The sequence below is a fragment of the Metopolophium dirhodum genome, chromosome 2, assembly GCF_019925205.1.
Source record: "Metopolophium dirhodum isolate CAU chromosome 2, ASM1992520v1, whole genome shotgun sequence".
Classification (NCBI taxonomy): domain Eukaryota; kingdom Metazoa; phylum Arthropoda; class Insecta; order Hemiptera; family Aphididae; genus Metopolophium; species Metopolophium dirhodum.
The window spans coordinates 19,922,340-20,051,778 of NC_083561.1; the positions used below are offsets into that span (position 1 = coordinate 19,922,340).

The 129,439-nt window shown below is 27.5% G+C and overlaps 4 protein-coding genes and 1 pseudogene across 5 annotated transcripts; 4 read left to right on the top strand and 1 right to left on the bottom strand.

The window, feature by feature from the left end:
• The first annotated feature begins 14,667 nt into the window (after positions 1–14,667).
• LOC132937880 (cytochrome P450 4C1-like) lies at positions 14,668–21,063 on the top strand. Its single transcript, XM_061004465.1, has 12 exons — positions 14,668–15,134; positions 15,209–15,318; positions 15,712–15,802; positions 15,934–16,122; positions 16,205–16,277; positions 16,491–16,617; positions 17,702–17,780; positions 19,282–19,388; positions 19,473–19,541; positions 19,775–19,943; positions 20,017–20,202; positions 20,288–21,063. Exons 1-12 carry the CDS (start codon positions 14,966–14,968, stop codon positions 20,485–20,487), a joined length of 1,569 nt encoding a protein of 522 aa, XP_060860448.1. The 5' UTR covers positions 14,668–14,965; the 3' UTR covers positions 20,488–21,063.
• Positions 21,064–22,461: 1,398 nt separating this feature from the next.
• LOC132938797 (cytochrome P450 4V2-like) lies at positions 22,462–24,334 on the top strand (annotated as a pseudogene).
• A 14,326-nt stretch (positions 24,335–38,660) lies between these two features.
• On the top strand, positions 38,661–43,600 carry LOC132937882 (cytochrome P450 4g15-like). 2 transcript variants are annotated; one of them, XM_061004467.1, is made up of 12 exons: positions 38,661–38,889; positions 38,966–39,075; positions 39,483–39,573; positions 39,702–39,890; positions 39,973–40,045; positions 40,274–40,400; positions 41,740–41,818; positions 41,985–42,091; positions 42,173–42,241; positions 42,455–42,623; positions 42,710–42,895; positions 42,987–43,600. In XM_061004467.1, the coding sequence occupies exons 1-12, from the start codon at positions 38,727–38,729 to the stop codon at positions 43,184–43,186; spliced, it is 1,563 nt and encodes a 520-aa protein (XP_060860450.1). In that variant the 5' UTR covers positions 38,661–38,726; the 3' UTR covers positions 43,187–43,600. The 2 variants fall into 2 exon arrangements, with proteins under 2 accessions (XP_060860450.1, XP_060860451.1); XM_061004468.1 differs by lacking the exon at positions 41,740–41,818 and having other exon boundaries at positions 39,973–40,040.
• Positions 43,601–48,195: 4,595 nt separating this feature from the next.
• Positions 48,196–55,055, bottom strand: LOC132937881 (cytochrome P450 4C1-like). The gene is made up of 13 exons (XM_061004466.1): positions 54,843–55,055; positions 52,728–52,944; positions 52,547–52,656; positions 52,024–52,114; positions 51,709–51,897; positions 51,558–51,630; positions 51,200–51,326; positions 49,956–50,034; positions 49,731–49,837; positions 49,572–49,640; positions 49,181–49,349; positions 48,906–49,091; positions 48,196–48,780 (listed from the first exon to the last, which is right to left on the bottom strand). Exons 2-13 carry the CDS (start codon positions 52,891–52,893, stop codon positions 48,581–48,583), a joined length of 1,566 nt encoding a protein of 521 aa, XP_060860449.1. The 5' UTR covers positions 52,894–52,944; positions 54,843–55,055; the 3' UTR covers positions 48,196–48,580.
• Positions 55,056–73,160: 18,105 nt separating this feature from the next.
• On the top strand, positions 73,161–87,397 carry LOC132937879 (cytochrome P450 4C1-like). Its single transcript, XM_061004464.1, has 13 exons — positions 73,161–73,287; positions 81,576–81,805; positions 81,872–81,981; positions 82,216–82,306; positions 83,359–83,547; positions 83,655–83,724; positions 83,793–83,919; positions 84,424–84,505; positions 84,614–84,720; positions 84,788–84,856; positions 85,656–85,824; positions 85,882–86,067; positions 86,661–87,397. Exons 2-13 carry the CDS (start codon positions 81,577–81,579, stop codon positions 86,867–86,869), a joined length of 1,638 nt encoding a protein of 545 aa, XP_060860447.1. The 5' UTR covers positions 73,161–73,287; position 81,576; the 3' UTR covers positions 86,870–87,397.
• Positions 87,398–129,439: the final 42,042 nt, after the last annotated feature.

Sequence of the window (129,439 nt, forward strand, 5' to 3'; positions counted from 1 at the left end):
CTTTTATATTTGATGTTGTAATGCTCCTTTTTTCTTTATTATTATTATTATTTTTTTTTTATATATCAGGATTCCAAAAACCCTCTGACAATAAATCGGTTTTACTGAGCGCAAGCCGCCCGTTTGTGTTAGAAGTTATTTTACTCGAAAACGTCATCTGACCCAGAGACCGCGTCCGTCGTACCTACATAATATTATATTATTATACTCACCTCAGCTTATTTTCTTGGCTTGGGGTGCCATATCGTTATTCCGTATTCGTTACAACGCATATATAACTATACTGTATACGATAATACTTGTAACGTTTTATTATAAGCAACAATGCAGCACATAATTTTGTCGAAGATTTTTGAGTTATATCCATTCTTTGTAAACAAAATCCAATGATGATAAATATGGACCGGATTTAAATGCTCTAAAAAGTAAAAACCGTCAAAAAATGATCTAAAAATGGCTAAAAATTTCCATAGTAAATATTATATTTTATCACGATAATACCCTTAACAATTGACACATAAAATATTTTTTTTAATGCAATATTTTATTAGGTACACCTATTTAATTTAAAATGAATAATAAATTTAAATACATTTATTAAACATTTATTTTTAAAAAAAAAACTTGAAATTAGATAAAAAATTGATAGAAATTCAGAATGCTTATACATTTTAATCACGGCTTACAAAATTTACTATTGGATACATGTTTTGCCATCTGTATTATAGGCCCTCTAAGTGAGTAAATAGTTAAAAGTAGAATTTTTGAACCAAAAGGATAATGCCCCCCCCCCCCCACCATAGAAAATGAATCAAATCTCCTACTGAAGTCGTATGATATTATACAATTAATATGAATTATAAAACTAACAAAATTACCGAAAAATGCTAAAAAATGTTCAAAAAATTAAAAAACATCGAAATATGCAATAAAATGCAAAATAAAAGTTTCACCGTTGAAGTATCTATTTCACGAAACAAATTATGAACTTGGAAAGCATTGTCTAAGATCACCGAAAAAAAGATGCAATTTGCATTGAAATCCGGGCCCATAGATAAAATATAGACGATCAAAAGTATATTAATTTTACATAATATTATGCACGAGACTGCAATTTGGAACAAGCTATGATATAATATTATTACGTTTTAAAATTTCCACAACGTAACTCGACCAGTAAAAATAGTCACAATCGTACCACATGAGAAAAACAATATAATATGATATTAAATTGCCCATCTAATAAATTATGGTTTTGTATAAATATTATCGTAGAACAATAATATAAAATATTATAATGCTATTAATATCTTAATGCGACGATGGTAATATATATAATAATAATATAACAGCGATTTCCCTTATTAGTCCGTAAACAGTTGAATATTGCTATTAAATTGCTGCGACAAAATGCGATGAACTCTCATCTCGTGTTGTAGATATACGTCGTCCAATTAAAATTAATAACTCGGATGAGTGAACTTAGATGGGAGTAGCTGCTATTCTATTCTATTATGTTAATAATATATATATATATACATATATATATAATATTATAACGTCAAAACTCAAAACGTGTTTACAACGAACAGCTATTATTATTATGATAATAAAAGCGTATGGAGTTTTTTAATTTTCATATTTTAGGGTTTGAGTAATCAATAAACAAAGACCAGTAGTCGCATTTAACAGATTCATTTTCGTATTGTTATTATTAATATATTTTATAATTGGTACGACGGCGACGGACGAACAACATAACGTATAATAATAATTATATTATATTATAATATAAATACAACACCATCGTCGTTGTATTAGATGATGTTTGTTTAGCTTCCAATCGGGACAAGAATGCTCTATTGGTTGTACATAATAATTATTGTCTATAATTACAATATATTGCACGGCTTTATGCATTTTGACGAAATAATACGGAATTGAACGGAGTTGTACTATGTTTTTATCATTTCATATTCATTTTACATCGAATATTCGTCATTAGTTCAACTATTCTAATATTGATTAAATATACACAGTTAAATGACAAGTGTCATGGTTTCAATAGGCCTTATATTGTACGAAAATAATAGTAATATTAAACCGTAATAATCTGTGCAGACTGAAAATCGGTACAAAAAATAAAAACCGTGCTACGTCGTTTTTTTTAGAAATATAATATTTTTAACTTAAATAATCTGCATTTTTTTAACATAGACAACAATAATATGGTTTTGTGCTGGAAACAACTTTTTTTTTCTAACCAATTATTTTGCGTAACGTTTTATTTATCCGCATAGAAACGTATATCAATAAAATAAAAAATAATATATTATTAAAAATCAATCGATAATTCTTAAATCAATAAATTCCTAACAAAATGTAACATGCTACTAGATATTTGGACACCGCACTGTACCCCAAAACATATCTACGATTTATCAATTTTTCTTGCAGACGAAAAATATGCTACACTTTATTCTATAGAGTAAATTACCTATAATAGATTTACCTAAAATATTACGTAGGTACCTATTATTATATATAATAATTCAGCCGGCTGCCGTATAACCAGTAGCTATTATGCCTTATATAGTTATATAGTTTAGGTTTAAATGCTTCCATTGTGGTAACTGGTACCTAAGTAAATTCTAGTTTTATTTAACCTGCCAGCTGTGTGTTCAAAATATGTTGGATGCCCCTAATAGGTGTATAACTATAATATAGTAAACGTTAAGGCGCACATTAGAATACAAAATAATTTTACTTGATAATATTCTGCTTTGAAAAAAAATGATATATATTATGTTTTATGACATTATTGTGTAATTGGAATACAAATGGTTCGGTGTTGTATACAATATAATGTATGGATAACACCCACAACACGAAATATGGAAATGTCTTTCCCAAATCTAAATATTCATGGGAGAATACTGGAATAAATAAGAAGAATAACTATATTACTTAATAAAATATTATGCTAACGTAATATTATTGCAGGTGACCATAGAACCTGTCTTTAATGGGGCTCATTGTTGGTTGAAAAATAAAACTGAACTCTTTCTCGTGCCTATGGCTTCGTGAGTAATATTTGGACTTTAAAATGTAAACTTTATAGTATTCATAATACGTTAAATGTATAAACATTTTTACTTGGTTATTTCTCAACACTCAGGGTAAGTTTTTATAACTAAAAAAAAGATACTTAAGTATACAAAATATCTCACCGCTTTCACTGATTTCTTTTAAAGCATCTTTCACTAAATAAGTAAACTAAGTGCTAATCATAAAGTTAAAAATTTAAAAATTTAAAAACTAAATTTATCTAGGTTAATAATTATTCTTGTTTTAACTAGTCTAGGACCTAGGTACATCATTTATAACATTATTACAGTTAGCAATTATTCAGCCTCACTTTTGTGACATCAAATCAATTTGGTAAAAAAAAGTATATACAATGTATATTACAACAACAATGACCTAAGATAAAATATATATTATATAATTATTACGTAGATATTATTGTTTATTGTGAATAATTGAGAGAGAGAATGTTTATTGTCTTCACTATTATATTAAATGCGGTTTCATAAATCAATCGTTAAATAGAACTGCAGCGTATTTATGACTTAATGCATCATGTCGACTCCATAATATATAATATAATATAGGTAAACTAATAGGTACATATTATACTTATATTAGTTATATTGTTGTTGAAAAATAATACTGTACAATTTCGTTACTTCGTGAGTAATGCTGTTGGAATTCAACTGTTTTATTTCTCTACAATCGGGGTAAGTTTAAATGAATAAAAAAAACTAGTGTAGGTATACCTAATACAGTAATACCTATACAAAATATTTAAATATCTCGTCTCTTTCATTGGTTTTAGATTTTTAGGGAATTTTTACGCAAAATCGGTTTTCCACAAAATCGATTTTGGTTTTTGGTGTAACTCTAAAACAACTGAACGTATACACATGACATTTTCACTGGTCATTTATATTAGTATTTTCTATACACAATAAAATTTTCAAAATATTTTGATTTGTTTCGAATTAATTAGGAACATTTTAGGTTTCCAATTTTATTGAATTCAAATTTAACACCATCCATTACAGTGACCCACTTGTAACCTACTGTACAGCAGAGTAAAATCCACTTACCCACCTTTTTTTTATTGACACATTTTTCACCAAGCAAGTGAGTTAACGCTAATCGGAATATATAAAACTTGAAAATGTTTATACTCAATTTATCCATATTAAAAGTAATTTAAAACATTAAAGTTACCAGTGGAGTCTCGCTTTTGTGACATAAAATCGATTTGGTGAAAAATGTAGAGTTCAACAATAACTAAGATAAATATAATATATACTTATTATATATATATATATATATATTATATTGTGCGTGTATTGTGAATAATTGAAAGACAGAATATTTATTGTCTATATTTATTTTAAATGCGGTTTCATAAATCAATCGTTAAATAGAACTGCGTATTTATGACTTAATGCATCATGTCCACTCTACATAGTATAATAATATAATATTATAATACTCTACGCGATAATAGGTATACATATAATATATCATTCATATAAAGCTCGACGTAGGTATAAAGTATGTAATATAAATTATATGATATACGTACTCTATAGTTTTCATTATTTTAAGTTATTATTGTAAAAGTATATTATTATGTATACACAATACACGTCAATACGTCATAATTATATTATTATATGACTCGCACGAGTCTAGAACAAGAATGCCAAAACTAAGAATTTGTAGTTTTGAGAAAAAGCAATTTGAAGTTTGAACCTAAGAAGTTTTAAAGAGTTTTTTACCTATGTATTTGAAACTAAAAACTCAAACACCTATACTTGCAAACATAATTTACAACATACTCTTTAAAAATTAATATTATGAAATACTTTCATAAACCCGAAGAGTTTGACTTGTGGCCATTTACAATTTTTTAAGTAATTGGAATGCTGCAATATTTTGAGATGAGGTTGTACTGCATACAGAAATTGATTTTAAGACGCTATATATACTAAATTATGGCAGTATTTAATAATTTCACATTGTGGTTGCATATTAAAAATTATAAAATACAATGCCACCACAACTCTAAATATTGCTCTAAATAAGGTTCTCTGCTTTGAAAACTAGATAAAAAACAAAAATTTAATAATTTAATACTGACACATCTTTTTAGTTACTAAATGAAAAATGATATTGAATGTGGAGTTCTTGCATTGTATACAACTGCTCATTCAATGTTCGAAATTAGTCAAAACTCGACATTTTGATTTGTGTAAGTCTTGTACTAGAGGGGCACAACGCGTCGTCGTCGTCGTCGTCCTTAAATAATGATAATAAGTATATTGTACACATAGTACATATTTTAACGACTTGGTGTATTTATAAACGTACTTACTAAGAGTATTTATATTATGATAATATACGTTATATGTACAAAAGTGGGCATGTTAATGAAAATAATTTACTCAAGTTAAGTTAAGTTAAGATAATACAAGATCGATAAGTTAGAAGTTAACAACCAACGAATCATAATTTATTACCTGAATAAGTTAAAAGTTATTATGGAATAAAATAACTTAACTAAGTTTAAAAAAAATTAATCTACTTTTTTTTAATAGTAGGTACATACCTATATGTGAATCACATAATGAGTGAGTGCGTTTTTCTAATATCCTAAATAATTACAATAAACAATGTTATTGAACTTTTATCGTAATATGTACAGTGTATACATCTATTTTACCTACATGATTATTAAATATTTAAACGATGCACGTCTCAATTAATAATTTAACAAATATCAATTGTCTTATATCAAATAGCAATTTAAGGTCATATAATATTGTACCTATGTAGTCTACTAAAATATATCTATATACAAAATTATTTTATTTAGAAAAATGACAGAAATATTTGTATTATTATAGTATTGGATTGTTTGTATTTTAATATTAATATATTAATATGTTAACAATTTTTGACTCGATGGACTATTTTTAAATCGACCTTCAATTAAACTAGTTGGTTTCATGAGTTTATCAGAAAACTACACAAAAACGAAAACACATATACAAAAATAAATAAAAAGGAGACTGGGACGACGTGGCTAACAAGATAAGTTACGGGGACGAGACGATGGATTTTTATGCAGTTCTCGAGCGCGTCAGACGATTAGCCCTAAGGCTCGCGCGCAAGACGCATACAGTTAGGGCTGACGGTATTGAAAATATTTTTCGGTATTACGGTGTTTATTTAAATACCGGTTGGAAACGGTATACCATAAAACCGAACTGTCTCGGTATACCGTAAAACCGAAATGTTTCGGTACACCGAAATGATTCGGTATACCTAAATACCGATATGGTACGGTATTACCGTTTCAAACCGGTATACCGAAACAGTTCAGTTTTACGGTATACCAAGACAGTTCGTAAAATACCGTCAGCCCTATATACAGTATATAATAATAATTGATAGATAGAACGAGCACAAACTTTTCGTTATTTCATAATATTATAATAATATTATTTACCTGACGTGGGCGTGTACACGACGTACGAAATGGTTTACGCGTGTGCGCCGTGTATAATATAATATGATATTGCGTATAATAAAGTAGGTACCTACTTAAAACAACAGTCGATAAAAAAAACGTATAGTTGTTGTTGTTATTATAATAATAGCTTGGCTGCAGTTGTTGTCACTTGATCAATGCACTCCCCCCCCCCCCCCCCCCCCCATTATATTTATCAAATGTAATCCGCGCGGTCGAGGGACGTCAACCGGTGTAACGACTTAATGCGATCACGTGTTAAAGCCCATAATAATAATAATAATAAGAATGATAAAGATAATACTGTGTGTGTAGAAATTATGGTGTACCACCTATATAATATTGTATACCTATATAGATACAATGTGACTGGCGCTTGACTCACAACGACTGTCGACGGGAAACCGTGGAGTAACCATACACACATATTTATAAAATATAGTTTCAGCTCAACACACATAAAATAGTTTTTTTTACGCTCATGCGATTTTGCGGAACAGTGTATTATATTATGATTATTATTATTATGTTACGCGAGGTTAATAAATATTTTTTTCTTATATTATCTAAAGTTATAATATGGTAATAATAATCGATATGCATATTATTTTGTACTAACTACTAAATACTAATTTAGACATTTTACATAATCGTGTGAAATTAAGTCATAAAGATGTAATATCACATGAATATAATATAATATTATAATGTTTTGAAAATCTAATTTATTTTATGCGTTTCGATAGTAAAATAATTATAGTTACACGGCGTCCCGGGTAGGCAATTTAGCTTTAAGCCCTGTCATATTGAATTCAGTATCACGTAAAAAGGATTTTTTTTTTTAATGACTTTAAATAAAATGTAAAATACAATCATTGAATTATGATCATATTATGGCGCACTGGATAGACTATTTTTGCTCCAAAATTAAGTTACTTATGAATGTATATAGACTAGTTAATACAAGAGTTATTATTATTTATAATATCTGCAGTTAGCCATATTTTAAGGAGAAAAATGTAGGCAAATTAATATGACGTTATTTTTATGACTTCAGTTTGTGATTAACTGTCATGTTGAATATCATAAGTAGACCACGGATTATATTCTAGGAAAAAACTCTACTATATATGTATGCAAATATGCAGCATTACAGACTGAAATATGCATGGACTATGTTAAAATAATATGCACTAAAAATTGAAATACTTTAAGAAAAATGTGTATATATAAGATTTAATCAGGCGTAAAGCTATTTTGCATACAATATCATCGCACACACAGACTATTAAAATTGCCTACATCCAACTCCTTAAAAACGGTCGGTATCCAATTCCCCTAAGGGGCCCGCTCGTGTGTGTTTAATAAGGAGCAATATTTAGGCAATATGCAATTCGTTGCTGCCGCCCATGGCATTTGTGTTATTCGTCATTCTCGTCAATGATGATTACTAATCATTGATTGGTGTGTGTGTGATTGAATAAGAGTACCGAGCTATCTACGCACGGGATGCATGCTCGTACGTCATGTCGGCACCGCCGACCAAAAATGAAAAGCGTGATTTTTAGCTTAGAACGCGGTTTATAGGAAAAATCGAGCAAAAGTCATCGTAAACGGGTCTGGTTCGATTATTTTTTTTTTTCGTTAGAAAAAGCTGAATTTTTTACAGGTTACGATGGACTTTGATTTTAGATTCTGAGTGGAACGATGAATGTATTGATTTTACAATGATGAGTGTTTTTTTTTTCAAATTTTCAAATTTTCAATGTTTGTTTCTGTGCACACGATAAGTAAACAATAATAAACCACCAATAATTTCTAAATAAAATATTTATTTATATACAATTATAGGTAATAACAATTATTATTTATATCATTAAATGTACAAGTACAACTACAAATATTCTCAATTTGGATAAGTTGGCGTTGCTTATAAAAATATTTTTTTGTTTTTAATCAAATAATTGAAAAATATTGTATGAAATTTAAAAATGTAAACACGAACACAAACTCGACTGTAAAAATATAACCATTGATTTGCAATGAACATTTTACTTATTACCTACACTATATATTTTTAAATTATTGTGTTTTGAGCAATTTGTATGCTAGATATTATAATGTATTTTCAACCGTCCGTAAAATATTATAACTGAACAACCGTAAAAATTAGATTTTTCATTTAAACGAACTATAGTAAAAAATCTTTGGAAAAATGTAGACACAACGTAGATACACAAGACATTCTTTTTTTTAAATATCATTAAGTTCTACAATATTTTGGTCTTAAAAAATTTTTATGTAAATACTATTGTTTTTTAGTTATATTAAAAAACATCGATGTTTTATGATTTACATACATTTGAATATACACTCGGCTGATAAACACGAATAAAATAATTATTTTTTTGTCGGTTTGATATTATAATATCTGGTTTATTGTGAAATAATAAAAAAAGTTATCAGCATAATTAAAGTTTTCATTGGTAATTAATTATAATTTATAACTTGGCCTTGGAAGTTATAAGAGCTAAACAAAGAATTTTAACTATGATAAAAATAACCATCTAAGGTTGTTGTAAATACGCACATAAGCAAATGTAATGAAAAATAAATGTATAATAATTATTAAAATATTACGGAAAAATGCTTGGCATTTTGAAATTGTATTCAACTGACAAAATAGTTTAAAAAAATATTTTTTTAGATTTTATGAAGTTTTAATAATATGAAATAAATAAATGCCATCCACAAAACTCTCAAGGTTAATTTTAGTTTTTGCCACATCAGTAGGTACGATAGTGCTTTTACATGTTTCACATTATTATTTTAAGCTAGGTTATACATTTTAAATTGAATATTATAAATTATTCAACAGAGTTTTGCTGAAGTATTTAATAATTGACAATAATTTCATAGTGTAATTGGGTTGGCCATTTAAACTCTTAAGTTATTATATTGGACCTGTACCTTAACTCTTACTGGTCATTTCTACGGGCGTCATCCAATTGCTCCCCATTTCAACCTTTTATACATTAAATTTTCAATGTTTCAATATTGCCAATAATAATATTTTTCAATATATTCCCCAAGTCGGATGGGTAGTTGTTTTCACTTTTTTCTCCGATTTGCTCGGGAGTTTACCAATTGTACAGACCTTTTCATATACTAATATTCTGTGCTCGATCATTTGTCTGGGTCAATATACAAAACATGCTAAATAACAGCCTAATAATATTTATTTTATTTAATAGCACGTAACATTATTTAAATTTATTTTTATTGGAACACAATGAACATGAACGTCAATTATAATACATTTATAATCTATAGTTACAACATATTGGCAACGAATCAATAATATTTATTTGTTATTTTTCTTTCGAAAAATCGATATATTAACGGTAAAAATAAATAACGCAATTGGTATACTAACCCTAAAATACAAATTTTGCTTTAGGTGCCCATGCTTATTTGCGCTTACCGGTGATAGGGGCTAGGACGCTAAGGTTAGTGTTTTCTTGTATAAATTATACATTTATCATAAGAAAATGAGGTACAAGTCGTACAACATAGTATTATAATATAAATCACATCCTTCGATGGCTATATTTAATTATCATAACTACAGCTATACCTAACGCCAACTAACTTATATAAGTCTCTATCTGATTATATACAATAGTTTCGTCAAATCACTACCCATATTATGGTAAGCGCAAATTACTATTTGGGGTGGGTATATAATAGTTCTCTCAACCTTAAATCCCTCAATTCTGAATAATTGGTAACCCTTATTACTTGTTACATAAAAGACAATCTCACAATGCTCTTATTAAGTATGTATTTTTTTACATAATTATTTAATTATCAAATAAAATACATACGTTACCTTAAAAAAAGGGGGTAAGTGGATGTCACTCTGCTGCGCAGTAGGTTACAAGTGGGCCATTGTATAATGGATTGCATTAAACTTGAATTCAATGATATACTTAAGTAATATCATTGTATAAGAAAAACGATTTTGAGCGGAGACGATTTGTCAGTCTGGATATTTTATATTGTTATTATTTATTATATCATGTAAGTTGAATTAATATTATAATATTATTATTTTTTATTTGTTTCTATGGTTGTTCTATGGTAAAAAACAAAGCGTTAGAAATTAAAACCCCATTTAAACGGATTTTTTGTAATTTTTGGTGGTTTTTTCCCGTGGAATTAAATAACTATTGATAAAATCGACCTCTTTAAAGTACCATCTTGATCCAAATTACTAAAAGATAAGGTACTATAATATGTTGAAATCGAAGCATTCCTTCTGGTAAAAATGTTGTATACAGGATATAAAAAATAAATAAATAAATAAACACCATTGTAAAACCACTAGCTGCCTCGCTTCCCTAAAAATCTAAAATATATGCTAAACAATATATATATACAGTGGCGGCTCGTGGGGTTCATTGAAGGTGGGGCACAAATATTTCCTTCTTTTTCCACTATGACAACTTTGAACTTACCATCAATTCCTGTTGATTTTTTAAATAAAATAAAACATTTTTTGATACCTTTGATACCAAAACCTTATACGCTTATAAAGTATCTTGCACAACAAATAATTAAAAAAAAAATTATGGTTTAAAAATAAATATTAAATATAATTATTATGCCGTAATAATATGTAATACAATATATTTATAAGTTATAACACAATATTAATAAACAAAGAACACTGAACAGAATGATTAGAATGAACAAATAATAATTAATTATTACCATGTTTTCAAAATATAAATTTTGTACGCACGTGTCCCCAACCCCCCATCCAAAGAAAATCTCGAAAATTTCTATCCAAATATTTTGTACGTCATTTGTATGAATTTGTATGACCATTTTTGGAATTTGTACGACACCAGAATTCGAGCAATATCGGAAATATGGAAGGGGGGCTGGAGACACATGTCTCCAGCCCCCCCTAATATAAATAATTAAGTATTCATACATTTTATACTGCAAGATTCAAGAACGCTATTTGTATGAATTTGTATGACCATTTTCGGAATTTGTATGCGACCCCCTCCCGAGTTATAATCGAAAAACCAATTTTCCCGTGTCCCCCGCCCCCCATCATCGGAATTTTCTACTTTTTCCTACGCGAAACAATTAAACGCTATTTGTATAAATTTGTATGACAATTTCGGAATTTGTATGCGACCCCCCTCCCGAGTTAAACCAATTTTATAAATGTAATATAACTATTTTCTTTTAAAAATTCATAAAAATTCAAGTAAAAGTTTTAAACAATACTAAGTAAGGAAAATTATTTATTATTAAAAAGTACTCAACAAATGTTTAAATTATTTCTCTATTAAACTAAGTTCCTTATTTTATTTCCATCTTCTAAGTGGACTTTCTTCCTTTGGGTTCAGAAAAGAAAGGAAGCACCTCTACTAACTACTTAAGATACACAGGTAAGTGATTATAACAACATATTAATTCAAGTATAACAAGATTTATCTTGAATATAGGAAAAGACAAATCTTATTTCCATATAGTAGAAATGCATAGGTCTTAAAATAGAGATGTATATCAATCATAATTAAATAATGACAATCCAAGATATTAGATTCATTACATATTACGCGGAATGGGTCATAAACCTCACAGACGCATTTTACTAATATATATATTGTTGTATTTCAAGTAAATAGGTTATGCACAATATATTGTGAATGCTAAAAACTGCTAAAAACAACTTATAAACAAATAAAATAATATTACTTACCTAAATCCACAGCTGGGCAAGTTAATGATAGTTTTAAACTTATATAATTTAAGTAAAGTATTATTTTTTCAATTAAATTAAAAGTTATGTTATTACACATCTTTAATACATTAATTAAGTTAAATTTAAAAATGCATTGAAAAGGTATTAATATTTAAAATAAGTGATAATCACTTGGATAATAATATACCTATGGATATATAGGATACATATATTATTATGGATGTAATTTAAAACCTGTATGGTTGTACCGTACTATCATTTTAGAATTATATTAATATTAACGATGGGTTCATTTAAATTTAAATTTAAGTATAAAGGGTGATTAATGCTTATATTGTATTGTTTAACATTTATAATGGAAAAAATATATTAATCGAACATTCAAAAATTATAAAAAAACTACTATACTTCTACATGTACCTAGTGAATATAATATCATATACATTATACATGTATATAAGATTTATATTTTAAAACATTATTATTACATAAATCAATTAAAATATCAATAAACAACAATCAAAGAATTAGATACAAACGGGTAAACGGAAATCAAAACAAATTTTGCGATTACGATTTTGGTTGTTAACAACAGGTTTTCCATATTAACGGTTCTTCTAACCACTTTTATTATAAGTCTTAGGTTTTGGTTAACCACTCAACACTGTATAACAATACCTTTTAACATGGGTTCATAGATATTCTTCCACTATTACTAGAGGGAAGGTCGAATACAAATTCCAGAAATGATCATACAAATTCATACAAATGGCGTTTAATTGTTACGCGTAGGTAAAACTAGAATATTCCAAATAGGAGGGGCAGGGGAAATGGGAAAATTGGTTTTTCTATTATAACTCGGGAGGGGGGTCGCATACAAATTCCGAAAATGGTCATACAAATTCATACAAATAGCGTATAATTGTTTCGCGTAGGAAAAGTAGAAAATTCCGATGATGGGGGGCGGGGGACACGGGAAAATTGGTTTTTTCGATTATAACTCGGGAGGGGGGTCGCATACAAATTCCGAAAATGGTCATACAAATAGCGTTTAATTGTTTCGCGTAGGAAAAAGTAGAAAATTCCGATGATGGGGGGCGGGGGACACGGGAAAATTGGTTTTTTCGATTATAACTCGGGAGGGGGTCGCATACAAATTCCGAAATTGTCATACAAATTTATACAAATAGCGTTTAATTGTTTCGCGTAGGAAAAAGTAGAAAATTCCGATGATGGGGGGCGGGGGACACGGGAAAATTGGTTTTTCGATTATAACTCGGGAGGGGGTCGCATACAAATTCCGAAAATGGTCATACAAATTCATACAAATAGCGTTCTTGAATCTTGCAGTATAAAATGTATGAATACTTAATTATTTATATTAGGGGGGGCTGGAGACATGTGTCTCCAGCCCCCCTTCCATATTTCCGATATTGCTCGAATTCTGGTGTCGTACAAATTCCAAAAATGGTCATACAAATTCATACAAATGACGTACAAAATATTTGGATAGAAATTTTCGAGATTTTCTTTGGATGGGGGGTTGGGGACACGTACATAAATTTTGTTCCACGGACGACGGTCGAAAATAACAATACGAAGGCGATAAGACCGACAAAATTTTGTAAATCGTAATAAAAATAGAATTCGGGCACAATCCGATTGTGCCCGGCATTGCCGTATTAATTCGTGTCGATAAGTGGGGGAAATCTAGTACTGTTGATCGGGTCATCGGGGCACAACTTCGTTAGGCCCGCCGCCCAATGCGTATAATATATAGTAGACACGAATCGTATCCAGGAGCACCCGTATTTGATAAAACATTTTTTTCGATAATATTCGATAGTATACCAACTACCAAGTACCAACTCATATCATGATGGAAGAAATACCTATTCAATTTTAATTTTAATAATTTAATATAAATTTTTCTTCTTTCTTCTCAATTTTTTAGGTGGGGCACGTGCCCGTGTGCCCTATAGCACAAGCCGCCACTGTATATTATATAATATATAATATATTATACCAAGGTAAGTAAGATTTTATTATAGATTGAATCTTAATGTTATTTTAAAAAAAATTAAGGAAGTATATATGTAATTAAATCAGAAACTGGTATTTAAAATGTATGCACATATCATACGTTGTATGTAAATCCATCCCTTCTACAACATTTTAATGTGTTGTATTTGTAATATTGTAATATAATAGAATTAAATGTCTATTGACAAAATATATAAGAAGGATTCGTCAGCGAATAAACGTCATTAGTTATTTTTGTTGAGTTCAGTTATTGAGTGCAATTTAGATAGAGTAATGAAATAAATAGTAGTGAAATACTATAGTGAATATGAGTATTAATATACAATATAGCATAATAATAATTTAATTTTATAATATTAATATAATTACTGTAGAGAGATAGTTTTCGTTTTTAATTTAGATTAAAAGTTTAAAATTAAGACTAAATATATGCTGACGCAGACAGGGTATACTATTATTGTGTTAAATGATTTTATAAAATAACCATCGTTTAATTCCAGTCAGTGGATTTCAATTTTAAAATGATAATGAATGAAATAATCATTTACCTAAGTGTTGTTATTATTGTGGTGTTTTGGTGTTACTTCAAATGGAACAACAGGCATTTTGAAAAATTGGCAGCTAGAATGCCGGGACCTCCATCGTACCCGATCATTGGAACAGGATATAAATTTATTGGATCACAAGAACGTAATGAACATAATTTATTCCTAAAAATAAATTAAATTTACTACATACTATGTATACTTTTTGATATTCTTCAGGGATCATAAGTCAAATAATTAGTTTGGTCAACGAATATAAACTAGATCCAATTAAAATATGGTTAGGACCATATTTTGGAGTTGTCATTGACAAACCGGAAGACCTAAAAGTAATTAATTTTGTAAAACAATAAATATAATATATTGGTCTAATCATTAGACTCTAATGTCATCTAAATTAAACAGTTAGATAAACAATAAGTTAAGCAGTTGATGGTCACCGAGTTTAATATATTCATATTGTCATTTTATATAAGTTAAAAAAAATTGAAGATTTATTTTTTAACTGATATAATTATATAATTTTAATAGTATATTAGAAAGAAAAGATTTTGAATTAATAAGAATTAAAAATACTTCTCTTTAGAATAATGATTAGTACGAATAGGTACTAAAGAATATAAAATTAGTTTGTTTACTTTTTGAAGAACATCTCCATTGCTAAATATTATTAAATTTTAAAAAAAATGGCTATCTTTATTATAATTGCTTGTATTTTTTAGATTGTCTTAAATAGTTCAAAGGCTCTTCAAAAAGGTCGAATGTATGAATTTTTTAAGAATTATGCGGGTGAAGGTTTGTTTACTGCACCAGGTAATTTGTGTACAAAAGTTTTAACGAAATTTATCCGTACAAAATATAAATAAAATCATTTTTAGTAAATACAAATATATTATATGTATTATAATTATATTACAATTCAAAATAATTCAAAATGATTACAGTGGACAAATGGCGGATACATCGTCGAATGATCAATCCCGCTTTTAATGCCAAACTTTTGGAACAGTTTTTCCCTGTGTTTAACGAAAAAAACCAAATTCTTATCAAGAATGTTATGAAAGAATCAAATAAAACACAAGCGTTCGATCTCTGGCAATATATTGCACCGACTGCTCTTGATACTATTTGTCGTAAGTATAATTCATTAATACCTACTGTCCACAACGATTTTAGATATTTATGTATAGTTACTAATGGATATTTTATCTATAGAAACTACTATGGGTTACAATCTTGACAGTCAATCAAACAATAAAGAATGTGAATTCGGCGAAGCAATTGTAATGTAATACTTAATAAAAAGTCCTCAGGACATTTTAATATATTGTATGATAACCATTAATAACCATTCAATACGATTTCTTATGTAATTTGATAAAAACAAATGATTTTACTCCATTATACTCTTTATAGGTCATTCTGAATATTTAAATTGCCCCTTTCATTTGGTAGGTACCTCAAACGCATAACTATTAACCACGTTAATTTGTTTATACAGAGGAACAGATTTAGACGCGATGAGAATTTACAAACCATGGTTATACCCGGAAATCTTGTTTTCAATGTATTTAAAACTGACTGGACAGCAAAGAATCTTCGAAACAGTGAAACAATTTCCATTACAAGTGTGTAGTGTGTACCTATTTTAGACTTAAGGATTTCAATGACTTTGGTCGTTGATCGTTATGCATTGTTATGCCTGTTGTGTATAACGTTAAAACCCATTACGATGAAATGATAATTATACGTTTATTTTTTAGACTTTTATGCATGTGCTTATAGGTTACGGGAAAAGTAGAAAATTTGTTATTGAAAAAAGTGCAATAAGGTAATTAAGTATATTGTATAATATTGTGAACAAACCCATGAAAAAAAACCAAAATAGAAAAAAACAACTAGAAAGTTAAGTTAATTTTGAACTTAATAACTCTCTAGGTAATTCCCAGTCTTGTCAACATGTGTACTTTATTTATTCTCCATTCAACATATTACCTAATCTATGTTGAATTTCGTTATAATAGTGAGATATGATTGATTACGTTTTACACTTTTACTCTACCACAATTTATTGATTTCGCATGCTTTGTATTTACAATAATTTCATCACATTTAATTGTTGAAACAAATTGTACAGTACATTTTTTTTTTCAGTAATTATATAAATTATTATAATGTTTATAAAATACCCTCTTTTGGTCGGTCATTATTAATCAACACATTTCATTATTATTCACTCAAAAAATATAACACAAATACAAACGATAGCACGGGTACTAGCAAAGATAAGTCATAACTATAAAAGTAGTATGATATATATGTAAGTTTCATAGTTAATTATAAATCTCCTGAAATCAGACTGATAAACGCAATAAAACTAGTGGACGGTTTAATTGACAATACACTATACTAGGTTAGGTAAGGTTACTAAGGTACTAGGTGCTTGGTTGGTTTAAGCAATCATTTATCGTATATATATTGTTGTAGCAATTCATTTTGTATTCTTTGTCCGGAGATAAAACTATGTATAAGATTGAGAACAATACCTGGATAATTTTGATTTTTACTAATTGTAAAGGTCATAGAGAATTGTGCACATTTCCCGGAGTTTCTTACACTGGCTTATTTTCATAATATTATATATTATAGGTACAATGTGCTTGCATATAACTTATTGTTACCTCTACATATACGAGTATTTTACATTTATAGCTAATCAAGGAAAAGAAATATGAATTTGACCAGAAAAAAAAATCAATTAATAAAAAAGACATAACCGACAATGACGATGGTGAGTTATTTTAGACTATATGCCTATACAATTTTAAACCACCATTGTTTAATATATATATACACCAAAGACACTTCGTTATAACTTCGTGTAAAAAAAGCTAAGTTAAAAAATAAATAAATTTAGTAATAATTAAATCTTTAAAAGACATGATATAATATGGAAACTAAGTAAAATGCCATTTTATAATATTACAAATACCTATGATGACAAATAAGATGAATTCTAATGTTAAATTGTTAAATACTTATTCAACATATTGTTTATACATTATTAATTACGAAAAATACTATAGTGGTTACTTAATTGTATTTATTTAAGTATACTTTTACGTCCTGCCAAATAGTTATAAACAATATGTTGACTAAGTATTTAGCATTACAATTGATCCTATTTGTCATCATAGGTATTTGTAATATTATAAAATGGCATTTTACTTAGTTTAAATATTATATCATATTATATCATTTCTTCTAAAGATTTAATCATTACTAAATTTTTTTTTAACTTAGCTTTTTTTTAAAAGCGGAGTTATAACGAAGTGTTTTTGGTGTGATATCAGCTATTTTTTATGAAATAAGTCGCGATGTTATTTGACTGTATATAATAATAATAATAATAATACATAATAATAATCCATATAGCATGCATTGTTGGCCTCCTGTTATATCTTTTTTCTAAAACTATAATGTAAACATTTTTTCCACCACGAGGCCAGCGTTCCATAATTATAGACATATCGTTACATCTAGCCCATATTTTATTATTATGTTTAATAATTGATGTGTAATGACTGTAATGGGCTTGAGACTTGAGTCATAGATGGACCATGATGGCAAATCATAGAATTAAGAACATATGATTTTCCATCGACCTTAATTGTTGCCACGGGCAAAGAATTAATCACCTGATTGTTTTATTTTCTTATTAAAACTGTTACAAGCTTTCAGCTTAATAATATAATACCGTCGCGAATTCAGTAAACAATCACAGAGACCGCGTTGTCGCAATCTATAATCGTCGTACGTCGTCGTCGTAGTAGTACGTCGTCGCCGCCATCGTGATGAGAGTAGTGGGAGTGATAAGTGGTTGGTCCGGGGGGGACGGGACATTTACGATATTTTCGTTCCGTACGCAAAATCTCTCCGGTCTTAAAAGTACTTGAACATTTTTGCTTATAACTTATAAACTATCTAACCAATCTGCTAGCGAGTTCCTCTTTCCCCATCTGCAAAATATTTCTGATCGATTGATACCTTATACGACTTTATATGTTCAGCCGTTTGCCCTGTAGAGCTTGGCAAAGAATTGACATAAATTAGGACGGTTTTTCAATGGTAAAACTCTAGCTCCTGTTATTATACGTTAGTGGCTACTCCGCAATTTTTTTTACTTAGCTTCGTGCCACTACCGTCGCGCTGGATTTACCAGCACAACACTATAACCAATAATACAAATAATAATATCAAGTTCTAAACAAAATGCGTTACCTATTATTTAGAAAACCAATCAAAACGGTTTTTGGACATATTGTTCGAACTGAAACATGATGGTGGTAAACTTTCAGATTCCGATATTAGGGATGAGGTTGTAACGATGATGGCTGGGGTAAATATCTGTTAATTACCATATCTTGTATATTCTTGATATGAAAAATGTTTTGAATTAAATATATAATTATTAAAATTACAGGGTTTTGAAACCAGCGCTATCACAGTATGTTTTTGTCTTTTGATGATAGCCATACATCAAGATATCCAAGTAAATAATATATTATATTATAATACCTAGCATATGAGAAAAATACTAAATATTTTTGAAGTTACTTGTGATACTTTTAAACATTAAATGTTTAAAATGTATACCTATGTTAAATACGTAAAACCTATGTATTTGAAAGATGGATTCAAATATTGAATTTTTATTTAAATACAAATTAAATCAATGTAGGTACCTACCTAATGATTTTGTTGATGCATTTGATTTATATTCAGGATAAAGTATACAATGAAATTTACGATATATTTGGCGAAAGTGACCAAACGATAACTATTGATGACACTACCAAACTCGTGTACTTAGAACAAGTGATAAAAGAAACCCTTCGATTATATCCAACAGGACCATTGTTACTCAGAGAAATTCAAGAAGATCTTAAAATATGTGAGTGAATCGTAAAATTTACTACCAATTACCACTACTGGTGTATATTGATGTTAAATTGTTTGTGCTTTAGTTTCAAGTGATTACGTACTGCCAAAAGGAACGACGTGTGTTATAGCTTTATTAGCCACACATTTAAGTCCTGATTTATACTCAAATCCTTGGTCTTTTAATCCTGAAAACTTCAGCCCTGAAAATGTCGCTAAACGTCATAAATATAGCTTCATTCCTTTTAGTGGTGGTCCTAGAGGTTGCATAGGTAAAGTTATATTTTGTGAAATCTAATATAAGACTGCAATATATATATATATTGTAATACTATTGTATTTCAATTCAAACGATAGGATCTAAATATGCCATGTTGTCGATGAAAGCCGTTGTGTCAACATTCTTGCGACATTTTAGCGTACACACAGATGTCAAATTAACAGATATTAAGTTAACATTAGGTTTATTGATGAGAAGTGTTCACGGTTATCCTGTTACGATTCGACCAAGAGACAGAAGACCAACATACAAGTGGAACCAGAATCAGCAAGGATAATGTGCAATTGATTGATATGATTAGTTTATTTGAAATACTTTTGAGTTAGATATCAGTTATAATATTAGTGTACATGTTTTTTATTAAATACAACAATACAAACAACAGTGAATAAAGGAGAATAAGTAATTTTAATTTTTAAGCTTAAATTGTGTATTAAATATTTAAAATAACTTAACTTAATGCTCAATTAAAAACATTGTTTAACTTAATTTATAACATTTAAAAAAAACTTGAATGCATTTTATTTTTTTTTTTATTTTTTATTTTTTATTTTTCAATGTTTTATATATGCAGGTAATAGTTTACTGTTGGTTGATATTTATACATAATAAGTTGACATTTTTAAACTGTGTAGTACATTAATTGTTTAATCTTGGATAGTTAAAATATTTTTTCAATTTCTTGTGATTTATGATCCAATAATGTTTTGAGATTAAGTCAGTAATATTTGTTTGTGTTTTGATTTCATACCACCATAATAAAGTTTTATCGATATTTTATGTTTATTTATCATATTTTTCAATGCAATTGTTCGTGTCTTGTGATAGTAAATAAATGATAATTAAGTATGGACTATGTATTCAGTATTAATTATTTTAATGTTTATTTAGCTATAATACTAGGTTACTTTTTTTTTGTAGAATCTGTAATGTCTAATGGGTTACAATACAATGTTAACTCTCATAATTCGAGAATGCTATAGTTTATAGGTAATTAATTATAAAACAAAATTCTTAAATTTGTGGTGTATAATAAAAGAGCCGATTATTATTTTCAAAGTTCATGAACAGGGATTTAATTTTACACACCATTTCCATTATATAAACTTTTGTAAATTTAACATAAATCTATTCAACAGCTGGATTTAAGTTATGTCAACCTTAATGTTTTTGTATCTGGGGACGACGTCAAACATTTGGGAACAATTTCCCGTGGATTCCGGGCATAAGTGTCAAATACTGCGTAGTACGTGGGGGCACTCATCTTTAAATATAAGATACCAAGTTAAGTACGATTTTAATATAGATAGAATCGTAATGTAATTTCAAAAAAATTTAATGTATCCAGTATAAATGTGATTAAATCAAGAACTGGTATTTTACATGTAAGCACGCATCATATATTGTGTCTATCCCTACTACAAAGTTATAATATAATATTGTAATATAATAGGAATAAATGTATATAGACAAAATATATAAAAAGGGTAAGTCAGCGAATAAAAACCATTAGTTATTTTTGTTGCATTAAGTCATTGAGTACAATTTAGGTAAAGTAATGAAATCAATAATTATAGTAGCGAAAAACTATACTGAATATAAGTACCTATTATATTATTTTAATAAACAATATAATTTACTAAAAAGTTCAATGTAATTGTATAATATTAATTTAATCACTGTAAAGAGATATTTTTCGTTTTTAATTTAGATTAAAGGTTTGTAATATTAAGAGGACACTACACAGCTATCGAACCATCTGTTGTCTTCGTTTTACAAGTGCGTAACATAACAAATTTACGCTCAGGAGAACGCGTTTAGCTTCGTTAGTTTAAAAATTAGTGTGAATCGATCTATTATGACACTTGATAGTAAGTACATTATCCGTGTTTGTGTGTGATTTTTTTAGTAAGTTATGCGTGTATAATATAGCGTAAATTAAAAATGCTCATAACTCACTTAAAAATTGAATTTTCGTAAAAAACCCATACAAAACATATAAACACAAGTAATGTTCTTACCATCAAGTTTCGATTAACTTTAATTTTTAAACTGAGTTAAACGTGATCTGCTGAGCGTACATTTTCTATGTTATGCACTTGTGTGACGGAAACACCAAATATCTATTTTTTAGCGTCCTCTTAAGACTATATATATTGACGCTGACGATTTAATATTATTGTGTTAAATGATTTTATAATAGAAATACCGTTTAATACTGCCAATCAGTGGATTTAAATATAAAACTATAATGATTGAAATTATTGCATACATATTTGGTGTTGTTCTTGTGTGGTGTTACTACAAATGGCGAAACAGGCACTTTGAAAAATTATTGGCTGTTAGTGTGCCGGGGCCTCCAGCGTACCCGATCATAGGAACAGTATATAAATTTATTGGATCATCAGAACGTAATGAAGATAATATATTCCTAAAAACAAATTAAATTTACTACACATGTATATTTTTTGATATTCTTCAGAGATCATGAGTAAAATAATTGGTTTTGCCAAAGAATATGATCTATTACCATTTAGAATATGGTTAGGACCATATTTTGCGGTTATCATCTCTAAACCAGAAGACTTACAAGTTATTACTTTTTCAAAACAATAAATATAATTTATTGGTCTAATGTAATTTACATCAAACAGTTAACTAACACGGAGCTTAATATATTCATATAATATTTTTATATTACATATAAAATACAATTTTTTGAAAATTTATTTTTTCACTGTTATAATTATACAAATTCAATAATATATTCGAAATAAAAATTCATCTTATAAATACTCCTTCTATAGTATAACGATGTGTAAGTATCTAAAGAAAAATATAAAATCAATTTGTTAACTTTTTGATAACATCTCCACTTCTAAATATTAATAATTTAATATCACATAGCTTATTTATATTATATCAATTATATATGATATTTATTATCAATGTTTACATATTATCATATATTTTAGATCGTCTTTAATAGTTCAGAGGCGCATCATAAGGGCATATTTAAGAAATGTATAGAAAAAACTCAAAAAAGTCAGAATATTTTTAAAATGTTATTCTGAATCTATAAAAAATGATAAAACAAATATTTACTAAAAATTTCAATTAGCTACGTTTATGAATTTTTAAATTATAACAAAATAAGAAAATCGTTCAACGAGTATTTATGAATTCACTGAATTTTTAATTTCCAACTATTCAAACGTTCATAAAACTGTATTGTGGATTTACGCTCAATTTTTTTTTTGTTTTAACTATCAAAACGTATGAGGAACCTTATCTTAAATTTTCCAGTTTCTTGACGATGTGTAAGTATCTATTAAGTATCTATGTGTAATTAGTTTGTTTACATTTCTAAAAATGATCAACTTAAAAAAATAGGCAATTCTTATTATTATCATATAATTTTTTTAGATTGTCTTAAATAGTTCAAAGGCGCTTCACAAAGGCCATATGTACGAATTTTTCAGGAATGCGATGGGTAAAGGTTTACTTACTGCACCAGGTAAGTTATATAGAATAAAATAAATTTATTTGTACAACATATAAAATGAAATCATTCTAGTGGATACAATGAGATTCTTAAGAATTTAATATTACAGTACAAATTTTTTTAATACGATTACAGTTGAATAATGGCGGAAAAATCGTCGCTTGATCACTCTCGTTTTTAATGCTAAACTTTTGGAACAGTTTTTTCCCGTGTTGAACGAAAAAAACAAAATTCTCATCAGGATTGTTACGAAGGAATTAAACAAAACGCAAATGTTCGATCTCTGGCACTATATGCACCAGCTGCTCTTGATACAATTTGTCGTAAGTATAAAACTCATTGTCTATCTAAATCTTTAATGATTTGAGATAATTTTCTATATTAAGTTACTAACTGATAATTTTATATCTAGAAACGACTATGGGTTACAATCTTGACACTCAATCAAACAATAAAGAGTGTGAATTTGGAGAGGCAATTGTACAGTTAAACAAAACAATGATTTTTATAAGTTCAGATAGTTTCTTTTTCTTACTTAATATTTAACTTGAAATTAAACATGTCAATTTATTTTTATAGAGCATTAGATTTAGACGCGATGCGAAAGTATTATAAATAGACCTTTACTGATCCATCATGTAAATAGAACCATAACAGCAAAACAACCACCTGACCAATTTCTTCGTCAGGCACCAAAACGAACGACGTGGACCGTTCAAAACCGGCAACTCTTGGAGCATCGCCAGCTAAATTTGGACGCACGGGACAGAACCATACACTCAATTCTACAGAAATAATAGACAGAAGAACAGGAAAATACATTAAATAATCATCTACATAATAATCATATAGTATGATCGAACGCGGCTGTTGCGGAATTTTAATATTTATATTTTTTAACGCGGTCAAAATGCACTGTGTATCCCTATCCTAAGGCTAACCTATTTTTTGTAGAAGGTATATGTATACCATCTACAATTCATATATTAATATATATATGTATTAACTATTGTAATTTAATATTTGTACTAAAATAAATAACACAATATTAGATACACATAATTACAAGGAGTTTGGTATAGGCAATTTGTTAGACATTTTAAAAATACAAACGTAATTAATAAAAAGTATTTAAAAGTATTCTGAAAGTAATTAACCCATTGTCTCACAGTATTACCGCAACTCACATTTGATTATTGTGTAATGGTGAAATTTTGTTTTAATAGTGCCTTGGCTATTTAGTCCATTTCTATAATTTGATATATTTGAATTAACTTGAAAAACAATTATGAAACAAAAATAAATGTGATCAGTGCCCCTACGATGTGGTTTTAGGTTTCTAAACATAAGTTTAGAACACATTATATCTCCATTGTATCCGTTCGTCCAATATAGTTACGATTATTGTCATTAATGAAGGATTTATAATTAAATAAATAATTTTATAACGGTTCTGTTAAAAGTAAATTCATCTAGCCAGCATTAAAAAATACAGGTGTAACACGATTGCGCCCGGCTTACCTATTTCCATTCAAAAAACGCAATACGATTGCGCTCGACCAATTAGCACTATCGCGCCAGTCTATAACCTTTTTTACCTGCATAAAACGCAACACGATTGCGCTCTAATATATATATATTAGTGTTTGTCCCGTATATGTATATGTTATAAAAAACATTTTAACCAAAGGCCTATTTCTGACTTTGAATTATATTCTTTTAATAAGTCGCTATTGCTTTGGATTTTTCTGAACCAACTTTGACCTAAGTGGAATCTACAGGCCATAATTTTGCTATTCGGAAAACATTCTTTAATAGCATTGTGTGCGCTTTTTTCAAAATCGAAATGAAAATTACAATTAGCCAATGATATTAATACATTTATGCCTGTCAACTTTAAACATAATTTTATAATAGTGCGCCACATATCTACATAATATTCAGTTGATTTTGACGTCAAAAAACAGTATATTAAAGGAATATAAAAACCGTTTTGTAGCGTATGAATTGTGTACAGTTGATCATAGTATTTTGGCGAATGTAAAAATGTGCCATCAGCAAAAATATTATTTGAACGACTTAATATATCCAGATTAGTTGGGCAAGTCAATACAACTATATTTGAAATTTCTTCCATGTAGCAAAAATATTCATCTAAATTAGTTTTAAGAGTATCGCGCAAGTTAAACAATTGAAATTTTGATTCTTCCAGTGATTTTGGAATTGTTGGTAATTTTTTTTTACGGAAATCGTACATACTTTTTCTCCATAATTTGATATCAGAATGGCGGTTTGTAAATCATTTTCAGTGCTACGTAGTTCTTGTCGAATTATTTTGTTCGGCCTTGTGAATAAGTTGTTTTCACATTTTCTTTTAATTCGTGAATTTATTATTTGTCTACAAACGATATTTTCCGAAATATTTTCATGATTGTGTTCATTAAGCATGCTAAGAACTTTCGTAACATTATTGTCAACATATATACTCGATTGGCAATTTTTGTTAGTACACCGATACCGAATACTGCCTACGCTTTTAATTATTTTATATTCCCTATATTTATGACCATTTACTAATATGCATGGTTTACCTTTCTCAGTCTCGAACTTTTTTGATATACATAGATCCATTTTTTACACTATTATTATTTTCACGACGATACCTACACTTTACGGAACAGCTAGTGAGTTAAACACGGTTTAAAATAGTTAACAGTCAACAGCCAATAGTCAATTGCAGCTCAAATGTAAAATCCGATCACGACACTATCATTGACGCATACTGATATCTGCAGTCCATGGATAATAAGATAACTTAACAATAAAACATTATCTCGATTACTCGGTTGTACATATGGGGAAATCAAGTCCAAGGAAAACCAAGTCCGACTGTATTTTTAAATAGTGTAGTAGAAAATTGTTATATAACATATACATATACGGGACAAACACATATATATATATATATATATATAAGAGCGCAATCGTGTTGCGTTTTATGCAGGTAAGAAAGGTTATATACTGGCGCGATAGTGCTAATTGGTCGAGCGCAATCGTATTGCGTTTTTTGAATGGAAAAAGGTAAGCTGGGCGCAATCGTGGTTCACCGAAAAATACAAATATAGGTATCAAAATATAAGTACTTTATTTACAAATTATCGCATAGTGGGCTTTCCGAATTTCTAAATATTAAAACTATAGTATCGAAAATCAGCAACGTTATAATATAATGTTGTTAGTCATTGATTTTTTTTTTGTTTTATATGTAGGTATTTCTAAGAAGTTTAGTAATTAAGAAAAAGTCCTAATAATAGAAAATAATAAAATATAATCGTATGCTTAAAAAGTTTTAAGTACCCACATTTAATATTTTTAAATACAAACAAAATAACTAAAATTTTCCTTAACATTATTGTATAAATACATTGTGTGTCCTGAGCCCAAGGCTAACCTATATAGGATTACAAAATAATAACTATCAAAGTGAAGGTTTTTATACATCTGAACAACGCGACATATTTTATACAGTATGTTTAACGATAAAAGTATTTTAAATAAAAATATTTTGAACGTATGATTTTCATTCGGGTTTTTTTTACTGTATAAAGGACTTAATATTACACCTGTTTTAGAAAAATGTCAGTACATGCGCTATGAAACAATTTTTTTGATTTGTTACCACCCTTTTTAAGAATTTGAATTTGAATTACTTTTGAATTTTTTCAAGCAACATTGATTTAAGTTTTTTTTAATCTTAAAAATTGACTTACCGAAAGTGAGCTAGTGTTTTGATTTATGCATATTGTATTAATTATTAATGTTTTAACAGTCTATTAATATTTTTGTAAAAATAATGTAAAATGTGCTTAACTTACGACACCACACGAGTTTTAAAAAAAATATATGTGAAATCACACGGAACATTGTAGAATTGTATATAGTTTGTTAAAAATATGATGAATACAACATGCATAAATCAAAATGTTGGCTTATCAAAAATTGTATGTCAAAGTTACTAAAAATAATTAAGGTTATTTTAATTTGATCTCAAAAAGGGAGGTTACTATATAAAAAATTCGTTTTGTTGCACACGCTGAGAAATCTTTTTAAAAATTAAAACTTTTCAAAAATAGGTGTATGTTTAAATCCTTTTTTTTGCAGTAAAAAAACAACACATATGAAAACCAAAGTCTGCATGCATTCTGTTTTCACCTAATATTATGCTAAATTGATATTCGCGTATAATCACATAACATTATAATTTATGTTTGGGTTCATTAGCCAGTCAGACGAAATACGCCGATACTTTGAGTCGTCGCAAGCAGTGTGTCATTATTCTTGTAATAATTATTATCGTAGGCGCGAATCGCAAAAATTATTATATTGTTTGCGGACCCGTGTGTGCTGATCTCCGCGGACGTATTATTAGAATATTCTTTTACGGAGCGAATCGCCACTTATTAAATTGTAACCCTAATTATCATTTACTCTTGTTATTGTGTGTGTCAACCTTATTATTTAGGCAAGACTAGCAGCTGGCCAGCCGTGCACCGACAAATTGTGATTTTTTAACCATTTATTATATTATATTGTATTGTCGAGCCAGTAGGCCAAAATTATACTTTTACGAGTAGCAGCTCAAATAGCTGCTTATATTATTTTTATCTGCTAGGCCAAAAGGGCCAAATATTCTATACTGTGCATTATTTAAACAATTATTATATTATAGCAACTTAATATCAAAAATGCGTGTTAACATTTTATTCTAATGCAAAGGCCACCAGTGTTAGGAACAGATAACAAAAAAATCATCTAGATAAAGATAAAGATAACAACACTAAATTTTATCTAAGATACAGACAAATGATAAACAAATCAAATTCATCTAACAAAAAGATAAAAGATAAAAAATATTTTATCTAGATAATTATCTAAATATTTAAATAACAGATAATTTAAAAAATTTTAATTAGAACAACTAATTTAAAAAAATATATATACCGTCATGTAAGTACACAAAATAATACACACACAAGAAAACCCAAGGCTATCGGCTGTTCTTGCCGGGCTGCGTATTTACGGATACTACTCGAGACTGGCCAATAGATCCCGAATTCAGTTAGGGTTCGTAAAACAAATTTATTTTACGGATACTACTTGAGTCTGGCTACTATGTAATATACCGCTATACTCAAATAAAGGCACATGTAATTTACCGCTATACTATGAATTTATCTAAATTTATTCTAATTTTGTTGATAGGTTAAAAATAGGTATGTAAAAACAATATTATTAACAGTGTATTTGCGACTATATCTATAAAAAAAATTAACTCATAATCTAATATGTAGAATGTAGATATATTACAATAATTTTAATAACGTTCATATACTAGTATTATTTAAATGTCTGTATTTTTTGTCTACGATATCTACATCCTTTCCTAGATAAGCAAATAAATAAAAACTATTATAATATTCTTAATTAAAATCCTAAAATTCAATTCCTATGATTTTACCTACTGTATCTACGATATCTACATCCTTTCATATGTTTTTATGTTTATAATATATCCACGTATAATTTAATATTTAAATATTAATTACTACTATTATAATATTCTTAGTTAGACATTAACAGATTAAAAATATGGTATCAATTGCCACGTATAATTTAATATTTATATATTAATAGCTAAAGGTGGGAGAGTATCCTAAATATAAACCTTAATGTCGGGTTGTATATCGAGGATTGCATTAATTTTCCTATTACAAAAGTTATTAATAGTTATTGCTTTCGCAGTTACACTTATGAGTTATGACTTATCACACTTAAATATTATTAGTTGGTAACTTACTACGTAGGTACGCACATTATGATATTTTGGAAATATAATTTTATTTACATTTATATCATCTACAAATATGTCTCACTTTTTTAATTTCGATTCTAATGTCCAAGTAGTGAAGTCTTATATCGTTAATGATAGTGATTATAATGCTACAATTAGAACCAAAATTTGCCAAGTCGATGATTCATACAGTAAAGGTTGCGATGATTGGGTTCGGAAATATTAATTATATTCAAAAACAAATTCTGAGTGGAGATGGTTTGGCAGTCTAGGATATGTTATAAGTACTATATTAATTATATTATTATTATTAAAAAAAAAAAATGTAGATACCAGTGGCGTAGACATGATTTCTGAAAGGAGGGGGATCAAAAAAAAAAAAACGACAGCTAAATGGGAGGTGAGAAAATTGGAAAATCTTCACCCTCCCCAAACTTTGTCTAAGGTACCTAGTAATATATTTAACAATAAGGAACAATGAATATAATTTGAATTGATTCAAAATTCACATTAAACACAATACTTAAGATTATCCACTCCAATACTCCATATTCTATAAAGTCAAAACTTACAAAATGCTACATCATTAAATAAAATAAATAATAACTAAATTAACAAATCTATCTAAATTTTTTTTGCTACTTCAAAATCTAGTGGAATTGTGGAAGTATTTAGTCGAGCCCACATACGTCATACATATTATTATATATATACTATATGTATAGTGTCGTCTCTATAAATAATAAGATAAGCTATAAATTATAATAAAGTATATCCATCGTCAATCGTCATCGACCATTTCGACCAAATAATTAATATTACTATTTACTTTGCAATTAATAAACGATAATAAAATTATAATGGTATCAGTATGTTGACAAAACTGTCAAAATTCAATAGCTCGATAGATCATAATATGACAAAATATTACATCATATTTTTTTATAGTGCATACTACATAATGTAAGCAAAAACAAAAAATAAAGTTAATGGGTGGGGGGATGTGACCCCCACGTCACCCCCTTGTCTACGCCACTGGTACATATACCCAAATAACCCAACTCACTCAGTCATAGTAGGTATAAACATTATACAATTTAAAGTACCCTCGACTAATAATTTTTTATTACAGCAATATAGCTAATATTGTTATTTTTGGTTATTTAATTGGTAATTTCATCCGAATTTGAACTTAAAATAAATACAAAAAAAAAAAACTGTGTTTGAATCGTTTTTAGATTTTTTTTGCAGCAGAATTAACTATTTACGTGGAACCTTGTTTTAAATTTTCAATTCATAGCTATAAAATTTAAACGTTTTATACATTTTATTTTTATTAACTGAAGAATTTGTAATCTTTCAATTAAATACATTTTGTCAAAATTTGAACTTTAAATGGCCTATGTATTTTTAATATTTGCTTAATGTTTAATCAAACTGCTATTATATAAACTTATGGGGAATCTTGTATTAAATTTTCAAGTTTTTTAACCAACGGATAAAATTTTATTGACATTTATAAAAAAAAAAAACTAAAAAAAATTGGAAATTTCAAATGTTTATAAATAGCTTAAAAATATTAAAAATATTTTGAAGATTTTATCATGTATAGAAAATGCCAGTATATACATTCAGTGAAAATTTAATGTTTTTACGGTAATTTGTTTTAGAGGTACAACAATTAATGTTCGTGTGATTCACTAATTTAAATAAGTGCATTTTTTCATACAAATAATATTTTATAGTTATAAAAAAATAAGATATTTCATTTTTACTAACCTCCATGTTTCAAATAGTTGATATATTTGACGATCGGTAGGATTGATTTGTGCATTAGCTAATTGTTTAATGCACTCCATATTATCCGCATCGTCAATAGAACTAGTTAGTCTTACTGTACTTCGTGATATGTTTTAGCAGCAGCAGGTCATTCCACCATTAAAATAGGTAATGAAATTTTCGCGGACCTCCTTACTTACTCTAAGGTAGCTATATGCTTCAGCATTATAAACTCTATGAGTATGGACAAATACTACCTACCCGAAAATAAAATAAATTAAAAACCTAAAAATTAGTAAAATAAAATTATTTATTTGTTTGGAAAAATTGTCTTACCTTTATTTCTGTGTCTAAACCTTGACGCATATATTGATCTTTTCTTTGTGTGTTCACAGTATTTTTTTTTACTACAATTTTAATTGACGCACTGCAGTTTTTATCACGTAACCTTGTCAAATTAGAATTATGACTTTTATTCTTTGATGAATGTTGGCATATGTAGTCTCTACGATAAACATACATTTGTTTGTTAGGAAATGTACATCTAACTATCCAATTTGTTTTTGAATATAATTAATATTTCCGAACCCAATCATCGCAACCTTTACTGTATGAATCATCGACTTGGCAAATTTTGGTTCTAATTGTAGCATTATAATCACTATCATTAACGATATAAGACTTCACTACTTGGACATTAGAATCGAAATTAAAAAAGTGAGACATATTTGTAGATGATATAAATGTAAATAAAATTATATTTCCAAAATATCATAATGTGCGTACCTACGTAGTAAGTTACCAACTAATAATATTTAAGTGTGATAAGTCATAACTCATAAGTGTAACTGCGAAAGCAATAACTATTAATAACTTTTGTAATAGGAAAATTAATGCAATCCTCGATATACAACCCGACATTAAGGTTTATATTTAGGATACTCTCCCACCTTTAGCTATTAATATATAAATATTAAATTATACGTGGCAATTGATACCATATTTTTAATCTGTTAATGTCTAACTAAGAATATTATAATAGTAGTAATTAATATTTAAATATTAAATTATACGTGGATATATTATAAACATAAAAACATATGAAAGGATGTAGATATCGTAGATACAGTAGGTAAAATCATAGGAATTGAATTTTAGGATTTTAATTAAGAATATTATAATAGTTTTTATTTATTTGCTTATCTAGGAAAGGATGTAGATATCGTAGACAAAAAATACAGACATTTAAATAATACTAGTATATGAACGTTATTAAAATTATTGTAATATATCTACATTCTACATATTAGATTATGAGTTAATTTTTTTTATAGATATAGTCGCAAATACACTGTTAATAATATTGTTTTTACATACCTATTTTTAACCTATCAACAAAATTAGAATAAATTTAGATAAATTCATAGTATAGCGGTAAATTACATGTGCCTTTATTTGAGTATAGCGGTATATTACATAATGGCCAGACTCAAGTAGTATCCGTAAAATAAATTTGTTTTACGAACCCTAACTGAATTCGGGATCTATTGGCCAGTCTCGAGTAGTATCCGTAAATACGCTGCCGGGCTGGGGTGGGGTCACCGGCCACTTTTCGTGTCACGTACTATTATTATTATTATTATTATTATTATTAATTAACAACATTGAAAAGATATTTACGAGCATTGTGTATACGAAATAATGTTTATTATTATTATAAGTCAGGTTCAATTAAAATTGGTTAAGAGATTGTTAAATACTTTATAGTCCATAGATGTATAATATAAAACATAAAAACCCGAAATATATAAATAGCATCTCATGTATTGCTCGTCAGACTTATCAAATATCAATTGTCATTAATTTCAGACGCATTGCAAATACGGAATGAATAGACGGCTGGTTTATCTTTAGTTATCAATGAATAATATTATATTCTATGGAATTTTGTTTTGGATGGCGGTGGTTATAACTTGCCATTTGTTCTATTATTCGTATTTTAATTATAGTTTAAAAATATTTATAAAATTCTGGGAATTTGACATATTTGTTGCGACAGTAATATGCTAATATACGCTAATTACATAAATTAATTAGTATATTATTTTATATATTATTATTTATATTAACCGAATACAGAATATTAATTACTAATAAGTAATAAGTACTAAATAGGAATAATTTATAGTCTTTTCAGAATAACGTCATATATTTTTAGCCCTGGATGTTATTTTACGTACAAGTTGTGCCTCAAATAATGAGAATAAAAATAAAACATTTTCGAACAGATCTAGCTAATTTTCTCCAAAAAATGTATCTTGTAAATTTATCTAGATAAGTTAAATTGTTATCTAAAATAAATACTTAGATAACTTATATTAATTTATCTAGATAAGATAAAATTTAAAAAAATAATAATCTGGATAATTTATCTAGATAAGTCCTAACACTGAAGGCCACTATGAGCACACCCAAATATATACACACATACACACACCACCACATACTAGCACTCACTGGTCTTGCTCGGCGAACCCGTCCATTTCCTTTGAGTCTTGCTACACATATATATACACACTTATAAGTTTATAACACATATCGGTCGGTGTGCGTCAGATGTTATAGGCGCAGCGGAGTACATACAGCTATTTGGGCGCACGTTCTATTATTGTAACGTTCCCGGCGCGAACACATTCAAAATATTTCGTGTTACCTTTATCGTTGAACACATTATACTGTAAATTTTATATATTATATCTGTCGATATGAAATTGGCTAATATCTATTATCTATAATTAAAGTGTATTTATAAATAATCCTTGCCTATAATTATTATAAAATCAGCGAGAAAAAAATAAATTATAATTAATACAATGAAAGAAAAAAGTTTGGTCAATAATAAAAATATTATTGTAAAGGGTTCCGCCCATTTATTTATAAAGAATAAAGGAAGAAAAAATAATAACTTATATGATGTTTTGGCCTTGTAGATTAAAATTATTGTAGATTGTTGCCTTCAGTGATATACACGGGCTACATAGGCCACAGTTAGCAATCTAGTTCGTTATATAATATATCAGCTATGGGCGAGGTAGAGATTTTAGATTTTGCAGATTTTATATTTTATGCAGTTCATTTGGTTTCGGAGTGGTCTTTTAAATGAAATATTAGCTGACTATTCCTATGACTTTACCTTGGATTTTTTTTAATTATTTAATAAAGATTATATTTGGTAATAAGTTTACGAAAATCGTTATTTATGTATATATATGTTATCGCTATACCTATAGATTCAATGTATGATAATATTATACCGGAAATTGTCGGTAGTTGTTTAATAATCAATAACGTAATGCATCCCTAATACAAATATTTTGTGATTCACAGTAGAAAATTATATTTTTTTTAAATATATAAATGGATGCCTTATATACCAAAAGCTGTCATTTGGGCAGGTGAGGTAAAATCATGCATCAATCGTGGCGTTTACAAAAATTATAAGAAACTATATCTTAAAACCAAATGTATGTTTGTGACTCACAACGTCACCACTTGATTGTTTTTGACGAAAATGTTAGATATTGTTTTTAGAGATATCAGAAAACTTTAGATAGTAGATTAGCCCTTCACTGATATTAAATATGTACTATTACGTCCAAAATATTTACACCATTCACAAACCTTATATACGTATACTAACTATTACGTCCCCGTGTTAATTTACTAGTTACCATAGAGTTTTAGGAAACCATAACTTGCATTACTTTTAAACTAAAATAATTAGATCATAATATATTATAGATCTCAACATTTAAATTTTACGAAAAAAATAAAATAAAAATAATATTTTATTTTATTTTACGAAGTATACACAGGTTTTAGGCTATAGAACATACATAGTGTAACGGTGCAAAAATAAAGAATAAAAAATATACCAAAATAAATGCTAAATCTAATTCATGACTATTGTGGTTGACATGTTGGTCAAATTACTACACAAAGCTATACATAGGTACTTTGACGCCAATTTGCTCATGCACAGAGGTACACTAAAACTGAGATAGATACACCCAAACGGAGATACACCAAGTATTCACAAACAGGCGAAGCTTAAAATTCTAAAATAAAACGATTTCGGGAGAAATATTATTTTACGAAGCCACTTTTAATACTGCATTTAGATGTGTGTCGGTTAATCTGGACCTAACGGGTAATTTATTACTGTTCATTATTGAAAAAAGTTGCTCACATAATTACTACTAAACATAGAAATAATTTTACTAGCAAATCTACAAGTTTCTACATATCGTATTGGTACAATATTATAAAAATCAGGAACACCAACCTCATTAAATTTGAATCATTTTGAATCTCGATCAGTAAACATTATCTGTTGTTTTTATACCCTAATATAAACTCTTTCAGTTTTTCTTGCCTCAATAACCCTTCATACTGAATCTAAGATAGCCGTGACACGACATTAATATATATATTTTTTTTTTGTCAATTAATATTGGTAGCCGTGGGCCACAAAAATATGACCTGCGGGCCGCGTGTTTGACATGCCTGTTGTAGATCTTCGTCGGATGCGAAAATAGCCACTTCCAATATAATTATATATCTTTTTAAAATGTAAGTGTCCGTCAGTACACACGATCGAAGTGAATACGGGAATGGTAGTTAATGGTAAACAGTAGGTGTTGGTAATTACCGTACCTACCACCTGTTTACGATTGCCATAACTGCCAACTACCGGAGACCAAATACTCGCCAGAGGTGTGAAATAGAATATGATATAGTCCAGAGCAAAATACGTGGAGTACGGGAAGCACTGTGAGCCCTCTACTTTCGTTTCTTTAATAATATAATGATATATTATACATTTTATATAATCATTAAATATTAAATTCAAAATTGTATTTTGTAAATAATATTAAGTAGTTAATATTAATATCAATATTGAATGCATTTAATATTTGTATATCATATTATACCATAGTTAAGTCTACAGTCTGGAAATCATGTAAACAATATTGTTTTGTTTTTTTAAAATCATTATGTTCTATGTATTTTTATGATGTAGGTAATTTATGTGCCCACCCATTGGCCAAAACTATTTTAACTATTGTACAGTAATACAGTATAATATAATATTGTTATGTTACAATATTTACATTTTATAAAAACACTTACGGAGTTTCATCTACATTTGGTTTGTTCGCGGTTTGTGTAGGTTTCTAATTGAATTTATAAATCTGCCGTTTTTTTCTTTTAGATTATTGAGTTTTTAATCTTACTGCATACTAAACCCATTTTAAAATAATATTTAAATAAAATATAACTTTACTGGAAGGTTGTATGGAATCTTACGTGGTTCCTATACGTCGCAACGATTACCTACCTCGATTTGCATTCTGACAAAATATTCAAATTTTTCACAACAGGTTTCAACCGATTGAGGCAAATTTTAAATTTTAATAATTTTTTTAAAAATTTTAACAACATTTATTGCAATTTATAAATTAACAAAAATATAAAAATGTGGCTTAATCGATTCATAGAAATATTTCAAAATAAAAATCGTGATAATTTTCGACACGAATTGTTGGAGTTGGAAACAGTAGTTTTTGACAAAAACCTCAATTTTATAAATTAAAACAATATTATTACATTTAATGGCCTACTATCACCTACCTATGAAGTATTCATTTCTAAAATAATTTTACTATATAGTCATAACTTATAAGTTGCTAAAAGTATTGCAATTGATTCAACTTTTTCTATAATCATATTAATAAATATAACCTATTATAGGCTAACTGCACTAAATTAAAATTATTGTACCTTTTATTTAGATTTTACTGACACTATATTTAAGAATCTACTTAGTTGAACTGTTCAACTTAGTTAATGAGTTACTGACTATAACAAAAAGTTAGGGTACAAATATTAAATAGTCATAACATAGTTGCATTATTAAAATTAAAATGTTTAACTACAAATATTATAGTTGGTACTACAGCTATGTACTATAATTAGTTCAATTGAAGCTAATTTCCGTTCTAATGTTTCGATACATCGGTCCAATAAAATATATAAATAATTAGAATTTAAACATTTTGACTATTTTATACTTTTGTTGTTTGAGGGTTTTTGCTTCATTTCATTCGTCATTACTAAAAGTAAAAACGTGTTGGTCGCGTGTTAATATTAGTAAGTTGCACAATAGTTGTTGATATAAAAACTCAACTCTGTAAGCTAACGAGGTCGAAACAAAAACACTTTGTAAATTCTATGTAAAAAAAATGCTTAATAAAATAAAATATATAAGAATAATCGCTATATGGTGATAAAAAACTGAGTTTAAAGTATAACATTTACAACTATGTTACTCTATTCAGTATAATAATGCCAAATTCTGATTACTAATCCGGCGGCAGGTATCTTTATTCTTTGGTAATAGTAAGGACAAATACTAGGTAGGTAGTATAATATATTGAACTATAGTATTTACTAATTTTATCTAAGATAGCTACCGGTGGCTCAGTTATCAGTATTCATCCTCAAATTTGGGCATTCTTATCCTGAATAGACTATAATACCAACTGTAAGTGTTGTGGTGGATGGTGTGTAATGCATTTATTTGTAGATTAGTTATTTTGGTGTTAATGTTACTCCAAAGTTGTACTTGAAGCTCGATATAAACAGAATATGAACGAATGTGACATCGACATGGGAATGTTTGAACTCCTGTATATATTATATTTCCTATATACACGTCGTATTATTTAGGTACACTTAGATTCGCGACACTGCCGTGTTGTTGGATGATTTTTAGTTTATGTTTCAACAAGAAAACTCAAGAAATTATAAAAAAATATTATTAGGTATACTATTGTGAAATTTATGGTATGCAAATCATATAAGTGCCTAGCTATACCAAGATGTTTACATATAATTGTATCGATTAAAAAATTAAATTAGGTTTACGTTAAGGTAGGTGCCTATTATTATGGTTGTAGCAATCAATTATTTTTTCTAGTGGAGGAATGCACAAACAAATATATATATTATACCAAGGTAAGTATTAATAATATAGTGGAAATGTATTTTTATACATTTTAATGCAGTAGAATATGAAATAAAAAATAATAACTGTTATTCTAAATGTACGCACACATCATACGTAATACGAATATATATGATATATATCCCTTCTACAAAGCATTGAAGTATTATTATATTATAATAGTTTAATTATATTAAATGTATATAAATGCGTATAAAAAGGGAATATGTCAGTGAATAACAACCATAAAGTTTTTTTTCAAATTGTACCGTTTTAATACAGCCAGCAAGTGGATTTGAAATTTAAATTATAATGATTGAAATGATTTTTTACCTAATTGTTGTTATTCTTGTGGTGTTGTGGTGTTACTTCAAATGGAATAACAGACACGTTGAAAAATTGGCGGCTAAAATGCCCGGACCTCCGACGTACCCGATCATTGGAACAGGATTTCAATTTATTGGATCATCAGAACGTAATAAAAAAATAATATATTCCTAAAAACAAATTACATTTACTACATACTATGTATATTATTTCATATTCTTCAGAGATCATAAGTAAAATAATTGGTTTGGCTAGAGAATATAATCTAGAGCCATTTAAAATATGGTTAGGACCATATTTTGGAGTTGTCATTTCTAAACCGGAAGACTTACAAGTAATTAATTTTGTAAAACAATAAAGATAATAATTATTATATTGGTCTAATCATTAGACTCTAACTTAGATAACATTATTAAATAGTTAGATAAACAATAAATTAAGCAGTTGATGGTCGCAGAGTTTAATATATTCATATTTTATTTTTATATTTCGATTTAGAAAATAAAACTTTTTGAAAATGTATTATTTCACCGCTATGGTTAACTAAATTTGATAGTATTTTAGAAAAAATAAATTCGAATTTATAAGAAATAAAAATACTCCTCTTTAGTATAACAATTAGCGCGCACTAAAGAATATAAAATTAGTTTGTTTATTTTTTGAAAAACATTTCCATTGCTAAATATTAATATACAAAAAAAAATAATGGCCATCATTATTATTATTGCTTACATTTTTTAGATTGTCTTAAATAGTTCAAAGGCTCTTCAAAAAGGTCGAATGTATGAATTTTTTAAGAATTATGCGGGTGAAGGTTTGTTCACTGCACCAGGTAAGTTGTGCACAAAAGTTTTAAAGACATTTATTTGTACAAAATATAAATAGAATAATTTTTAGTAGATACAAATATATATGTATTATAATTATATAACAATTCAAAATAATTCAAAATGATTACAGTGGACAAATGGCGGAGACATCGTCGAATGATCACTCCCGCTTTTAATGCCAAACTTTTGGAACAGTTTTTCCCTGTGTTTAACGAAAAAAACCAAATTCTTATCAAGAATGTTATGAAAGAATCAAATAAAACACAAGCGTTCGATCTCTGGCAATATATTGCACCAACTGCTCTTGATACTATTTGTCGTAAGTATAATTCATTAATACCTACTGTCCACAACGATTTTAAATATTTATGTATAGTTACTAATGGATATTTTATCTATAGAAACTACTATGGGTTACAATCTTGACAGTCAATCAAACAATAAAGAATGTGAATTCGGCGAAGCAATTGTAATGTAATACTTAATATAAAGTCCTTTAATATATTTTAATATATTGTATTAAGTTACTATAAGACAATATGATAACCATTTAATAAGGTTTCTTATACAATTTGTTAAAAAAAAAACGATTTTACTCCATATACTCTCTATAATTCATACTGAATATTTAAATTGAATCTTTCATTTGGTGGGTAGGTACCTCAACGCATAACTATTAACCACGTTAATTTGTTTATACAGAGGAACAGATTTAGACGCGATGAGAATTTACAAACCATGGTTATACCCGGAAATCTTGTTTTCAATATATTTAAAACTGAGTGGACAGCAAAGTATCTTCGAAACAGTGAAACGATTTCCATTACAAGTGTGTACCTATTTTAGACTTAAGGATTTCAATTAATACTTTCAATGACTTTGGACGTTGATCATTATGAAATTAAATTAATGAAATTAAAAGTTTATTTTCTAGATTTTTATACTTGTGATTAGGTTAAGGGCCAAGTACAAAATTAGTTATTGAAAAAAGTGCATTAGGGTAGTTAAGTATATTGCATAATTTTGTGAAAAAACCCATGAAAAAAAAAACCAAAATAGAAAAAAACAACTAGTATATTAAGTTAAGTTATAACTCTCTCTATATAATATTACTTTATAACTCATTAATTCTCAGTCGTCAATATGTGCAAAATACTTTATTTATTCTTTATTCAACGTATTACCTAATCTATGTTGAATTTCTTTATAATAGTTAATGATGATTATTGATTGATGACGTTTTACACTTTTACTTTACCACAATTTATAGATTTTGCATGCTATATAATTAGAATAATTTCATCATATTCAATTGTTGAAACAAATTGTACTGTACATATTTTTATTCAGTAATTATAATATTATAATTTTTGTCAAAACACTTTTTGGTTGGTCATTTTTAACTAAAACATCTCTTTATTATTCACTCAAAAAATATGAGTATCTATAAAACAAAAATACCAACGATATAATGAGTACTTGCAAAGATAAGACATAACTACATATTAAGTAACTGATTATTAAATGTTTGATAGTAAGTAAGATGTCGCCTGAAATAGATTTATCAAACTGATAACCGCAGTAAAACTAGTGGACGGATTAATTGACAGTACACTAGGACTAGTTACTTGGTTGGTTCAAGCAATTATTTATTAACTTGTAGCATTTAATTTTGTTTTGAGATCAAACGGGCAAATTATAAGATTTAGAACAATATCCGGATGATTTTGATTTTTACTAATTTTTTTTTTATTATTATTAATTAACCTGTGGCAACTTATGCTATTGGGTGGTTTTTAACTGTGGGGGAGGGTACTGTAGGTTTTAAACACGTGTGTTTGTTAGTTTGGCAGAATTTTCTAGTGGGCACTCGTAGGTATCTGCCATGCCCGGGTGGGGGATTGCTATCTCTCTCTCCAGACACCGCGACTGCGCAAAGAGAAGTGCCGCCCGTGGCCAGGATTCGAACCGGCCACGGTGCGCGTCGCAACCGAAGTCATAGTCCGCTCAACCACTCCGTCCTCCTTTTTACTAATTTTATCGGCCATAAAGAATTGTGTACATTTCCCGAGAATTTCTTACTCTGTTCAATTTTCCTAATTACATAAAGGTACAATGTGCCTACATATGATTTATTATTACCTCTATATATACGTGTATTTTATTAGGTAATCAAGGAAAAGAAATATGAATTTGACCAGAAAAAAAAAACTATTGCTAAAAAAGACATAACCGACATTGGAGATGGTGAGTTATTTTGGACCGCTCCTAAAATAATAAATAATAAATAACCATTCCATTTTATTAAAACCGTTTTTGTTTAATATATATTTACCAACGCAACAATATAACCAATAATAAATATAATATTATCAAAATTAACAAGTTCTAAACAAAATGCGTTATTGTTTAGAAAACCAATCAAAACTGTTTTTGGACATATTGTTCGAACTGAACCATGATGGTGGTAATCTTTCAGATTCCGATATTAGGGATGAGGTTTTAACGATGATGGCTGGGGTAAATATCTGTTAACTAGCATATCTTGTATATTCTTGATATAAAAAATATTTTGAATTAAATATATAATTATAATTTCAGGGTTTTGAAACCAGCGCTATCACAGTATGTTTTTGTCTTTTGATGATAGCCATACATCAAGATATCCAAGTAAATAATATTAAAAAATACTAAATATTCCTGAAGTTTCTTGTGACACTTTTAAACATTAAATGTTTACAATGAACACTCAGAACACTGATTTTAAACACGCAAAACGGATGTATTTGAAAGACGGATTTAATTATTGAATTTTTTTTTAAATAGAAATTAAATCAATGTACCTACCTAATGATTTTGTTGATAAATTTTAATTATATTTAGGATAAAGTATACAATGAAATTTACGATATATTTGGTGAAAGTGACCAAACGATAACTATTGACGACACCTCTAGACTCGTGTACTTAGAACAAGTGATAAAAGAAACCCTTCGATTATACCCAATAGCACCAGTGCTACTTAGAGAAATTCAAGATGATATTAAAATAAGTGAGTGAATTTTAAAACGTACTACCAGTTACCTACTATTGTAAATTTTACCGTGGTATATTGATATTAAATTATCTGTGCTTTAGTTTCAAGTGATTACGTATTGCCAAAAGGAACAACGTGTGCTATATTCCCAATGGCTACACACCATAGTCCTGATTTGTACCCAAATCCTTGGTCTTTTAATCCTGAAAACTTCAGCCCAGAAAATAACGCTAAACGTCATAGATATAGCTTTATTGCTTTCAGTGGTGGTCCAAGAGGTTGCATAGGTAAAGTTATATTTTGTGAAATCATAATAATATAAGACTGCAATATTATGTAATATACTGTAATACTATTGTATTTCAATTCAAACGATAGGATCTAAATATGCCATGCTTTCGATGAAAGCCGTTGTGTCAACATTCTTGCGACATTTTAGCGTACACACAGATGTCAAATTAACAGATATTAAGTTAACATTAGGTTTATTGATGAGAAGTGTTCATGGTTATCAAGTTACGATTCGACCAAGAGACAGAAGACCAACTTACAAGCGGGATCAGAATCAGCAAGTATAATGTGCAATTATTGATTAATATAATGATTTGTTCATTTTTGTGTTAGATATTATCAGTTATAATAAATTAGTGTGTGATGTTTGTTATTGAATACAAAAATAAAAAATAGTTTTCCTTAATTAAAACAATTAAAATAAAACTTGAATGCATTTTATTTTGATTGTAATCGACATCATTAAACGGTGTATACTATAGTACAAATATATTTTGTATATTATCTCGAACGATTATATTTTTAATTCCTCGTCACTTAGTGATCGAATAATGTATTGAGATTATTTAATGTTTGTTTATGTTTTGATTTCATTCCATCATAATACGTATAGTATTATCGATATTTTATGTTTAACGACGTATTTTGCAATGACCTTTTTTATAATTTGTCAAAATAAATAAATAGATGCATTATGAAAATATTAATTTTAAATTTTTTTTGTCTGTCTTTTATTTTATATCCATTGTGTTATAATTTTTTTATTGATACTTTATTTTAATGTTAATAAGTTACTACTGTCTACTAGTATATCTTAGAGTAATATTTAGTGTAAGAGAATTAGGCAGTTATGTGTCATAACAAAAGTGTAAATTTGATTTTTTTTTAAATTAATTATCATAGCTATTAGGAAGACAGATTAACACTGGGAGCGCTGTCGACGCCTATCGTACTGATGGTTAGGCGGGTTCCCCCTAGGTGGATTTGGGACTTGAGTCGGGAGATGGTATGTATTTTACCGACATTTCGCATATTATATTTTCCTTTAAGTGAAGTGTAGTGAATGTATTTGATAATATTAATAGAAATTGTACTTACCAACGTATACAGTTAGCTATAAAAGCGTATAAAGTTTCGATACCAAAATTAATTTATTATAAAAAGTAAAATAACCAATATAAAACCATATCTATACACCCCGAATCGGATGGTACAAATTGTTTCCACCAGAGCTCGTTTTGTTAATCTGTTTCCCCAAAAAGGTCGTTAGGTGCTTGTAATTAGTGCTGGACATTGGCTGACCTAATCCGGACTACAGATTTAAATATAGAATCCTGATTGGCGGATTCGATCCGTCATAACCGGATTCGCGGAATCAGTCCGTAAATCCGGATTTGCGGATTCAATCCATTCTCTGGATTAACGGATTCAATCCGTAAATCCGAATAACGGGTTTAATTTATAAAGCTGAATTAATAGTTTAAAAATCATGTTTATAATAATAAATATTGTATTAATCTTAATCAATATTTATTTCTATGTAAATTTATTATTTATCACATGCATATCCATATTATCTACATCATTATATTTTCCAAAAAGGTATTTAATGTTGATTTATAATAAAATCTGGTATCATAATCTGGATTAACAATTTTTAATCCGGATAAACAGATTAATAACAGTTGTTTCAATGCGGATTGATCCGGATTGGTAATCCGGATACGGATTTATCTGGATTAGATGTCCAGCACTACTTGTAATCACGGTTTATTTGTTCGCTAGACCGTCCCTCTATAAAATATATTATATACGTACCTGCATACATTCAGCGTCCAAGAGTAACTGGAATTTTTACGCTAAACTAGTTTTTTACGAAATCAATTTTAGATTCTGAGTGGAACGATGAATGTATTGATTTTACAATGATGTGCATGTTTTTTTTTATTAATTTTTTTTTTTGTGACTATCATCACGGTTTGAGGCAGTAAAACTGCTTCGATTTTCTTCAACAGTATCTTGTTCGATGGGAAAGTGAATCTAGTTGGTGCAATCAGGAGGTCAAATTTTAAAATGCCCAATAGTTTTCAAACAGGCCGGGAAAAACAACATAAAAATTAAGGAAAAACGGGAATTTTACCTAGAAAAGTGAAAACATTTATAATTATTTATTAATGGTAATAAATTCATAATTATTATTTAATAGTTATCGCATGTTTGTTTATTTTTCGGTCTTTAATACTTTAATATTAATATTTAACAGTCTATGAAATCATAGAAAATGTATTAAGCTTTAAGTTATAGCCTATAACAAATTTAAAAATAATAATAATTATTAATTATGAATAACAAATAACAATAGACATAAATGTCAAATGAACCTTCACTATACATTGTTGTTAAAATTATTATTTTGAATATTATAAATATACAATATGTACATTAGTATTAACTATTTAATATTTAAAAACCTCGTAAGTAGTAACATAACTTATACAACTATCACTAGTAACTGCTAACTAGTAGTATGATACTGCGACTAGATAATAGATATAGTATTGTTATCTATTGTATTCCAATTTTGAATTTTTAAAATAATATTGCTGTTAAAAATTTTAAATATTATTGTAATGTGATAATAAGACAGTCCTGCCAATAATCTATAGTATTTGATTATTTATAATCTATGTGCATTTGTGAATTGTGATAATAATATGCTGATCGATAGGGTTTCTTTGGTATCGGTTTTGAAAAAAAACCGATACCGATAAAACCGATACCACTGATATCGGCCGATATCTAGTATCGGTTCTAGTATCGGCCTATCCCTAATATTTTATACTAATCGGCACTTAGCTAGTCGCTGAATAGCGTGAACCTAATAACCTATTATTGTTATTTTGAAGCGGCGCAAGCTGATCGCCGCCGAAATATTATTATTATTTAAAGGCGCCAATCGCCACTTATTATTATTTTCTTATTTGTTATTTGTTATTTGAATTATTGTATGGCTCGAATAGCCAGCAATTTACACTTATTATCTTGCACCAAGAGCGCTAATCGCCGCAAATTTATTATTGTATTTGTAAGCGCAATTCGTGCATTTTTATTATATGATTTATTTTGTGAGCGCAAATCGCTACATATTGTTATTTCGTTATATACTGACACGATTCGCCGTTCATACTCTTATTATTGTTAGTGTGCGCTAATCGCCACTGATTGTATTTTGTATTATTGTCAGTTCGCTCTGATCTCCGCAAGCTTTTATTGTTATTTATTATTATTATTATTATTATAGGATAAGAGCAGAGCCAAAAGGGCTAAAATTATATACAAGTATTTGTCGTGCCAGAGGGGTACTATATTATTATTATGTTTGTACAATTTTTGCTAATAATTAGCAAAATTATAATTAGATGATATAAAATAATAATTATTATATATCATCTAGTGCATTACACAATTTAGTACAATTATTTGAGTTACCTATATATTTTAATTACTTCTCCTGAGTCGCTATACCTGACACACACAGATACACAGGTCGGTCAGTGTGTGAGTATCATGCATAAGTGTACGCTGACCGGGAGCACGGTCTATTATCGTACCGTACCCGGCGCGAACACCTAGTGTGCAACCCCTAAAAGGAATAAAGCTATACATATTTTAGCAACATTTTCTGGTCTGAAGTTTTCAGGATCAAAAGTCCAAGGATATGAGTACAAATCAGGACTATGATGAGTAAACAACGGGGATAGAATACACGTTGTTCCTATCTAAATCTGAAAAGTTTCCACCATCATTGTTCAGTTTAATTAAATTGTCCAAAAATAGTTTTGATTGATTTTTTTAACAATAATACATGTTATTTATAGTTATTTGTTAGTTTAATTTTTTGTTTTTTTTTTTGTTAACTGTAACGCTGGTAATAAAAATATTAATTAAATACTGGTATAAAAAACGGGTGATATATTTATTATATTTACTATATAATGAATTAAATCCACGGCACCAAAATAACTCACCGTTGTTGTTGGTAACGTCTATTTTAGCATCAATTGCTTTTTTTCTCTGGCCAAATTCCTCTTTATTCTCTTTGATAACCTAAATATGACAAATGTATAGATAATATCAAGCCATTTGGTTGTATTGAAACAACTTGTTGCATATGATACGTCACCATCCCGATTAGTGTCTGTTAGAGCATTATTGATAATTGTATTTTATAATTATATAATCATATTTTTTGTGTGAATAATAGTGCAATGAATTAGTGCGTGTAAATTAAAGGGTGATCGTCAACCGTCCCGATATTATAGACCGATAGTTTCTTACCTTAAGATTTACTATAAACAATATACCTTCATCTAGATTCTAGAGTCTACGACATTGTGCACAACGCCTTGTTTCCTATTTGGTCCGTAACATAATATACATATTATTGTATATTATGTATTAGAGTCAAATTAACGTTAACATTCCATCGTTATTCACCATTACGTTATGCACGGCGCGGATAATAATGAACGACCATAGTGATTGTTGGTGATTGTGCAGTGTTTTTAGAAATCTTTAATAAATTGTAAACGACATACTTATTGCCGACAATACCTACCACGTTTTGAAGAAAAATTAATATTGGCAATACCACGTTTTGCAATGATAACAATAAGTATGCCCCAATACAAATAACATGGGCAATAATACGTTTTGACTTGAACATGATTGAACATGATAATACCACGTTTTGCTTTGACATTAAATGTGGCAATACCACGTTATGCATTAAGCATCAGTTTTAAAATCGATTTTATTCACAGAAGTAATCGATATAATTAAATTCTGACTGCAAAATCAAATTCCTCACATTTTTTTTTCCATAAAAATCGATGTTTAACTCGATTTTCGAAATTTTGGCAATACCGCGTTTTGGATTTGTGTCCTTCAATTACAACATTACAGTTATTATAAGATTCAATAGAATTGTTAAGATTTATTAAAGCGTTGCTACGAATTGTAGTGTTCTCTTAAATAATATTTTGGTACCTAGGCTTTTTATAATGTTTTCGAAATTATTCAAATATATCAACGTTTGTTGTGTTATTTTGATTATGGTATAATTTTAAGTTATCTTCAAAGGTTATTAAGTTATAAATAATGTTATAAATGATGTATGTATTATATAGTTACACACATTTTAAGCATACAAATAAACATAAACATTATTTGTCTAAATTAAAAGTATTATTTTTGTTTTAAGAAATTATTATTGATGTAAAAATGTAATGTATCTATCACCTAAAAAATCTAGCTTGCATTTTTTTGTAAATGGGACATTTTTATATCTTATCAATAGCTCTTAATAACCAATAATATGGTTCATAATTTTATTAATAAAATATTATATGATGTTGAATATTCTTTAAAATTTGTTCAGAATAGTTGATAAAATACGTTGTATTAAAGTTAAGTTAGTTGTATTAGAGGAGTGAAGAAAACTTCTAAACATAAAAAACTACTAACACTATCGTGATGAAAAAAATGAGTGCGTAACTTTAACTTAGCATGTGTTCTTATTGATACCATGTCTTGTATTCAAAAATTAACACTGTGCATTAATAACTTATATCTAACACGAGCATTGAAAAAATAAATTAATCTTATTAATAAATAGGGCATCATTGTATTGGCTTCTGATTTCGCTTGTATGTTGGTCTTTTGTCTCTTGGCCGAATCGTAACAGGATAACCGTCAACACTCCTCATCAACAAACCTAATTTTAACTTAATGTCTGTTAATTTGATATCTGTATGTATGCTAAAATGTCGCAAAAATGTTGACACGGTGACTTTCATCGACAAAATTGCATATTTGGATCCTGTCATTAAAACATTTAAATACAATATGAATTTATAGTATTATTAATTTATAGAATTTATAGTATTACAATATGAATTTTGGAGTTATATAATATTATTATGATTAAAAAATATATTACTTTACCTATACAACCCCTTGGACCACCACTGAAAGGAATAAAGCTATATCTATGACGTTTAGCTATATTTTCTGGACTGAAGTTTTCAGGATTGAAGTCTCGAGGATTTGAGTACAAATCAGGACTTAAATGTGTGCCTAATGGAGCTAAAACACACGTCGTTCCTTTTGGCAGTACATAATCACATGAAACTAAAGCACAGATAATTTAATATCAATATACCCCGGTAAAATATACACCAGTAGGTGGTAACTGGTAGTAAATTTTAAGATTCACTCACATATTTTAAGATCTTCTTGAATTTCTCTTAGTAGCAATGGTCCTACAGGAAATAATCGAAGGGTTTCTTTTAACACTTGTTCTAAGTACACAAGTCTAGTAGTGTCTTTAATAGATATCACATGGTGACTCTCATCAAATATATCGTAAATTTCATCGTATACTTTATCCTGTAATATAAATAATATTTATCAACAAACTAGTTACGTACACACATTGAATTAATTTTCATTTAAATAAAAACCGAATTAATATAACTGTTCTTAAAATGCATTTTTTTTGCGTATGCAAATAAAAATATACACGGTAAACATTAATGGTTTAAAATGTTTTACAATGACTTCGAGGGTATTTCGTATATTTGTTATAAGCTAGGAATCACATATACTTACTTGAATATCTTGATCTATAGCTAACATCAAAAGACAAAAGCAGACTGTGATAGCACTGGTTTCACTGCCCTGTAATTACATTTATATTTTATTGTATTCAACACATTGTTCATAATATGAAAATTATACAAGTTATATAAGATATAACTGATATTTTACCCCTGTCAGCATGGTTACAACCTCATCCCTAATATCGGAATCTGAAAAGTTGCCACCATCATTGTTCAGTTCAAACAATGTGTCCAAAAATAGTTTTGATTGGTTTTCTAAACAGTCATACATTTTATTTAGAATTTGTAAGCTTAAATTATTTTTGATTATACTGTTACGCTGGTAAATATAATACAAAATAATGATTTAAATCCCCGGTCACAAAAAACTCACCGTTATTGTTGGTAACGTCTATCTTAGCTTCAATTGATTTTTTTCTCTGGTCAAATTCAGCTTTCTTTTCCTTGATTACCTAAAAATATCAAATACAAGTATTTATAAGTAATATCCAGGTAACATGACCGAAAAATATGAAAATTTATCAGTGTAAGATATTCTTGGTCGCTGATCAAATAAATCAAAACTGTTTGAAAATTTACCATGTATGGAAAATGGTTATTTTAACATTTTGTGAACATTTCAAGTATTTGTTTTTGAATTACAACAAAATATCTAAGATCAATAGATGAAAATTCGTTAATTTACCGGTGAAAATCCAATATTGTAATAATTTTAAAATAAATGATTATAAAAACTAATGTTACTTTCCGGTACATTTTTAAGCTAGAAACATTTCTGGGAAATCTTCAATTAAAATTTATATTGTTAGCTTTGTCTTATGAATTTATAAGTGAAAGATAGTATGAAAATTTTTGAACCTTAAATGCATATACAAATAATCGTGCATATGTAATATGTATCCTTAATATTTTTGAAATTCCATTAATAAAACTTATAAGGAACCTTGCATTCCGTCTCCGGCTTTTTTAATAAGAAAAAATTTTTACAACATTTGAAACTTTTCTCAATGCTATAACTTGCATAAAAAGTGTCAAAAATATTACAATTCCTGGAAAATTTAATTATCAATATTTTAGTTATTAGTTTTAAAGTAAGGAGTTAAAAAAAAAAATCGGTTTTTCAAAAATTGGTTTTGCGTAATGGTTTTTTTGTTTTTTTTTTGTTTATTATTAACATTTTCTATGACTAAAGGAAATTTTTAATTTTGACCTTACATCTCAAAAGTACTAAGATGTTGTACCAAAAAAACACACATTATTGTACAATTAATCAGCTCAGTTCAGAATCTAAAACGATAGGACATTACTCAATATTTTTCCCTCTACAAGAAAAACCATGAACCGTAAATATGTTTTTGTTAATAAGTAACCATGACAACGAAAACCGTACGAAAAATCAGTCAGTAGCAAAAAACGTGTATCCAGCCCAAAATCATATTTATGTTAAAATAATAATAAAAATCGATTTCTTTAGTTGTGAGCAATGATTATAGTGGAGATTCTAATAAAAATAAAATCATTGGTTAAATTAAGTATACCTTTTAATTTAATTTTTATAAAAATATGAACGGAGGAATTTTATTTTCTTATCTTTTTCAATGATATATAACGACATACTTGTAATGGAAATTTTCTCACAGTTTCGAAGACTCTTTGCTGTCCAGTAAGTTTTAAATACATTGAAAACACGATTTCAGGATATAGCCATGGTTTGTAAATTCGCATCCCTTCTAATTCTGTTGTTCTGAAAATAAATTGACGTGGTTTATAGTTACGAATTAATTTAAGGTACCAAAAGAAAGATGTAAATAAAATATTCAGTACGGTCTAGTAAATAGTCTTGGGAATTATGAAAAATAAATTTTTTTTCATCATTGCAGAAGAAATCGTAATGCTAATGATTATCATGTTTTATAATAAACACAGTGCAATATAAAATATTATTCATGTCCTCAAGACTTTTTATTTGTATTACGTTACTATTGCTTCGGCAAATTCACATTCATTTTTGCTTGTTTGAGTGTCGAGATTGTAACCCAGGGTATTTTCTAGAAATAATACAATATCCGATAGTAACTAGATAGTAATTATCTCAAATATAGAATATTAAAATATTATATACTTACGACAAATAGTATCAAGCGCAAATGGTGCAATATAGTCCCAGAGATCGAATGCTTGTGTTTCATTTAATTGTTTCGCGACATTCCTTATGAGGATTTGATTTTTCTCGATAAATACTGGGAAAAACTGTTCCAAAAGTTTACCATTAAACAAGGGAGTGATCATACGACGATGTTTCCGCCATTTGTCAACTGTAACCATTTTAAATGATTTTGAATTGTAATAAAATTATAATACATATATTTGCATCCACTAAAAATTATTTTATTGTTATTTTATAAGAATGCAAATTGTTTAAAGTGTTATTTAAAATTTACCTGGTGCAGTAAACAAGCCTTCACCTAAAATACTTTGGAAAAATTTGTACAGACAGCCTTTTTGAAGGGCCTTTGAACTATTCAAGACAATCTAAAATAGGTATAGTATAAGTTTTCGTTGATCTATTTAAGAATATTCATCTTTTTGAAGCTATTAATAAGTATTTAGAAATAGAAACGCAATCAAAAAGTTTAATATTCTTTAGATACTCCCATTGTTGTTCAAAGAAAAAGACGTATTTTAAAATTGTGAATGTAGTTTTCGTACATATTAATGTTTATAATTATATAACTTCAAATCACAAATTGGTAAAAGACAAAAAGTTGTATTTGTACTTACGTTAACCTATACACAAACTAATAATATAAAATATAATTATGTCAAACTTCGTTATAATTATTACTCAAGTGATTACCATTATAATTGAAAAGTGTTATTAAATTTATACATGGCTTTTAAAATATTTTGGTTTTTTCAAAACCAAATTCCAGTATATCTTTATTGTTTTAATAATGTAATTACTTGTAGGTCTTCCGGTTTGATAATGATAACTACAAAATATGGTCCTAACCACGCTCTAAATGGCTCTAGATTATAATCTTTCTCGTAATCAAGTATTCTGCTCATGATCCCTGATGAACATCAAAAAATATAAATTGGTGGAATATTTAATTATTTTTTAGGGATATATGATTTTTTTTACGTTCTGGCGTTAATCCAATAAATTGATACGCTGTTCCAATGAACGGGTACGCTGGAAGTCCCGGCATTCTGGCTTCCAATTTTTCAAAGTGCCTGTTGCGCCATTTAAAGTAGCACCACATCACCACGAAAATAACAACAATTATGTAAACAATTATTTCAATCATTGTCAATTTGAAATTCAATTCCACTGCGACTGACCGTTTTAAATGACGCTTCTATAAAAAAAAAAACATACAACGCACGATTTTATACGTAATATACTATACACCGCATAATATAATATATTATTTGCTGTTACTTTCAGATTATTTTTTGTTATGTACTACTGTTTACTCATAGAATTTTGCATGTAACTATACGACAACCGAATAAAACAAAAACTATTAATGGATTTTATTCGGTGACACAATTACGCCCTTCTTGTATATTGATTTTAATGTTATCAGATTATGTTATAATGACATACAAATGTGAAATGATTATAATTTTATTCTTGATCTGAATCTGAATTAATTTTAAATAGGTAGTTATAAACCCAGAATAGGTAAATTGTGCCAAAGAAAAAAAGCCAAAAGTCATATATTGCTAAATGTGGCCTAGGTATTTTGAAATGTAAGTACGCAAATTGCGTCCCGGCACATTTACTAAAACATGCAAATTGATACACATATTATTATTATTTAAAGTCAGTAAATAAAAATTAGAAAAATTATGGACTATAATATCAGGGACTGAAACCTTACCGAAAACAACCCGTTTTGAAACCGGAATCATTTGAATATTAGAAAACGTAAACTCGCAAAACCCTTATTTAAATTAGTTTTAGTATCTACCAAAACTTGTACTTTTACTTTTATCAAAAGGTTTTTTAACATTAATTTAGGTTTCTTATTTGAAACGGGGTCTTATTAAGTGACAGATATGAGTACATTTTTGTTTATTGAGTCCTAAGCAAATTTTAAGATATCTGGTTAAAAATTGGTATTAACTATTGACCCGCCATAATTGACACCAATCGACAATACAAATATTTTATTAAAATTTGTAAAGAATCGAAAAGGAACCAGATTTTTACATAAGTATGAAACCAAAAGAGGAAACGAAATATTCATTTTTCAAGAAACCAAAACATAAATTTTTGTTTTTTTTTAAACTGAATGAAACCTAACCTAGCCGTGGTAAAAAAAATAGGTACAATTATTTATCGTGGTTTAAATATGAAGTTAGAAGTTCTAAAATCTCCATCGCAAATACCTTAAAAGATAGTCTGTTGATACATCTATAGGTGTCCATCATCTTAAAGAATAAATAAAAAAAAAATGTGCCTACTAAAAAAAATAATATTATGTTTGTTGCTTCTGGTTTACGCTGTATACAGGGTTATTTTTTAAACACGCTCACCCACATTTTTCCCTTAATCATACATTTATTCGAATTCTGATTTTTAGAATTTTTAAGTTTACCTAAAGACCATATTTTCAAATTCCTGATAATTTTTGTACTACCTAAGGAGTGTCTTGTGGCGATACAAACATAAGTATATTTTTCAAATAAGAACCTCGCTTTTTACTGCAAATTATTTAGCGGTTATGTTTCTTAAAAATGTTGATGTATCTAAATCGAAATTCTAATAATATGTAGTTTCTGAATTATTAAAATGTTTGTACTAAGGATAGTATAATCTTTTAATATGGTTTTAAAAAAATATAAGCTATATGTAATATTAGATGTAGTATTTATTATACTTGGATAATTTTTAGACGTTTTTATGTTGATAGATCAAAAGTAATTACTAACATTTTCAAATCATTTAAGCCCCCCAATTTACTTAACCCATGACCATAGACATATTATTATTCTTGATTCACAAAGTTATAAAACTCAAAGCTACTCGTTCGAATTTTGATTTAAAATTATCAAAAAAATAATATTTGCTGAATTATTAAAAGTGAAAAAGTTGTTTCCTATTTAAATAACATAAGTTTTTGTATTGTCACAGGATCATCACTGGAACAAAAAAACTACCTACTTTATTACTACCTAATATAATAATAAGTTTAATAGTAAAAAAAATTATATTAATAGCAATCATATTATCATAAAACACACGTACCTAGTAATATAGTCTTCGCTCAGAATCGTTGAAATGATTTTGAAATGATTTCATATCATTGAATTCAACTTTAACACTCCATTAAAGTGTCCCACTCTATAACTACTGTACAGCTGACCGGTACTCACTTGTCCACTTTTTTTTAAATTGGTTTTTTGCACTTGTTAAGCTATAATAATTACCACTCCATCAACCAAATTGAGAATGCGTGTGTACATTTTAAACTATAAATAATTGCTTATGTTTATCGTATAATCTGTATTTATAAATGTATCGTTTAAATTTGAACAGCGGTCGTCAACCTATTTAATGTCAAGGGCCAAAGAAATAAACATACATTTTTCACGGGCCACAATTTGAATAAATCTTAGCACCTATGTATAATAATATAGTCATATCCAATTTACTTTATTTAAAAGTTCTGTTAGGTAATTAACATGTCATCTACAAACAGACAACGTTTTGACCAGCTGTTTCGAGTACATACTATTATTACTATCTTGATAGTTTGTGGTATTTATATATAGGTAATGTCTATTTGTATGTAAATACTAGATCATAAATTTTTCTCGTGAGCCACACACAATAATTGCTCTGAAGGCCACCGGTTGTTGACCTCTGGTTTAAAATATGTATTTCTACGTCGTGCCCAAAGGCTAAAAAAAGTATTGTTTATATCAGTTGGCAAATCTAAGTAGTGTTGTTTGTAGTTTTGAATAAAGTAAAACCACAACAACGGAAAAGCTAAACGGAAAAGCTAAAATATCAGCAATAAGTGAAACACCTTTAAGATAATATTATGTCAGCCAATTGTTGTTGCCTATGTGCATGTTTTTGGGCGATGCTTATTAGAATAATTATGTATTATTATTGTTGTTGTTGTTGTTATTATTAGTATTTTATTGAAATCAGGCTGGATAACTTTGTGTAAAAATAAAACATAAAACAAATTTTTACACTAATAACATTTAAAATAAATGAATAGAAAAATAGAAAATATGTGTAGAAATTAAATAAAAAATAAATACAATTTTACAGTGTACCTTTATTAATAGAAAATAATTATTATAGGAAATATTATCAGAAAAAAATTAAGATAATATATTTACGATGAACTTCGTATTTATATTTAAAAATAAATACTATTTTATTGTATTAATTAGGTTCATATAAATATTAATAAATGGCCAAAGAGGTCACATTATTCCACCGTATGAAGACATAAACAGCCCAGGATGCCACAAATTATATTCATAAATCATAATACTTATTCATTACTCAATAGTTATAAATTATTTTTTATTAGTGCGATAATGATTATCATATATTGTTTAAATAGTAATATACCTATGAATTATGATTACTATTCAAGTGATTATCATTTTTTTATTAAATAAATAATTTTAGATTCTGAGCGGAGCGATGAATGTATTGATTTTACAATGATGTGTGTTTTTTTTTTATTTTTTTATGTCTGAGGACACCTTTTAGAGCAGTAAAAATGCTTCGATTTTCTTCAACAATACTTTTTCTGATAGGAAAGTGAATCTATTTGGTACTTTGGGGGGTCAAAAGTAAAAATTTCCCAATACTATTCACAAGCGACAAGATAAACAAAAGAAAAATTAAGGAAAAACGGGAATTTTTACACAAAATTGATTTTTCACAAAATTGAATTTGGTTTTTGGTGTAACTTTAATACAAATGACCGTAGATACTTGAAATTTTCACTGGTTGCTTATATTTGCATATTCTTTATATACATTATAACATTTTCAAAATATTTTGATTTATTTTAAACTGTTTAGGGACATTTTCATTTTCCAATTTGTTTTAGTTTTTTTTCTAAAGATATCAATAAAATGTTATTTGTTGGCTAAAAAAGCTTGAAAATTTAATAGAAGGCTTCTAGTATATTGTTTAAAAGGCAGATAAAAAATATTAAAAATCCTTAGTCACAGTTTTTTTTTCTAAGCATTCAAAGTTCATAAATTGACAAAATATGGAAAAATCATGAAAATTATCAAATTATTTTGAGTTAAAAATTCGTAAAAATTTTTCTTTTTCAATCTAAGGTTTTAAAATGTAATTCAAAATTCCTCATAAGTTTGTCTACCTTTATCAAAAAAAAAAAATGTCTATAAGAAAGTCAAATTAAATTTTTATGAGCGTTTGAAATTCAAATTTTTACAACATTGGATATTCACTCGATTTTTCATGTAGCGATTTCCTTATTTTGTTGTAATTCAAAAACGAACGAATTTAGATACTTGAAAATTTCACTGAATGTTTATATTAGCATTTTCTATACACCATAAAATGTTGAAAATATTTTGACTCTTTTTGAGCTGTTTACGCACATTTTCAGTTTTCAATTTTTTTAGTTTTTTTTTCAATAAATATCATATCAATAAAGTTTTATCTGTTGGGCCAAAAAGTGTAAATAATTAATACAAGGCTCCTGATATATTAATACAATATCAGTTGAAAAATATTAAAAATACATAGGCACAATTTTTTTTTATAAGCATTTAAAGGTCGAATTTTGATAACATTTATCAAATTTATAATTTAATAATTATTTTGTAGTTAAAAATTTATAAAATGTTTTACTTTTATAGCTAAAGATTGTAAATTGAACACAAGGCTCTTGGCTCCACGTAAATAGGTTATATATAAATTACTTTATTCACAATAATATCATCAAATATACTTGGTAATATCATAGGCTGACTGACGGTTTTCGCTCAGAATCGTTTTTCTCATACAATGATTTTTTATCATTGAATTCAAATTTAACACCATCCATTACAGTGATCAACTTGTAACCTACTGTACAGCAAAGCGACATCCACTCACCCACCTTTTTTTTATTATTATTAACTAAATTTATTTTTTAAAGTTAAGTAAAGTTAAGATAATGTTATTTGTTAACTTAATTTTAAAATGAATTGGTATATTAAGAATGTCTATCAACTCAATGTTTTATTTAATTGAAAAAATAATAAATAACTTAACTTAACTGAGTTAAAAAATGTCATTGACTTACCCAGCCTTGTTGAAATGTACCTAAATATTTTGAAAATTTCATTGCACATAGTAAGTCTTATATTATATATACAATTGTTAAGTCTCCGTGAATAATGGTTTTGAATTTTAAAAAAATTATTATAATATTGTTGTAATACTTTGTTTAAATAATATTATGTAATTTCTTTCAAATGTCTATAATTATTAAAAGCTCAAAATTGATCATGTATATTTTTATAATTTTTTGTTTCCGTATGAACTATTCTGTTATATCTTATATTAAATTGTCAAGTCTTAGCTGTAAAAATTGAAGTTATATAAATAGATTTTTAACATCTAATGATTTGCCAATTTTCACGAATTTAAGGAATTCTGTCAACATTTAAACTTCAAAAGGTTACAAATAAAAATCGAGCATATGTGTCTTTAATATTTATAAATGGGTAAAATAAAAACGTAAAAGAAACCTTGAATTATAATTTCAAGCATTTTGACGGAATAAAATTGTTTTTATTAACAGTGGCTAATAGAAAAAAACTAATTACAAAATCTAAAATGTTTTTAATAACTCAGTAAGCGTCAAAATATTTTAGAAAACTAAAATATAAACATTTGAAGTGTTACGGTTTTTCTTTTTCTAAAGGTAATCAATAAGTGGCGTAGGTATACATAATTTTGGTATGGGGGAATCAGAAAAATAGTTTTTAAATCAAGGTACCTCTACATATTAAAATAAAAAATAATAATACATAATATACCTAGAATATTTAATACATTTTATTTAAAATCCACAAGAAAATTTAATTTCCTTCTTTTTAGTTAATTCATCAATTACTTCTTCAGCACTAATAGGAATATATTTGATGGGTATGACACGTTCCCGGGAATTTTCCCATCACTACATCCGAGTGCATGGGGACTCGATCTCGACTTCGGTCGTCATATTATCACTGCAATATTCGTCATGAATCATGACAATATGTTATTATTTATTTTATCTAAATATAACTATATTTTAGGTTAGAATAAATAATTATTCGTTGTAAGAATAATACTGAAATTACCACTGAGAGAAATCTATATGATGGTGTATAAAATCCTGCAAATACCACTGACTGATAGACCGATCGCGCTACGGCTTCTCAAAAACGACAAAACTTATGAAATGTAAAATTGTGGTTCCCCATACTCTAAATGTACAATAAGAAGGGATTGAAGTATTATAATTTTGACCTAGTCCTTTACCTGAAAAACACAAAAGTGTGCGTCATGGTTAAGTATATTTGTTAATACTATCGCAGATAGTTACTACTATAAATTATATCGTCTACGTGCGCAGATATTCCGGACAACTTAATGTCTGGACATCTATTATAAGACATGAATGTCCACCAGTTGAAGCTTGAACGATTTATCTTTGGTATTAGAAATACATTAGTATATCATAAAGGCAGCTGTATATAATAATAATATATTCTATTCGCGAAACGATGTCAACTAATTTTTCTCTCGACATCAAAACTCCCCTGAACCATATTGTTTTATCACGTGAAGTCTACACAATTATAATGACAGTGTGAAATTAAATGTTATTTTCAAATCAAATAAATTCAGAAATGTGTTTATTCCAGGTTAAGCTATATTATGTGCAAATTGTTTTTCAGTTGAATAAAAAAAAATTATTATAATGGTTTTTATTTTAAGGTTACATTTTCATTTATACGAGGTAAAATATTTAAATCTAAGAAATTATAATTAAATAAGTGAGTTGCGATCCTTGAAACTGTTGTAACCGATTTCCACAATATTTTGTTTTACCCTTAAGGAGGTGCAATTTTAGTAAAAGTGAAACGTATACGTTGATCCATCTTAGATAACGTGGTGAAGTGCATCGTCGTCGTCTCGGTAACCAGTGATGTGCTACTATAGGAATATTCCCCAAGGAACGTTCCCGGGATCAAGGAATATTCCCCAACCTCTCAGGAAGTTTCTTTTAAAAAAAAGTTAATTTAGTTTAAACAGAGAGGCAGTATAATATTATACGTAATAACAAAGAAATCATTAAATCCAATATTTACAGTGACAACTGAAATTTAAGACGTGCATATAACTCAATTAAGTTTTACTTCTAATGCAAATTTAATAAGTTTTTGGAATTTCCAAAAATCTTCCTATTTTCTTGTAATATTTTTGGGTATAAAATATTTGGATTATTTACAACCACAAGTTGAATTAAACATTGCGTCATAATTTGAACAATATTAAAAAACTTATTAGGTATATTGTCGGGAAATTCCTAGTATCGGGAATTTATTTTGCATATCCTTAGCCGTAACCCTAAGGAGTAAAAACTAGGCATTTCATGTTGCGTGTAAATATGGCTCGCGACGTACATGTGAAAAATTAACATTAGTGTGACGTGTTGTTCGTAATGAAGTGCTCTCCAACAGCCATTAAAAACCCGGTTTGAAATGATTGCCATGGTCATTACATGTTCCAATAATTTCACGAATCTGCATAGTAACTAAATACCTACGATAACATTTAAATGTGAATGGTATTTAACTGTTATTCTTGAATAATTGAATAATTCATGTTACATTTTTGATTATAAACATCACTGACAATCCTATAACTACCCGGCTACCATACAGGCTCACACATTGTGGCGGCGGTAACGGTAAAAATCAGTAATATTGTAATATTATAATATTGTCAGTCGACACTATGAATATGGGCAATAATTATATTGAGAGTAACAATTATACATTACGCCTTGACGCCTTGTTATAGTATACAGACATTAGTCATTAATATATTATATTTAAACCATTGGTATACTGTACGTGGATAATATTGATACCATAGTAAATAAAACGTAATCAGTTAATTTATTATTATTATGTATTTTTAGTTTTCAGTCATTAGTTTAATTTTTCTTATTTTATTATTTATCAAGCCAAATCAGAAGGTATTCCAAATAAAAGGGTTTTAGTTTGCGTTTGGCTTTAGCTGGACACATGATTTCTACCAACGAATCGTAAACCAATAATACTGCCTGCATTTTTTCTAAAATGTTACACTGTTTGAATGTTTTAAAAAAAATCAATTTGTATTTTTTATGAATTTCTCATAGTTTTATTTAAATATAATTGTTCGTACATTTTCCTGAACTTTTATCTGACACATGTTTACTCAATTCAGACCAGGGCATTTAAAAAAAAAATCCGGTATATGTTTTTTACAGTTAAAACGTTACATAATTTTTCCGTTCATCGTTATTTAAAATTAAAAGGTTATTCAACTTTTGCATTTATCATTATTCAAAATTAAAACGTTTTCCAAGTGTTTCGCTTATCGATATACAGAATTAAACGTTATCCAAGTTTTGCATTTATCGTTATTTAAAATAGTGTTAAATGTTAATAGTTATTAAATTAAAAAATAAAAACTAATGGGGGTAGGTAATGACTAATGGCCCAAATACGGAAAATACTATAAGTAATCAATTCTTAGATTGTTTGCATGAAATAAATGTTTCTACGAAACCAATAGACCTTTTAAATAAATAGATTTTAAAATATTTCGTTATGCGTTATTTTTCGTTCAATGATATTCTATAAATTATGTTTTGAGTTATTTTTCATTTAATGATATTCTATAAATTACGTTTTGCATTATGTTTTGTTTAATGATATACTTTTTTGTAATAGCAGCTTAAAAATATAAAAACACAAAACACCTTATACTCGTAAGCATTTTTAAACGTTAAAAATTTTTTGTAGTTAAAAATGTAGGTATAAAATGTTACTTTTTTATACCTAAATTTAAAACAAGGATTCTCACAAATATTTCATACTGTAACCAGAAAGTCTAAAAAATATATAAAATTGGTTTTTTTTTATAGATATTTTAAATTCAAATGTTAACGAGATTAGATATTAAAACAAATAATAACAATTTTAGTTATTTTGCTATTATTTAGTAATATTATTATATTTTATACTAATAATTTCATTTTAAAATCCAATTTCTTTTCATATTTAATACATCCTTTATAGTGATTCTTGTAGACACCAGCTACTGTACAGCAGAGCGTTACCTAATTGCCCACCTTTTTAAAAATATTTATTTGAATTACATCGCGTACTTTTTTTGAAGAAGAAGAGAATTCAAATGTTTTAGTATTACTATTTATCAAAAACAAAATTGTCTCTAGCTTTATATCTATTTTTTAATAACACGATATGCTTTTGTGACTGTATTATTTATTTTTAACGAATTTAATGTGTTATTTATACTTGAATTGATAGAATAAATTAGTATAGGTAATTGTACCGAGTCATAATTATAGGTAAACACTATATTGAGTATTTTTTTTTAACGCACATTATTCATTATTTCACGGTAAATTTGTACGAATAAAAACAAAAATATATTAAGTATACGTCATATAGTGTGAAATATTCATAAAAAAACCAATTTTTTTAATCATATTGATTTGTTTATTTTATTTAGAATCCATATTATTATAATAATAAGAATAAGAATAAAAATAAGAATCCATATCATACATAATATTTTTATACTCAAATTATTGTATTATTTTTCTACAGTTTTTCTATAATATATACTTGTTACTTCTTTAAATTATAATTAATCTTACCATTACTATTTTTGTAATTATATTAATATATATTATCAGTAGCCACATATGTTTCTATTTCTCAAATTATTGTAATATTATTATTTTCTACTGTTTTCTTTTCGATTTATACTTTAATCATTTAAAATTATATTTAATCTCACCAATGATACACTTATTATAAAACATGTATTGGGCTTTTAGACCGTTTAAAATACAAATAAATAAATAAATATTAATTTTGTATATCTTATGTTTGGCGCTTAAAGCCAATTAATTTGCATTTTATTTTTTTATTTTTATTTTAATTTATTGCTTAATAATAGCTATTGTGTGCAAAGTGATATTTTATGATTTCGTTGTTCATTTGGAAAAATACTTCATCAATAAAATTCTATAGGACACATTTTTGCATAAAAGCTACAGGAACGACATTTACAAAGGATCTATTTATTTATTTATTAATTGTCAAATATACGGACAATACCTCCTATTACAATATTACAATATGGTAGTGTATACTGCAATTTCAAAATAATTTTACACATATTTAGTAGGTAAAGAAAGTATTTCGAACTTAATTTAACAATTAAATAGTATATAGAGCTCAATGACTGCTAATTATAGTAGAAAATAAATTTATTACCGGCGGTCATTAAAATGTTGGCAGGGCTGTTCAAGATATAGTTTCTACTGGAATGAATTTGGTAAAATGGTTTAGGATCTCGGATATTAAATGGATTTATTTTTAATTTGATTAGGGCAAGGAGTTTGGAGCAATCATTAAAACCCAATATTAAGTTGCGTAAGAATTTTGATAGTAAAAGTGAACGCCTGTCAATAAGGGTTGACAAGTTCAAAAAATTAAGAACATTTTGATATGACCCATGGATTGATCTATGAATAAACCAAATCCAATCATGAAGGGCTCCTCGAAATCATGATGACGAAATTGTTTAGTGACGTGGTTAGGAAGTAGCACGATTACAGATAGTATTGTTGCCCAATGAGCTATGATAAGACGGCATGGGATTTAAATCGTACCATCTCGCGTAGGCTTCGCTGTTAGCGATTCTAGTGGACTATTTCATAAGTTATAATATAATACAATCATTATATATATTTTTATTGTATATAGGTATAACATAACAATTATTATTAGTCTTAATAATTCGAACCAATATGAGCGCTGTAGAGGACCCCCGTAGATCAAGTGACTTTTGGATTCAAACCGTATGGCGTGTGATAACATTTTTCTAATGGGTCGTCGGGCAACCATACTATCTTAAATCGTGGGTAGTAGTAAATATTATTATACACTTAATAATGGTGTAACGAATGGATTATCTACCTATAGTTCGTGGTTTCCTCTCTTATCAGTCATTTAACAAATTCATACTGAGGAAATGGGCTTTTAAAAGAAACTCAAAATGTTGAACATAATATATAGGCATCGTTTTTGATTGGATACAGTTATAATCAATTTAAATAAAATATTATTTTTTATAACATATTAAGTACTTACGTGATTTAAACATTACAAGGGATAAATACATACTTTGCAAAATTTAAAATAAAAACAGTTAATAGTTAACGAACTATTTTATATTTAGCCATATTTTTAGAATGATTCAGTAATTAAAAAAAAATTATCTTATTAACTTTTAAATGTCTATCTTTAGGTTTCATTGGTATCATCAAAATCGGGTATATAGTTAACAAGTTACAAATATGATGTAATAAGATGTATATATGATACATCATAGTATGCGAATTTATAATAATATGTAAAATATGATACAACGTGCAGTAGCTGATAAGAAAGAAGGTCAACGACGTCCTACAAATGGGTAAATGTACGGAATACTTCGGATACCACAATATACCCGTGTGCACTTGGCAGCGCAACATTAGCAGACATCGATCCAATCAATCCAACAAATTTGTTGGTGGATTGTTGGACATTGTTGGATAACTTACAAAATTGTATTGGACATTATTTTCGCCGGGGGGCCAGTTTCCAATTTTGCACTGCCATGTTCACGCCAGCAGCGCAACTGTTTGTTGAAACATATTTTTTGTGCTACACAGGTTCATATCCATTTGTTGGGCACTGTTGGACAACATTCAGAATTTGTTGTACGTTATTTTCAGAGTCGTGGAACTTTGTTAAGTATCTTTTCAGTTAGCACTATATTACATAATTCTTATCAAAATTTCTACTGTAGAATCATAAAAAATTGTTGTTCATTTTGTGTAGTCACGCAGTGTATACGTTACGTTCATTAACTTTCAAAATTTGAAGGAATTCATTTTCCTGAGAGTGAGAATTTAAACTCTCGTGCTTAATAACTTTATAAGCTTTAGCAATTATTGTGTTTTTTATTCATTTATTTTCTATTAAGAAAAGTATTTAAATAACTTCTTGAGTGCATAATAAAAAATTAAATAAAAGTGAAATATTTATCAACTTTAAATATATATTAATAAAATATTCAATTAATTTTTATAAAATAAAAAAAAGTTTTTAAAGAACTAAGTATAAAATAAAAATTTAAATAGAAGTAAAATATTTAAATAACTGTGAATACATAATAAAAAATTAAATAAAAGTGAAATATTTATCAACTTTAAATATATTTTAATAAAAAATTCAATATAAGGAAAATATTTAATTAGTTTTTATTATAATTTTTATAAAATAAAAAAAAGGTTTTTAAAGAACTGAGTACAAAATAAAAAATTAAATAGAAATAAAATATTTAAATAACTCTGTGAATATATAATAAAAAAGGTGGATAAGTGGATGTCGCTCTGCTGTACAGTAGGTTACAAGTGGGTTACTGTTATGGATGGTGTTAAATTTGAATTCAATGATATAATATCATTGTATAAGAAAAACGATTCTGAGCGAAAACGGCCGGTCAGCATATGATTTTACCAAGTATATTTGATGATATTATTGTGAATAAAGTAATTTATATATAACCTATTTACGTGGAGCCTTGTTTTAAATGTTCAAGCTTTTTTACGCAACAGATAAAATTTTATTGATATTTATAGAAAAAAAGTTGGATAAGTGGATGTCGCTCTGCTGTACAGTAGGTTACATGTGGGTCATTGTAAGGGATGGTGTTAAATTAGAATTCAATGATATAATATCATTGTATAAGAAAAACGATTCTGAGCGAAAACTGTCAGTCAGCCTATGATTTTACCAAGTATATTTGATGATATTATTGTGAATAAAGTAATTTATATATAACCTATTTACGTGGAGCCTTGTTTTAAATTTTCAATCCTTAGCCATAAAAGTTAAAAATTTATAAATTAACCACAAAATAATTAATAAATTATAAATTTAATAAATGTTGTCAAAATTTGAACTTAAATGCTTATAAAAAAAAATTGTGCCTATGTATTTTTAATATTTTTTAACTACTATTAGAATGATATATCAGGAGCCTTATATTAAATGTTCACGCTTTTTTACCCAGCAAATAAAATGTTATTGATATTTATAGAAAAAAAAAACTAAAAAAATTGAAAACTGACAATGTCCGTAAACAGCTCAAAAAGAGTCAAAATATTTTCAACATTTTATGGTGTATAGAAAATGCTAATATAAACATTCAGTGAAATTTTCAAGCATCTACAGTCATTCGTTTTTTAATTACAATAAAATAAGAAAATTGTTACATGAGAAATCGAGTAAATATCAAATGTTGTAAAAATATAAATTTCAGACGCTCATAAAAATTTAATTTAAGTTTCTTCTAGACATTTTTTTTTTGATTAAGGTAGACAAACTTATGAGTAATCTTATATTTCATTTTCAAATCTTAGATTTAAAAAGAAAAATTTTTATGAATTCTCAACTTAAATATTTGCTAATTTTCGTGATTTTTCCGTATTTTGTCAAAATTTGAAATTTAAATGCTTATAAAGAAAAACTGTGACTGAGGACACCAAAAACCAAAATCGATTTTCTCGAAAACAGATTTTGCGTAAAAATTCCCGTTTTTCCTTAATTTTTCTTTTGTTTTTCACGTCGCTTTTGAAAACTACTGGGAAATTTTTACTTTTGACCCCCCCAAAGTACCAACTAGATTCCCTTTCCTATCAGAAAAGTTACTGTTGAAGAAAATCCAAGAACTTTTACTGTCCTAAAAGGTGATGACAGCACAAAAATAAAAAAATTTAAAAAAATTTAAAAAAAAACACACATCATTGTAAAATCAATACATTCATCGCTTCGCTCAGAATCTAAAATCAGAAAAACAAAATGTAATATAGTCATTTCATAATATTATATTGTAATAGCTAATATTCGATTCGTGAGATTTCATGCTACATTCAAGTAATAATATAATTCCGGTAGTTTATTTAAGTTATCGTTGAAAGGTGTGATCTATTTTCCTATGTATTATAAAAACATAATATTATGAATGAATACAAAACAAATATTATTTTTGAATAATAATAATAATAATAATAGTGTATAATATTATGAGGGTAAAAATAAGAGGTGTAGAATTTACCAGTGAATTGTTTTCTGTAAACGTATTATTTAATATTATTTTATTGTAGTTCAGACAATTATACTTTAATGCTGGGTTGCGTGAGTAACACCAGAATAATCATCCATGATTGATCCATTACATTTTAGTAAATCATAAAATGAACACATTTTCTATGCAACTCAACATTATAATATTATAGTTTTAGTAATTAAATTATTTATTTAGTATTAAATAAATATATAATTACCTATATGGTTTAGAAATATTTGAAAGTCTGTAGAAACTTCGTAATTGTTTTCCCCGAATTTAAAATCAATGCTTGAGATCTGAAAATATTTTATAAGGTATAGGTTAGGTTAAGTACCTATACGGCTATACCAAAAATATGTCATTAACGTCTTCAAAATCAGCTACCTAGGCTCAAAATATTTTCATGAACAAATAAAATATTAATTGCATTGTCCTTTTAAAATGTATTATGTTAAATATTTAAAGCAAACCTGTGGCTTCTCCCTTACTGACAAGCGTCATATCAATAATTTTAGTTACCTAACAGTTACACAAATATTTATTTATTATTTACAATATTTTAGTATTCAAAGATTAATTATAAACTATTGAATATTTATATTATTTGCAGGCCTTGGGTAAATGATTTATAGTATGTTGGGTGTATGTAATTACCATTTGTATGTGTCAAAAGTCAAGTTTTTTATTTTGTTTAGTTGAACATATTTTTTTCTTTTAAAAGCCATAATTTAAAATTATTTTACAGAATGGTGCCTCTTCAACAGATGAACATATCGTATTACTATTCTTTTTAGCACTCACATTTGTTGAACCATTAATATATTATAAGTAAATAATACATTGTATGGGTTTTAAAATTTAAAAAAAAACAGCTATATCATAAAATAACGTAATTAGTCCAAGTAGGAAAGTATTTACAAACAAATTTATTATTTTTTTTAAAATCTACTTACAAAGTATCATCTCAAGTTTAAGAATACGTTTTACCAGCATATCGTTAGTAAGTATTTGGTGTTTATTTTAGTTATATTAAAACCTGCGTTACATACTTACATATATAATTAAAGTTAGTAATTAAAATATATTTTAGATTCTGATCGGAGTGAAAGATCTAGTAGTTTTACAATGGTGTTTATTTTTTTTTTATATATTCTGTATACAACATTTCTACCAGAAGGGGTACTTTGATTTCAATATTTAGTATCTCATCTTTTAGCAAATTGGATCAAGATGGTACTTTAAACAGGTCATTTTTCGATTTTCTAAATAGTTATTTAATGCCACGGGGAAAAATTACAAAAAACCACTAAAAATGGGATTTTAATTTCCAACGCTTTATTTATCACCAAAAAAACGAATAAAAATAAAAATAACGGTTTTAGCTATTTTGTTGTAATTTATAATATTAAATCAACATATAGGCTATAATAAAATATAATAACAAGATAAAATATCCAGACCGATGAACCGTCCTCGCTCAGAATCGTTTTTCGTTTTTCGTATACAATGATATTATGATATCATTGAATTTAAATTTAATACATTCCATTATACACAGACCCACTTGTAATCTACTGTACAGTAGAGTGACATCCACTTACCTGCTTTTTATTATAATTGATAATTGATTTATGGATTGAAAACTATAGGAAATTTAAAAATATGTTGTTCTAAAATAACAAATTTCAAACTATAACCTACTACCTCTTACCAATTATACATTTTTTTATATACCAGGTGATCGATTTAAGTGGCTACACTCATTATTTTGAAAAGTTTTAATTTTTTTGAAAATATTATCTTTACATGATTTGATGTCATTTTATAACAATATTTCTGAAGCAAAAACATATTTGTTTATCCTTATTATTTTTTAAGTTTTACTTTTTTGAATTCAACATGTGTTTTTTATTGCATACTCTGAAGTAGAATATTATTTGGAGTATTACAATCTATAAAGATCAATTTTTGGAAAAGTAGTTTATATTAGTTATATAAACTATAAGCAATTAAAATTTAGATTAGCAGAGAAGTGGAAAAAATTTTTCAATGACATAAAGTGATGTACCTACAAATTTGAAACTTTTCGAAATAATGACTAATGTGTCTACACTCATTACACTTATAAATGGATTACTCTGTATACCTATTTTATTTCATATACTTTTTTATTTTATAATTAATTTTATCGTATTGTAATCAAATCTTATAATATTTTCTTTTATGCTATAACTATATTAATTATAGAAGATGATTTAATTCTTATACCTAGGTACAAAAAAACTTTTTAAAATTATTTTCACAATGTTTTATTTAAAGATAAATATAATAATAATTAAATTGGATGACTAGATGAATATGTTCATTTTTTTTTTAAATGTTATCAAGAACTTAAACCACTTTGTTTTAATTCAATTTACAAACGAACATTTGGAATACTAATAATAATAACGGTAGTAATGACTTCTGGCAATCATGGTAGTAATAGCAAAGTTTTATATAATATTGCAATAGTGTAAGGTTTTTAATGTAAATATGGATTTATTATTAATGGGATTTAAAATTGCATTTTATGGAATCTTTTTTTGGAATGCATTATATTCTTATTCTTTAAGAAATATCACATACATCTTGAGATGTAAAATAATAATAATAATATATTTGTAACTTAACCTGATACCCAAACATAATGATTAAACAAAAGTACGTTTCACTTTATTAGATTCTAATAAAACAAATATGGTTTTGATTATTTCACTTAATGGTTTTATCTGGTTTTTTTTTCTGGTTTTATGTGGTTTTTATAATGCCATAGATTATGAATCATAAAGACTTACAAAAATGAAATGTTTTGATGATTTGATTTTATAGAAACAGGTTTAATCGACAAAAGACCTTACATTAATCATAAAACAAGTACCTACATAGTAGTTAAGTACATAATATCTAATATCTATATAGTGAATCTGTCATCTGGTATTTAACTATTATCTAGAGTAACAAATTGATTGCGTAACTACTACAATTGAAATATTTTAACCTTCCCGAAAAATACGTTTTTTTAAAGACGTCCTAACAAAATATATTTTTGTAAGTACAGCAATCGGTCAGTAATAATGGAAAATAATTAGGACTTAGATAGTACCTATTAATTTTATAGTATTTAATATTCATAAAACATAATTTTTTTTTTATTTATTTGATAATATAAAAAAAAATCAGAATATTTTCTGTTTAGTATCCAGGATATCAATATTTTTATTTCTATATTTAATTATTTTTTTTATTGATCTTAAGCCAGGGAACTATATGGCCGTTAGCTATTTATATGGTGTGAGGGGGGGGGGGTAGGATGGTTGAATTGGAACACTTGTGTGTATTTGTGGCAAGCATTTGTCACTATAACCCATCAAGGAACTAGTGACACCGGTGGGTGCTTGCACTCAGAACACGTTTCGTGACTGAATGCAACCAACGCGCATACACCAAACCACGATATCAATATTGATTTGTTTTGTTGTTGTTGTTTTTACTATCCGATTTTGTTGTATTTTGTTATTCGACTGCTAGACAATCGATTGGTTATTTCAAATGAAAAATTGTTTCTGTGAATACATTTGAGCTCTATTACCTAACTGTAATAGTTGATTGTGAAATAAATAATTCAAGTTAAGTATTTGAAATATATGTTATTCATAAATTACTATATTTAGTTAATTTTTAAAAACTACCTATACTCGTTATTGTGATTTTTAAAAAGTCCTAAAAACAAAATAATCTATTGTTCACTCAATATTGTTTAATTTATTGTCATATTATATATTTTTTTAATTACATTTTTTTTTTACAATTTTTCAATCTATGATAGGTAAGCGTAAAAAAAATATTTCATCAAAATTTATATCTAAAAATAAACCATATTCTCATCAATGCACTCTGTCAGATAGGGGGAGGGGTTGCACAGAAACAACCATATACAACGTTGTTTAATTATGAAGAACTCTAAAGAACTTGAAATTTTTTTTTTATTCTATTTGATATTATTTTTAACCACAGATTTACTATAGGAAACTTATAAGTACCAATTACCTTCTATCTATATCAGCAAATAATTTTGCAAATTAAATGTTGTTTTTCGTGTGCAGTAATTCATAAATAGACTGGCGAACCTAGGGAGTGGACCCCGGGTCCGGACCCCAACCTTGGCTTATGTCATAGTTTTATTTTTATTTTTAAAAGTTTCCCTGAAACGTTCATCGAAACTTCTTGATTAGATTGATTATTACATATGAGATGAATATGATACAATATGACTATACCATAATTTAATTGGCATAATAATAATAATTAATTGACGTACTATACTTGACATATTAATTTACAATAATTAGCTATACAATTTGAACATTTTATACATTTTTAACTACAGCTCCGCTCAGAATCTAAAAATAAATAAAAAAAGGTGGGTAAGTGGATGTCACTCAGCTGTACGTAGGTTACAAAAATACAAGGATTACATTTTCACGAATTTTTACCCAACAAATAAAGTTTTATTGATATTTATAGAAAAAAAAACTAATAAAATTGAAAACTAACAATGTCTGTAAACAGCTCAAAAAGAGTCAAATTATTTTCAAAATTTTATCGTGTATAGAAAATGCTAATATGGCATTCAGTGAAATTTTCAAGTATTTACAGTCATACGTTTATCAAAGTAAGAAAATCGTTACATGAGAAATCGAGTGAATATCAAATGTTGTAAAAATATGAATTTCAAACGCTCATAAAAATTTAATTTGACTTTCTTATAGACACGTTTTTTTTGATAAAGGTAGACAAACATATGGATAATCTTGTATTACATTTTCAAATCTTAGATTTAAAAAGAAAAATTTTTATGAATTCTCAATCTTTATTTTGATAATTTGATCATTTTCGTGATTTTTTCGTATTTTCACAAGATTTGAACTTTAAATGCTTATAATTCAAAACTGTGACTAAGGATTTTTAATATTTTTCAAATATCATTGTAACAATATAGTAGGAGCCTTGTATTAATTTTTCAAGCTTTTTAACCCAACAAATAAAGTTTTATTGACATCCATATAAAATAAGACTAATAAAATTGTGAAACTGAAAATGTTCCTAAACAGTTCAAAACAAATCAAAATATTTTTTTAAATTTTATTGTGTATAGAAAATTCAAATATAAATATTCAGTCAAAATTTCATGTACCTACGTTAATTGATTTTAGAGTTACACCAAAAACTAAATTTGATATTGTCAAAAACCGATATTGCGTAAAAATTCCAGTTTTTTCTTAAATTTTATGTTGTTTTCCCAGCGCCTATAAAAATTATTGAGAATTTTAAAATGTTCCCATCAAACAAGATACTCTTGAAGGAAACCAAAGCTGTTTTACTGCCCCAAACAATAATGATTGATGACAGACACAAAAATTAAGAAAAATTTTTTTAAAAAAAATACACATCATTGTAAAATCAATACATTAATCGCTTCGCTCGGAATCTAAAATGTAAATAATATAATTGTGTTTTTTTGTTTTTATTGGCCTTAAACCCAGCAAATTGTGTTTATTAAGAAATAAAATGTATGTATATACTCGGGAAAAGAACGGAAAAACAGTAGTTGGATACATTTTTTTGGATCCCCCTTCGCTCTTTGAATGAATCCTGGTTGCGCCACTGGACTTAGCTAATAGTACAAAAATACAATAATACGTAACATGGAATAATGTATAAATTGTTCAACTCAAATAGATTAGAATAGCAAATCTTTTTATGCAATGCATAATGTACCTAATAATAATTTTTATGTTTTGCCATCTCATATAATATCGTTCATATATTGACTATTGACCACCCAATCATCTTATGGCTCTTCCATAAAATCAGTCATTATGTCATGTCAAATCAAAATTGTATTCACTGGCTGGTATAACAAAACCCGAATGAATTATTAAAATGCCCCCCTAAAATGTCTTTCATAAACAGGGGGGATATTTTATAACCCATGTACCTATATGCTATATATTTATTATATTACTATACTGTATAATATGAACAGGTTTCACTGAACGACCTGCCTGCTACCGGCCTTGTCATAAAGGTTGTAGGGGACATCCATTTGAACATTTTCTACTTTAGTCGTGGTTGGAGCATTGACGAGACGATCTTCTTCATTGGACGTTGCAAAGTAAGTACTACATTATTATCATTTATTATTTGGTTAACTAAGAATTTCGTATCCCGATCTATAAATAGTTCAAAATACATTTTTATAACATAGTTCAAAGTAGTAAAATCGTTTTTTGTAACATAATTCTTTAAAAATAAATCTGCCTCGCCCAACAGGGGTTTGTGTTGAATTAATGATAATTTTTTAAATTTTTCTTTTGAATTATTTTAATTTTAGTGATTACCTTCTTTAGTTAATTTAAATTTTTTCAATATTTATATTTTATACTGAAAAAATTATGTTAAAAGATTCTTAGCGTACTATATTTTAAAAATATATTTATTTCACTGTATCAATGACAAAAACCTTATCAAAAATTGTTTTTCAGATTAGGTATTTTAATTTCTAACTAGGTAACGTATTATTTATTGGTATATTAATATATTCAAAATACATCGTGAGACTTTAAACATTTTAAAACCTAAGATTAAACCATTGGGTTACAATATCTTTGTATCGTGACTTTAATATTACAATACATAGAATAAAAAAACATTAGTTAAGTCTGTAATGTAAATTAAAAAATTGTTTTATGAAATAAGATTTAATGTGTTGTCATTGTTTTAAGAATTAAAGAAGTACATTTTTCGATTGGTATATTTATTTAGGATATAATGTAATATAATTTCATAAAATCAAATCAATGGTTATATATTTGCATTATTAAATTGTAGCAATTACAAACGTTTTTAACGTAAATGATTATGCAATTTTAATTAATTATAATAAGAAAATAGGAGGGATTACAATCACTACAAAGTTTATGCATTTAATTGCAGAATCACTTCAAGTGTGAAAAATATATCCATACATTATTTTTTTATAACAGTTATTCAATTTCAATTATGTACCAACTAAATCGTATAAAAAATTCACTTTGACTTTGATGAAGTAATTTTACGTGACATGAAAACTGGTCTCGTATTAACTGACACGATTTCATTTTATTGAACAACTATGTGATGAATACAAATTTTACAGACGTATGATGAAATACTTGCTACTTACAAATCAAATAGTCGTAAAACACTTTTGATTTATTATAAAAAAATATATGTAGGTATTACTACAGTGATCAAAAGTGTAATATTTTTTGACTCTTCTATAAGAAAAAAACATTTAGTGGTTTTACTCCATTTTGTGCATGGTTATTTTCTAATAGGTACCTAGTCAAATAAATAATAATGGTAACTATGTAGCTACACAGTTATACACCTGTCAACAGTCACGGATCTAAGGGGGGGGGGGCTAAGAGGCTTTAGCCCCCCCCCCTTTGGACGTGTATATACTTATATATTATATATTATAGTAATATGTATATTACTTTCCGAGCAACAACATGACTGTTCGATGTCGGCGGATAGCCCCCCCCCTCACCATTTCATATTTCTAGATCCGCCCCTGCCTGTCAAGATATTTTAATTCTACTGATTCCAGATAAAATAAATTAATTAGACACGTTTAATAAACTTTACAAAAGTAAAAACAATAACGTTTGGCTTACCAGAAAATATTATGTTTTAATGCTAATGCCAGTTTGATTCAAATAATAATTCAATAATTGTAATAATTACATCGGTGAATAAACTATGTAATCGTAAGTCCTAGTAGTCCATAATTTTATAAGTCTTCCGATTCCAGACAAAATCAATTAATCAGACACGTTAAAAAAAACTTCAGGATAGTAAAAATATATTAAATAACATAATGTACTTATGGCTTTCTAGAAAGTATTAGGTTCTAATGCTAATTCCAGTTTGATTCAAATAATAATTGTAATAATGATATCGGTGAATAAATTAATCCCAGAGATACATCAGAGACAGCTGTCTATCATTTTCAAATGCGTCGTGTCACTTATGAGTCCCAAAAAATTGTTGTTCTCCTCTTACCTTGAAGAGGACGGTCTTGTCGGCGTACCGTCAACGCAGTAAGTAATCGATTATTCCCAACAGCACGCCTACCTTGTGCACAGGTATAGTAGTAGAAAAAAAACAACTTTTTCGAACGTGTGCTTTATAGAACTTGACAATTCATACTACCTACACACATAGGCATATAAAGATGTAATGACTATTAATTTTTAATGTACTACTCGTATCAATCCAAGGAAATTCGCGTGCACACGTACATCGGATAATTCGAATTACATTACGTAAACTAGAAGTTCTTATAGCTAGGAAATACGAGTTCTAGTTTTTTCAGTACACAATCAGGGTCATTCAATTTTTAAATAGTCTATACTTTTACGACACACATGTAATTCTATTGGAATATCGTCGATTCAAGGTGGTTGGATTCGGTCGTCTCCCTATGTGTTCCAGACGTGTAATAATATCTGTACGTAACCATAAACCGTAATGGAATAGCAATTATTACGACAGCTATAATATATAGTAACCATATCATAACATAATCACGTCAGGTGGACAGTGGTTGTTTTACTATGTATTACATACCTACATGCAATATACGATTGCGACCAAAAGGCAATAATATACACATTTAAGTGGATAATAATTTTGAAGAATATCAATACATCAAATCAAATAAATACTTTTAATCGTTACAATCATTGCATTAATATGAGTAATAATTAGTATAAAGTGAATTATGTTTGTCTTTACCGACGTCGAGTTATCGAGTTAATGAATTTAATAATTTTGAAGTTGTGTATTTAATTTTATAAGATTTATGAAACAATACCAACAACGGAATCACACACCTGTATGAGTAAAAAAGGTGGGCAAATGGATGTCACTCTGCTGTACAGTAGGTTACAATTTGGTCACTGTAATAGGTGGTGTTAAATTTGAATTCAATGATATAATATCATTGCATAAGATAAACGATTCTGATCGAAAACGGTCAGTCAGTCTATGATATTACCAAGTATATTTGACGATATTATTGTGAATAAAGTAAATTATATATTAAAACCTATTTACGTAAACCCTATTTACGTTTTGTTTTAAATTTTCAATCCTTGGCTATAAAAGTTGAACATTTTATATATTTTTAACTACAAAATAATTTTTAAATTTGATAAATGTTGTCAAAATTTAAACTTTAAATGCTTATAAAAAAAATTGTGCCCATGTATTTTTAAAATTTTACAACTGCTATTGGAACGATATATCAGGAGCCTTGTATTAAATTTTCACGCTTTTTTACCCAACAAATACAATTTAATTGATATTTATAGAAAAAAAAACTAAAAAAATTTAAAACTGACAATGTTCGTAAACAGCTCAAAAAGAGTCAAATTATTTTAAAAATTAGATGGTGTATAGAAAATAAAAATATAAACATTCAGTAAAATTGTCATGTATATTTGTTCAATTGTTTTGAATAACAATAAAATAACAAAACCACTATATGAAAAATCTTCAAACGCTCATAAATATTTAATTTGATTTAGTTGTAGACATTTTTTTTTGATAAAGGTAGACAAACTTATGAGAAATGTTGTATTACATTTTCAAATCTTAGAATTCTCAACTCAAATTAATTTGCTAATTTTCGTAATTTTTCCGTATTTTGTCAAGATTTAAACTTTAAACGCGTATAAAAAAAAAAACTGTGACTAATGATTTTTAATATTTTTCAAATGTCATTGCAACAATATATTAGAAGCCTTTACCTATTAAATTTCCAAGTTTTTTTACCCAACAAATAAAGTTTTATTGACATCCATATAAAATAAGACTAATAAAATTGTGAAACTGAAAATGTTCCTAAACAGTTCAAAACAAATCAAAATATTTTTTAAATTTTATTGTGTATAGAAAATTCAAATATAAGCAACTTGTGAAAATTGCATGTATATACGTTCATTTGTTTTAGATTCGTTACACCAAAATCCAAAATCGATTTTGCGTCAAAATTCCCGTTTTTTCTTAATTTTTATATGGGTTTTCCCGGCGCTTTTAAAACTATTGGGAGTTTTAAAATTTGACTCCCTGAATGCACCAACTAGATTCACTTTTCAATCGAACAAGATACTCTTGAAGAAAGCCAAAGCAGTTTTACTGCCCCAAACCATGACAGACACAAAAATTAAGAAAAAATTTTCTCGAACAAGATACTGAAGTTGAAAATCGAAGTATTATTTCGACTATTTATCGTGTAAATAGACACAAAAAAAAAAACACACACACATCATTAAAATCAATACATTCATCGTTCCACTCAGAATCTAAAATTCATTAACTCCATTGACATTTAAATTGGAATAATTTTATAAATGATCAAATTTTACAAAGCTGTCTTTAAGTAGGTACGGTATAATTCAAAATAATAAAGGTGAGAAAAAGGAGTTGGAGGGTATAGTTAAACATCAGAGGTATTTAAACTGTGCGTCGCGGATTCCAGGACCGTCGCGAGAGTTGGCGAAGGGAGCCACGTAAAAACACTGGAAACCAATATTAATGTAGGTCATGTTTAATAGTTAATATATAAATATTATTTATGAATTATGATGATTAAAGCGATTATGGAAACGATAATGAAACACATTATGTGACTATTTGATATTTAATTTCTAGTACTACTATTATCACCCATATTGGCCATATTAATGTATCCGTATTGTTTAAATTTTTTCATAATAATTCAGGAGTCGTAAAAATATTGTGAACACACAAAGGAGCTTCGGGATGAAAAGTTTTAATATCTCTATTATATAATATAATGGATAATGTTGGATGTTTTAAAATTTAAAGGCAGTGATAGATAATATTATTACGAGCAAAGCTTCAAATGTAAACTTGATTTGATTTTATATAATCTTAAAAAAAAAAATAATGAAAAGTAAATATTTTCGAAATGTTATGATCATTTATATGATAAAATATATTATTTAAATAACTTGAGAGGGCGCATCAGTGAAATATGTTTATTTGTTTTATAGTTTAAACACGTATAGAACATAGTAAAAATCTCTCTTCAAATTTCTTTCATTTTGACTACACAATTGAAAAAAAGTAAAAGCATTACCAACTAAAAAAATAATAAAGAATAATATTTTATGCATTTTGTCATTAGTTAATTTTTTAATAGATATTTTTATTTTTAAGAAAATTATAAGTGTTTATTTTTTTTTAAATAAAAATATTAAAAACACTTGGTGAATCACAGAAAATAGTAGTCATTATTTATGTACCTATGTCCTATGACGTTATAATAGGTATTAGGTATAATATTTTATTAATTTCAACACCCTATAATAATAATAATGGGTGAATTGCAGTGAGAGGTTTTTAAGTGTTATTTACCTATATAATGGCATTTGTGCATAACAGAAAAAAATTATACTGGCGTTCCCTTGAGAGTATTTAAATTTAATGTGTGTAACACAAAACTACAAATTTAAATAAAGTGCTATTAAAAAAACTAACTAAAAAAGTTATATGTTTTATAATATACAGGTATAATTGAAATAAATTTAAATTGAAACATAGTTTATTATAATTTATAATAATAATAAAAATGTATTATTTAATTTGCTCAATGGAATATTTGCAGATAACATCATTTTACACAGATCTTCGTTAAAAACTGAATGCTTTTCACAAATTGCATTTGACACTAAATTTTGGTTAGTTTTAATCGCATTTGTTTTTAAACGATTTACAGCGCGTAAATGTTTGGCGGTTTTTAAATGTTGATTTACCGTGAATCTTTTTTGCGAGTATACTCGTATGTCACATAATTTACAAAAAAGAATCTGGTTATCGGTAGAAAAAACACCCTCGTTTTCGGAAACGTATATTTTTAAACGTGCAGAATTAGATGCTGGAAGTTTAGGCATATTGATAAAATTTATAAAATTTATAGAAAAAATAAACAAGACTTTAACACGCGTTGGTCGACTAACTCGTTATACGCGAACCACAGACCACAGTTGTACTAATATGACAAAAACATTTTAAACATTTAGTTCAATAAAATACGATTTATCTTATCGATTTTATGTTCCACTCACACAGTCACGCCATAATTTGTATAGTGTTACCTAACGGTCCTAACAATGAGCGATAGATAATTTAGACATAAAGACAAGTTACGATAAACACAAACAATTAATATCTTGCCATATCTGGCAATGCATATCTGAAAACAGATAAGATGAAAATTGTTCTTGTCCGCTATATCACGCGCGTTTAACATTGGGTGAACATTTACGGCGATTGAAAACCAAAATTTTTACAAATAAACTCAAAAATATGCATTAAAAATCCAAAATGCTAAAATAATCATGACTTTTAAAAAATCTTCAAAATATGCAAAAATATGCAAAATAAAAATAGCACATTTTTAATTCCCAGTATATGAAACAGATTTTTATCTTACTAAGCTATCTTTTGGACTCACTAAAAAAATATGCAAAATGCTACAACATCCTAACCCTAATTATAAATATGTAAAAACTCAAAACTTTGCAAAAATGAATTAACTATTTTTAAATTTAAAATTGGTTTATGTATAAAATGTGTTAAGATGATTTAAAAATCAAATATTCATGGTAATTATTTAATAACCCAGTTAATTTTTTTAATTTTTTAATAACATAATATTTTATTGGGTGAGTAGTTTTCTGAACGTGGTATATTTACAAAATATATTTGTTATTTTTCAGCTATTTATGAACATTGACTTTTTTTCCATAACTGTTAATTCAAATTTTTTCGCTCTGTCAAAAATCATGAACAATTAACACGAGATTCCTCTTAAGTTATACTAGAATTTAAAAGCAATGTTTAGTGTAATGCCACACATTTGTTTGTTAGAAAGGGCGTGAAGTTCCAATTTTGACGAAATATTCACTCTTAAAATAATGATGATCCTTCCCAAACAATTTTTATTAATTTATTGTAATTAAAAAAAAAAAGGTGGATAAGTGGATGTCGCTCTGCTGTACAGTAGGTTACAAGTGGGTCACTGTAATGGATGGTGTTAAATTTGAATTCAATGATATAATATCATTGTATAAGAAAAACGATTCTGAGCGAAAACGGTCAGTCAGCCTATGATTTTACCAAGTATATTTGATGATATTATTGGGAATAAAGTAATTAATATATAACCTATTTACGTGGAGCCTTGTTTTAAATTTTCAATCCTTAGCCATAAAAGTTAAACATTTCATAAATTTTTAACCACAAAATAATTAATAAATTATAAATTTGATAAATGTTGTCAAAATTTGAACTTTAAATGCTTATAAAAAAAATTGTGCCTATGTATTTTTAATATTTTTCAACTGCTATTAGAACGATATATCAGGAGCCTTATATTAAATTTTCACGCTTTTTACCCAACAAATAAAATTGTATTGATATTTATAGAAAAAAAAAGTAAAAAAATTAAAAACTGACAATGTCCGTAAACAGCTCAAAAAGAGTCAAAATATTTTCAACATTTTATCGTGTATAGAAAATGCTAGTACAAACATTTATTTAATTTAATTTAAGTTTCTTGTAGACATTTTTTTTTGATAAAGGTAGACAAACTTATGAGTAATCTTATATTACAGTTTCAAATCTTAGATTTAAAAAGAAAAATTTTTATGAATTCTCAACTCAAAATAATTTGCTAATTTTCGTGATTTTTCCGTATTTTGTCAAAATTTGAACTTTAAATGCTTATAAATAAAAACTGTGACTAAGGATTTTTAATTTTTTTCATCTGCCTTTGAAAAAATAACCTAGGAACCTTCTATTAAATTTTCAAGCTTTTTTATTCAACAGATAAAATTTTATTGATATTTATAGAAAAAAAAACTAAAAAAAATGGAAATTGACAACGTCCGTAAACAGCTCAAAATAAGTCAAAATATTTGGAAAATGTTATGGTGTATAAGAAATGCAATTATAAACATTCATTTAAAATTTCATGTCTCTACGGTCATTTGTATTCGCATTTGAAAACTACTGGGATATCGGAAAAGTTACTGTTGAAGAAAATCCAAGCACTTTTACTGTCCTAAAAGGTAATGACAGACAAAAAAATAAAAAAATAAAAATAATAAAAAATAAAAAAAAAAACACACATCATTATAAAATCAATACATTCATCGTTCCACTCAGAATCTAAAATTGTTAGTAGAAACTTAAAATATTACACTAAATGAAAACTGCCTTGTGTATGCAAAACTTTCAAATAACATTTATTTATTTTTTTTCAGACTATAGGTAGTTTACTATTTAAAAAAAAATTAAATCATGAATTCATCGTTTTTATAGGATGGAGGTGTCTCAAGATTTCCCCGTGTCTTCATCTAAACATTCAGCAGGTGGGCTCCGAATGACCAGTACTGAGTTGACTGCTTACGGAGTAATTTCTTTTATTGTGGTGCTATGGTGTCACTACAAATGGAACCGCAGACACTTCGAAAGATTGGCATCCAAAATGACGGGACCACCGGCATATCCGATTATTGGTGCAGGGCTCGAGTTTGTTGGTACACCCCAACGTAAGTCAAACAATAAAAATTCCAAAACGAAAAATGACTCATTTTGGATTTTATTTTTTTTTTTAGAGGTCATAGAGAGAATAATTAAACTGTTCGACATCTATGGCTCCGAACCGTTTAAAGTGTGGATGGGTACATCTCTGGGCGTAACCATTAGCAAACCAGAAGACGTACAAGTAATTATTTTAAGAGTATACAATTACCTACTACTTATGTTTTATATTGAAACGGATTAAAGAGACGAACTGGTTTGAAGAAAAGTAAATTAGTCGAGTGTGTGGGAGTCAGGAAATGAAAAACGTATGTGCTATTTATTCTACAAGTGACTCAATAAACAATATTTCCATAAATGTCTCATAAAACTTGACGGAAATCAAACAGCTCTGGTATTTAAAACCCGTTTGTTTCAGATAGTATTAAACAGTTCCAAGGCCCTTGAGAAAGACCAGTTTTACAAATTTTTCAAGAATACCGTAGGTGAAGGCTTGTTTTCAGCCCCAGGTCAGTGTGAAAAAAAGTAATCCTTGATAATTTGCATGTCTTTTTTATTTATGTTTTCCATAATTGATATTTTATTAGTAAATTGATCTTGAAAAATAAGTCATAATTAAATAAACTTGCTATTGCGAATTTTAAATAAGCGAAATTAAAATTATTGCATCATTCGTAAAAAATACAGTTAATAATTACTGTATAAGTATGCATACATTATCATTAATTATAGTATATTTACTATTACTCAACGAATAACGTTGTATAATTACGAAAAAGCGGTAAAATATTTAGGGAAATGCGTCCTTTTTATCGTAACATATTAGTAACCAATTAATATTCATAATATTGTCTGGTCGTTGACCTACGACAGTGAAAATAATGTCCATGGTATATGAATAGAAGTAAACACGTAGTGTAGATATTTTTTAATTGGGTAAATAATGTAATGCTTTATATTTTTGTATTGTGAGATCATTAACGTATATTGATTACTCTTATTGATTATTTAATTATCAATTTATAAATCGTTTAATTGCCCATACCTAATTATTATTATACAATTGTTAATGAGTTGAACATTTATTAATTTATTTACGTTAACTTTAATTTAATGAATTAATTTTATTGTTATCGTATTTATATCTTAAATAGCTATATAATATTATGTAAAATAGATGTCAATCAATCGGTTAGTTAAAAACTCAAAATTTTCTGTCAATATTAAATTTACGTTGATAAAAAAAAAGTTAATTCAAACGAAAGTCAATAATAATGCAAAAAAATAATTATTATAATAATTGATCTTTAATTTATTAGAGAATTGCATGAAAATTATTTTATTTTAATACAAGTCTATCTATACTTTTATATATACACCAGAACCTTAAGTAGGTAATAAGTAATGCATAATTTTACTTTCGATTAAAACCATATTAATTATGTTTGATAAAATATTCTAATAGATATTAGATATGTACTGAATTAATTACCATCTATAGATCATTATCAATTAAACTAATGCATCTTATTAAATATAACAATTTTAAAAATATTTTAAGTTCATAAATGGCGAAGACATCGTCGTCTCATTACTCCAGTGTTTAACGCCAATCTTCTTGATCAGTTTTTTCCTGTTTTTAATGAGAAAAACAGAATTCTCACAAGGAATCTTAAGAAGGAATTAGGTAAAACACAACCATTTGATCTTTGGGACTATATTGCGGATACCACTCTTGATATAATTTGTCGTAAGTATTTCAACATTCAGTATAATATGTTATCTATATAGGTTACATACTTTTGTTTACATAATATTTAGGTACCATATTTACTTATAACATTACAATTTTTATAGAAACCGCAATGGGCTACAATCTTGACACGCAATTAAATAACGAGTCTGAATTTGCTGAAGCATTAACAAAGTAATACAATTATTATGCATGTATAAAATACAAAGAAGATATTCATAAAATGAGGTTTTTGATTTTAGAGCATCGGAATTAGATTCTATGAGAATTTACAAACCCTGGTTGCATCCTGATATGATATTTTCAATTTACGGAAAACTTACGGGACTACACAACGTCTATAAGACATTGCACAAACTTCCAAATCAGGTAATTTAATTTAGATAATTAAATAAACGTTATGCACATTGTGGTTAACCGTCCCGGTTCTATGGTAAACTCTCCCGGGGCAACATTATGTTTACCTGAAGAAAATATATGTTAACTCCGTCGAATTGATTTAAAATTATGTCACAAAAAATTATAGACTATGCAATATGCATACAGGCCAAAACAAAAAATGAACACTAAGTTTTTTTTATAAATATGTATGTTTATATAAACACGAAAATCAAATTAAAATGTTAATTTAATTTGAAATTGATTTATATTATTAATACTTTTATTATGAAAATAATTTAAATAATTGAATTTTTTTTTTTAAATCAAGTTCTTAATATGTGTTTTACATTTTAAAAATACGTTTGTTTATATGGTTGTAAACATTAAAATGTAATGATTTAATTATAATGTATAAACAAATCCTCGGGATAGCTTACAATTGACCGTGCATAATATTAATAGTTTTTAGTAATTTTATTTTTACGATTTTAGGTGATCAAGGAAATGAAAGAAACATATGCACAAAGGAAAATTGAAAATAAATCTAACATCGTAGATGTCAACGATGACGACAGTGAGTGATTTGGAACTAAATAAATTAAATAAATTAAATAAATTAACTATTAAATATTATACTGTAATATTATGTGCACTTTTATTGTTTATTTTTGTTTTATTTTAGAGAAACGTTTAAAAGTGTTTTTGGACACGTTATTGGATCTGAATGAAGCTGGTGCCAACTTTTCCGACGAAGAACTTAGAGACGAAGTTGTGACTATGATGATTGGTGTAAGTACAATTAAAAACAGTAAAGATCGCCAACAATTTTTAAGTAATTTTAACAAATTAATTACAGGGTAGTGAAACCAGTGCTATTACACTCTGCTTTTGCCTATTGCTGTTGGCTATCCATCCGGAAATTCAAGTAAGTGCCATAACGTCAAAAATATTGACACAGCATGATTTATTATTTATTAGAGATTCTGTTAAACAGTGGTAATTGATAATAATATGATATTTTTCGGTTGGGTCATAGCCCATAGGTTATTGTCAATATTAACAATGAGTAATTTATTGTATCAGGAATAACACTTTGGCGAGTAATGTAATATATATTTAATTTGAACCGTGGTTATGGTACATTTTTCCAAAACAAGACACTTTAGGGCGTACATTTCTCTACATTTTAGCACGTTTAGGAGCATAATATAATTCTGAGCCTATTATAGCGTTATCCAGAAGACGCCACGAGCTAGGCTGAACAGTATTCCAACAAATATAATATGTTCGTACTTTTATTGATATACTTTTTAGTATGGTACCTGCCTACTACTCATGAGTTGAGATTATAGAATAATATGATGTTTTCAAGTTACTTTTATGTGGTTAATTTATATTTTTTTGCCGCAAAACGTTGTCCTATTATTTTGTTTATATAATTCAATGTGTTTTTTTTCAATTTGATAATTTTCCCAATGTTTTCGAACACTGTTGAATTTTTCTTCAGCAGATTTATTTTATTAATTTTATCATTATTTATCTTACAATGCTGTTTATTTTTAAACTGTTATTGCTTATCGCCCAAACGTGTTTACAATTTTTAGATAAATTGTTAATAATGTGCCCAGACGTGTTATGCCGAATTCGTGTATGACTGTACTTGATTGTACCCAAGATAAAAATACACTAATGTACCTACTCATTTTTACTTTTTAATATTTTAGGACAAGGTGTATGATGAGATTTATGACGTATTAGGTGATGGTGACCAAACAATTACTATTGAAGACACTACCAAACTAGTTTATCTCGAACAATGTTTGCGGGAAACTCTTCGATTATACCCTATAGGACCGTTGTTACTTAGACAACTCCAAGACGATGTCAAAATTTGTAAGTAAATATTAAAACATTAAAATAAATTATATTTTGTAATAAACTTTAATTCAGTTTCCGGTGATCATACACTGCCAAAAGGAACAACATGTATTATATCTCCGATATGTACGCACCATATTCCTGAGTTGTATCCGAATCCATGGTCGTTCAACCCGGATAACTTCGACGCTGAAAATGTTTCTAAACGCCATAAATTTAGTTTTATAGCTTTCAGCGGTGGTCCAAGGGGTTGTATAGGTAATGAAACTTATTATTAATTATAAAATATAACTTCAATATAACGAGAAAACATAATACGGGGTGATTCATTAAACGTTAGAAACTCTTTATATCAGAAAACACTAATGTTTTTTAAAATATTTCTATTAATTTTAGCATTTTTTATCGAAATATTTTTTAAATGATAACATCATTTTTAATTTAATTGACCTAAGCAGAATATTATTTGGAGTATTTCGATGTTTCAAAATCATTTTTTGGCAATAAAACTTATAACTTTTATAAGTTATAAGATGTATTTAAATTGTAGACAATGTCAGTAGTGGGCCAACATTTTGCGGGGTGACTCTGTACCACAATCATCAAAGTACTCCAAACAAATTTTCTGCTTTGGTATAAGGAGTCAAAATTGCATGTTGTCATTAAAAAGATGAAATAAATTAAAAAATAATGTTTTTTAGAAAAATATTGTTTATTAACGTCTTAAAATTATGTTAAAAAATATCTTCAAAAACGTTAGTAGTTTTTGAAACAATGAATAACTTACGTTAAATGGATCACCGGTATATAATTCCAGTAATATACGTGTACTTAAATTGTTTAAATGACAGGGTCCAAATATGCCATGTTGTCAATGAAAGTTCTTGTATCTACGTTTTTGCGAAACTACAGCGTACACACAGACGTAAAATTAAGTGATATTAAATTAAAACTAGATTTATTAATGAGAAGTGCTAATGGTTATCCTGTAACTATTCGGCCGAGAGATAGAAGACCCACATACAAACAGAATACGAATTGTTCGACGGTTAATTTGTGATAAATAATATAATTATATTATATTGTCGAAAAAAAAGGTTTAAAAAATGAATAGTTTGTAAATGGTTTTATAAAAGTAAAGTGTTTAATCCAATTTTACAATTATAGATAGGTGTTGTAATATTTATGAATATTATTGACTTGTAATTTTATTTTATATATTTATGTCAAATTGTCGAATATTGTAAAGTGTATAAAATGTATTTTATTTATAATATTTATTATGAAAATCATAAATAATTGTATACAATTATGTCAATGGACAACTATCGATATAGTAGCAACTCTTATTTCGTGTTCATAAAACTATGGCTAAAAGGCCTAATCAAAACAGGTGGGTGCTTCTAATCTCAATGATGTATTCTTTAGGTGGCCTGGTCCGTCATTAAATTTTATTTTACAACAATTTTCAGTAGAAAAACACACCAGACCTATGAATTTATTTCACCTGTTCCTTGTAGTCTTATAAAATACCAAATAATTACTGTAACTTAATATTAATAAATTATATATTATATATTCAAAACTATTACCTACGGTCTTCTTCTTATTATGTCAATATTATATAAAGTTAAGTCGCTGCATATTTATAATATATAACTAACCTATATGTTATAATTTATTGTAATAGAACAATATAAAGATTCAACTGCTAATTGAACTAGGCATTTACATAAAAATCTTTCTTGAAAAAGTAGTCTAACTAATAAAAAAATTGTAAAAAAACCTGCGCATATTCATTATTCATCATAGATAGAAAATGCGGGATTGTCACAGTTATCTGTTAGCTTTTAGATTTCTAAACATATTTTTAGAACACTTTATATCTCCGTTGTACCTATCCGTCCATCCCTTAGTTACCACTTACCAGTACATAGTTACGACTGTTGGTATTGAGATATTTATTTACTCATTATTAAGTACTTTTGTTAAAATAATGATGCAGTGGAGTGGGTTATTTAGCAATCATCAGTAATATTAAATATAGCAACATATTATTTTATCTATGTACTTATCCACATTTTAAACATATAAATAAATTCATAATCCACGGCAGTGGTGGAACTCGGTAAATAACTTGAGAAAAAAATAATTAATTAACCAACATCAAAAACTAACCCCCCCCCCCCCACCAGTTCAAAATTGATAATATAATATATTCAATATATTATTTTCTATTTATACCTGATTTTTTGTCTTAAGACTAATTTTATGGTTTATAAACAAATTTTGGTTGTAGTAGGTTGTATTATAGCTGGTAACCATATTGATAAATAATATTAAGTACCTACATAAAACTTCATCAATAAAAAGATTGATAAATCTGGGTGGGCAAAATTATACCTTTGCACCTCCACGAAAATATGAGGGCCATGTACTCCTGTGCCTTTCTGCAATCATACCACTGAATCATTTTTAGTACCTAAATAATATGAAAACCTTGTATCAAAGTTGCATGCCAATCCAAAATTACATATTGCGCCGGCACACCTGTGATTTTTAAGGAGTTATGTGTAGGCAATTATTTTGTCTTTGTGGTCACTGCTCTTTGTGTGCGTGTGCGTGTGTGTGTGTGTGTGTGTAGTAAATCATAATTAATGTGTGTATAGTCCCCACCAATTACCCGGATCATACACATTACAGAACGCAATAATTTAAATTCTTCCAATGGTTGAATAAAAAAAAATATGTAAATATTTTTGAATGCATAAACAAGATAACTTTGCAACGGTTGGATCACTTTTTAAATTTTATCAAATCTTTGGCGGTAGTAAACATTAAACATTTTATCAATTATTTTATCAATTGAATATAATATGTAAAGTAAGCTGCATTACCAAATCAAAAATCTTTACATTTTATTTTTTAAAATCATATAACTAGTAGTACGTTAATAATTCTTGTCAGCCACTTAAAGCACCTCGATGAAAAATTTATGAAAATTGCAGGGCCTCGATCAATATTATAAAACTACAATGTCTGTGATTCACAAATTTATTTAATACATTTTACTCCTAACATTTTATTTTATGCAATATAACTTTATTGTTATAATATTTGTTGCTTATGCCTAATTTAAGGTTAAATTTTAGGGTTTATTGCATTTTACAGATATTAAAAAATATTATTATTGTACATTAAATCAATATTATTAATATCTTATACATAAAAATCCAGTGTCACGTCTTTGTCCGGAATAAACTCCGAAACTACTGGACCGATATTTAGGACATTTTTACAATGTGTGTAATTTGGCCGAACTTACAAGTTAGGCTAATTTTAAAAGGAAGAGGATCAACCCCGGGAGGTGCTAAAACAGAAATTTTGAGATTTCAGATGGACATTTTTGTTTTCTAAATGGTTGCCACGAGTGACGTCGTATAAAATGATTCGTTCTAGAAATTTCAATACAGAATTATAGTGAATCGTTTTAATTTGTTCCCAAGATAACAAACAAACCATTTATTATATACATCGACGATTTGACATCACATATTCAATCAGTGCAGGATAAGTTGAGTTAAGTGAATTGAAGACCGTGAACGGCTTGAACCATTTAACTTAGGTATATAGAGTTTTATTTATTTATTTTTTTATTTCTTAACAAACAAAAAATGTGAAATGAAAATCTCTGTACAGGCTAAACTCTGAAAATACTTATCAGATCTTCTTGATTTTTTTTTTAACGAAAGAGTATTTCACGAAACAGGTTTATATGAAAGAAAATTTTAGGAAAATCAACCGGTGTATAATAGTTTATAATAGTATATAATAGTTTAGCCTGTATACTTGTAGTCTGTGTATTTATATAGTTAGATAATATCTATATTATTAATTTATATATATATGAATTAATGTTTGTAGGTTAGACCTCTGGGAAGAAGATAGGTTAATTTACAAAGCGTTAAATTTGTTTTTTTTTATTCATCAGATTTTAGTTCGGTTAGGTTAGGATAGGATTTTGTATAATTTGATTATATTAATCTACCGTAGGTAGAATTAAGTAAAAACGACAAACTTGGTATAACTTTGATACTTTAGAGTTAGGTTAGGTTAGGCTTTTACGTACAAACCTAACCGCAGGTAGATTGGCCTACTTGATAATGTACTGCTGTCAATCAGAATTTTTATTCGGGGCAACAGAAAAGTTAAGATAAATCTTGAACACCATACACCAAATATTAAATGACGAATTGAACAAATTTTGAGTCATATAGAGTTGATATATTTAACAGGCAACGAAGTGCACGGGATCAGCTAGTAATATTCTAAAAATGTGTGATTTTCAATATAATTATATTTTAATTGTTCGTAAAATCCTGTAGCTATTAGGGAGTTGATCATCTATTGAATTTTCGTGCCGATGGGATGACAATAATATAAATGGTGATAATTTATTGTAGGTAACACAATGTCGTTATTGACAATATTGTTGTCAATTTATTTTTAACATGTAAAAAATAATATTAATATTTTAGTAACGACTAAACTCCATTATTTTTAATTTTTAATGTTAACCAATTATTTTTATGCGAATTGAATAGTTCTCAACCTGCTGGATATGAATATTGCCAATTTAATTTATACGTCTAATTTAGTAATGTGCACATGCGTATAGCTGTAATAGTATATGCAGTGCGATTTATTATGTTAACTAAATCATTTTTAATTTATTATTTTAAATTTGACGATTTTATCCTACAAACGTATTATGATATCCACGCACTCGTAAAACTTTAAATGTTCGTTATAATACATTTTAATTTAAATACGCAACATTTTTTTTAACTAAAAGTTTAACTACTAATATCCAACAATAATTAATACATTTAATAATTAGGCAATGTAGCAAGGTATAAATACATTTCAGGTAATGTATTTCATTTACATTTCAGGTATATGTCAAACTAATCAGTGCAAATGTGTAAAACATAAATTACTGTCTAATTTTAAATGATATTTACATAATATGAAATGTTGTAAAAATGACTATATAATTCTAACACTTATAAAACTATAAATAAATAATAATGATTGATGATCAATTAGGTATAAATGTATAATACATTTAAAACAATAATAATTAATGGTTTTATTTTTGCTATTATAGGTAATATAATGTGTAGTGATTTTATATAATTCCTAGGTAATTTATTAAATTAAAATATTAAATAATAATTGGTATAGTATAGGTACCAACGTAATTATATAAAATACCTAGGTGTTTGGTATATAGAATACCATTTATACCAATATTGAATATTAATAAAATAATAAATTATAATTTTCTGGTAACGATGTTGAAAAAAATTAAGTAGTAAATTATTTACTGGATTGTTGGAAAATGTTGGGTAAAATAACGTTTTTATTCTTAATAATGATAAATTCAAAACTTGGATAATGTTTTAATTCTGAATAACAATAAACGCAAAAATTGTGTAACGTTATAATTCTGAATAACGATAAACGCAAAAATTGTGTAACGTTTTAATTCTGAATAACGATAAACGAAAAAATTGTGTAACGTTTTAATTGTAAATAACGTAAAACGGAATTTTTTTTTCAAATGCAAGCCCTGGTTTATAAGTATTTAATCAAGAAGTAAATAATTTATTTATGAATGAGTTAACAGTGCAATTTTATTAAGTCTTGAGTCATATACGAATGTAAAGTTCTAAAATTTCCTGATTAGATTAATCGATTTATGTCAAAAAGCCTTTGACAGTACTAAGTATTAACTATTAATTAATATTTAAATATTAATCAAGAGTTACTACTTAAAAAACTAAATTTTCCAGAAATAAGTAGTAAAGAATTCGATTTTATTATTTTTATTATATCTTATCATAATAGAAGATACGAAAATAACTAATATCAGGAACGGCAGGAAATGGCTATAAAAATAGTTTATTGATTTATTCTTAAATATTGTTTATTTGAAAAAAACAATTAAAAGATATTCGATTAATATCCTATTAATCGATTAATAACCGATTAATCAAAATTACGAGTAATCGTTGTTTTTTTTAATACGTAAAATAATCGATTAGATCGATTAATCGGAGGAAATTTTAATTAATCAAAATAATCGAACAGCGCCAACTCAGCCTCCCCGGTAGGTAATCCTACTACGTCAGATCGCGGACAATGTCAAGTAGGCAATGTGTGCAAATTTGATTTGATGCATGCTTGCACCTGAACTGCTCGATTAACTAATGGAAACCAATAAAATAATAAATACTCATTTCTACTAATTATTTCTCCTATAACCAATAGCAACCATTTGTAAACGAAAATTTCCACCGTAATTCTCAAAATCCCCGTTTGAGCACATCCACGGGTTGGACCTACAAGGTGCAATATTGTGAATATAAATCATCCCGAGAACCACTCAAACATACACAAAAAATTTAATCAAAATCAGTCCAGTCGTTTAAAATCCTCGGAATAATAATAATAATTAAAAAAGTAATAATAATAATTTTAATATTAATAAAAAAACCAATAGCAACCATTTACAAACAAACATTTCCATCGTAAATCTCAAAATCCCTGTTTTTTTAGCACTTCCCTGGGTAGGACCTCTAATTTAACCTTTTTAAATCAGCCTATATCCTAATGTTTGGGTAGCATTTAGCATTACCCAGAAAACACCACAATACTCTGTTCTAAATAAATTTCAATACTTTTTCATACAACGATTTTCTTATTTTGTTGTTGTACAAAAACTAATAACCGCACATGCTTGCACTTTACATAATAATATGTTGATTTTATCATTTCCTATACTTGGAAATATACTTTAAATATTTAATAATTTAATAACCCTCTAATATGAGGAATCTCCTATTATATTTTGAAACCTAAGTTTTTTAAATAAAATAGTTTTATGAATTTCTTACAACAAACTAGGTATGTGCAACTCTTCATAAAGCATTTTAATATACAGAAAGAAGCCACTTCATTCCACCTATCTAAACTTTAAAAACTTTTAACTATACACGCTCATATTTTAACTTTTTTTTGTATGAAATACAAAACAAAAAATATTTTGTTTCGAAAAATGCAATGAGCAATATTCATAATATATTGTTGATTCAGTAACAACTCATATCATATGCAATAATAATTCACCATGCGTCGTAAACTCCATAGGTACCTACCTACATTATTTTTTTTTTATCACTTGAGTAAATAATTAGTATGCAAAAGTAAATACGACGAAAATGCAATGTGTGCATTTGAATTGATTTTTTTTAATTTTCCACTTTGTTCGATCGACTTTAAAATACTACTAAATATTTTCAAATGAGTTTCTAGTAATTACATTAGATAGTTATACACAAAAAACTAGTTAGAAACATATCTAAATACATAAATATCATAATCATATTATATTATAGCAATTTAATTGTATGCTTCATATTCGTGATACATCACACTTTGAAAATATACGTCAATCCGAAGAAAAGTATGTCTGTTAAATTTAGTGGGCGTCTATATGTATTTTTATAATAATAATATATTATATACAAATACCTAAAGATCCAAATATAGGTACATTACTAAAATCAAGGTTTTAACGTTACAGTCATACAGGGTGATCCAATTAAAATAATAGTTATTATTTATTAATTCTCCAACTAGCAATATCTACAAAGTGTAATAACAAAACAAATTTATGTTGGATCACCTCCAAAGCCAAATTCTGTGCTGGAGAAGAGATTTCATACAAGCATAATAATAAATAAACATATCAAGGATATAACATGAAAAACAAAAATAGAATCAAAACACAAATTATTTTACAATGTATAAAATCATGAATAAAATTAAAAATAGTAGATAATCAATATTATTTACAACGAAACTATCAAAAACTAACTTGTTAATTATATATTCAAATATTATTTAAATCCGTTGACATTAGTTTTCTTTTAACTTGTTTAAAATTTACAAAATCATTAATCAATATTTTATGTTTAATACAAAATTGACTGAATACATTATAATATAATGGTTGCGATGCACACTGGCGCCGGTTCAAACCCGGCCATGGATGGCATTTTCCCCGGAGAGAAGTGCCGCCATCCCCATTGGCGCAAAAAGCGTTTGGGATTTGGGGGGGCTAAACTGCTAAACCCTTACTTTGATAATATTGAATAACCTTAAAACAAAATGTAGGAAATTTTTGGGGAGCTATGGACATTTTCAGGGGGGGCTTAGCGTTTAGCCCCTAAAGCCCCCCCACTATTTGCGCTTATGGCCATCCCTCGCCCGAGAATGGCAAATACCTACGGGTGCCCACTAAAAAAATTGCCAAACCAAAAAATCACGTGTTTCAAACCTACAATTTCTCCCCCCAAAAAAAACCAGCAGCTAGTGGCCTTAGTTTCCGGGCTTCTTGATCAATAAAAAAAATGTGGGTAAGTGGATGTCGCTCTGCTGTACAGTAAGTTACAAGTGGGTCACTGTAATGGATGGTGTTAAATTTGAATTCAATGATATAATATTATCATTGTATAAGAAAAACGATTCTGAGCGAAAATGGTCAATCAGCCTATGATATTATTAAGTATATTTGATGATATTATTGTGAATAAAGTAATTTATAAATTTACCTATTTACGTTTACAGTGCAAGGCCTGATGGTTGACTTTGTGTCATCAAAGTCCGTAGTCAGTTTTTTGTTAACTTCATTTTTGAAAATGATCATTCCCCACTAGAGTTCGACACCATCAAAACCAAATATAAACTCAGCACTACTTCTATATTAGAAAATGTACACTGAAAATTATTTTCCTCAATAATCCTGTCTACAAATATTTCCAATTGCTCATTATATTTACGCGTTTCAATTATGATACGAGCAACTTCTGAGGAAATGTATAATTCATCTTCATGCGTTTTCACTCAAAAAAATAAAATGTTATACATTTAAAAAAATACAGTAGGGGGTCAGGATCATTGGATCAGGGTATATGTAAATAGAGGAAGCAATGTGCCCCTTCATTTCACTTATCTTAACTTTAAAAACGTATCACTCTACCCTTTAAAATTACAACTTTTTTATATGAAATACACAACAAATATTCCGTTTCAAAAAATAAAATAACAAGTTGTTGATTCAGTAAATAGTAGGTACCTATGAAAATTAAACACGTCAAAAAGGCTACATTGGCATAAAAAACAGATGTTTTTAGTTTCAGATATATGTATTAAAAACGCATAATAATTTACAAAACAAATCACTCATCAACCCAGAAAAAATTTAAGTTATTCCACCTATTATATAATATAGGTATAGGGTTATAATGGGTTATATTGCAATATATTTTTTCCGTGTTCAGTTTTGCATACCCAGCTAATATTGGTTTACTCAGTTGATAAAAAAAATTAGAATAAACCATAATTTACCTATACCTATGGAGTTTACGAAGTATGTCGAATTATATTGTTTCATATATGTGTTGTTTCTGAATCGAAAACTTATTATGAACATTGCTTATTTTATTTTTTGTAACAGAATATTTTTTGGTATATTCCTATTTCATACAAAAAAAAAATGAAATTTAAACGAGTGTGGTATAAAACAGAGTTTTAAATTACCGAAAACATAAACTATAATACGACTGCCCACTGTGCAATAATTTGTACCACAAACGTTTCTCGGCCGTTGCAATGAAACATGGAACATTACAAATTGCGTTCCATAAGTGTATTTAAAACATCCCTGGGACCGTATTTGTACCGCAATGATGTCACAAATAAGACATATACTGAATATCTCTTTGTAACTTCTCTACCACAATCAAACACGATGTTCCTTCCACATTAAATTATAACGTCTATGAAACATCACCGATGTTTTATAGCTGTCTCAATGTGATGTTATTAAAAACATCACTGCGATGTTTGATCCTATTGTTGTATAGTTGCTAAACTAAAAATATACAATGCTGATAAGTCTTTTTTAATATTATACATATTATGGATTATTTATAATATAATACCTGTATTACCTATGCATAAATAATAAATATCTATGAATCAATATTTACTACCTAATTTATATTGAAAATTTAAAAAAAAATAGTATTATAATTTAGTAATTCCAATTTATTTATTTGAATAGATATAAGTTAAAAATGTATTTACAAAATAACATAAATGATAATATAATACAAACAAAAGAATATAGTTGGTTTGAATGATTTAAATCTGTTAATTTTCCAAGTTATATTATATTATTGAGATAAAATTATACATAAATCAAAAGAAAACAATCAATCTTAATATAAAAAAGTGTATACATATAATATAATATATACGATATACGTAGTATAGTTTATTAAATTATTATAAAATAATAGGTATACAGTTAAAAATGTACTTTGCAAAATAACATTAATGATAATATAATATAAACAGAATAATATATTTTGTTTGAATGACTTAATAATGTGTTAATTTTAGACTGAAGGTACACGCTAATTAGGTCTCTAAATGACAAAGTGTTGAGATCAATGCCAAATTATCGGATAGTCTAATAAAAAAACATTTGTATTTTATATCAGTTAAAATAATACAATATAATTCAGACATTTTAGAAGTGTCAACCATGTAAACCCCGATTTTGAAAGAAGATTCTGGTGTATTAGTAAATTCAGAACAGCTGATGAACTGTTTTACAATTAAATTAGGAGGTTTATTGTTCGGTTGAACAATATGCTGAACCATAACAAGAGTGTTATTAGTAAGCATTATGTATCTATCTTTTACTTTAAGAACATTTATAATTGTACTGGTTAGTTCTAAAGTGATTTTTTCAAAAAGTTTATCATTTATATTAAAGAGAGGTGAAGGATTACTGTGTATTATTTCCAGGGCCGGCGTTAGGTAATATTTGTGAGGGGTCGTGGTTAACGAAAGTGACGACTGAAATTCATGCATAATTTTATAATACTCTAAAAAGGTTAGGTTAGGTTACACTCAAATTGTCAAGTTTTTGTTTCTACAATTCTATACTATGTTGAAGCAAAAACTCGGCGTGGAAATTTTGATTTTTTTTTATTGTTATATATATATACATTTGAATAACATTTGCTTTTCAGTTCCAGTGCCACATGACGGCCGCTCTAAGTACGTGTAAACGCGGCATTCAGCGATGTACAGGGTCAGAGGACACCACCCCATTCCCTCGTCCATCACATTGAATAGTGCGCATCAAAATGTCGATGAAAAAAAGTACAATAACCTGTGATAACGGTTCAATAAACAGTCGGATAAACATCTTTATTGGTTCCCTAAAGTGTTAGACTGTTCAACTGTTGCACAAAAAATTGATCAGGCCAAAGTTATAGAACTTTTGAATATTTATCGAACTTTATAACCTATCGAATCGATAACACATTATTTATTGGATTGATAAAACTTATTAATCCATTGACCTTTGTGCAACCCATGAAGACTGGAGATAAGAAGGTCAAAATAATATCAACATTTAAGCATTTAATATTATAGATTCATACAAGACAATATTAAAAAAAATGCTACCAATATATAAAGGTTATAGGTACCAAATAATTTTTAATTTGTACATGCAATTATAGTGTATTGCGTTTTGTTGAAATACGTTTTGAAACCGGAAATTTAGCACACTTATGTTTTTTTTTTCATTTTTTATCACCTGAGTAAATAATTAGTAAGAAAAGTAAAAACGGCGCAGATGCTCTATGATAGATATCTTAAACAGATGTTTTCAATTTTCCACATTTTTCGATTGACTTCAATGTCCCACTTAACTTTTTCAAATTAATTGCTAATAATTACATAAGATAGTTAAATGCAAACATTTTGTCAGAGACATGTCGAAATACATAATAATTAATAATCATATTATTGTATACCAATATTAAATAATAATTATAATAATTATTGTATGCTTCATGGAATGTTAGGTGAGAGACTCATACCTGAAGGCCCTTTCGTAGTCATCTCAGCTGACCACCTTTCCCGCCCAACTACTAAAGCAGGAAATTGTTATATACTAGCACACGTATGTCACGCAACCAGATTTCTTTTAGCTGGGCCAACATGTACCACTGTCACATATGACATCATGCATACACTTGAAAATGATAACATAAATCACTATGGACTACCAGTTACGTATATCTCTGACAATGGTTCTTCATTTACAAGTTCTAAGTTTAAACTATATTTAGATAAATTTGAAATACAACATTCACTATGTCAACCATAATATACGCCTCAAGCTACAATCAACGCTACTATCATTTCAGTTTTATCAAAATTTTGTTTAGAGCACTCAAACGATTGGGATGTTAAATTACCAAATCTAGTCTTAGCTATAAACACAATTCAACAAAGCACCACAAAATGTTCACCTTTCTTTTTATTACATGGTTATGAACCAAAAATTTCACTTAGGTATATGGCACTAGGATCATTCCAACCAAAATTATCCAGATTGGATGAATTAGACATACTAGCAGAAAGCAGATGTATTGTCATAGAAAATTTAAAAAACAAACATGAAGACAACAAAAAGCTATTTGACAAACATAGAAGTCGCCACAACTTTCAACCAGGTCAAGTAGTGTGGTACAACTGGCATTCAATTAAAGGCACAAAACTTACACCAAGTTTTAAAGGATCATTCTTCACTGAACACCCAGTGGGAGAAGTTTGTTACAGAATTACCAAAAACAAAAAAAACTCCAGGATAGTTCACGTTCAATCCCTGAAACCAGCCCAAAATAGACCCAACTTAGATAATCCAGGCGTGATTCAATTTGAGGAAAACACAGAACCATTACCACCCCCAACACCTCCTTCAGGCAACACTCAAGTAAATACAATTACACCAACCATAGACACTCAAGTAAACGTATTCGCAAATCACCTACTTGGTTAAAAGATTATATAACAGAAGTCATTATGTATTAATTTTTTTTTGGGCTGATAAGTATTATAATCGATAACTAAAAAAAAAAAATTATATTATTATATTCAATTAGTTCTCAATGTACCTATTATATTAGAATGTTCCAATTCGGGCCATTTACCGTACAACATAATTTATTAAAAAAAAAAAATAACAAAAACAAAAAATTGTACTTTTATACCAATTTGTATTATTCTATGATTATTAATTTATTTGTAATTAATTAACTATTATGTTGTTATGTTCTTTTTATATCCATGTTATAATTACTTGAATCAATTATTTTTATTGTTTTTTTTTTTGGGCTGAATGTAAGGTTCTAAATTATTATTTTTATTAATTAATGTTATCACATTATCATATACAATGTGTGTATGTATAATGGATTGGGTGCGCACGGTACAGATAGTCAGTTAGTTCCCAACACAGATCGCTGACGAAAGGAACAACCACGTTACCGTAATAAATGACCTACCTAACGATACAGTAGTGTTTTTTTATTTACAGTACCTAGGCATCTCATATACGCAGGTTCAGTTATAGACCAGAAACTCATAATGATTTACACAAAGAAATAAAATATCATTATGATGCCCAGAGAAATCGTTTTACCTAAATTATATTATTTATAATCATTTGGTAAATAACGAAAACATGGACTACTTAGTTTACTCGGCAGTGTATATTAGCACTTTAAAGACAATTTTTTATCAATTCAATCTCTGCCAATTTTTAATTAAATAATTACTTTTAATATTATTTTACATTATTTTTGATACAAATATATAAAATTGCTTTAATTGTACTTTAGTTATGCTTCATAATTGGTTTAATAATATTCTATATATTTCGTTTTGTTTAATTATATTCTATAATATTTCATATTTTTTACCAATATGTTTTATTTTGCAGTACTTTTTTTAACTACCGGTTTTCCTTTTAATTACATTTAAAAATTTTAATAATGTTTTGCCATGCATAGGTACTTAGTAATGATGTCATGATCATAAATCTATAACATTATTATAATGTTTGCAAGTTAAAATTATTTAGGTATTTTTTGATATTCATAGTATAAATCCAAATTATATATCAGTTGATAGTTACTACCAAATTTATATTCCAGTGAACTAGAACGTATATTTAGTTATTTCTATTACACCAATAATAAATTATGAATCCGTTATTTTATGATTTTAAAGCTGTTCAACTGCAAAGATGAAGTGATAATTATCAGACAACGTATATGTCACTCAAAGATGTCCCTTAGATAACTTATGCGAAGAGTAGAACCTACTCAGTGCCAAACCTGCGGAGAACTCCTTACAATCAAACATCTTCTCGTACAACTTCGAAACCACGTATAAACTATAAACCAAAAATAGCCTATTGATTCCAACCTTTCAAAATCCAATTAAAGACATCAGCAAAAATATTTTTTTTTCTTAAATAAATTAACATGTAAAACGCGATCTAGGAAATTCAATGTACTCATTTATTTGTAACCAGGGCTTGCATTTGAAAAAAAAATATTTTTTTACGTTATTTACAATCAAAACGTTATACAAATTTTGAGTTTATCGTTATTCAAAATTTAAACGTTATTCAACTTTTGTGTTTATCGTTATTCAGAATTAAAACGTTATACAATTTTTGCGTTTAACGTTATTCATAATTAAAACGTTATACAATTTTTGCGTTTATCGTTATTTAATATTTAAAAGTATTTAGATACCTGTTTTAAAAGTACACAGGCCGCAATTTAAAAGTATATGACTATGACCTTTTCTGGGGACATAATTTCCCTATTCTGAGTTTTAAGTAGGTATTGTGTAATTTTATTTATTTAATTAAAGGGGTTAGATAACCCAATTACATATTATTTATAAAATATAGAGTACAGTGATACAGATTAAATTACAATATACATAGTTCGTAAAGAAATGGAAACAAAATAAATGATAAAACAGTATGATGATAATTAATCTTAAGTTATAAGTGATAATGTATTATTGAATTTAATAAATTGCCTAGGCTCTAAGGACTTTATTATAAAATAATAAATATTAAAAAAAAAAATCATGATCGTTATTTTGAAATTTTGAACGTATTATTAGGTTTTTAAATGTTAAAATTATTTAGTAAGTTTTACAATATTGTGCTTGAGAATATCATTTAAGCAGGAATCTATGTTTCAAACATATTTTACTCTGATTGTTTTGACATACTTTGTCAACATTTATTTTATACCTTCCTACAATTGACAAAATAATCAGAATCTATAATTTATGTTGTTAAAAGTTAAATAATACCTATGTATTGGCAATATAAAAGTGTGTACATAGCTAATATACTATAGAGTGTAGACAACATAGTATAATTTATACTATCTAAATTATACTTTTTACCATATTACCATTATTAAATAGAACATTCACAAACAACAAAATAAATACCAATGATCACCGAACACAATAGTTGAATAACTTGAATGGTATAAATTCCAACCGTAGTACAGTACAATATTATCAGAGTATCACTATTATTAGCTATTGTTAGCTATTAAATTATTCTATTAATACCTTCTTATTAAATTTTAAAATAAATCTAATACGGGATCTCCCGGATAGGCCGGATACGGGATAAAATTAATTCTTGGCTCGAATAAATAATTGAATAATACTAAGTATTATTAAATAATTGGAAATTAATTATTTTGTTTAATGGAATACAATATAATATACCGTTTTGCGTTATGTTTTGTTTAATGATATATCATATATTTTGTTAAACGTTACGTTTTGTTTTGTGTTATTTATTTATTTATGTTTATCGTTTTTCGTTATAATTACGTTTACAAATTTCAATCGTTTTTTATCAAACATAACGTTATAATCATAACGTTATTATAACGTTTGCAAGCCCTGTTTGTAACTATTATTATTTTTGTCGTAAGCTAAGTTGTCTAACAATAAAAAAAAATCTGTTTATTAACATGTGTATTTACATTAAAATTAAATTAATACTATACTAATAAATTACGAGTTATTCTATACAACCCCTGATTTAGAGTAGATTAAGTATAGGTAAAAATAATAGTTATCTAGCTGTACTGTTGAAGAGTAAATAATACACAATAATTATTTTGATATTAAAAATATTTATATTGATTTCCAGAATTAATACTTTAAAATAAATTAATAAATACCGTAATCAATTTAATCGTCGTACCTACCTATTATCGATAACGAAAGCGACACATAACTAGTTTACATGTGGCAGAAATCTCATATTACCCTCTAACTATATTTCCCATGTACACAATATAACTGAACCATCCGGGAATTTACAAAATATCTTGATAATGAATTATAAACTATATTATAGTTTATCGTCTTTATTTCGTTAGTGTAAAATGTATATAGATATATCATGAAATAACATAACTTCATGCTTTAACGATAACATATACATTATACAGCAGTATACATAATATAATATTATTATTCTACGTTTTAATTTATCAAAAATGCATATCTACACGTCATATCATTCCTATTGCATGTTTATAAATTTATAATATATATCTGTGTATGAATCTTATTCGCATAGGATTAATCTTCAATTCGTTATAAATTGTTTGAACAAATAAACTTGTCTACCGTCGACATTATTGATGTGGATGTAAATTATAAAATAAAGTAATAATAAATTATATAAGAATTAAAAATATAGAAACATTAATATTTTTATTTTAAGTTGTCATATCGGCAGGTAGTGGTTAATATTAAAACTAGGTACTACATATTTAAGATAGTACAGTCAGAGGCGGACTGGCCAGGTGGGACAGTGGGAATAGTCCTACTGGGCCGCAGGCTTTCTAAGGCCGCCGGCCTGAATCATGTATAAATTTATATACTTTATACTAAAACAAAACAAAATATAATAATAATTATCAAAATAAATCTATTTAGGCATATCTTATACAATAAATTATAATGATATTAAAATCTTTATAAATGTGGTTATCACTAGCATTGGTTTTATAATATACTATATTATTAGTATATTATAAAATCAATGTCACTAGACACAAATAAACAATAATATAAATATAAGCAATATAAATTTAATTCAGCCCGGAATTGCTATTTATAGCTTTTAATAAATAATAAGGATAATTTCGTATTTTCATTGAAATACATAGGCTGGGCGGTGGTCGACTATGTAGCTATGTAAATTCATATTAATGTGAGTGAGTTATTTGATCCAAAAATAACAATATTGTTTTTACGAACGTGCGCAATTGCCGACTGCTAATCTGTAAACAATTCTAACTATAAGCACATATTGCCCATATTCAAACTAATAATTTAGCCATAAGAGCATCATTTTTAGTACAGTGCACCCGTTCAGTTTGTCGTTTATTAATGTTTTATTACATATTGTCATATTGATACTGTGCATTTTAATTTATAAATATGAATTCTAAAAAACAAAAAGGAGGAGCTGCCAAAGAACGTGAAAAAAAAAAAATCAAATTACAAATTGCTGCCCAATCATGTCATAACTTATTATGACATGACATTTATATGTAACAATTGTTTACAATGTGTATACAAACTTGTATACAATTTAAACATGCATGTCTTGGCTTATACTCAACTATGTGCTTCATATGAGTTTTTTCTTACTTTGTCAGTCACCGAAGTCAACTGCGAAAGGACATTCAGCAAACTTAAGCTTGTTAAAACAAGACTCAGAGCCAATATAAGTCAAGATAATTTAGAAGCACTCTTAATTATGAGTGTTGAAAAACAATTACTCAATGAAATTGAAATTTCAAATATCATTGAATATTTAAAAGCTAGTTTTACAGTAATGACTAAAATGTTTTCAATATAAAATTGTCATTTCAGTTTTGTTTTATATAATTTAAGTATTTTCTTAACTATAATAAATAATAATGCATTAATTTGTATGGATTATGATTCTTCTTCTTCATTCTCTGGCATGACTACTCTCTAAGAGATTTTGCTGACGCCTGACATTACTAAACTTTGCCACCTATCTCTATCTATGAATTATATTATATGAAAAAAATTCTTTTGAGTCTAATTGTTGATTATCATGTTTTTTAATGTTGAAACTAGACCCATAGTATCAGTATGTAACATAACACACACCAGAGTACGTATTTGACCTAATTAAATTAAATTGTACATGCTATTTATAGGTACCTTATAACAATTAATTATATTTATTTAAGATTTTTTTTTTTTGGGGGGGGGGGGTGGGGGTGTTTATTTTTTGGGGGGCTAATCACCCTTCAGGCCACCTCTATTTGGGCCGGTGACCGTGATTTCCCACTGGGCCGAACACCCCTCAGTACGCCTCTGAGTACAGTGAAACATCTAAATACCAGGAACTGTCTGAAATTTTGTCTACTATTCAGAGGGTTCATTTTGCAAAGGTGGGCATTAACTTGTTAAAAAGTTAAAGTTAAAGTTAAATAAAAAAAAACTTTTTAACTTACCTAGTTACTTAATTTTGTTTTTTACTTATTAACTTATTTAGTTAACATTTTTACTGTTGTAACTTAACTTTTTATAGTTAATTATCAATGTCGTACAGTTAAGTTAATTTTCTTTTTGTGTCACGTGGAACCAACTAGACAATACTGATTCGATGACTTTTTTTCGATTTTGGTAATTTTCTCTAATTATATATTATAATAATCTAATTTTTTACACAGTGTTAAACGTCTTGATACATTTTTGTGTAAACCAAAATACTAGGACACCTTATCACTTAAAAATAATTGCTATAATAATAATAACTTGAAAAAAAATTAACTTTTTTTAACTGAGTTATTATTTTTGACTATTGCTTTCCGCTATAATAACGTTTACAAATTTCAATCGTTTTTTTTATCAAATATAACGTTTGCAAGCCCTGGTTAAAATTAATTTCTATCTCAACTTTAAACTTATATTGTTAATTTTTTTTTTGTTAACTTTTAACTTAACCGAAGGCAATTTAATTGAATCTGAAATTAATTTATAAATATGGGGGGGGGGATGAGTAAAAATATTATTCCTAATAGGTCTTCTATAAATGGAAATACTATTATTATCTGTGTACATAACTGACTATAAGGCAGTGATTGACAGTTTTCGATTGGCATTATAATCGTGATACGTTATTAATTATAGTACATAAGTACTTTAAAGGGGAATATACGATTGAGTTTTTGACGAATTCCGTCGGAGCGCGTTACTAGTAATCACAATCGCGCAATACCCCTACTCTAACTATCTTCGACCTATTGTTAGAAGACAGCGCGCTTCAGCAGCGGTTACCACTACTCACGTTCGATTACTATTATTATCTATGTCACTGAAATAATAGTCGCACCACGATATAAAATATGAAAATAATAATAATATTCTTTCTGAATATTACTTTGAAGACATCATAAATAAATATCAAAATATAGATGTAATTATACATATTATAATACTAGCTGATCCAGTTCACTTCGTTGCCCTTAAAATTTGTGATTGTTTAAATCTTTTTGGATGTAACATGTAACATAACAGAACATTGTGAGATGGTACATTAAATAATACATTTGTCGTAAAACGTAACTTGTAATGCCATAGACATATATATATATATGTGAAAAGAATTACAAGTCAAATACAATTTACATTTTTATTATTGTTGTAAAACATAATAACATGTACCGAATGAAAATAAATTATATTATAGAAACATTTTTATTAATCATATATTGAAAATAAAATAAAATAAAATTATATTCAATCATATATCAATTAAATTTATTGGGTTAGAGCTTCTCTGTAAACGATATTTGATGTTGTTTTATTTTGTGGTAGCAAAATAAATTGATTATCAGCAGATCCAACTCGTGATAGGCTATGAGTAAAACATTCCTTTCGTAGGTCGTCCCTACTAATTTGAAGGTTTGACCTTGGGACTTGTTAATAGTCAACGCGAAAGATATTTTCACCGAAAATTGAACCCGTTTAAACGGGATTGGCAGATCAGTTGGGATCATCGGCCGGTAATAATGGTCGCTACAATTCAATGTAAACACTGTACAATATATATTTGCGATTCCCATGTGCGACGAGCCTAACCTATATAACATTAGCTGAACGTGCTAAAACTAATAACATTAAACATTGTTCTCGGGAATTTAGCTCCGTCAAATTTGACATTATATTATTTATTTTGATCAATCTTGACGATAATTAATAATAATTAAAAATGTTAGGATTCGTGTTTTTAATATGTGTTAACAATTTATTTGTGACCACGTGAAGTTAGAATATAATTCGCGTATCGAAATAATTGTATTGACCTTGAATCCTGTTAATTAATATTCATACAATATTATTATAATAAGAAAATTGGAAAAATTTATAATATCGATGGCATTTATACACTGTGATTAAAATGCGTTTGAAAACTACTGCGTTCCAATACTAATATCGGAATAACCAAGGGTTTTTTTTAACTTAACTGTTTTAAATTTAGTTTTCATTAACCTAGATTTTAACTTAACTGATTTTAATTGATAAAAACTTAATAAATAACTCGTTACTTTTAATCAAATCAAAGTTACGTTAATTTATAAATAATTAAATAATAAATACAATTATTATTTATGATTTATATACTGCATAAACGTTTACTTTTAATTATTTTAAACCATATTTGGTACTGGATATTTATATATACAAAAAAACAACTTAATTTAAGTTTATAGGTTCATTGTGAGTTTCCATATAACTTTTAACTTAACTGTGTTTAAAAAAAAATTAGGATAACTATAAACTTAAACTTTATAAAATGTTTTCTATCACCTTAACTTAACTCAATTAAAAACTATTAATCGCTGGTCCAGGCTTGCTAATATAATATCTGAAGTGTTTTTACTTTTCGGGTAAATTAATTATGACGTGTAATTGGATAGTACGGTTGTAAGTCGGTTGTAGTACATATTAAGCGCTAAATATGACCCAAAAGCGCAAATCAATTTTACTAAATTAAATGAATTTTATTAAAATCATAATTATTATTACTTGATTTTAGATTCTGAGCGAAGCGAAGCGATGAATGTATTGATTTTACAATGATGTGTGTTTTTTTTTTATTTTTTTTTTATAATTTTTCATTTTTATTTTTGTGTCTGTCATCACCTTTTAGGACAGTAAAAGTGCTTTGATTTTCTTCAACAGTAACTTTTCTGATAGGAAAGTGAATCTAGTTGGTACTTTGGAAGGGTCAAAAGTAAAAATTTCCCAGTAGTTTTCAAAAGCGACGTGAAAAACAAAAGAAAAATTAAGGAAAAACGGGAATTTTTTCGCAAAGTTTTCGAGAAAATCGATTTTGGTTTTTGGTGTAACTCTAAAACAAATGACCGTAGGGACATGCAATTTTGACTGAATGTTTATATTAGCATTTTCTATACACCATAAAATTTTGAAAATATTTTGACTTTTTTTGAGCTGTTTACGAACATTGTCAGTTTTCAATTTTTTTAGTTTTTTTTTCTATAAATATCAATAAAATTTTATATGCTCAGTAAAAAAGCATGAAAATTTAATAGAAGGCTCCTAGGCTATTGTTTCAAAGGCAGATGAAAAAAATTAAAAATCCTTAGTCACAGTTTTTATTTATAAGCATTTAAAGTTCAAATTTTGACAAAATACGGAAAAATCACGAAAATTAGCAAATTATTTTGAGTTGAAAATTCATAAAAATTTTTCTATTTAAATCTAAGATTTGAAAATGTAATATAAGATTACTCATAAGTTTGTCTACCTTTATCAAAAAAAAAAATGTCAACAAGAAACTTAAATTAAATTTTTATGAGCGTCTGAAAATTTATATTTTTACAACATTTGATATTCACTCGGTTTCTCATGTAACAATTTTCTTATTTTATTTTAATTAAAAAACGAATGACTGTAGATACTTGAAAATTTCACTGAATGTTTTTATATTAGCATTTTCTATACACCATACAATTTTGAAAATATTTTGACTCTTTTTGAGCTGTTTACGGACATTGTCAGTTTTCAATTTTCTTAGTTTTTTTTTTCTATAAATATCAATAAAATTTTTATCGTAGGGTAAAAATCGTGAAAATTTAATATAAGGCTCCTGATATATCGTTTTAATAGCAGTTGAAAAATATTAAAAATACATATGCACAATTTTTTTTTTATAAACATTTAAAGTTCAAATTTTGACAACATTTATCAAATTTATAATTTATTAATTATTTTGTAGTTAAAAATGTATAAAATGTTTAACTTTTATGGCTAAGGATTGAAAATTTAAAACAAGGCTCCACTCAAATAGGTTATATATAAATGACTTTATTCACAATAATATCATCAAATATACTTGGTAATATCATAGGCTGACTGACGGTATTCGCTCAGAATCGTTTTTCTTATACAATGATATTATATCATTGAATTCAAATTTAACACCATCCATTACAGTGACCCACTTGTAACCTACTGTACAGCAGAGCGACATCCACTTATCCACCTTTTTTACATTATTGTTATAATGAGTTTACTTTAAAATTAAACTTTAATTTTGAAGGCCATTGTTTTAAAGTTGTTCAATCTGAATTGTTTTCTATGAAGCATGGAGCTTTAACGTTGGAGATGGCTTTAAGCTGGGATACGTAGATTTTTCTCATTTGTAGTTTTAAATTTCAGCTTGGTGTTCTTTGAGTATTTCAATACAATTTTAAATTGATGAGTGTGGATTGTATAATTGGTCTTTCAAGTGACGGCAGTTCTGGACCATTGGTATAGTCCTTGGCTCGTTTGAAGGTGGCTCGGCCCAGAGGCGTGGTGAATGTCTGCTGTCATTTTCAATAAAATTATATGGCTATATTAACTTATCAAAAATTTCATTGATATAAATTTATACTGGATAGTTAGGTATCTCAAATATTAACAAGCATCGTCATCGTAGTTTGTTACGACAAAACATGATGCGATAAAACAATTTCAAATGAAATCGATCACTGCTGTAGTTTTTGAAATAGAAAAAAACACTATAATACTTGAGAGTTACATTTAATGTGCGTCAAATTTTAAACGAAAACTATAGTGCAGTACTGCAGTGCAGGGTACAACATCGTACTATGTTATACAATTTATTTATACAATAATCACTTCCTGGTAATGTTTGTTGTGATGTTCTTTTGTTTGAATGTGCACTGAAAAAAATTCTTGATCATAATATTAGGAAACAAGTTAGGAAAGATCACTCTGCGAGCCTGCTAAACTGCTCTCGATTTCCAAATGTATTATAACACAGATGAATTGCACGTGTGAATTAACATCAAATTATTTGAAAACAAATAATACGATTATACGCATAATCTTAAGATGGAATATTCGTTTTAAACTCGATAAATATTATACACATACACACATACACACACACACACACACACACACACATTTCCCAATTTAAGGAATTGAGTGAGGTAAGAAAAAATAATGTATTTAAACGGATGTTGACGGAAGACATATTTTAATATATAATTTAGTGTATTACAACTTAAATAAAAATCGCCTACAAAAAATAAAATTATGCACAAATACTTTTCTTGGTACTCTGTAAAATAGTGGTCTACTGTGGGCGAGAATCAAGTTTACATTATTCATATACACGTTACACATAGGTTTTATGTTATAATCTCGAAAATAATTTATTTGGCCAGTATTTTTCGTAAAACATATATTATACATTATAATTTATATTATATGAGACAATGAACCTTGTTTCATTTAATGTCCACTTGTGTGGAATTGAGAGAAATGTGTACAAATTAATAATTTATTCTTCAATTACTGCAAATTACACGCGATTATATTATTTGTATCGATTGAATTTCCTGTTTGACTTTCAGTAACTTCCCAACAATGTCAGTAAATCAATATAATATTGCAATTGAAACACATAACGTTGTTAATTAATTAAAAATAATATTTTTCCGTGTGTAGGTCGATAAGAACTTTTTGGAGACTAAACGTGTTCCGGATAAATAAACGCGTTTGTCAAATGCTACGTAAGAAGCTTATTATTATTTTGAAGGTCTCATACAAACTCCTACGTAAAAATACCTGGGTGTATGGAAAAAAAAAATACTGACAATAATAACCATTTAACTGTTCTTTCTACCTACTGAATCAATGGTAGGCGTCTTGAGAATGGTTCAGGTCGTCGTACTGACATCTGCGGTCTCGATAGTGGTCAAAAATCGCCACAAGCGTCACAGACTTACATCACACACATGTAACACAATACTGTTATTGTAATTAACAGATCTATAGGGTAAAAAGGTTCGTTAATTATATTTCTATGAAATTATTGCTGTTATAGAAAATGGTAAACGGAAAATTGGTACGGTGATTGTGTTTTGAACAAAAGAAATGAAATAGGCGGAATATTGGTACTATAAAATATTTTATTTTCAGTGGTTCAAAAAATTAAATTAAAATAAATATATGTTCACAATTAATATTAATTATATAGTAATAATAATATATTAAAATTAAATTAAATATATATTCATAATAATAATATGATAGTCAAAAAATGTGTCCAAAATTAAATAATTCATAATAATTCAAAATTAAATATAAATTCACAATAGTTTCCCTATGATATTTAAAAAAATGTCCATTGTAATTTCTTTATTTACGTAACTGGTAATAGTTTCATGAAGTTTATATTGAAGGGAAGCATATTTTTATTTTTTTTTCGAGATGTTAAATTATTAGGTTGTTCATGCCGTATACTTTCAATTCGCATCATAGATTCATCTTGTTGAATACATTGTAGAACTAACCAAAATGATGGGTTGCTTGTTCCTACAAGCTTATTAAAATAATTATTCCACCCTTCGCAATAGTTATTTGTTTTATCACCACCGTTCAATGTGACATCGAATACATTCCACAAAATTGGAGAAAACATTGGGGTACCGCTAGTACCACTGACATAGATGTCATCAAAATATTTAGCCACTTACAATAGTTCTATAGGAATTATTGTATACAAATAAGCCATTCCACTGGATACTTCATTGAGAGGTAAAAAAGCTAAAGCATTAATCATACTGCAATTTATTCTGATATTTTTGTTATTTTTATAAACAGAACTTAGACCTAGGTGTTGAATTTTTCGCCACATTGACTGGCATAAGTGAAAAAAACATCCTTTAACCTGCACACTATCACCAAATACATGTTTAGTAGCACTTATAGCTCCTATTTCGAAATCCATCACGATATATTTTGGTTTTGGATTGTTTGAAGTTTGAAGACAATTAATAACAACTTGTTGTAAAATAGTGATATACGTACTTTTTAACTTATTAGGCAAAAATGCATACACACAAGTAGATATTTGATTTTTATACTTTCCTCGTATAACATAAAGTTGTTGGAATATAGTAGTTGAGCATTTGAAAGTTCCATCCATAAACCAAGTTTCCGCGCAAGACAAAATATTTAAAGCGAAATTAGAGGCAAAAATCAAAATTCGCGAATCAGCTTGTTTATTATCAAAAATCAAAAATGGCTTAGGTTCAGCACCCATCGTAGTTTTCCACTCTTCAGGAAGACAAAAATTTGCATTTAACGGTTCATCGGGAAATTTTCTATGTCGGTAATTTCGTATGTTACGTTTTATGGAAGACAAATTTCCCAGTGTTACCGCTGTATCTTCTACAGCCATAAAATATTAAAAAAAAATTAATAATAATAATATTTATTTAATAAAAAAAATAATCATCTAACCAGAAATATTGTGCATGATGGATGAAACCATCTGACTTGGAGTTTCTCGTGTGTCTAAGGCTCTTTTTTTTATATTATGTTTAATAACAATTATTTCCTCAATTTTATTATTTGTAGTGTGATTATGAGGCACTATATTTGAATAGTTTATATTATACTAAAATAAAATTAATAATAATACATTACAATACAATAGATACAATAATATAAATTATTACTAATTTAAAACTTACGGGTTTATTTAAATTCGTTGTAATTTTTCCCGAACATTTTAATGTTGTATTTTGTGAACATTTCCACCTAATAGTATTATTATTTTTTCTTAAAATTACATACGAATAATTCTTGTACGGCATTAATTCATTTCCCTTTTCAGTTTTAAAACTTTCCATTATAACAAAAATAAAAATTGAAAATTGTGGACACGTGGCAATAAGTTGAACGTTGCAGTTGCACTAGGTCGCATGAAACCTTTACAATATCTTTATTCTTCGTTATCGATATTGTCATTTGTCGTTGTAGATTAGATTAATACTTCGCCCTACAATTTTATACAGTACTTATCTAATTTAAGATTGTTTTTTTCATAGTTTAAGAAACCCTGGTTTTTAACGACCGTACCAATATTCCACGTTCAAAACAACCGTACCAATTTTCCGACAATCATAGAAAATATGCTAAGCCACACGTTTTGGTCGCAGATTAAACCGTGAACTGCGTGAACAATACGCATAACTTTAAATAATTCACAGGATTTTACACCGATAGCTGCTGATGCAGTGCAATGTACCTACGATGTATTTTATTTTAGATTAACATTTATTTTTAATATTATTAGATAAAAAAAATATTTCAAACAAAACTAGTAAGTAGAGATAAAAGAAAATGTGTTCAAGTACTAGTATTTTAAAGTCAAACCGAATAGCATAAAATAATGAAAAAAAATATGAGTAAGTGGACTGCTTTACATTAGGTGTGGGTCACTTTAACGGATGTGTTAAATTTGAATGACACCAACTATAGATTCACATTCCCACTAAAAAAGTTCAAAATCGATCGAAGTATTATTACGACTACTTATCGTGTACATAGATATAAAAAAATGTAAAAAGCTCACTGAACCTAAACACAGAACTCTTCGAGTTTAAAATTCTGATGGTGCTGAACTGCTGAATACGTTTAACAACTTCGCTTTACCACACCACCCATTTAATATCATCATCATAATATTAAATAATTGCTTTGTAAAATAAATATTAATTTATTATTAATCATTATACTATAGGAAGTTAACCGTGTAATATTAGCATAAATTATGAGTTAAAAATTGGTACTAATTACACCCAGGCCTCAATACCCAAATTGGGCCTATGAATAGAAACCAAAATTCAAAACAAATCAGAGTTAAAAAAAAATATTAAGTAATAAATTGCAGTAAACAAAAGTTTGTATTTCATAAAAATATATACAATTAAAAAAAAGGTGGGTAAGTGGATGTTGCTCTGCTGTATAGTAAGTTACAAATGGGTCACTATAATGGATGGTGTTAAATTTTAATTCAATGATATAATATCATTGTATAAGAAAAACGATTCTGAGCGAAAATGGTCAGTCAGCCTATGATATTACTAAGTATATTTAATGATATTAAGGTGAATAAAGTAATTTATATAAAACCTATTTACGTGGAATCTTGTTTATTTTATATTATCTTAATTTTTCTTTGACCACTTCAATTGCACCAACAATATTCACTTTCCCATCGAACAAGATACTGAAGTTGAAAATCGAAGCATTATTTCGACTACTTATCGTGTACACAGACGAAAAAATAAAATAAAAAAAAACACATTATTGTAAAATCAATACATTCATCGTTCCACTCAGAATCTAAAAGAATTTTAGAATGATCATATTGTGTTTTATTTTATTATTAAAATGTTTCAAAAATATTTATTAACTGACTTCAAAAAATAAAATTTAGTTTGATTAGAATAATATATTGGGAATCAGGTATAACAAAATTTTTTTTTTATTCAATTAATTTACGCCTACCTGTAATAATAACTAATTAATAATATTACAAAACACTATATAGATAAAAAAATAATTTTAAATATTATAAAAGTTTCAAAAACATTTTGTTATAATATAAGAAACTTTAGTTGATTACGTTTCGGATACATTTGTATAAAATGTTTAGTCAAATTTTACTCTAAGCAATATTAATTTTAAATTTTATATTAGAAAGTACCTACGTTAATAGTTAATATTAATATTATTACAATAGCAATTAATGTTCACAAAATCAGCCCATTATCTTATGAAAGAATTTATTAATAACAATCTATTATAAATATAATTTTACTCTATAATTAAAACATAATCTATTTCAATATATTATAAAATCTGTATATTTTGTTCTCAAGTCTTAAAGTATAGGTAGGGTTGTCAATTTGCAGCATACCTTCGAGTACAACGTACACGATCACCTGTACAAACAACTATTATACTTAGTTGGATATTCATCTATGATGATCAACACAAACCTGTAATCATTCAATTGTACAATGAACTGAAAAAAATGTTAGGATTCTAACGTGGGATTCCACAGAAATTAAAGGCAATATTTTTTAGATTGTCAAGGTCAGATCGTGTACTAGTTATTTAGTATTTCTTCAAGGTGCAGTCTAAATATTCACAGAATAATAAATAACGATTAATGGCTAATATTCATTAAATAAATAATAATTACACCCTGTAGCTCAAATATAATTACACACATAAAGTCACAGGTTTTTAATCGTATGCAAAATTATGGTATTAAAAAGGCATTGTACCTATGTCATCCGATATATTCCTACTTAATCGGTTGGTTTACACTTACACACTATTACATTGCATCACTTATGAAATTCTGCTTCTTAGTCTCCGAGATGATAATATGTTTGGGCTGTGAAAAATGTTTTATGGAAACAAAAGGAGCAAAATAAACACGTAGGTACTACAAAAGTTACAATTAATATTTTTTATTTTGTATATTTTTATATTACATAAATAGAACGTACAGTTTACATAATATACATAATATTTATATTTACAATAGCTAATTGAACAGTGGAAACAATAAAAGTTAAGAAGTAGAGGGAAATTTATTAAAATTGAAGTTTGTTGTTTCGTTTTTATTTCTAATAAAATGGGTGAAATTAATATATTTGAAGAAATTAAGCTCCAACAAGAATGGTTTTTCAAATTTAATGATTTACCATTACTCGAAAATATATCAAGACAAACATAAGATGTAACTATATATGACGTAAAACACGTGCATCAATATATATTTTTAAAATTGTAATATAAGGAAAAAATATGTTGGTACTTGCTCGTACCAGTCACTATCATACTTGCTGGGTTAGGTTACTTATTTTGTGGGGGTCTCTTATTATAATTGAATCTTGTAGGGAACCCGGGACCACCCTAATTCCAGCCCTGCCTGTAGTATTGTTTATAAAAAGTAAATTACTTATTTATAATATTATAGTGGTAACGCGTGTCGAGATTTCCCTATTTTGCATTGCATTTCAGCAACGTTTCTGCGTGCAGTGTCGCGATGATGTATATGGATGGCTATAGAACGGAATTGAATCTGTCTCAGTAGAATTTGCATACTATATATAATATTTAATACATACAGTTGGCTATACTCGTGGATATTAAATTAAGAAAAAAATAAAATATTCTTGGATATAATTCTCCCGGTTCCCGTCTAAAGCGATCAGTGCACTGCACAATAATCTTGCGCCTGGAATCACTTCTGTTAAATGTAAAAGTTATTTTTTTCCGGCTAATTTCACTTCCGTTCTTAACCATTAAATTAACAAGAGGTATAATTATTATTAAACCAACTAAACATAAAATATTTTACTGGAATATTAATTGTTCAACATTATTTTAATTGAGCAACTAAAATATAAACATACTTATAATATGTTCTACAGCATTATACATCGCATTTTCAACTTAAATTATAACGTATCATAAAGTATAAAAAAAAGTGGATACATGGATGTCGCTCTGCTGTACAGTAGGTTACAAGAGGCTTACTGTAATGGATGGTATTAAATTTAAATTCAATGATATAATATCATTGTATAGAAAAACGATACTGAGTGAAAACGGCCAATGATATTACTAAGTATATTTGATGATATTATTATGAATAAAGTAATTTATATATTTACCTATTTACGAGGAACCTCGTTTTAAATTTTCAATCCTTAACCATAAAAGTTAAACATTTTATAAATTTTTAACTACAAAATAATTATTAAATTTGAAATTTGATAAATTTTGTGGTATCGTAACAATATATTAGGAACCTTAAATTTTCACGCAATAAATAAAATTGTATTGATATTTATGGAAAAAAAACTAAAAAAATTGAAAACTGACAATGTCCGTAAACAACTCAAAAAAAGTCAAATTATTTTAAAAATTGTATGGTGTATAGAAAATTAAAATATAAACATTCAGTAAAATTTTCATGTATCTACAGTTATTGGTTTTTAAATAACAATAAAATAACAAAACCACTACATGACAAATCAAGTGAACATCCAATATTGTAAAAATATGAATTTCAAACGCTCATAAAAATTTGATTTGATTTGCTTGTAGACATTTTTTTTTGATAAAGGTAGACAAACTTATGAGAAATGTTGTATTACATTTTCAAATCTTAGATTTAAAAAAAAAAAATTTTACGAATTCTCAACTCAAAATAATTTGCTTATTTTCGTGATTTTTCCGTATTTTGTCAATATTTGAACTTTAAATGCGTATAAAAAGAACTGTGACTAAGGATTTTTAATATTTTTTAAATGTCATTGTAACAATATAGTAGGAGCCTTGCATTAAATTTTCAAACTTTTTTACCCATCAAATAAAGTTTTATTGACATTTATAGAAAAAAAGACTAATAAAATTGGAAACTGAAAATGTTCCTAAACAGTTCAAAACAAATCAAAATATTTTGAAAATTTTATTGTGTATAGAAAATGCTAATATAAATGACTAGTGAAAATTGCATGTATATATGTTCATTTTTTTTAGAGTTACACCAAAAACCAAACTCGATTTTGTCGAAAACTGATATTGGGTAAAAATGTCCGTTTTTCTTTAAATTTTATGTTGTTTTTCTCAGCGCTTATGAACATTATTGAGAATTTTAAAATGTTTCTCCCGAATATACCAATTAGATTCACTTTCCCGTCGAACAAGATACTCTTGAAGAAAACCAATGCAGTTTTACTGCCCCAAACCATGATGACAGCCACAAAAATTAAGAAAATTGTTTTTTAAAAAAAACCACACATCATTGTAAAATCAATATATTAATCGCTCTGCTCTGAATCTAAAATTGTATTTTTTTTTATCGGCCTTAAACCCAGAAAATTGTGTTTATTAAGAAATAAAATTTATGTATAAACTCAGGAAAAGAACGGAAAAACAGTAGTTGGATACATTTTTTGGATCCCCCCCCCCCTTTGAATAAATCCTGGTTGCGCTACTGGACTTAGCTAGTAGTAGTAGTAGTGTCTGCTACAAAAATACAATAATACGTAACATGGAATAATGTATAAATTGTTCAACTCAAATAGGTTAGAATAGCAAATCTTTTTATGCAATACATAATGTACCTAATTATAATTTTTATTTTGTGCCATTTCATATTATAATATCGTTCATATATTGACTATTGACCACCTAGTCATCTTATGGCTCTTCCGTAAAATCAGTCATGTCATGTCAAATCAAAATTTAATTTACCGGCTGGTATAACAAAACCCGAATGAACTATTAAAATGCCCCTCTAAAATTCCGTTTTTCCTTAATTTTTAAGTTGTTTTTCCCAGCGCTTATGAAAATTATTGAGAATTTTAAAATGTTGATCTCCCCAATGCACCAACAATATTCACTTTCCCATCGAACAAGATACTGAAGTTGATAACCTAAGCATTATTTCAACTACTTATGGTGTACACAGACACAAAAATAAAAAATGAATAACACACATCATTGTAAAATCAATACATACATCGTTTCACTCAGAATCTAAAATACATAATATCTATAATATTATTAAAAAATTAAAGAGAAAAAGTTATAGTATATTTTTTGTAGTGTTACCAAATTGAATATAAGATTCCTCATAAGTTGTTAGGGTAATTTTTTTTTTAAAAACTAGAGTGATCATTTTTTTTAAGCGTCTGAAGTTAGAATTTTAGTAAAGTCCTCAAATAAACGAAAGTCATCTAATTATTTTTGTCAGAAATGTATAAAATTTTCAATATTTTGAAAGCTGCAACTTTTAAGAATTATCATTATCTTTATAATATTACTCATACAATGCCATTTTCAAATGCAACGTTTTTAATTAATATTCAACCTACTGTATAGTATTACTCAAGGCTGGGCAAGTTAACTATTTTTTTTTAACTCGTTAAGTTAAGTTAATTTGGGAAATAAGAAGTTAAGTTTAAAGTTAAAAGTTACTTTCCTTTTTTATTTAACTTGTCAAAGTTACAAGTTAGTTGGAAAACAAAAGTAACTTAACTTAGTTAAAAATAAGATACTTTTTTTAACTACACAAAATGCTATAATAAATCTTTGGGGTTCGTACAAAGAAAAAAAATAACTTAACGTGACTATAAAATAAATTAACGCGTTAAGTTAGAAGTTACTTTTAAAAAAAAGTAACTCGTTAAGATAGAAGTTCTAGAAAAAAAGTAACTTAACTTTTTTACTCGTTAATGCCCAGCCTTGGTATTACTAATAGGGAACTATAATGTTACTTTGATAGCAATAACATCATGTACCCAATACGTTCTCGCTTTTAAGTCTTATAACGCAGTTTTGCCGCAGAGGTCCATGGAGTAAAGGTATGGTAACGAAATGAAGTCTTACACTGCGTACCTTTCTATATAATATGATTCAGAACGCGGCTCGCGTCGAGTTCGTCGAACCGATTGACAGATCAGCGGCGGTCAGTACCTACATAGATACATTATAAACGCACAGTCTCCTGTAGCAGTTTGTCACGATGTGTGTGTGTGTGTGTGTCGTGTGACATAACATTGATTTCAAGAACGTGTTGAGGTCAGCCACCCACTCACCAGCGGCGCGTACCTACATGTTTATATTTGAACAAAAAACCACTATGCAGTATTATTATTATTATTATTCGGTGCGAGTCCACCATAGACTGTAGTTGTCTAATATTAATAATAAAATATCGCCCGGTATGGACGCGTGGCGCCCACTCCTCCCGTAATCCGGTATTTCGCGACACACCGATCTTCGGCGACGGCGGCCGCGGCAGTACGAATTTATGATATCTCTTCGTAATATTTTTACTTTTTACAATATTTCTATTAAAATTATGTTTTATTTTTGATGCTTTACTGCATAGTTACGCAAACTACATGTCGCCATAATTATATCATGATGATAATATGATCGAGTCTTGAAGTCCGCATGACCGTATTCCATTCGAAACGCCGATTTCTCCAGCGCACGCTCCAACACGCATCTCGTCTCTTCTTATTATAAATAAGCTATCATTATATCGGCCATGTATTATTATATATTATAAACTCAACTTCGACATAATAATAAACTGAACGGCGTAGTTATTGGCTATTGCAACAATTCGACAACAATGATGCTTGTATGAGGTTAAAAAGGGTGGTAAATAGGTAAATAGGGTGTGAAAGAGGTTAAATGTGTTCAAATAACACAGGTTAAATTATGAGTATTAGATCTCTTAATTTTGCAAGTAATAATATCGAAAGTAGATATTTAGAATTTGTAGGTTCCTTAGATCTATGTCGTTAACAAACTTCAGGAGAAATTCAGGAGCTAATCTTCTAACTTAGACTAAGTGAACATTTAAGTGAACACGTATCGGTGTGGCTATTTATGTTGGAAAGACAATACCTATTATTATTCCGAAATAAATAACGCAGTTTATCGCTATGTAAAATAAAATAAAATAAAACAAAAATGACAAACGGAGTCCATTCCCGTATTATCATAAGGTTGCCGTCACTAAATATGGGTCAATTCTATTTCCTAGTCCAAGATATTATATTATAGGTGACACCACACTCGTCATTATCGTGTTTATCTGAGCAGTGCGTTATTATAGTATAGGTGTATTGAGTTTATATTATATAGTATTATATTATATTATGATGTTGACGATATGGTATTATTATACTACAATATATAGACAGTAATAAGCACGTGTTTGACGTACGTTTCCTCCCAAACAATACACATGTATCATTGTTTGTCAATAACTATATAATATAATAATATGTAGGTACAGCAAATACTATATATAGGTGTAATATATATATATATAAATGTTTAAAATAATTTAAAGATTTAGCGAGACCTATTGCTGTTGTGGCGGCGCAAATTCTTGTAGAAAGCAATATTAACGAATGTTTTATCGAAGTAACAAATAAGATTATTTTCCCGAATTATTTGTTGTTAAATAATTAAGTTTGAAAATGCAATAATCTAAATAAAAATGTTACGTAGATGGAAACGCTACACTTTTTATAGTTGTCACACCAGTATGTTCACCAAAAAATAAGGCATCAATGAATTTTACTCTATCTTGTTTATAATTATCACCAAAAGGTAAATTTATCTTATAAATTATACAAATATAAAATAATAATAACACTACAGCAAAATGTCAGTGCTATCCTAACAAAAACTCTATGCCAAACTTCGTGTAAAAAAAAAAACGATAATTATAAGAAAAAAACTCGCTCTAAAAGTTTTAATATCATTTTATAATCATTTTTTTTTTTTATTGAACATAAAACCATCGGCTACTAGGCCATTAGTTATTGACTTACATTTTTTTTTTTAATGGTTTACATTTGGTCAAGGCTTAAATTAGGTTATATAATTTGATTTCTTTTAAAAAGTTCACTATGTTGATGTTTAATTGGAAATCGGGCTGAAGGGCTTCACTTAATTGCTGTGGTATGTGGTGTTTGGATCTTGAGTCTGAGTACTTGAAACAATCAATAAGTATGTGTTTGACAGTGAAATCCACACCACATGATTCGCATATGGGAGGGTCTTATAATCATTGGTGTTCGAATAGTCTGCTAATATTATTAAAATTAGCGTGGTGACTTTAAAAATTAATTAAATAATACTATATTTATAACATAATGAGTACAATAGTACATATTATATTATTCACTACCATCATTGAATAGTATATTACTAATCAAATGTTTTTAAGTCACTAAGCTAAGTAAAATGTATTATTAACAGACATTGTTGACATAAATTACATTTATATATATTCAAAGACTTAGCTATAAAATGATATCACAACTTTTAGAGCCGGTGTTTTTGTTCTTAGCGTTTTTGCATGGAATTTTGTGAGGTGTTTTTTGGAGATATAATGTACAGCGAGTATTATGGGTATGATTAAATACACACAAATCAATTATACAATAAAATTCAAAGATTTGGCATATTCAAATACTGATTCAAATACTGCTGTGGCGCAAATCCTTTTAAAAACAATTAACGTATTACATCGAAGTAACAAATAAGATTATTTTTTATAATATAGGTTGCCGCAATTGTGCAGTAAATTTCAAAATTTCGTTTTTATTGCAACTTTCTGGAAAAATCCCATAGTTATATTAATTCTAAAGCGATTAAGGTCCATTCACACTATGACGGAACAGAGATAGACCGGAATCCGTCCGGAACCCTTCCGAGCCTGGAAAAAATATTGTTCCTTTATTTTTAAATATAAACGTTCATATTAGGTATCTATTCAAATACGATATATGACAATAATTGTTAATAGGTATGAAAGCATAAAATCGGTATGCCAATATCCCTAAAAAAATATACCTTCATGCGTTGTAAATATAATTAGGTAATCGATAAGATTACGTTTATTACGTTTAGGCGTTAAGCCACCTCGCCATCTCCTAATCCACGCCTCTGAGCCCAATATTATCATACATAGATTATTGATGATGTATAGCGGTATTGCAACTAATTTATTCTATTTATATTTTAACACTACATGACATCAGCCACGACGCGCGACGTCGATTCTATATTAATTATTCATCGGTGCTTCTCTTAAACGTCAACAGCTCCTTTTTGTATTTTTGTAACATCTGGTAGGTTATTTACGTTTGTTTGCACGCAAGTACCTACTTTTTTTGGGCACAACGCGTGTGTGGAACTGTTAATTTTTGTGGGCGCCTGGTGACGACTTGCAGGATACCGAAAAAGCGAACCTGAAACGTGTGGCACTCGCAGTGGTAACAAATACATAATAATATATTATAATATATCGTGTCCGCTTAAGTAATAGCATGCGATTTTATTCACTATTTGTAACGTTTTAAATTGTTAAAGAATTTTCTTTTGCGTGTTATGATTACAATATTATTATTTATGTCTTACGCATTTTGGTATACCTAATATACAAGTCAAAATAATGCATCTAAAATTCTAAAATCTAAATTAATAATAATATATTGTATGTAGAGTAATAAAAATATTGCCTTTTCTTTTTGTATTTATTGTTTATGTATAAAAAAATATTTTAAATAAGAATAATAAAATATAAAGCAGTTGCATGTCTGATCTCACTACTGAGGTTAACATCTTATCGGTGATGATAGAGTACTAATAAACATTGCATACTTTTGTATAGAAATTATTTAGAAATCTAAACAAAATATAAAAAGAGATATAATAATAGTATATTAAAATTATTGAGGGGATGTACATAGCAATAGATACAATAATCAATTAACAGCTATTAAAATTGTTCGCATTATTAACTAGCCATATTTTTATGTCACGTTTATATTGAATATAGGATAAGTAATACATAATTCGTTAATAATTATATTTATATTATAATTTATTATTTAACATTAATATTGCATAAGTTATAATTTTATATTATACACCTAAACTGATACTGTTGGAATTTATTATAAAAATATTTTCACTATCTTATAAACTGATATATAATAATAAAGGAATTATCTAATATTTAAAACTCGGAAGTTTTTAAATAACTCTAAACTTTTATTTTTAGTTAATATTAAATTAAATAACATTTTAAGAACCAATAGTATGGTACCTAACCACTAATATGGTTTAAACAGACATGTTTGAATAATAAATTAATATTTATAGTACGTACAATATTTATACAATTATACTATCTAATGTCTAATACTCAACATTTATGATATAATAAATCATTTATCGCTTTTATAGTATCAATACACATAAAGATTCATTACTTAGATTTACACGTTTCCGAACAAGTAAAATAGGTAGGTATGTTGATAACAATGGTTTGGGATCAGTTTAACTTTGTATACAATTTTTATAATATTAGAAAGTTTTAACTTTATGCATCATTTGCTTAATGTAGCCATTGGCTACCTAGGTACCTATGAATGTATGTTAATGATTTCATAAAAAATATTTGGAAAGTTTCATTTTACTTCAAAATTACGATTATGATTATGGATATTCTATTCAATACCTCAAAATATGTTTACATTATAATAAACTATCAGTTATTACACAATTTAATATTTATTATGTGTATAGCATGTAATACTGTTTGTGCGATTCAAAATTCAATGGATAAATCGAATCGAAATCGTATGGTAAACTTTTTACCTTTTGGTAATAGGCAATTTTAATAATGATGAAAAAAATAGACGGGTACCCGAGTACGTGGTAAGAAAAATAGCACGCTACTCGATATTTTCCACTTCGAAGAAAATGTATGAATCATAAATATGTTTATATTTTTAATTTCTGTTAATAAGTTACTATGACAGCAAAAACGTTACACACAGAAAATCAAAATATCTGTTCCCACCACAAAAAAAATAATTGATGTTAAAAAACCATAGCACTTTACTCGATATTTTTCCTCCACAACGAAAATCTATTTATCATAAATAATATGTTTTTGTTAATAATAGTAACCATGACAACAAAAACATTACGAAAAATTGATCAGAAACAAAAAAACGTGTATCCAGCCTAAAAACATATTTAATGTATTTATGTTAACTTAATATTTTACCGTGTAAAGCATGTCTTAGGTTATTATATTTCGTTGAATGTGTTTTGTAGTATTGGTATGTAGGATTATTGTAGAGTAGAAGTGAATAGTTTAGGTTTCAATTAGGTAACAATTTTATATTTTCATAATGTTAAAAAACTAGTACTTATAAATGGTTAGCTATCAATATTTAAAATAAGGTAGATAACCTATGATAATTTATTAATTTTGGGAAGTGCGTAAGTACATCGAGCTCATAAAATATTGACCAACGCATAAATAAGATAGACACGAATCGATCAATAATATTACAACAGCTGAGATACATATATATACATAAGAGTAAATTCGATTAGCTTTAAAACCACAATACTATATAATATACACGCGAATTGCACGTTTGGCAGCTTATAATCATAATTTGAAATCTGCGTAAGAAACTTACACAACGTGCAATGAATTTTATTGTATTATATTTTTTCGAAATATGTAGCGACTTGACAATAAAATATAATGGAATTAATGGTTTATAGTTTATACGGTAACAAAAAACAAAATATCTGTTGTAAATAGTAATCAACATTATACTGCAATAACCAATAGGGCGTAGTATCACGTATATTATACCAGAACGTGCACGGTGCTTTGGATACCAACCACTTGTAGCTATATTAAAATTAATTAATATTCATTAATACCCGAGGGTACGCAGTAATACTTTCAGAAAACTCATGTGCTTCTTTTGTTCAGCGTACTATACTTATAATCGTATAATATTATTTGCTTCTCGGAGATAGTATTTCGCCCACACTATTCATATCAGCTACGGCTATGACTTTTTTGACTTCATTCAAAACGGACCGCACAATATTTTCTACTTTCAACGAAACGTGGACATTCTTCTGTAATTCATTTTTTTTTTTTTTTTTGAGAAATAATTGAACATGAACAATAAAAATTGGGGTAATTTAAAATTTAAAGACACTAATTTATAATAATAATTAGAAATATAATACGTTAGATTTCGAAATTGTTTTCGCAACGAACCTCAGAATTATTTTTGTCCTGGACCTAGTAATCTGAAGAACGGCCCTAATATGTACATAATATACCTAAGACAACTGTTTCAAATGGATATTATTTTTATAACAACAATGTTTTATATTATATTCAGGGTGATTCACTTATAGCATGCTCATTGCCCACCCTATTCGTTATCAATAATGCAGTCATTACAAATCTGATTTTTGAAATTTTGAAATATATTCAGGGCTCGAATTTGAAAAAAAAATAATCGTTCTATGTTATTTACAATAAAATGTTACACAACTTTTCCGTTTATCGTTATTTAGAAGTAAAACGTTGTACAAGTTTTGTGTTTATCGTTATTTAGAATCAAAACGTTATAAAAGTCTTACGTTTATCGTTCTTTAAGATTAAAACGTTATACAAATTTTGTAAAACGTTGTTTTGCACAAAATGTAATACTATTAAATTAAAAAAAAAATAAGTAATGCGGGGATAGCCCCGGATAAGGAATATAATAATATAATAATAAATTCTTAGATTGTTTTGCTAAGACAAAAATAAATCACATGAAATAAATATTTCTACGAAACCAATATTAGGTATAACTTATAAATTATTTCATTTTGCGTTATATTTTGTTTGATGATATTTTATAAATTACGTTTTGTGTCATGTTTTATTTAATGAAATAGGTATTACATATTTTGTTAATCGTTATGTTTTGTTTTTTGGTATTTAATAATTTTTATTTGTCGTATTCTGTTATAATTACGTTTTAATTTCAATAATGTTGTCAAATATAACATTATTTTAACGTTTGCAAGCCCTGAATTTATTCAAATGCCATATTTTTAAATTCTTGAGATATATTATACCACTTCAAGAGTTTCCTGTGGGGATACAAACTTTTGTTTTTCAATAAAATTGAAAACCATTCTTTTCTACTGTGATTTTTTTTAGCAGATATTTTTTCTGAAAATGTTGACTATCGATATCAAAATTAAAAACGAGAAGTCTTTAAGTTATTTTAGTTTGTGTATATGATGGATAAAATATCAATGATAATTGGTTCGGAAAATATAGGAGCTGTGGTAATTTTAAAATCATAGTGACTTCACCTATCAATATTTAAAATTTATAAAAACCGTCCAAGTATATAATATTAAATACTAGATCCAATTTTATATCTATTTGACATTTTTAAAAAAGATTTTAAAAGACTACTATAATACTATAATAACTATAATATATAAATTTTAATAACTGAAAGTTATTGATCATTTGAATTTTAAATTAGGTACTTCATAATTTAAAAAAAAAAATATTCCACTAAATAATTTAGGTACATTAAAGGAGGAAGTTTTAATTTGAAAAATGGAAGTTTGTAAAATATATTGTCTACACTGCTCTATACCATATAATTCCGATGACATTACTGTATTTTTTGTTTTGAAATCGTTACCTATAATACAATATGTTATATAATTAATTATTAAAAATCGAAAGTTGGATGAGTTTTTCTAATATTGGTATAAAATATCTATTATAACTACAATTAAAAAATAACTTCCTTGATTTTCTACGAATCCATCCGGAAGATATCAAGTTTACTTTCTTGTTATACGTGTATTTTATAGTTCAATTTAATAAAAGTATATACTTTCCGGATTCCATTATAAAAAAAGTAACAACGTTAATTGGATACAATCTGTCAATACATTTTAGTAATCTGATGCTTCTATATTGAAATTTAATGCAATTTTATACTATTTATGCTATTTATTATTTTTTTTTGTAATATTGTGTTTAAGCATAAATTATAAATGAAATAATATAATTAATTAATTTCATGAATGAAAAAAAAAAATTACAAAATTAAATTAGATACCTATTACTATAATGATATTACTATATTATACTCTATAATGCAACATTAAAAACCATTTTTAATTGCCCGTTATTGATTTTAGTTAGGTAGTTACCTTGACGTAAACGAATGTCAACATAATGGCTATAGGTGAGTTGCGGCCCGACATGTCATTTACGTGTTGAAGATCGGTGAATTGCGGCCCGGTCATATTTTATCAATAAGTTAATTGCGGCCCGGGAAATTTATTTATTTTCAATTTTGTGCCGGCAGTATCGGCAGTATCTTATCTAAAGTAGATACCATAACGTCAATAGTTCAAACGAAAAATATTACTGTGTACATATTAGTCTGTTCACCACTTGAGTGTGTTATACAGTTTATTATAAGTGCGTTATGGAGTTCGTAAATAGTGAAAAATCAAAACCAATTATTCTCTACGAAGGCTACAAATTTCGTTTCCACAAAACACTAAAACACGATGTACAGAGGTGGCCTTGCAGTGTCAAAAGTTGTAAGTGCTTTTTAAAATTATCTCCTTTAAATAAAATAGTTGACAGTAATACTAATCATAACCACAATAAAAACGACGAACAAGTCCTGAATAGGCAAATATTAAGTAATTCTCTGAAAAGAAAAGCCATAGAAGACATTTCTTGCAAACCTTCAAAATTAATTCGTTCAGAATTGAAGAAAGGCGATATATCGACTTTGACAACGAATGATTTATCATTAATTAGACACAATGTTCATCGTGCCCGTTCATTTGTACACCCCCCTCTGCCAAAATGCATTAAAGAATTACATGCTGCTTTAGAGTCTATGAATATCAAAACTAATATAGGTGAGCCATTTTTGTTTATCAACGACAAAGAAAATTGTATAATTGGTTTTTCTACTATACAAAACATAAAAGTGCTGTACGATGTAAATAAATTTTACGTAGATGGAACTTTCAAAAGCTGCCCTAAACACTTTTATCAACTTTTTACCATCCATGGCCTAAAAAATGATGTATATTTTACCTCTAGTGTTTTTTTTACTACCCGACAAGTGTAATACCACGTACAAGTGTGCATTTCAACATTTAATTTGCCATTCCATGTCCATTGGTCTAACGTGCTCTCCTACTGAAGTTGTTATAGATTTTGAACAAGCTATCCACAGTGCTGTAGCGGAAGTCTTCCCTAATGCTAAAATAAGTGGATGTCGATTTCACATAGGGCAAAGTTGGTGGAGGAAAATTCAAAGTTTAGGACTCACGAAAATGTATAACACAAATACAGATGAAAGTTATTTTTTAAAATTTTTTTTTTGTTTGCTATTTTTGGACTCTGACAACGTCATTGATTGTTTCACGGATGACTTTTTAGCAATACTGCCCGCTAAAGATGATCGGGTTGTACAATTTACCGACTATGTTTTCGAAAACTATATATCCCCGGATGCTATGTTTCCCCCAAATATTTGGGCACAGTTCTCTGCTAGCTGTAACCGTACCACTAACGGCTGTGAAAGTTTTCATTCACAACTAAATTCATCGTTCTACTCTAGTCATCCTAACATCTATAATTTTATTGATGTGTTAGTAGAAATTCAATCAGAAACGTATATCAAATGTAGAAGCAATGGAATAAAAACGAAGAAAATATGTGAAAAAGAAGCATTTATAAGACAACAGATGACAAAGCTAGCACAAAAAGAAATAGAGCAGTTTGATTTCGTCAAATCATTAAGTTTTAAGTTTTTGCCCAACCAATAAATATTTTTTACATTTTTACATATCTTACATAAATATTAAAATTAATTTTACCATAAATTACCATACATTTTGCCATTTTTACAAAAAAAAACAAATTTAAATAAAATGTAAAATGTGGCCGCAACTCATACGTCTGTTTTATAAACACGGGCCGCAACTCGCACGTCTGTTTCATAAACACGGGCCGCAATTCGTACGTTATTTAGGGATCGGGCCGCAACTCACCAACACCGAACATAATATACTGCTGTCGTTAGACCTGACAAAAAAAAACACTAATACATTTTGACTTATTTGCTTTGTGGCATTTGTGTATGTTATATACCTACCCACGTAAGTAAATCGTACATAATGGTTCAGTAAAATGCAATTAATTTTTTCATTCAACAATGAATTAATTATATTTGTTATTAATATATTATTGAATATGAATAAATTATGATTTAGAATTTTATAATGATATATATAAGCTATTATATGTAGTAATCTTTCAAGTACTTAATATGAAATTAAAAACGACAATCTTAGTAAATAAGAATATAATATATTTTAATATGTATATTATTATCTTTCTAATAATGTGGAATAGCAAGAACAATTCTATAATTTATATTTTAGACTTAAACGCGATGAATAAAACAATATTTATTGTTACGGCTTCTTATTGTTCCTATACATATTTTAATGTTTGTGATATTATGACTATTGCGGTATATAGGTCACCAACGGCCATGAAACACTCTGCATTAATATGCTTTACATCAAACATATTATAACCACACCTAAGAACATGGAAAAAACTGTCAACAATATGTACAGCTGTACCTGAGTCTTTTATAACGGGCATAGGATAATTACACGTTTTACTCGAGAAGCTATTAATTGTAGCATAGAATATCTA

Coding starts and splice junctions, on each gene's coding strand:
- LOC132937880 (XM_061004465.1), top strand. CDS start 14,966: ATGATAATGAATGAAATAATCATTTACCTAAGTGTTGTTATTATTGTG. Junction 15,135..15,208: donor ATTTATTGGATCACAAGAAC/GTAATGAACATA, acceptor GATATTCTTCAG/GGATCATAAGTCAAATAATT. Junction 17,781..19,281: donor CATAACCGACAATGACGATG/GTGAGTTATTTT, acceptor CCTATTATTTAG/AAAACCAATCAAAACGGTTT.
- LOC132937882 (XM_061004467.1), top strand. CDS start 38,727: ATGATTGAAATGATTTTTTACCTAATTGTTGTTATTCTTGTGGTGTTG. Junction 39,076..39,482: donor CTAAACCGGAAGACTTACAA/GTAATTAATTTT, acceptor TACATTTTTTAG/ATTGTCTTAAATAGTTCAAA. Junction 42,092..42,172: donor TTTTAACGATGATGGCTGGG/GTAAATATCTGT, acceptor TTATAATTTCAG/GGTTTTGAAACCAGCGCTAT.
- LOC132937881 (XM_061004466.1), bottom strand. CDS start 52,893: ATGATTGAAATAATTGTTTACATAATTGTTGTTATTTTCGTGGTGATG. Junction 51,898..52,023: donor AGGCTTGTTTACTGCACCAG/GTAAATTTTAAA, acceptor AAATGGTTACAG/TTGACAAATGGCGGAAACAT. Junction 51,327..51,557: donor TTTGCCGAAGCAATAGTAAC/GTAATACAAATA, acceptor ATTTATTTTCAG/AACAACAGAATTAGAAGGGA.
- LOC132937879 (XM_061004464.1), top strand. CDS start 81,577: ATGGAGGTGTCTCAAGATTTCCCCGTGTCTTCATCTAAACATTCAGCA. Junction 83,725..83,792: donor TTTGCTGAAGCATTAACAAA/GTAATACAATTA, acceptor TTTTGATTTTAG/AGCATCGGAATTAGATTCTA. Junction 84,506..84,613: donor AGATGTCAACGATGACGACA/GTGAGTGATTTG, acceptor GTTTTATTTTAG/AGAAACGTTTAAAAGTGTTT.